The sequence below is a fragment of the Oryctolagus cuniculus genome, chromosome 16, assembly GCF_964237555.1.
Source record: "Oryctolagus cuniculus chromosome 16, mOryCun1.1, whole genome shotgun sequence".
Classification (NCBI taxonomy): Eukaryota; Metazoa; Chordata; class Mammalia; order Lagomorpha; family Leporidae; genus Oryctolagus; species Oryctolagus cuniculus.
Window position 1 is genome coordinate 51769139 of NC_091447.1, and position 124549 is coordinate 51893687.

A 124549-nucleotide genomic window follows, 5' to 3' on the forward strand; every position below is an offset into this window, starting at 1 on the left:
TGGGAAGATTTTCCCCCACGTCGTCTTCTGGGAGCGTCAGGGTTCTGGCTCTCGTCTTCAGGTCTCTGTGTGCGGTGTGAGGTAGGGGTCCAGCCGCATTCCAGAGCGGGCAGATTCCTGGCTCAGAAGGCGCAGCCGGGGAGCGCAGAGCCCTCCGGGGCGTGGGTGGCAGCACTGGAGAGGGGACTGCACACGGGCTGAGGCGTCTCCTGGGGGAGACGGGAGACTCTAAACTTAGCCCGCAGTGATGGCCGCACAGCGCTGGGTCTGCTAGAGCCACTGAATCACACGCTTTCAGGGGTGGATTTCACGCTTTGTGAATTATACCTCAATAAGGCTGTTATTAAAACAGACAGCCAGAAAGCACAGCTGTGGCCCAGGCCTGGCAGCGCCGCCTCCTGCTCTGAGATAATGAAACCTGCTGCCCGGGAGCCATGGCCGCGGGCCAGAGTGTCTCTCCACCGGGTCGTGCTGCCGGATACAGGGGCTTCTTTCACAGGCTTTCTCCCGCTTCAGCTCAGGGCCTGAGGCTGCTGCCAACTCTGTAACCCTGAGAAATCAATCACAAGAGGAAAAGGAGGCCATGTGCAGCAGCACCCTCCTCAGCCCTCCTCTGGGCAGGGGTAGGGAGCCTGGAGGGAAGGGCAGGAGCACTGGCAGCCAGCAGGACCTGGTGAGGAATGAGGAGGCCCTCTCCTCCCTGGGAGCCGGTGAGGGGCACAGGGGGCGTGGCTCGTCCTTGGGCACCAGAGCAGACGGCAAGGCGCCCAAGGCCTCCCCTGTGGCTGAAGAGCCCTGCAGAAGTAGCAGCTGGGATTGGAACTCGGGCTCCTGCACAGCTCCAGAACTCTGTGGGAGCTGGGGGATGGCGGGTGGGGGCGGGGAGTCCTCCCTCTGCACAGCACAGGAACCGCTTCACCCCTGCGCTTGGGGGGAGCTCAGCATCCTCCCGCGGGCAGTGTTGGGGCAGCACTTGGGCGGCCATTCCGGGCAGAGGGCGTCAGCAAGAGGACGGGCTGACGGAGCCAGCGTGGTCACGAAGGAGCTGACCGCTGTCCCCCGTCCCTGAGGCGCTCACGGCTCCTCCGCTGATCCTGCACCCCCAAGGCTGAGGCCCCCCTGGGACATCACACTGCACCACGGCCCCGGGCCCCTCACCCAGCTTCTCAGGGTACGCGGTCCCCAAGGGCCAGCCCTTCCAGCTACACAGCTGACCCGGCACAGCCCCTCCTGCCTCACTTCCACTCAAACCATCTCCACGGTTGGGCCCTGTGCAGGGGGCCTGGACGCCGGCAGTGTTGGGGGAGGGGCACTTCCCCGCTCTGCCCAGTGCTCTGTCTGCCTTAACCCCCTGGCCTTGGGCTGAGGACACGCAGACCCCAGGAGAGCTCACCACGGGGCCGCCCTGCCCCCCTGCACAACACCCCTGCTCCCGCTCAGTGCCACCTGCCTCTCCGCTTTGCACGTCCTGCCAGCCTGCAGCGGGGAGCAGTGAGCAGGCTGCCCCCCGCGGACAGGGAGCAACGCGCCTGCCCCGGCCTCCTGTGGGCACCCAGGGCTGCGGGCTGGGAGTCGGGGCCCAGGAAGCGCAGTTCAGCCAGACGCGGCGCAGGAAGCAACGCAGGGGGCTGAACTCTACCTAGCAACAAGATCAGCAGCTGATTCTGCAAGATGGTATTTTTATCCCTAGGACGGGCGGCTGGGAGCTGCTCCCGCCTGCACCACCTGGGAACCCTGCCCCCTCCCCAAGCCCCTCCCGGGCCCGCCCTGCCTACCCTTCTCAAAGGCAGGGCCTCTGTCCCTGGAGCTTGGGGGTGGGGCCTGAGTCTCCAGAACCCGCCATCTCCCTTTTTTTTCTCCTGCCCCAGGGCCTTTGCACTCCCATGCTCGGAGCAGGGGCCTCGGAGCTTGGAGGCCATCAGCAAGGGGCTCTGTGGGGCCCAGCTCCCTGACCCCGTGGGCTCAGAATGGGCTCCCGATGGCCGCGTGAGGCTCGGGGATGCTCTCTGCTGCGGCCTCTTCTCCGCCTGCCCCCTCGTGATGGGCAGGGGACCCGGAGCCCAGAGCCTGGCTGCCGGATGGCGCACGGTGGCCCCAGGTTTTATAGAGGACACATCACAGGTCCAGAACACGACGCTGCAGACTCCTCTTCCCGGACCTTACTCAGCAGATGCCCATGGGGGCCCCGGCGGCTGGAGAGAGGCCGTGGACCCGAGGGCCACAGAGCGGAGGCTCCAGCCCTGGAGTGGGCACAGAGCTCGGCAGCCTGACCGGCCCGGCAGCAGGAGCAGCCCTGCGGTGGGAACAGGGAGGCCCAACGGAGCCGGGCTCCCAGCTCCACAGCAGGATGGCTGCAGCGGCCGGGTGGGGGTGCAGGGAGTTCCTGTGTGCCCCTGCCCTCCACCAAGTGCCGCAAGGAGCCCAGGCCCGGCAGAGGCACCGCCGGCCACCACGGCACGGTCCCGTGAGAGCTCCGAGCCCCGCGTTAAACCTAAAAAGGACGAGTGCCTGCTGAAAGAGGAGGAAGACCCCCCTAGTTAACAACCGCGGCCAGGGCCGGGGAACCTCGTGTGTGTGTGTGTGTGTGTGTGTGTGTGTGTGTGTGATGCTCAGGCCCAGATGGATCAGGTGTCGGATGACGGGGATTTCGAAGCGGCCACAACAAGCCATCGCAAATTCTCTCCAAACAAAGTAGAAACAAAGTCTCAGCAGAGAAGCTTTGTAAGCCTAGATTCTTTAAGAACAACCTGATTAAAAATCATAGGACTGTGGCATAGCCGGTTAAAGCTCCGGCCTGCAGTGCCGGCATCCCATATGGGTGTCAGTTCACGTCCCGGCTGCTCCACTTCCCATCCAGCTCTCTGCTGTGGCCTGGGAAAGCAGTGGACGATGGCCCAAGTGCTTGGACCCCTGCACCCGTGTGGGAGACCCTGAAGAAGCTCCTGGCTCCTGGCTTTGGGTCAGTGCAGCTCCGGCCGTTGCGGCCCTTTGGGGAGTGAACCAGAGGCTGGAAGACCTCTCTCTCTCCCTCCCTCCCTCTCTGTAACTCTGTCTCTCATGTAAATAAATAAATCTTTTTAAAAATATATATTGGTTGGGGCTGGTGCTGTGTTGTACTAATTGGCAGTTGCAGCCAATTGGGGAGTGAACTAGCGGATGGAAGACCTCTCTCTCTTTCTCTTTCTCTGCCTCTCCTCCCTCTGTGTAACTCTTTCAAATAAATAAGTCTTTAAAAATATATATTGGCTTGTCTTCAGACATCACTCTGACGATTTTTTTTCCAACCCCACATTTTTCACCCTCCTGGATTCCGGTGATGCTGGATTTTAGGTTTTGGCCGGTGCACCTCTGAAGCTCCGTTAGATGTCCGTTCAGTCTGCTTTCTCCCGTGGCTCGGAACGGCTGAATTCCGTCGGTCTCTCTGCAAGGCTGCCAGTTCTGGCTCCTGGCGTCCTTGCTGTCACTGAGCTCGCTCAGCGAGGTTCTTAATTTGATTAGGGCATTTTTCAGTTCTATGATTTCTTTTTTAAGATTTATTTTTATTTATTTGAAAGATGGGGTTACAGAGAGAGGTAGCACCAGAGAGAGAGAGAGAGAGAGAGAGAGCGAGCGAGCTGGTCTGGAAGTGGAGCAGCCGGGATGCAAATCCAGGCCCACAGGGGATGCTGGCGCATGGGCGGAGGCTTAGCCCACTACACTACATCGCCGACCCCCAAGACAAGCCGGCCAATATTAAGAAGACATAAACCTACTGACTGAAGAAGTGGCGTGAACCCAGAACAGAACAAACCCAGGCTGATCCGCACTGAGGCCCATCATGACCAAACCTGCACTCAGCTCACAGGAGACGGCCTGTGCAGAATGCGGGAAAACGAAGACCTCCCTGAGGTGTGGAGGGAGAACTCTGTGGGTCCACACCTGCGCTTGCAGCCGGCTACAGGCAGAGGGGACCGGGACCGGGACCGGGACCCGGACCGGGACCGGGAGGAGAGCGAGGCTGGGGCCTCCCGAGGCGAGGGGAACCACGGCCAGGGCAGAAAGAACGGAAAACGGGGTCGTCTTCAGTCCACGACTTTATTCACACTTTATGGCTAAAGAAAAATGCCGACGCCTTCTACCGTGGTTCCTCGGGGCAAACACTGGAGAAAACTGTATTTTAATGTTTGGGAGGACACGGGCCATCAACGGAGGCCAGGACTCCTTTCCACATGAGGTGGTGTGTTGTGGACAGGAGCAGCAGGCGACAAGTTACAAGTGTCCGTGCCGTCCTCAGGGAGTCCTGCAGCTGGACACAGAGAATCCCCGAGTGGAATGGGCGGGACCGAGAAAGGCAGGGGATACCCAGAGGGCAAATAAAGGGACTCCAAGTGCACGCCGCCTAAATGCGCCAATTAACAGACAGAGAGTGGGAGAGCAGATAAACAAACGACCCTTCTGCAAGACACCCGCTGAACAGACACAGGAGTCCAAGGACAGAAAGGCCTGCGTCACCGTTAATTATGAAGACAGGGCTGCTGTCAGCAGAGCACGCGGCTACGTCATAGGTCATAGGTCACACTGAATGGAGCAGGCCTCAGCCAGACTCCCGCTGGGCTCCTGGAGCTCTGCCCGAAGTGGGACCCTGGCTCCAGGCCAGCTCGGCCTGGCCTTTGCGGGCGTCTGGGAAGTGACCCCCCCCCCACCCCGCAGATGGGAACTTGGCTTCCCCAACGAATAAAATTTTGAGAAAAAAAAAATTATAGGAGGGTTCACCGCAGCTTTGCTCGTAACAGAAGAACCCGGGAACAACCCCGGGTGTCCCTCAGTGTGGTGATCACGCTTGGCCTGGGAGAGCAGTGGGAGAAGGTCCAGCACTGGGAGCCCCGCACTGGGAGCCCCGCATCCTGAAGCAGCCGCCGCGCAGCGGCCCGGGAAGCGGCGCCGCACACCGCGCAGGGCCCTCGGGGAGGCGGGGAGCACGCCCGGGCCGCATCATTCCAGAAGCAGCAGCCCAGGGTCCACCTCAGACAGGTGCGGACGACGGCCTGGGGAGGGGCGCCCCGCGGCCTCCCCCTCCACCGACCACCCGGCCGTCCCCGCCCTGTGGGCCCTCGGGACCCTGGCCGTGCCCGGTGCAGGGCAGGCCGACCCCGCGGCCAATCCCGAGCCCCACGCGCAGGGCCGCACTTGGGGCGGGGTGGGGGGGCGCCCAGCACCCGACGTGAAGTGGGGGAGCGCGCTGCGCGTGTCCTTAAAAGCCGCTTTACCGGCGTGACATGCAGAGCCACGACGAGATCGTCCGTGCCCTGGCTCACTTCACCTTGGCCCCGAGGGCGGGTCCAGCCAAGGCGGGTGGTGCAGTGCGGGCCTCCCGCGCGGGCACAGGCAAAGGCGGGCGGCCGGGAGCGGAGCAGCTGGGCTCTAACAGGCACTCAGGCATGGGACAGCAGCAGCACAAAGCCAACCCTTGTACATATCTTTAAAATGTAAATTTAAAACACTGGGGTTCCGCCTCGTCCTGCGACAGCATCCCCGGGGGCGCGGTTTCTACCCCCTGCGCTCCTCGGGAAAGCAGTGAGGATGGCCCCGGCCTGGCCTTGCACCCGCCTGGGAGGCCGGGATGAGCTCTGGGCTGCGCCCTGGCCGCCGTCTGGGGAGTGAACTAGTGGATGGAAGCTCTCTCCCTCTCCATAACGCTTTCAAATAAATCAATAAATCAAATCTTTTTTTTTTTGGAAGTGTGAGGGCCCCCTCTCCTTGCATGAGTGTGTGTGTGTGTGTGTGTGTGTGTGTGTGTGCGCGCGCACGCGCGCAGTGAGGAAGGCGGGGGAGGGGAGGCAGCAGGTGGCAAAGCCTGTGCAGGTCCCCCAGGCCATGGGGGTGCGACCTGCAGAGATGAAGCTCCACCAGCAGACCCCATGCAGGCGGGGCAGGAAGCGAGACCCCAGGGGCCACACTGCCCTCCAGCTGTCACTCAGCGCCAGGCCCCTCCCACACCCCATCATTTGGCAGCTGAGGAAGGTGAGGCCCACAGAGGCCAGGTCCCCCCTCACGGCTCCGCATCCCGGGAGGGGGATGAAGCCTGGGTGGCCTGCCAGCCCGTCCAGGTCCCACCTGTGACCACATCCTCCTCTCCCAGCCCCTGCTGCCACCTGAGCTCCTCCCCCGAGGCTCCTCCAAGGCTCCATGAGGCAGCCTCGCTGTGCCCTGGGCTCCAGCCCTGAGAGCTGGGCCAGTCTGACGCTGCACTGCGTCCCCCTGAGCACGCCACAGCCCTCGCCAGGACCCTGATCAACGTGGGCTCCTCCTTGTCGCCAGGCGGTGGCTCCGTGTGGCTGCGCTGCTGCGGGATGGGTGCAGAAGTGACTGACGCCTGGGTTCTAGCGTCTTCTCACCCCATCAGCTGCCGCTCCTCCGGCCGCAGCGGGGGCTGGGGAGTGTCCACAGGCTATGCCTAGGCGGCCCTTTCCTGAGGTTTCTGGGAAGGGGCGGGGTGGTGAGCCGTGGAAGGCTGGATCCCGTGGCCAGCACCGTGCCACCTCCCAGAGCCAGCAACAGGGGGTACCAGCCAGGATGGCCTGGCAGAACACTGGGGGCCGGACCGCCAGGCAGGAAACCTCAAGGGGACTGGTCAATCCCACGGAGCCCCCCTTGGGACATGGGCTCTCCATGCAAGGTGGACGTGAGACAGTGACGGGGGTTCCTTCCCGAGCCCCGCCGTGAGCAAGCTCTCCAGCCGCCACTGGTGGTGTCCAGCACCTGTCTGCAGGGTGCTACCGGGGCTGGGCTCCACCCAGGGACAGCTGTCACCTCTGTCCTGAATGCCTGCCCTGAAGCCCCTTCTGCCCACACCTCCCCAGCCTGAGGCCAGAGCGGGGAGGGAGGGTGGCCCCAAGAACTGGGAGGAGGAGCGGGACCCCGAGGGTAGAGGGCAAAGTCAGCCTGAGTCGGGCTCCAGGCTGGGGAATCCCAAAATAAGTGCCACTGACCAAGGCTAGCATTCCACAGTCCTGGGAGCTCATACCAGAGGGTGGGTAGACTGGCAGAGGAGGTTCACAGCAGAGCCCCGAATGCCTAGTAACATAAAGGCAAGCGCACCCTCCACCCTCACTCAAGGCCACGGCCAAGGCTGGAAGGCCTGGGAAGACAGCAAGAAGCTGGGCGGCCGCACCCCCCCTGCTGGAGGGTGGCCTCCATCCACGGCTCTCCCCAGGACACGCCTAGGGGCCTCCCCCACTCAGAGCAAGTCGATGGGACCAAGAGATGTGCCACCAGGCACTGGCGAAATGCCGGGTATTCAGTCAGCTGAGCACAGAGCTGGGGGCGGGGAGAAAGCTGCTCCACAAATGCAGGACAGGGCAACAGCAAGGCAGGCTGGCAGCGGAGACACGCGGTGGCACACGTGGCGACGTGACGGGCAGTTCTGTCGGACTGTCGTCGGCGTGGACTGGCGGAGTCCCAGCTGCTCCGATGCTGTGTGCTGGGGATGGCAGAGTGCGTCTCACACAGGCCCGGCTCAGCCAAGCTGGGGTCGGGGGGACGTTACCAGCACAGAGCCGGATCAGGACCCATGTGGTCGCCATCTTCAAGTCCTTGGTTGTTCTGAACAAGGACCACAGCACGAGGTCACAGACCTGGGCCCCTGGCTCTGCAGTCCTGGGGGCCAACACGGGCTTCCCCGGGGCCTGCTCCATGCGCTAGCAGGGGCACAGGGTGTCCCAAGGCTAGGCCTGGCTCTGACTTGGGCTGAGTAGGGCCCAGGGAACTGGGAGACCGGGGCTCCTGGGAGCCCGACCCAGGCACATGAGGCCTGCAATGCCCAGGGCACACTCCCGGAGGACGATGCAACACCGTACTGTGCCTTTTTCTTGGACAGCAACACTGCCCTCCCCAAGCCATCCTCCCAACTGCACCACTGCAGCCCACGAAGGGGTCTCTGACCCTGACCCGCCTCCAAATGGCCCACGGCAGCACCTTCTCAAGGCCGTGAAGCCTATGTCCAAACAGCACCCTGTGGGGCACACTTCCTACCTCCCCATGGGCACACTGGGCAGTTGGCTCAGACACCAGCCTGACACTGCCTATGGGCACAGCCCACGAGAGGGGCTGCAGGAGCCCAGGTCCCAGTGGCCTGGACCCAGGGGCCAGGACAAGAGGACCCAGACAGAAAAGGAGCGAGGCACATGGGCCCAGGGACACCTGCATGGTGAGGGGACAGAGATGTCCCTGCAAGTGCACACGGACAGCTCTCCTCGGGGGAGCAGGAGAGGACAAATTCATTCCCAGTTCTTGCCATCACTCAACTTTTCGGTGCAAAAGCTTCAGACGGCAAGTCCTTGCCACCGAAGGGGTGGCCCTCTCCGTGGAGAACACTGGGGAACCGTGTAGGGGCGCCTGAGCCCCCACCCCCAGGCAGAGTGTTGCCAGGGAAAGTGGGTCAGCTCCACAAGGGTAAGGGAAGACACAGCCACCCACCACAGGGCCGGCTGTGACGGGGACACAGGGGCCTCCAGCAGCAGGTGCCGCGTGGGCTGGGCGACTTCTCTTCCAAATAAAAATAAGCTATCTGGCACGAAGGTGTGAAGTAATTGCTGTCTGCGCTGCAGCCGGAAGCGAACTGAAGACGGTCAGTAGGACACGTGGGCCCAGAGGCGGTCACGGCGTCCATGCCAGGCCCCTGCCCGGGAAACACCCTCCCGGAGGCGCTCGGGAAGAGGCTTGGATCCCTCCTGGCCTGGCCACCGAAGGACAAGCGAGGCTCTGTACTTGGCTGCTGTTCGGACGAAGCTCGGCCCCTCCATGCTCAGCTACCCTCCTGGGACTGCACCTTTTCCTCTCCAGTCCCCAAGCACCCGAGCCCCCTGCCCGGGGGATGGCGCCCACACGGAGTCCATATCTACCTTCATGATGCCAGGCTCAGAAACGCCACTGTGGGGCCACAAAATCCCTTCTTCACATTCTCAACAGGGACAGGTGGTCACCCAGGGCTGCTGGAACCTTCTCCACCTGACGGCCACCCTCCTTTTCCCTAAGGGCCACCATCCCAGGCACACGTCCCAGTGGGCAAGGCCTCCACACAATGGGACAACTGTCTCCACAAACAACCACTGGCGAGCCCCTGAACTTCCATGGGGACTGGGACCTCCTGGTCCATCAGTGGCCACTGCAGGGGTCCCAAGATGGCCCTGAGCCCAGTTCCCTGGAAGCCAGCTTCTGCCCCAGTGCAGCAGAGCCCCCCCACACTGCAGGAGGGGCCTCCTCCAGCCTCCAAGCCCCCTACCTTGCCTGTCCTCTGGCGGCCCCTCCCACTCTGCTCTTGCACAGTCCATGCCAGGCGGCTGCTCACACTCTGCAGGGCACTGTGGGGGCAGGCGAATGACAGCGAGGGCCTCCTTGCCTCTTCCCCGTCCACCAGGGAGCATCTGCAATGCTGGGGCACAAAGCTCACTGGGATGTCCTGGTGTGGGAAGAACCAGGCCTGAGGGTGGCTGGTTCTCGCTCTCTAATTCTAGAGAGGACAGGACGGCCAGCTCAGGTAGGAGGGACTGTTGGCTTCAGAGGAAGCCCCGGCCCCACGGGGCACAGGCCAGGAGGCAGATACAGGGCCTCGGGAAAGCCGCTGTGTCCATGGCACGAGGAGGAGCAGAAGCATTTAAGTCCCTGAGGCTCCTCTGGCAGGCCCAGTGCTGAGGCATGGGGCGGGGAGGAGCAGGCCCAGACCCCCTCCCATCCAGGAACCTTCCCCAGTGCCCCCCAACTCCCCCTCCTCCGGGAGAGTGGTCTGGGCACCCCTTCAAGTCGCCCCTCCCCCTGCGTGTGCATCTCCATCCGCGCCCGCCGGGACCGGGGCTAACGCAGCAACCCCGCTGGCACCGCACGCTCCCGCTGTGACAGCGTCCTCTCCCCACGGACCAGCCCCTCGGCCACTTCAGCCGAAGTCCTGGGGAGCACGGGGCTCCCAAGGCGGAGGCGGTCTCAGCGATGCGAGGGAAGGAAGACTAGGCCCTTCAATTCCCAGTCTTAAGAGAAAAAGCAAAACAAAACACACACACCACGCTGTTCGTGTGAGCTGAGAAGCAGGGCGGGATGACCGAGGAGGACGCTCACCCTGGCCGGCACTGTCCGACGGCACCCACACGCGGCGTCCTGGAGCCCAGGAACACACGTCCCAGGGCAGCAGCCAAAACCCTCAGGTGGACAGTGGACCTGCCCTCCCTCCACACCCCAAGGACACGGCCGGCGCGAGGGCTGCTCGGCTGCTGGTCACGGGTGGGAGCTCGTCCGAGCTGGCCAGGCTCTGCGCTGACAACTTCATCCCGATTCACAAAAGCGAGCCGTCCCCTTGGCTGAGCTGGCTGCCAGCTGGCCCGCCGCGGGAGCAGATTGAGGTGGGGCGAGGGTCTGTTCTCGCACAGCGTTCTGGGCAGCAGCCGACGCCTCCCGGACACATGTCCACAAAAACACATCTCCGCCCTTCTCCCTCCCCCACCCTCGGGGGCGGGCTTCTGAAGCCGCCTCCTCTCTGCTGGGTTATTTCTGGCAATCCCACTGCTTACCCTTTGACACGCTGCTGGTTCATTCAAGAAATACACCTCTCACCTCCTCAGCCTGCCCGAGAGGGAGCAGGGACAGAGAAGGCAGGAGACAGGGAGAGTCCAACACTGGGTCACGTCCTGTGTCCCGGGGGAAGCCCGTGTTCCAAGCACGGGTGCAGGCGGCAGCAGGTGCACGCTGGGCCAGGAGGCTGGGCCGCGAGGCCGGGCCTCGCAGGGGCCCCTGCAGAGCAAGGACGGCCCTCGAGGCAAAGGCTCAGAATTCCACATGCACCCTGAGCTGCAGGCCACAACGAGTTCCAGAACCTTGAGCAGGGGATCATGTGCAGCTACATCCTCTATCTTCCCTGATCGGAGGCTCCCAGCGATTCTCAAGCCACCTGCCGCCGTGTGCAGCCTGGATGGGAAGCGGCCCCAGGAAGTCCCGGTGTTGGCGTCTGCTGTTCGTGAGGGCTGGGACCCCCTCAGCTGGAGTAAGGGGCAGTGAGCGCGCACAGAGCTGCTTCAAGAGCAAATGTCACACACGGGCCCAGAACTGCTTAAATACAGATTTATTGCAAACACACACCAAGGAGCCGGAGCGGCTGTGCAGGCTGGGCGCCCGGACAAGGGAACGAGGCACCCTGCTCTCCTCAGGCCTCAGCTGGTGGGACTCAGGGCCCAAACCGCGGCTGTTGTATCTAAAAAGAGAAAACAGGCAGTGGGCCAGCTCTGGCCACAGGGCCGGTCCACGGCGCCACCTCGGCGACATGCCGGGAGCAAGGCTCGAGGCAGCGGCTCCCGCCACGCGGCCTGCACTGCACACGGCCCCTCAGCCACTCTCCCAGACACTGGCTCACCGGTTATTAAAGCAGGAAGGGAACAGAGAAAAAGCAACACAAAATAAAATCGGGAAAGAAGTCACCGCGGAAGTGAGCCCCCGAGTTTCCGGTGTAGCACAATCCCATCCCACCGCCACGCAGTGACAGGACACACACACACACACGCACACTCACGCACACCTCCTTCCACCAGGCTGGGCAGCTGTGTGCAAATCCTAGAGCCTCGATGGAAGTGTGAGGCAAAGAGAACACAGTGGGTGACAGGGAGCAGTCAACAGGGGCAGAGCGGTGCAGCCAGACCCACACAGCAGACGCGTTCTCCCGGGCGACCCGTCCATCTGTCCCAACGTGCCGACGACGGAGACCTCTTCACGGGCCACTGCCAACTTGCTCTCCCGGACGGCCCCTCCCCGAGCACCAGAGAACACGGCGTCTGCAGGGCTCTCTCCTCTGAGGCTCGTGTCGGCCGCCCCGATTCTCACCGCCCATGCAGGGCGACTGACCCACGCACCGAGGCTGATAGCCAGTGCCAGGTGGTGTTGGCACCACCTTCCTGGTGACGGCCAGAGAGGTCCTGTGAGGACCAGGAGCACTGGCCCCAAGGCCCTGCCCCACCGCTGTGGGGTCTTTGCAGCTTGGCTGGAGGTGGTGAGCAGCCACAGCTGAGGGCGAGGGCGAGGGCGAGGGCGAGAGGGTGTTTCGGCAGAGGCCAGGCCCTGGAGAACACGTGGAAAGGGCTGGAAGCCCCAAGATGCGGAGCAGCCCTGGCCCAGAGGGTGGGGACGTGGCGCCTGCTCTCAGGCTTGGCTGCCGCGGGCCAGCGCCTTCAGGCCCCACGCAGAATTCCTCCTCGGCCATTCTTCCTGGGGTCCTGCTGCTGGGCTGCGGGGCACACTGCGGTCTCCTGCTGGGGGTGCTGGCTCGGTGCACCCCAAGAGGAGTCGCCCCCGCGCAGCACAGGCTGTGCGCTGGCAGCCGGGCCCAGTTCACTTCACCAAGACGCAAAGGCAAGGCAGTCGCGGTCTGAGGAGGACGGGGCCATGCACACAGACCTGGAGCCAGTCCCAAGGCCTCCCGACACCCAGAACGTGCAGAGGCTCCCAGCTTCCCGCCCTGCCCACGGGGCGGGCAGCACATATTTACACAGGAGGGCACGGCCTTTCCCAAAGCAGCCCTAGGCGCAGCCACACAGCCCACCCACACGTCCCTCATGCAAGCGTCCAGCTCCACAATTTCAACGACTTTGGCTTCGCCAGCACCAGCGGCCCACCCCCAAGCAGCAAAGCAAGCGCAGAGCATCAGACAGCAGCGAGCGGGGAGCGGGGCGGCGCTGCCTGCATGGCTGGTTGCTGTGGAGACAACAGCCTGTGATCCCGGGCTGGACCGAGCACCTCCCCCCTCCGCCGCGGCCCCACGCTGCCTCTGCACAGTCCGGGTGCAAGGCCTGGTTCACCCTGGACGCAATGGCAGGCCGGGGTGAACGAGACGAGCAAGCCCTGGCGCAGGGAGCTGAGGGGACGGCTGCACACATGGCCTGCGCCCTGCGCGAGGGCTGCCTTTCCTCCGGGCCGTTAAAACTGCACAGCCCCCGGGGAGATGTTGAACATGGCCGGGTCGAACCGCTGGCCTCGGAAGGGAGAGCCTTCTGCATCCCACCCCTTCTTCAGCATCTCATGGACTTTCTACAAACAGAAAACAGAGAGATTAAAGGGGTCACACAGCACGCACACACGCACACCGCCAGCCAGGCCCGCCTGCCTCCTCAGGGCTTGGGACGCACCCAGCACAACCCCAGGCAGTTCATGAGCAGGGAGGGGCCAGGAGCCTGCCAGCTCCTCCGAGATGGTGCCCGCAGCCTGATTTCTAACCCTCCTTCTTCCGGCTGTTTTTATGGCTCCATCTTCCGTCCCTTCTCCCCAGGATCTCTGCCCAAATTCCACACTGCCTCCAGGGCCCCAGCCCTAACAGCCACTGAGCAGGGTGCAAGCAGCTGCCCAGGCAGGGAGCTCTTGGCACAGAGAACCACGGCATCAGATGGCGCAGGGCGGAGCCAGCATGGGACGCACAGGGGAGAGACCTCAGCACGCCTAGCAGCGGGCCGCCAGTCAGACCTCCCACGGCTGCCTTGGAGACGCAGCCCTTCCGGCAGGTGGCCACTGCGCCCATGGTGGAGGCATGGCAAGGCTGGGCCTGGGGGGCAGCACCTGCACCTGAGCTGGGGCCCTCCTCTCCGTCAGCATCTCCCCACCCCCTCCTGGAGAGCCGCCACCAAGCGCCCTCGGGTGGTCGCTCCTCCTCTGTGCAGGGCCTGTGGTGGTGAGAAAGCTGGGAACAGACACCCCTCCTCTCGCTGGCACACAGGCTGGGCAGTGTGGAAAATTCCTGGCTTCCAGCGCGGCTGCTATGCAAGTGAAATACGGCCCTCCTGGCCAGTTGCTTGTTTCCTGTTCACAACCCTAGGTGATGCCGGAGACACGGCACACAGAGCAGGGACTTGTCGCATCGACCTCAACTGCCCACAGCGCAGACTCCGGAAGGTCCCCCCGGGAGCAAGGTGCTGTGCCGTGATGGAGTGAGGTGCTAACACCGACAGGCTGGGGGACAGGAGCTGCACGGAGACCCAGCACCCGCCCTCCAGCATGCACAGCCCTGGAGGTCTGCTCCACATCCCTGCGCACGGAGGTGTGAGGCCGGGCAGTCCCGCCCACACAGGAGCGCACCAACCAGAGAACCCAAACAGGATGCTGCACGAGGCCACTGAAGCCGGGACAGGGCCCCACCAGCTGCAGAGGCAAGTGACGCCAAGCTGCCGTGGCCGCCACTCGTTCCCTGGAGAGCCGTGCTGCGAGGGGCAGGCGCCGAGACTTGCTCTCACACTGGGGAAGCCGAGCTGGCGCCTGTCCTGGCAGAGGTAGAGAGCGTGCACTCCGGCACCCCACACCCCGAGGACAGCAGCCACGTCAAGGGCCACCCGACCGCACGCCGGAGCGATCCCTGACAGGCACGGCCCCTGCACATGCACATCCTGCTAGGAAGAAGCCACCTGGGAGAAGATGCAGAGTACCACATGCGCTCGGGCCGCAGGGCACATCGAAGGCCTAACACACGAGGCTGCGCTGCCACAGCGCCCCTGGCATCGGCACAGCCCGACATGCGGCAGGTTCCCAGCGTGCCAGCGCCAGGGCACAGCCCGACATGCCGCAGGTTCCCAGCGCGCCGGCACCAGGGCACACGCTGCCCAACTGCTCTGGGGTGTGCAGCACGCAGAGGGGACGTGGCCTGCTCCCTCTCTCCCTCTGCTAGTGAGGCTCGGGGGTCCTCCCAAAGTGACCCCCCAGAACTCCCCTGCCTAGGAGGCACCCTGAGAACAGGTGTGTGAATGTGGCCACAGAAGGGCACAGCCCTGCCTCTCTAGATCTGGTTCGTCATTCGAGAAAAAAGGGAGTCACAGGCACTGTACAAGGCAGCCTGGTGGTCGCGGCTCTGCCCACCAAGCCCTGAGAGCTGCATTACTGTTCACAGCCACGGGGCCGGGGGCTGCACGCTCCCAGCCACACAGCAGATCAGCCCTGGCAAGGGGGTCACCACAGGCCCAGCACACATGCCGCCAGCCCTGGGCTCTTGCAGGTCACCACAGGTGTACACAGGGAACCCACTCTGGGTGGGGGCACCACACACACCCCCTTGAGGGGTCCGCAGCTGCCCTGCCCGTGGCGAGTCCACAGTGGAGTCGAGGCAGGCTCAACGCAGGGATCCTTAGGCCACAGTGTCTCCAGGTTCCTCTCGGGGTACTTCCTAATCCAGCTGTTGCCCATCTCTGGGCCCCCAATGCCAAGCCCCAAGCAGCTGTGGGCCGGGACCAGGAGGGCAGCCTCTGTGCTGCCGTCAGAGCAGGAGTGTGAGCACATGTGTGTGCGGTACACACGTGGTGTACAGGGCTGCCGAGGCTGGCCGACGGCAGGCTGGCATTAAGGATCCTGGCACGAGCTTGAGGCCCTGAAACTCCCTGGAAGCTGCCTCAGGAGTCCACTCTGCTCCCAGGCCTGTGCAGCGGGTAGGCTGTGCCCACCAGGAGAAGGGGCAGGCGGAGGAGAGCCTCAGGCCTCTGCAGAGGGAGAGAGCAGAGCAGCCGCTTCCCAGGGGGGCGACGGAGGAGATGGCAAAGCGAGGCGGAGCGGTGCTGCAGCCGGGAGGGCAGGTGGCCCCGTCTTGTGCCTCCCCGCGGACACGCCCACACCAGCACGGAGCCCAGCCGAGGGCCCTGGGCCAGGGGCATCAGCAGAGACAAGGTGTGGAAGGATGCGAGGGAGGCCAAGAAACCCACAACACAACCGGCACGAGGCGGGGAGGCTGTGAGCACTGGAGGAGGCAGAGGGCAGGGCTGCCCGAGCCCGACGCCCCCGTGCACCTGACTCTGGCAGCCCCCAGGCAACTGCTGCTTTGCTCCCGATGTGCACGTCCTACAGGAGATGCCACCACGAGACACCCAGGACTCAGAATGCTCCAGCCTCTCTTCTGCCCCGCAGCAAGTCCACTGAAGACACCACAGGCTCTACCAGATGCAGGAGTAGCGCCACGCCCCAGACTCAGCACCCAGGGAAGATGTGCACGGCGGCCAGTCCTGGGTGCTTCTCAGGGACACTCAGGACAGCGGGTGTCCACGTCCCCGAGCTCAGTGAGGGCAGCCCCTCCCCCCGAAGGTCAACTTGTGGCTGCACCTCAGCTGCGGAGGCTGTGGACGCAGGATGGGCAGGTCCCTCGTGTCTCTCCCACAAGGCTAAGCTTCACAGGTCGGCCGCTTGTTTGGCGGCCACACATTAATACTGTGTAACTGGATTAAACTGCACCAGGCACGGCTGGCTGGCTGGCTGTCCACACCCCGGGATGAGCTCCACCGGCCCTGCAGCCGGGGCCTTCGTGCCACACAGATTCCGTGGCAAAGGGCCAAATGGACAGGCACGCTCTCTCAGACACAGGCCAGAGGAGGGCTGCAAGGCTAGGACGGAACAGTCTGGAATCGAATCGGGGTCAAACCCCACTCCCGCTGCCTGACAGTCAGCTCCCACACGCCCTCCCTGCTGTGAGAAGACCTTGGTCCTAGGGGACTGTGGCCAAGTGACCCACCCCGCCTCTACACAGCAGGTGCTCACTACCGGCCCCAGTGTGCGCGCCGGAGGGACGCCAGCTACCTGCGGGGAGCAGCGGGACACCTGTGGAGCCGGGCAAGCATGGTGGCCACTGCCCCGGAAGGCCAGGACCGGGGCTGTCCCTGCACATGCCAGAGTTAAGTTTCCTCCCAGAGACAATCTGCGCGGCTTTCTGTGCCCGTGCTGCACCCGGCCCATGGTGCTGTGGATATGGGACACGGGGTGGTAAAAATAATCTCAGGAAAGCAATCCTCTCTTCCCTAAATAGCTACCCTTGGGATTATTAAAATAGGAAGGAAAAGCGCACGCATCTCATTAATTGCCATCTCCGCCCTGGGCCGCCACCTACCCCAGCCTGCTGCTGACCCCACGCCTCCTCACACCTGCCGCCCACATGCAACACCACCTGCGAGCTCCTGGCTCAGCTCTCCATGGAGGGGCCTGTGGGTGCAGGGAAGCCCCGTCTGAACAAGACACAACGGGAGCAGCAGGCAGGACCCGGGAGTCCCAGGGGTCTTCAGGCACAGGGAAGCCCCGTCTGAACAAGGCACAACAGAGACTGCAGGACCCAGGTCCCAGGGCAGGATGGGACGCCACCTCCTGACACCCTGCCGCACACGGGGCACCTGTCCTCCCCCGCACCAGCACCGCCACGTGCCCTCTGCCAGCAGGCCGCCGTGCGTACCAGCTCGTGGCTCTGCGGCTTGCCCTGCAGCTTCTGGTGGTAGTCGAAGGTGAGCCTGTCCAGGACCGCCTGCTCCTCTTCGTCCACGGTGGCCATGGAGCGCTCCTTGTTGATCTTGTCAATGTCGATGGGCTCCTCGCCCTCCAGGATGGCGCTCCACCAGTACTCCCCCACCTTGCTCAGGTTCACCTGCAGGCAGGAAAGGCAGAGACCCTTAAGGACAGAGAGACAGCAGCCACAGGTCAGCCGCCGCGTGCTCCGAGGGGTCCCTGAGAAGTGGCCTGAGCGTGCGCAGGGGCTCCCTGTTCTTCACCAGGGCCCCGACCCTCAGAAACAGCACGGCGCTCACCAGTGTGCTCCCCGCCCCCACTCACTGAGACACGACATCTGCCTGAGGCCCCTGCCCACCAGGACCTGGTCCTGGGCCACCCCCGCCAGCCCCGAACCCACCCCAGAAGGCTGTCCTGCCACCCGTGTGCCTGCTCTTCGTCACCTCCCTCGTCACTGCCTTTCCCGTCCCCAGTCTCCTGCCGCCTCGGGGAGGCCCAGGTCTCTTAGGGCTCAGCCCCACGCAGAACAAGAGCTCCCAGAAGCCCCTTCCCTGGGTCCTCCAGGCTCAGTCCCTGGGTCTCAAAAGGATGGGGAAAGAGGAGCCCCACTAGGAGCCACCCCCAAACCTGATTCAGCCTGCTCACGGCGGCTTAGACTCAGCCCTGGGCGGGGAGGCAGCCCACAGTGCTGGGATCCGTGGGACTCATCTCACCACAGGAATTCAAAGCCAAGTGAAACGCAGCCAGGACAGGATGCAGAACACAGGGCTGGTGCCTGCAGTCAGCGCACATGCATGCAGAGGGCCTGGGCTGTACCTCCCAGTGGTGAGAGACAGGGGCCACGCCCCACGTGGTGAGACACAGGGGCCACACCTCCCACGTGGTGACACACAGGGGCCACACACCCCACGTGCTGAGACACAGGGGCCACACACCCCACGTGCTGAGACACAGGGGCCACACACCCTACATGGTGAGACACAGGGGCCACACCTCCCACGTGGTGACACACAGGGGCCACACACCCCACGTGCTGAGACACAGGGGCCACACACCCCACGTGCTGAGACACAGGGGCCACACACCCTACATGGTGAGACACAGGGGCCACACCTCCCACGTGGTGAGACACAGGGGCCACACCCCACATGGTGAGACACAGGGGCCACACCTCCCACGTGCTGAGACACAGGGGCCACACCCCACATGGTGAGACACAGGGGCCACACACCCCACATGGTGAGACACAGGGGCCACACCTCCCAAGTGGTGAGACACAGGGGCCACACCTCCCACGCGGTGAGACACAGGGGCCACACCCCCCACCTGGTGAGACACAGGGGCCACACCCCACGTGGTGAGACACAGGGGCCATATCTCCCACATGGTGAGACAGGGACCACACCTCCCACCTGGTGAGACACAGGGGCCACACCCCACATGGTGAGACACAGGGGCCACACCTCCCACGTGGTGAGACACAGGGGCCACACACCCCACGTGGTGAGACAAAGGGGCCACATACCACACGTGGTGAGACACAGGGCCACACCTCCTACGTGGTGAGACACAGGGGCCACACCCCACATGGTGAGAGACAGGGGCCACACCTCCCACATGTTCAGAGACAGGGGCCACACCTCCCACGTGGTGAGACACAGGGACCACACCCCACGTGGTGAGAGACAGGGGCCACACACCCCACGTGCTGAGACACAGGGGCCACACCCCACGTGGTGAGACACAGGGGCCATATCTCCCACATGGTGAGAGACAGGGACCACACCTCCCACCTGGTGAGACACAGGGGCCACACCTCCCACGTGGTGAGACACAGGGACCACACCTCCTACGTGCTGAGACACAGGGGCCACACCTCCCACGTGGTGAGACACAGGGACCACACCTCCTACGTGGTGAGACACAGGGCCACACCTCCCACCTGGTGAGACACAGGGACCACACCTCCTACGTGGTGAGACACAGGGGCCACACCCCACGTGGTGAGAGACAGGGCCACACCTCCCACGTGGTGAGAGACAGGGGCCACACCTCCCACCTGGTGAGACACAGGGCCACACCTCCCACGTGGTGAGACACAGGGCCACACCTCCCACGTCATCAGGGACTGGGTCCTGGGGGGACATTCCCTCCAGAGCACCAGGAAGCAACAGGGTGGGCTTCCGGTCTTGTCTTCTAGCTGTGCACCCTGTGGGACAGGACAAGGCCACGGAGCTCCTTACGGAAGGAACAGGCAGGACAAGGCCAGCAAGCCACAGAGGTGCAGACTGACAGGGTGAAACCTGCCAGGCCACAGGGTCATTGTGACAAGTGGACCAGGAGCAGGCTGTGGACAGGTGACTACCTGCAAGCTGCGGGGGTCCACAGGGCATCATGTGCCCCATGGGAGCTGGACACAGGCAGTGTCCAGTGCAGCCCCTCTCCCACCAGAGTCCTGCTGCCCCGGCCCTCACACCACACGCCTGGACCCACAAAGCCCGTGAATCTAGAGGGAGGGGCAGGAGTGCAGGAAGGCACTCATGGTAGAGAGGATTTTCCAGAGCTGGGAACAGCAACCCTGACAAGACGTCAGGAGCCGCCTCTGCCTCCCCTGGGAGGCCGGGGGAGGGAAGAGCAGAGCTGAGCGTCAGCTCCACCCAGGGCTGCTGTGCGCTGCAATGCCCAGTGCACTGCTCTTCAAGTTTCTGAATTAATGTTTTATTTAATTGAAAGGCTGTGGGGGAGGAGGGGAGGGAGAGACAGAGATCTTCTCCCGACTGGTTCACTCCCCAAATGTCTGCAATAGTCACGGCTAGGCCAGGCCAAAGCCAGGAACTCAATCCAGGTCTCTCAAGTGGGTGGCAGTGACCCAACTACCTGAGCCGTCGCCTGCTTCTTCCCAGGGTCTCCACCAGCAGGGAGCCAGAACCAAGAGCTGGGCGTGGAACCCGGGCACTCTGATGTGGAACATGGCCATCATAACTGGATCCTAACCAACAGGCTGAACGCCCTGTACCATAAGCCAAGTAGATTTTAACATTTAAGACTACTTAAAAAAAAAAAAAAAAGAAAAAAGAAACAGAGAAACATTAAGTCCTTGGTCACGTGCACGGCCTGCCAGGGGCTCCTGTGGTGGCACACATGGCCAGTGGCTGCTGGTCTGCGTGGTGCAACCACCTCACGCATGGACATCAGCATGTGCACCACAAATGCCTGGACAGGAGACAGGAGCCCCTCTTTGTTTTAAAATTCTTGAACTTCTTTAACGATTTGTTTATTTGAAAGGCAGAGTTACCGAGACAGAGGGACAGACAGAGACAGAGATCTTCCACGCACTGGTTCACTCCCCAAAAGCCATAATGGACAGTGCTGGGCAGGACTGTGGTAGCAGGAAGCTGGATGGGAAGTGGAGTAGCTGGGACTTAACTAGCACTCCCACAGTGTAATATGCTGAGCCATGCTGGCCGCACCCACTTTGCTTTTAAAAAGTATTTTTTAACTGAGACAAAACATACTTAAAATACAACTCAAAAGTGAACAATTCCATGGCATTTGGTACATTCACAGTCGGGTGCGACCACCACCACTACCTGGTTCTGGGACACTTTCATCAGCCCCGGCCCAGAAGAAGCCCCGTGTCCACTGGCAGCCACTCCCACCTCACGCCAGCCCTTGGCAGCTGCCAATGATGCCACCTCTGCAGGCGCGCCTGGTCTGCACATTCCAGCTCGCACACTCAGAAGCCTGTCCTTGTGTGACGGCCCCAGGGCTCATCCAGGCCGCCGCATCCATCACAGCTTCACTCCTTTTTCAGGCTGCAAGCACTCCACTGCACAGACGGAGCACGCGCTGCTCGTCCACTGACCTTTAACAGCTGTGGACACCCCGTACAGACACCTATCCTTGCCCCGGCCTTCAGTTCTCTGGACACTCGCCTAGTGCGGAACTGCTGCGTCGTCTGGTCACCCTAGAGTGAACTTTCTGAGGAGCTGGGAGACTTTTCTACAACGGTTACACCATTTTACATCCCCGCCAGCAGCACACGCGGGGTAGCAACTGCTCCTTGCTTTCTTCTAAAAGATGTATGGCACGTGTGCATGCATGTGTGTGTGTGTACATGGAAGGCAGAGCCGTGAGGGAGCGAGGGAGATCCATCTTCCATCCACCCTCTGGATCACTGTCCAAGTGCCCCCAATAGCCAGGACTGGGTGAAGCCAAAGCCAGGAACCAGGAACTCCAGCCTGGTCTCCCACTTCCACAGCAGGAAGCCACGCCCTTGGGCCGTCTTCTGCCACCTTCCCAGGTGCATTAGCAGGGAGCTGGATGGGAAGCAGAGCAGCTAAGATCCAAACCAGCACTCCGCCACAGGTTGCTCACGTCTCACCCTGCCCCGCCGCAACGCCAGTCCCCATTATCCTCTGCTCTCGGATCACAATCGTCCTCCCGGGTGTGGCCGGCGCCACTGGTCCTTTATCCTGACTGCGTGCACAACGCCGCCCTCGGCTTCCAGCCCCGCTCCTCACCGTGAAGGTGCAGCTGCCCGCAGTGCTGAGGGAGCTCATGTGCGAACGTCCGAATACTGACTCAGTACCTCAGCGCATCTCCTGCTGTGTCCTCGGGACAAGCTTCCCAGTGAGGAGGCTGACGACGGTCACCACGGCGGTATCCTGAACGACGGCGTTCTACCGTCATCCTGCACTTGCTGGCCTCCCCCACACCTGCCCTCTGGGACAGCCCCACTGCCCTGTGGGGCTGTGACTCCCACATGCACCTCCCCCTTCCCAAACTCCACCCTCCTCCTAACACTCCACACGCCCAGGTCTGTTAGCGGACACGTTACTGATGCGCCAAACACTGTGCTACAAGCTGGCTGGCTCTGCAGCTTTTCCGCTGCTGTGCTTTGCTGCATTTGGAGGCCACTCACCCTTCCACACCCCGGGGGGGGGGCTGGAGCTCACAGACCCGCAGGGCCAGACTCAGTGTGGACGCAGGATCAGGGGATATGAGTGTCGCACTCCTCCAACAGTCCCAGGTCCCTTGACAACCAGTCTGGTTGTCTGACACTGTTAACAAGTTGGGTTGATGGAGGAGAGTGGGCACAGGGAAACACCCTCCTGAGGTGACATCTCTAAGAGCCACTGCTACGACCTGCCACGGTCCTCTGTGGCGCCTGGCCTGCCTGTCTAGGTCACACACAAGGAGTCACAGTGCACATGGCCTCGGTGTGCTTCCTTCTCTGCACCTAGGGCTTGGATGCTCTGTGGCTGCTCCACGACACAGGTGACCACACACCTGTTCTGGGTGTCTCCAGGGTTTCGTGATGAGGCACAAAGTTGCTGGAGAGATCCACGGGGCACAGTGGGGGTTAGGTGGTGCTGCCATGCTGCCACCACCATGGAGTCCTGCACCCTTTAAGCTGAATTCCTCCCTTTCCTCCCTGGCCCAGTGTCCACTCCTAATAACCCCGGAGTGCAGGCCCAGCTCGGCACGCACGTGCGCCTGTGCAGGCAGCCTTGCTTGGGAGGTGGGGGTGAATCCCTCAGGCCACCCGGACGCCCTCCCCACAGTCGCCAACCGGCAGGCACTTGCTTTCTGAGGCCCTTGGGAGTGGGGGGGCTTCCTGGTCCCCTCTCTCCCACCAGGGACAGAAGCTCCTCCTCACGGACCGGGGACTCAGAGCCTCGCTGCAGCAAACGCTTCCTCTTGAACGAAGGCATCCACAGCCTGCCACTGCGCCGAGCCACACTCCCACCTTCTCAATGGCTCACAGCTTGTGCTGGCGTCAGTGGGCACCACTTCCTCGGCATATCCTGACTCCCCAGCGTGGTAAAACGTCCCGGGCCCCTCTTTTCCACATCTGGTGTGGGACCTACCCTCTACCTCCAGGAGGGAGCCTGGACTGTGAGGTCAATGGTGCTCCAAGCGTGTCCCCGGGGAGCAACCTCGATGCTGCCCAGCAAGCACAAACTCCACTCTGCCCCCAGTCCGTGCCAGGGACTCCCCAGCATCCACCCCCTTTCCTTCCTTAGCCAAGGAACCTCCCTGGGAGGCCACGTGCCCAGCAAGGACACTGCACACTTTGCAGCCACCCGAGTGACCAACTTGGGGCAGAGACTTGGGGGAGAGCATAGGTCGCTCCTTCCAGGAAAGCACCTTGGAATAGTGCACACATGGGGGAGGCAACAGGGTGGGGGGCCACCAGGCTCCTGCTGAGAGCGGCCCCACTGCCTAGGGGACTGTGGCCACGTGAGGCTGCCCTGCTCTGCCACAAGCCAGACCTGGGCAGGCAGATCCCATCTTTCATGCCATCAGCTAATTCTTAAACTTTCTGACTTATTTAAGAAATACAGAGACAGAGCCCTCCACTGCTGGTTCATGCCACAAAGACTCACAACAGCCAGGCAGGAGCCAAGAGCTGGGAACACTCCAGGTCCCCAGTGTGGGTGGCAGGGACTCAGCCACCGGAGCCATCCCGCTGCTCCCCAGCTCTGAGTTAGCAGGAAGCTGGAGTCCGGAGCTAGAGCTGGGAGTCCAAGCCACCCACTCTGACGGACACTCACCTTAACCACCAAGTTAAATGCCCACCGCCTCAACTATTTTATTGAGTTTAAAAACTAAAAACACTGCACAGGCCAGACAGATCAGAGCCATAGTCTGGGTGGGGTGGAGTCAGGGGCCCCTGGGCTCCATGTGGGCAGCAGGGATGATGAGTGAGGCCACGCTACACCCTCTCTCCTCCCACAGCACATCTGCCCTGGGACACCTTAGGCTGGCACCAAACCTTTCCTCCCTGCCCCCGCCATTTGAAACAGGCTGCCTCTGGCCGTCCGCTTAATCCCCAGGCCCCACCCCTCCCCTCCCCGGATGGAGGGCCAGGACACCACATGCAGGATCCTGACTCCACTGCAGGTGCTGGGGCTCCCAGGAGAGCCCCGTCACACTGAAGGCCACAGGGCTCCCGTCTCACTCCACACGCTCCCTCCCAGGCTCCGGGCTCTGGGCAGAAAGGGTGCAGCACCTGCAGGAATTTCACCTGGTCTCCACTCCAAACTTCACCCACGAGAGGGAGTCCTAGAAGACAGACGGCTTTCATGTCCAGACCTGCTGGCAAGGCAGGCAAGGGCTACAACGGGTGCAGGCAGTCCGGCCATCAGCAGAGGCGGACGGCAGACCACTGCATCCACACAAGACACCAAGAGACGCACTGGAGGAATCCAGATAAACTGGCAAAAACAGGTGAACATTTAGAAGCCCACGCCAGCGGGGATGCGGGCCTGCTGGAGACACACGCTGGTGACGTCCCCAGGAACTCTGGTCCTGTGGGGAGAGCCAGGGCAAACAGCACACAGCCCGCAATCGCCTGCTTTTGGGAGATGACTTCAGGAAGTCGCCTAAATAGGTGGGAGGGGAGAGGACTTGGACAGGAGCTCTCGCGGGGCTCGGCAATGGTGGACCCCGCACCCAGGCAGGCCTCGGGCCACGTCTCCAGGCTGACTGCCCAGGAACGTGCTGGGGCTACTCTGCGATGCGCGCCCCCTTGTGTGCGTGGCATCGGCACATGAAGACGTGTGTGGACGGTGTCCCCTCACGGATGATACATCCCCAGCGTACACACGCCCAAGAGCCCACGGCCGCCAATTCCCTGAAGGAGGCAAGCCAAGGACAATGTGTACACCAAGTGCCCGGCTTCTGGGCCTGAACAAGGCACTGCAGGAGGCAGAGCCGTTGCCATGGCCAATTTCATGTCCCTGTAACCAAGCAGGGAGCTTGCCTGAGTCAAGAAGTCTCATTTAACATTCTGCAGTGTGGGAGGGAGGAGGGGGAGGCAGGAGCTGTCACACGGTTTTAGCTGCCACCCCTGCCACCCCGGCTGTCTGATGAGGGACCCACAGCACAGGGGAGGGGACAGGCCGTGTGGAAGACAGGGGAAGCTAGCAGCCGTCTGCACTGGCTGCAGGAAGAAGAGGACCCATGGCTCTAAGTGAGGAGCCGTGCAGAGACAGCTCCAGGAGCCGCCCCTCGCCTCTCCGCCCTTACGCGTCCTCCTGCCCTGCCGAGTGTCCTGGGGTGGCTGCCCGGGCCTGAAAGCGCCCAGGCCTCTCCGCCTGCCTTGCAGGAGCAGTGCCACACTCCCAGGAAAGTGCCAGCGAAGGGTCCCTCCTGCTGTCCCACTTCCTGGTGGCTGTCATGTCCCTGGCCTTGTGGCCGCATCACTCTTTGCCCTGCCCCACGGCCCTCTCTCCTCTGCCTCCCCGCCTGTTTCTGACAAGGACACCTGGCAGTGGATTCAGGGCCCACCTGGGTCATCCAGGACAATTGCATTCTAGGAGTCTGAGCTCCAGTCACATCTGCACGGCCCCTTTCTCCAAATGAGGCTGCATGCGCAGACCCCCTCCAAGGCCCCTCTTCCTACTCTCCTTGGCCAGCCCGTCTACACACAGCTGGGTGCTCAGCCACAGAAACCAAGAAAGGAGAGTTCAGCTGGGCCAGGCACTCGGCCTCAACTGAAGCACGAGGAGGCCGGGGCCAGCCCCCAGCTGCCCGGCAAAGCCCTCTGCATATACACATGCTCAGGGGGACAGCACGCTGGGCCCACGTGGCCCCAGGAGACACAGATCTTCAAGGGCAAAACCATCTGCTCATCAGGTCACAGTACCATGTCAGACACGCAATCAGTCAGAAGGGAAAGGGTCCCAAAACAGCACTAACAGCAGATGGTCCAATCAGGGCCTGGGGCGCATCCAGCAGTTAAGACGGTGGCTGAGACGCCCACGTCCCGCATCGGAGTACCTGAGTTGGAATCTTGGCTCCACCGTCTTGCGCCAGCTTCCCCACTAATGCAGACCCTACGGGTTCCTGCTACCCAGGTGGGAGACCTGGACTGAGCCAGCCCCAGCCATTGTAGGTGTCTGGGGAATGAACCAGCGAACGGGACAGGAAGGAAGGGAGGGAGGGAGGAAGGGAGGGAGGAAGGGAGGGAGGAAGAAAATAATTAATTAGGGGCCAGTGTTTGTGGTACAGCAGGTTACGCTGTGGCCTACAACACTGGCATCCCATATTGGAGTGCCGGTTCAAGTCCCAGATGCTCTGATTCCTGCTAGTGTGTCTCAGACAGCCACAGATGATGGAGATACAGATGCACTTCCTGGCTCCTGGCTTCAGGTTGGCCCAGCCCCAGCCACTGCAGCTTCAGAGGAGTAGACCAGTACCATAAATAGTCACATCCAGGGCGGGCACTGTGGCACAGTGGATTATGTTTGAGACCCCTGCATCTTATATTGGAAATGCAATTCAAGTCCTAGCTACTCCACTTCCAATCCAACTTCCTTCTAACGTACCTGGGACAAACAGGTGATGGCTCAAGGACTTCAGTTACTGCCACCACGTGGGAAACTTGGATGGCGTTCCAGGATCCTGGTTTCAACCTGGTCTAGCCTGGGCTGTTGTTGACATTTAGGGAATGAACCAGGGGACGGAAGATCTCTCTGTGTGTCTCTGCCTTTCAGATAAACATTTTTTTCAATTTATTAAAAAAAAAAAATAGCGGGGCGGGCATCGTGGCATACTGGGTTAAGCCACCGCCTGTGGTGCTGGCATCCCGCATGGGCGCCAGTTCAAGTCCCAGCTGCTCCAATTCCCATCCAGCTCCCTGCTAATGCACCTGGAACAGCAGCAGAAGATGGCCCAAGTGCCTGGGTCCCTGCAGCCACGTGGGAGACCTGGAAGAAGCTCCTGGCTCCTGGTTTTGGATCGGCCCAGCTCCAATATAGCCATTTGAGGAGGGAACTGGCAGATGAAAAAAGCCTGTCTCTTCCTCCTTCCCCTGCCGCCCTGTAACCCTGCCTTTCAAATAAATAAATCTTAAAAAAATAAAAATAGTAGGATCTGTCACACACATATTCACTGGGCTCAAGGCTGCACGGCCGGGAGGTGTTGGCAGCAGGCAAAGCCCCAGCCCTTTCAGAGGCAACCCAGGGTGTGCACGCAGGCCTGTGCTGGCTAGGGAGCCAACCACGCACAAGTGAGGGGTCACCTGAGAAACCCACCATGTGCTGGTACCTCCTGCAGAGCCGGCAGGGGTCGGCACAGCTGCCTCCGGCCTGCAGCTGGCTCTGCTCTGCCTGAAGCTCTGAGCAGAGGTGCCTGGCGAAAACAAACTTGAGAAACGGATGGCAGCTGGGGCACAGAGGAAGCCTGGACACAGGACCTCTGAGGCCCACCCGAACCAGCTCCCCTCCCCGGCCTCCTCCAGGAAGCCCTGCAGTGGGAGGGAGCAGCTTGGCAGCCCCACAGGCCGGGCCGGGGAACCAGGCAGCTGTGGGCCGGGGTCCAGGCCGGCCGCCTTCCAGACCTCCGTGTCCTGACCTGCGAGGTGAACGTGCGGAGAACCAAGGAGCACTGTGAGGCCCCTCAGAGTCCAGCCCACGCACGCACTCTGTCAGGGGTGCCCGCAGCCCTTCCTGCTCCACTTGGACCCACAAGCCGCAGGGCGCACAACAAAGCGGGGTGGCCTCAGAGCCGCGTGTGCCAACGACGCCCGTCTGAGTGAGCTGCACGTAAGAACCATGCTTTCGTAGAGACCTTGCAAGGAGCAAAAGCAATCCTCAGCGCACAGACTACCATCCCGACAGAGCCCAAGCCCAAGGCTAGAGGCCCAGAGATGGGCGACGAGGGCGTCACTTGCACCTCAGGCAGGGACTCCGCTGTGACGCAGCCAGGCGAGGAGGGCTCACAGGGCCCCAGGAGACCCCGGCTGGGACGAAGCACACACGGGGAGCGTGACTAGGGCTGTGCGTGCTGCCACCGGCCCAGCTCCCTGCGGCCCTGAGCGAGCTCGCCAGCTCCGTCCCGGGCCGAGGGGCCGTCTGCCTGGAAGGCCAGCCCAGGCCAGGACGGCCCAGAGAGAGCCCCACACCTGCCCATCACGTGGACACGGAGGTAGACTCCTGCTTCTCCCTTCACTGCCGCTTTGTGCCCAAGAAAGAGACACCTTAGGCCGGCGCTGCGGCTCACTAGGCTAATCCTCCACCTTGCGGCGCCGGCACACCGGGTTCTAGTCCCGGTTGCCCCTCTTCCAGGCCAGCTCTCTGCTGTGGCCCAGGAGTGCAGTGGAGGATGGCCCAAGTGCTTGGGCCCTGCACCCCACAGGAGACCAGGAGAAGCATCTGGCTCCTGGCTTCAGATCAGCACAGTGCGCCGGCCGCAGCGGCCATTGGAGGGTGAACCAATGGCAAAGGAAGACCTTTCTCTCTGTCTCTCTCTCTCACTGTCCACTCTGCCTGTCAAAAAATAAATAAATAAATAAATAGTAAAAAATTAAAAAAAAAAAAAAGAAAAGAAAAAGAGACGCCTGGACTGGTGCAAGATTCTGCTGGTTTTTGACCAAAGTCTTACTATCCTTTTCATCTTCATCCTTTTTCCCATGCTGGGGATTAAACACCCCGGTGGGAGCAAGCTCTGTGGCCCCTCAGGGTCCTGCAGAAAGCCCAGCTCGGCTGGCTCCACAGTCACCACTAAGAGGGCACTGAGCTGCCACCAGCTTGCCAGCGAGCCTGCTCCTGGTACCACCAGCTTGCCAGCGAGCCTGCTCCTGGTACCACCAGCTTGCCAGCGAGCCTGCTCCTGGTACCTGGGGCCCCACCGTCACCTCACCGTGGCAGGCCCCGTGCCGTGTCCACCTGCCCCTGGCCAACACTCCTGTGCTGGTGTCTGGGAGTGCACCTGCCGTTCGCATCTGTGTAGACTGGGTTTTACCTCTGATGTGAGGACAGCTGCTCTCGGGAACAACCGCGACCCGGGGCCCCAAGCCCAGAAAGGGAGGCCCACTGAGGCCAGAGAAGTCCGCGCACGCCCCTGCACGGGCAGTGTGCACCCACAGGGCCTGCACTTACCAGGACGCACTTGCCCGGCTCCAGGCTCCACAGGGAGCTCTCGGTGTTGATCTTGTGGGTGAGCTTCCCTTCCATGAGGACGCGCTCGCCGGCGCCCTCCAGCACAGCCACACGCATGGAGCCGCTGCTCAGGGCCACTGCGACCTGGGAACACACACAAGAAAAGCACCTCACTCGCGAGTGTGGCCGTGGGCAGCGGCACCCAAGTGGGGGACGCGGCTTCCAACTCTGCCGGGGTAGGGCTCCCCCAGCCCGAGCCCTGCCACGGGTAGGGCTCCCCCAGCCCGAGTCACACTCAGACCAGCTGCAAACTGCCAGGGGGAGTCCCAGCAGACCTTCCTCGACCTAGCTGAGGACAGCCAGTCGTGGTGGGAGCTGTGGGTTTTCTGCCCGGCCCCTCTCTCTTCCAGTTCTTGTGGCGGAGATGACCACGGGAGATGGGGTGTGGGTGTTGCCCTCGTCTCCATCCCCGGCGACACGGAAGCTGCCGCAGCCAGCCCTGGCCCACAGCACCAGGACAGCCAAGTGACGCGCATGGGGCCTGCTTGCCCAGACTGCCTGTGACGACACACATGGGCTGTTCCTCTCGAGAGCAGCTACAGGCGTGGGGTCACAGCTCAGCCCACCCAGGACAGAGGCCAGTTCCTTTAGCTCACCCTCCCCTCAGCCCTGCCCGCATCTGTCTCCACACTGCACTGGAGATGCTGGGTTCATACCCTCAGGAGTTTCCTAAAGTAGTAACTAGAAGAGGAAAAGATGTAAACTGACATCAAGTGAAAAAGAACTTAAAATTCCAAAATCTATGTTTTATAATATAAGAAAATTTTCTGACAGTACTGCTTGTGTTTGGGGCCAGAAGTATTCAGATTTCAGAATTCTCTGGATTTTAGAATATTTGCGGAGACTTCACCATCTGAGTGTCCCTGGTCTGAAATCTGAAATGCTCCCCACATCTGCGTTTTGAGTGTCAAGTCAGGAACCGGAGTCTGGGATTCAGGACGGTCCACCTGAATCTGCATGATATAGACACTCAATTGGGGTGAGGTTTTTTCCATCATCAGGTGTGTGGAATCAAAACTATTTGGAGGCTGCTCTCCCATGCTACTTGGCAGGCACTCATTAAGTGCTTAGAAAACTGCTCCAAGTTACAGAACTCCCCCACTGGGGCTTAGCATTTGCCAGTAAAACAGAATAGTGTGCTCCAAACTGGGGTTTCAATATCCGTGAGTGAGGGACAACGTGGAGAAGTGCCCCATGGGGGCCGCCACCAACAGGCAATTCTCCTGAGCTCCCAGAGGAGGAGGTGACCAAGAGCAGCCCTAGGGGGCATGTGTCCCCGTGTGGACGCAGCCAGGACCCCCCCCAACATGCTGTGGCTGCACCCCCAATCCAGGTGCAGCCTTCGGGGCTTCTTCCCAGCAGTCGGCAGGGCCATCTGCTGATCTCTCTTGGGAGAACAGAGCAGCTGGAAAACCTGCTTCCCTGGCTGGTTCCGTCAAGTCAGGGGCACGACCACACCTCGCTTCCTGCCTCCCAACAGCAAAAGAAACATCAGCCAGCCAACCAGCCTGGCTCGCTCCTGGATGGACGCAGACAAAGCCTGGGCAGGTCACGTCCAGTCATGACTGCTGCGCACCTGACGGGAGCCAGGCGCCTCCAGCCAACAAATGCAACTCCCCACACAGCTTCGCCCAGCACCACCTCTGGGCAAACTTCTCACACTGCCCATCGGGGAGGAACCGTATCACTGAGGGCGAGCGCTGGACAACAGGTGCTGCCAGGAGTGCCAGCTGCAGGTGCCACAGGGACAAGCAGCCACTTCCCTGACCTCTGACCTCAACAAAGAGAAGAACCCTGGAGCACCAGTGAAAGGTGGGGAGGAGTGAGAGGCCAGGAGCAGATGTCAGCAGGTCTATGGAGGAAGAGGTGCAGTAGGACTCCACAGGACAGACCTCTCCCAAGAACCACGGCCGCAGGCTGGGTCTGGCTGGGAGTCAGCAGGTGTGGGAAGAGCAAGGTCAGGACACAGGCGGGGTCGGCTATGGGGGCGGAGGATGGGACCCCACTGTTTCTACACAGCACTGTTGGCGCCTGAGCAGTCTCGGCAGACACCTGGGCTCCGGGAGTCCTGCTGCCCCGGCCCGACTGCTGTGCTCTGCTCCAGCAGGGAGGAACGCCCCTCAGCACGTGACGAGGGCAGCAACGTCAGCCCACATCAGAACGCAAACAAGCATTTTTCAGTACCAAAAATACCAAGGAATTGAGGGTCACATCCCATGAGGAAAACCAGCAGCATGAAAACAGAGACTTAGATAAAGAAAACAACAAAACCATTTAAAAATATTTGTGGGGCCGGCGCCATGGCACAGGTTAATCCTCCGCCTGCAGTGCCAGCATCTTATTTGGGCACCGGTTCGAGTCCCAGCTGCTCCACTTCTCACCCAGTTCTCTGCTCTGGCCTGGGAAAGCAGCAGAAGATGGCCCAAGTCCTAGGGCCCTGCACCCACGTGGGAGACCCGGAAGAAGCTCCTGGCTCCTGGCTTCGGATCAGCTCAGCTCCAGCCATTGCAGTCATTTGGGGAGTGAACCAGCGGATGGAAGACCTTGATCTCTGTTTCTCCCTCTCACTGTCTGTAACTCTACCTCTCAAATAAATAAATATGATCTTTAAAATATACATATATATTTGTTTTATATCTTCACAGAGATCTAAGACACTGTTCATTACAGAATCTGAATAAAATATGACCAAAAAGAGAGAATGCAAGAATGAACAATACCCTGGAAGGTAGAAATCAAAGCAATCAAGGTGAAGACAAGCTATTAACATGGCATCCAGTAATAAGTGCATTTTCCAGAAGTGAAGGAAATGTGCCTTCAGATCGAAAGACTGAGAGCTGAGCAGAATGAATGAAAGACAGCTTACACAAACTCACGAAACATGGCAATGCCGAATTTTTTTAAATATTTATTTTATTTATTTGAGAGTTACAGAGAGAGGCAGAGCCAGAGAGAGTGCGAGAACGAGAGAGAATCTTCCATCTGCTGTTTCATTCCCCAAATGATCGCAACAGCCAGAACTGAGCTGATCTGAAGCCAGGAGCCAGGAGCTTCTTCTGGGTCTCCCACGTGGGTGCAGGGCCCAAGGACTTGGGCCATCCTCTACTGCTTTCCCAGGCCACAGCAGAGAGCTGGATTGGAAGAGGAGCAACCGGGACTCGAATTGGTGCCCCTATGGGATGCCGGCGCTGCGGGCCGCGGCTTTACCCGCCCTGTCACAGCACCGGCCCCAGTTCCTTTAAAGTCCTAAAGTTCCAAGGAGGAAGCAGTTTACTCAACAAGAACCTGACGGGAAGAGACCCCTAACATCCGGAGTGCTGCAGGTAATAAGGCGCATGAGGGACCCCTCCATCTTCTCAGGGGAGAGCTCCTTTTCAGACACAATTCTGTACGCACCAAACTGCAAAATCCAGGTGGAGGACGAGCACAGTAAAACAAACAGGAACTCTGCGTGTGCCACGTGTACCACGTATCACGTCAGGTGGAAAAAAGCAAAGTCAAGTTGAAAACCAAGCGGCAGCATATCCAACTGGGATCCTGCCGTGCTCCGGAAGTGCAGGAGAGCGCTCCAGGATGGAAACCAGACAGCAGAGCCGGAGCGCAGCCAGTGGGACGGATCAGGCGGTGAGCAGTCTTCAGGGGACGCACAGGACTGAGAGCCTGGATAGGTCTATATTATGATCGAGGTACAGTATTTCTGGAAACAGGATTAAAAGGCAGCAAGAGACCCCAGGCAGAGCTGGCATGTGGCACAGAGGGTAAGCTACTTTTCGCAATGCTGGCATCTTATACTAAGTGCCAGTTTGAGTCTTGGCTGCCCTACTTCCAACCCAGCCTCCTGCTGATACATCTGGGACGCAGTGGAAGATGTCCCAAACCTGGGTCCCTGCCACCCATATGGGAGACCAGGATGGAGTTCCTGGTCCTGGCTTTGGCCTGGCCTAGACCTGGCTGTCACTACTACTTAGGGAGTGAACCAGTGGATGAAAGATATCTGTGTGTGAGTGAGTCTGTGTATGTATGTGTCTCCTTCTCTGTAACTACCCCTTTCAAATAAATCAATAAATAAATGTAAAAAAAAAAAAAAAAACCACTCCAGGAAAACAAAAACCATGTAAGAAATTCCTAACCCAAAAGGTATCCGTGAAAATGGTGGAGTAAGAACCTCTACAAAAGTGTCCCTTCATAAAAGCACCAAGAAAATTGACTGAAACTATCAAAACCAACCAACTTCTCATGGACCTGGAGACTAACCAAGGGTATGTGGAAACCCAGACACATTTATTCTACAAAACAACTGCATCTGAGTAAGAACCACGAGCTCTGGGACACCCCCAGCCCCTTGGCAACGCACAACCCTGGTGCAACCGGAGCCGGCGAGGCACCCAGAGCTGGAACTCTGTGCACGCCCCGTCCCCAAGGCACGTCACTGTGACCTGTCTGGTGGCTCCCTGGAAGGCTCCACCTACAAGCCTGAGTTTTGACCAGACTTGGAAAGGCCTTTTGCCCCGGGACTATTTGCTGAAAGCAATTAAGAACAAGTATGTTCACGTCACAGCTGCCTGGTGTGGCAAGTGTTAACCACCCAGGCCAAGCGTCTGTGTGATCACTGGAAAGCTCTGACGTATTCCTGCGAACCAGGAGGACCCATGGCTGTGCAGGGCTGGCTGCATTCTCGGGGGGACCCGGGGAAGCCTCAAATGCTCATCTGTGGTTGGCCTCAATGCTACCTGACCAAGAAGTCAAGGCCAAGGCAGATTCACTTCACATGGATGCCGGTTTGTTCCTGGCTGCTCTGCTTCAGATCCAGCTCCCTGCTGATGTACCTGGGAAAGAGGCAAAGGATGGCCCAAGCACTTGAGCCCCTGACACACACATGGGAGACCCAGACAAAGCTCCTGGCTCCCACTTGGCACAGCCCTGGCAGTTATGGACATTTGAGGAGTGGACCAGAGGATGGAGGATCTCTCTGTATAAGCTGCTCTTTTTCCCTCTCTCTTCCTCCCTTCCCTCCTCTTTCCCCCTCTAACTCTAAAGAAGAAAACTTAAAAAAAAAAAAAAAAAAAAAAAGTTCAGAGACCGACACTGTGGGGTAGCAGGTAAAGCTGTCACCTGCAGTGCTGGCAACCCACATGGGCACTGGTTCAAGACCCGGCTGCTCCACTTCCAATCCAGCTCTCTGCTATGGCCTGGGAAAGCAGTAGAAGATGGCCCAAGTACTTGGGCTCTGCATCCATGTGGGAGACACAGAAGAAGCTCCTGGCTCCCTGCTTCTGATTAGCCTGGCTCTGACCATTGAGGCCATTTGGGGAATGAACCAATGGATGGAAGACCTCTCTCTCTCTTGCTCTGCCTCTCTGTAACTCTTTCAAATAAATAAATAAATCTTAAAAAAAAAAAAAGTTTTAAAAAAATAGGGTAACTTGTTTCAAGAAAGGATGTGATGATGATGCCCACAGCAACAGAACATCCACCATCAATTTGCAAGGAAAAAAAAATCCATCTTGTTTGTCCCCTAAAATTGAAAAGGCCAACAATTTACAGTAAAACAACAGCCAACCCCACAGGCATCTCAACTGGTGCAGCTGACAAAATTCTGACGGAAAAATTCAGGTGGAACAAACTTCCTGCTCAATGACTGTCAAAACTGTTGCACCCAGATCCACTGCAGTCAAGGGCGCAGCGTTCAATGCACGGCTCCAGTGAGTGGGAGCCAGATCCCAAAGCACTTCTCCCGGTAATAGCAACAGGAGATGCAAGCCAGCTCTCACAGCACAATCCTGAGACACAGCACAAGCAAGAGATGGAAGAAGCGCAGTCAAAGAACAAACTGGTCGGGGTGGCACGCAGGTGGTGGCTTTACCCGCCATGCCACAGCACCGGCATCCCACACGGGCGCCGGTTCAAGCTCCGGCTGCTCCACTTCCGACCCAGCTCCCTGCGAATGTGTCTGGGAAAGCAGTGGAGGGTGGCGCTCGGGCCCTGCACCCATGTGGACAAAGAGCAAAGGTCATGGCCACGATTTCTGGGGATGTTTGAAGCATTTTGCTGTTGACTTTCTGAAGGGCCAAGGCTCATGTTTTATTATGACAGTGTTTTGAGAACGTCCGCCACAGCTACAGTGCAAAACCTCAGCAGAGCTTCACCAGAGAGTCCTGCAGCACACCACGCCCCTGCTCACGTTGCTTATCAAGCAAGGGCAGTCGGCAGGATCCTGATGTGGCTCCTCCGGACTTCTATTCCCTAATCAGAAAAACGTCCTTAGGGTCCGGCGCTGTGGCAGAGGCTAGGACGCCACGTGCAGCGCCAGTTCAATTCCTGGCTGTTCTACTTCCTATCAGCTCCCTATGAATGCACCTGGGAAGGCAGCAGAGGATGGCCCAAGTGCTTGAGCCCCTGCACCCACATGGAGGACCCGGAAGAAGCTCTTGGCTCCTTGCTTTGGTCCAGCTCAACTCCAGCCGTTGTAGCCATCTGGGGAATGAAGCAGTAGATGGAAGACCTCTCTCTCTCTCTCCTCTCTCGGTAACTTTTCATTTCAAATACAATAAACAAATCCTAAAAAATAAAAAATTTTTGAAGGGCACCCATTTTTATTCAGTTAATAAAGTAAATAATACAGCATTGACAGTTAAATTCCCAGCACACCCAGTTATTCAGGGATGGACTCACTGTATTTTGAACTAGATAGAGTTCATTGAAAAATAAAGCTTATTTTTATTTTTTGGCTTTTAATTCCATTTTCCCAAACTTTAAAAAATTGTTTATTAATATTTTTTAAAGATTTATTTATTTATTTGAAAGAGTTACAGAGAGGCAGAGGCAGAGGGAGAGAGGGGGCGGAGGAAGGGGGAGAGAGGGAGAGGGGGAGAGAGGGAGAGAGGGAGAGAGGGGGAGAGGGGGAGAGGGGGAGAGGGGGAGAGAGGGAGAGAGCGAGCGAGCAAGAAAGAAAGAGAGAGGAGTCTTCCATTCGCCAGTTCACTCCCCAAATGGCTGCAATGGCTGGAGCTGAGCTGATCTAAGCCAGGAGTCAGGAGCTTCTTCCAGGTCTCCCACGTGGGTGCAGGGGCCCAAGCACTTGGGCCATCTTCTACTGCTTTTCCAGGCCATAGGAGAGAGCTGGATTGGAAGAGGAGCAGCCGGGACTTGAACCAGCGTCCATACGGGATGCCAGCACCACAGGCAGCAGCTCCACCTGCTACACCACAGTGCCGGCCTTATTATTTTTATAAAAGGCAGAGAGACAGAAAGAGATTTTTCACCCACTGGTTTACTCCCCAAATGCCCACAACAGCCAGGTCAGGGCCAGAAAAGATGCCAGGATCCTGGAACTCAGTCTAGGCCTCCCACGTGTGTGGCAGAGGCCAACTACTCAAGGCACTGTCACATGCTACCTTCCAGGGTGCTTACCAACAGGAAGCTCGAGTCCGCAGTGGAGCAGGAACCTGAACCCAGGCACTCTAATGAGATGTGGGCGTCCTGAGCAGTGTCTCAACCCCTCTTCCACAAACTTCCTGAAGTCCCTTCACATAACAAAATTCTGAACTCAAAATATACTAAGACTTAAATGCAGGAGCTAGAATGACAAAACTCTTAGAGGAGAATGTAAATCTGTTGTGGTTTGGGGTCAGGCGATCGTTTCTTTGATACAACACTAAAAGTACAAGGAACAACAATGAAAAGATAAACTAGACGTCATCGAAATTCAAAACTTTTGCACATCAAAGGATAATATCAATAAAGCAGAAAGACAATCCACATAATGGTAGAAATTACAGTATATGCAAATCATGTATCTGACAAGGGTACAGTATCTAAAATATGTAAGGAACTCTTACAACAACAAAAACAACCCAAAACACAGACAAAATTAATCTAATTAAAACATGGAGAAAAGACTTTGATAAATATTTCTCCAAAAAAGGATATGTAAGTGGACAATAAGCATGTGAAAAGACAGTTAACTTTATAAGTTACTATGGAAACGCAAATCAAATCCCAAAGAAATATTACTTCATTACTTCAGACCTGTAGGAAAGCCACAATTAGAAAAGAAAGAAACTGACAGACAATAAAAAGTCCTGATGAGGCTATGGAGAAACTGGAACCAGCAGATGTGAAACGATGCAGCCACGTTGGCAGCTGCTGATAAAGTTACCCATGCAGATACACAGGCCCAGCAATCCCTCCCGAAGGCATATACCCAAAGCACACAAGGGGGCTTCAAAAAGTTCATCGAAAATGAGATTAAAAGAAGTTAATCTGGATGCAAAACAACTTTAAAACCCATGCATTAAGAGGAGTCTTCCAAAAAATACTCTTGGAAAGTGCATATTGTAAAAATACTATGCATGGATTTCAAAACACCTCTGCACCAAAAGGACATTATCCTTTAATCTATTTCTATGAACTTTCTGAAATGCCCTCAAATGTCCACAAATGAGTGCAGAGGGACCCACTGTGGTGCACGTGGACGCACCGTGGAGGGCGGAGCTGCCTCCTCCTCTCCAGCTTCATCCCACAGGACAAGTCCCATGACGCTAGACACCGCCCTGCTCCGCCCTGCCCAGGACCTGAATCCCTCTGCCCCGCACCACGCGCCCTCGCTGCATAGTTACCTGCTGGGCAGTCACTCAGCAGCTGCTCGGTTCACTAGACTGCACCACCCCCACGTCCGCATCCCAGGAGGCCCTTACGTGACTCCACAATAGCCCCAAAGGGCTCAAGTAGTGATGCTGGCAACGCAGAGGCAACAGAAGCTGTGAAGGGGCTTCCTCTAAGTGAAATGGTCAAAGCGCGCAATTTAATAAGAAAAAAAAATCATCTTGCAGTTGCTAAGATCCCTAGTACCAGTGAATCTTCTACCATGAAATTGTGAAAAAGGGAAGAGAATTCTGTGCTGTTCTGCTGGCACACCTTACACTGCAAACATCGCAGCCACAGTGTGGGAAGCGCGCAGGGAACATGGAAAAGGCATTACACTTGCGGGCAGGACGCCAAGGAGCACGGAGTCCATGCGAAGACTCCAGCAAGGGACCTCCGAAGTGAATGACACCGAGTTCACGCCGTCCCAGTGAGGACAGCTGCACAGATGCAGAAATGGGCGTGGACTGAGAGGCTGCCTCTGCTGATGGACACGGCCCCATCACGTCTGCGCCAGCCCTGAAGCAGCTGACAATGCCGGCCAAGGCCAGTCTTCAGCGGTGATGAAGCCGGGCTCTTCTGAACGAGGTGCCCAAAACTACGGCATTGGTTGCTAAGGTGCAAGGGGGCAACCAGGGCCTAGAAGGCAGAGGATGGATTTACTCTGGCTCCATGTGGCACCACTGCAGGGCACATAACAGAGCAGGCAAAGCACACCCAGCGAGCAGCGCGAGAGCTCTCGAAAACAAAAAACAAAGTGATCTGCCCGGGTGCTGGCGACACAGCACAACGCGTGGGTGGCTGCCATCTTGTTTATGGACTGGTTCCACCAGTGCTGCAGCCCAGAAGTAAAAAATACTTGGAGGAGGAAAGGTTAGAATTTAAATCCTATTAATAACAGGAAATGCACCTGGCCACCCTGAATCTGTTTGCCATGAAAATGAGAATGTTGAGGTTACATTTTTTAATCTCTCACTGCATCAGCACATCATTCCACGCATCAAGGCCACCCTAACTCCATCAGCAAGCGGTGCCGGCCCTGGTCTAGAGATAACGCACTGCTGGACATCATTCACTATGGCCGACAAGGTAACAGTGGTCAGAAGTGCAGTGGGCGAACTAAACCCAGGAAGTGCAATGCCTGCTGAAGGGCCTGTGGCCGTAAGCCACGAGTGATTTTACAGGCGTGACGGAGAGGTGAACAGAATCATTCACGCAGCAAGACAAGCTGGGCAAAGCTCACAGTGAAGGCTGCCCAGGAGTTCACAAGAAAGGAGCGGGAGGACCTTGCTGAGCCACCGACAGCAGGAGAAACCGAAGCAGAAGCAGCAAAGTGAGCGTGGCCAAAATCTGCCAACGTGTTCGGAACTGCACAGAAGGTAGAAGACTGGAAGACAAACGACCTGCAGGGTAAGGGCTACCACCTCTGCAGCAACCCGGGAAGTGAAGAACAGAGACAACTTCCACGGCTCTTCCAGAAGGTTTCGGCACGAGCGCTTCAGCTGTGGAGGCTCCCAGCCACGCGCCACCTGCTCCTGACACCCAACCCAGGGCCGCGCCACCCCCCGCCCCACGCAGGCACTGGATCCCCTCACACCACAGCAAGGACGAGCACAGGGCAGGAAGGAGTCCCGAGACAGACTCGCACTGAGCACACTGCTAGAACACTCTGGCTTACGCCGCTGTTGTCACCGCTGCTGTCAGTCTCTTACTGCATCTGATCTAGAGACTAGCCATGTCATACATATATGCACATGCAGGAAAAAAAAATAATTCTTTTTTTTTTTTTTTTTTTTTTTTTGACAGGCAGAGTGGACAGTGAGAGAGAGAGACAGAGAGAGAAAGGTCTTCCTTTGCCGTTGGTTCACCCTCCAATGGCCGCCGCTGCAGCCGGCGCACCGCGCTGATCCTGGCAGGAGCCAGGAGCCAGGTGCTTTTCCTGGTCTCCCATGGGGTGCAGGGCCCAAGCACCTGGGCCATCCTCCACTGCACTCCCTGGCCATAGCAGAGAGCTGGCCTGGAAGAGGGGCAACCGGGACAGAATCCGGCGCCCCAACCGGGACTAGAACCCGGTGTGCCGGCGCCGCAAGGTGGAGGATTAGCCTATTGAGCCACGGCGCCGGCTTTTTTTTTTTTTTTTTTTTTTTTGACAGGCAGAATGGACAGTGAGAGAGAGACAGAGAGAAAGGTCTTCCTTTGCCGTTGGTTCACCCTCCAATGGTCGCTGCGGCCGGTGCACCACGTGGATCCAAAGCCAGGAGCCAGGTGCTTCTCCTGGTCTCCCATGGGGTGCAGGGCCCAAGCACTTGGGCCATCCTCCACTGCACTCCCTGGCCACAGCAGAGAGCTGGCCTGGAAGAGGAGCAACCGGGACAGAATCCGGCGCCCCGACCAGGACTAGAACCTGGAGTGCTGGCGCCACAGGCGGAGGATTAGCCTAGTGAGCCGCGGTGCCGGCGGGAAAAAAACATATTCTACACAGAGCTCAGGACTATGCATGGTTTCAGGCATCCCATGTACTGGGGTCTGGGAACACATCTTTCTACATCTTATTAAAATAATTTCTCTGGTGGTAGGCGCTGTGGCATAGAAGGTTAAGCCTCTGTCTACAACACTGGCATCCCATATGGGCACCAGTTCGAGTCCCAGTCGCTCCACTTCCAATCCAGCTCCCAGCTAATGAGCCTGGGAAAGCAGTAGAGGATGGATCAAATACTTGGGCCCCTGCACCCCTGTAGGAGACCCAGAAGAAGCTCCTGGCTCCTTACTTCGGCCAGGCCTGCCCCGGCCATTGCAGCCATTTGGGAAGTGAACTAGTGGATGAAGACCTCTCTCTTTCCTTCTCTTTCTGTATCTCTGCCTGCCTGCCTTCTATTTATTTCTTTGAAAGGCAGAGTTACAGAGAGAGAGACAGACAGAGACAGAGACAGAGGTCTTCCATCCATTCGTTCACTCCCCAGATGGCCGCAACGGCCAAAGTTGTGCCAATCCAAAGCCAGGAGCTTCTTCCTGGTCTCCCATGTGGGTGCAGGGGCCCAAGGACTTGGGGCATCCTCCAATGCTTTCTCAGGCCACGGCAGAGAGCTGGAGCAGAACTGGAGCAGCTGGAACTCAAACTGTGCCCATATGGGATGCCGGCGCTTCAGGCCAGGGCTTTAACCCACTGCACCACAGCGCCGGCCCCTATATCTCTGCCTTTCAAATAAATCATTAAAAATTTATTTCTCTCTAATATATGCAGAGCTCCCAGAAATCCATAAGAAACAGAACAACAACCTAATAGCAAGTGGGCAAAAGACAGAAGCAGTGAGAGGAAAGGTCGTACAGAGATGCTCCACACCACTCCAGGTGAAACACAAACACAACCGAACCCGGCTGCCGTTTCCCAGCTGTCCGAAGGCAAACCCAGACGTGTGTGTTGACTAGTCAGCCAGGCGGGAGAGGACCTGGGCGCCTGTACAGCACTGCGGCCACTCCCTGGACGGAAGGGAAGTCAGCATTCAGTGTGGGCATCCTAACACAGAACTCCAAAGTCTCTGTTACCAGCAACTTCACATTTCTAGCTGGAGATGCTCAACAGTAAGTCTGTGCAGATATTCCAAAATCCAAACACCCCAAAACACCTCTGGCCCCAAACATCTCAAATGAGGGATACTCACATCACCCCACCCCCGCAGGATCTGGAAAAACAGGCGCCTTTCCACACACCACTGCACTTCAGGGAACTGATTCCCCAGGAAACGCACTCTGCAAACTGGAATTCACTACAGGGCAGTCATGGCTTTATTATTTACAACAGCGGATGATTGGAGATGACCTAAACATCTGTTAGCAGAGGACTGGTAAAATAATCAGCCTGTTCGAGCCAGCACTGTGGCACAGCAGGTTAAGCCAATGCTTTGCGACAGAGGATCCTGGATCACAGCACCGGTTCAAGTCCTGGCTACTCCGCTTCCCATCCAGCTCCCTGCCAATGTGCCTGAGAATGCAGTGCCGACAGCCCAGGTGCTTGGCTCCCTACCACCCCTGTGCGAGACGGGATGGAGTTCCTGGCTCCTGGCTTTGGCCTGGACCAAACCTGGTTGCTGGGTCCATTTGAGGAGCGAACCAGAAGATGGAAGATCTCTCTCTCAGAAAGATGGACAGATAGATAGAACAATTAATCAAACTTTAAGAAAAAAATTCTTTACAAAGTCAGCCTGTTGCTTGAAGAGGGGCAAAGCATGGGACAGGAGTGCCAGGGATGTGGGGTGGTGGTCTCGGGCCCAGGACCAGGTGACCAGGGACAGTGAGGTCCACTGAAGATTTACTGTGCACCCATCAGGCACTGAGGGACATGGAGCCTCCTTCGTGGGGCCAGGCCGGCCCTGCGCCGGGACAGTGAGATCGTCTCGGTGAGTGGGTGATCTTCTCTCTAACAGTGGGGCTGGGGAAAGACGCATTTGCACCTGATCACGTACACATCCAAACATCCCAGTCAGTCCTGCTGACCTGGGGCAGGACAGGACGGCAGAGCGCAGAGGCTGGACTGGATTTTCCCTGTGTACATCGATACGCTTGATCGTGCCCACCTGTTATGCACTCAAAAATTAGGTACATTAAAAAAATGAGTAGGTAAGCGCAGCCAACTAGCCTCTTCCGTCATGGAGGTTCCCGCGAGCTTCCACACGGGCTCCAGCATAGGAACGCCGTCCGCCGCGGTGCTTCCTGAACAAACCCCAGCACGGGCTTCAGGCTCCCTGAGCCCAGCATCGGTGAGAGCTGAAGGAGACACGCCCGGGACAAGGTGCTGCTCCCCAAGGTTCCCAGCAGGGACAGAGACAGCAAGCAGCAGGGGCAACGTCTGAGAGGAAGGAGATGCAGGGGGAAATAGAGCCACCTGTCGCTCAAAGACATCCATCACGGCTTGGTCGGCACCACCAAGCATTTCCACTGGAAGCCAGTGGACACAGGAGTTATCTCATCTGCACCTGGGGGTGGGGTGGGGGCGGGGTTTGGTTGTCCAAACCAGAATCCCTAGAGTTCACTTTTCAGAAGCAACGGAGCTCTGTGTAATTCAGCGAGACACCAGGCTTCTCACCACCCTGGTCCAACGTGGGCAACCACACAGGGGTCCGTGCCTCGAAGGCATGGACCCTGCGACTTGCTGGCGGCAGGTGAGCCACCTCCCCTCCAGGAAGGCCCAGTCTCCTGAGGGCTGTGCTCCCCGCCCAGGGAGGCTGAGGGCAGGTCTGCCGGCTTCGAGGGGAGCCCACGGGGCTGCAGGGACTACCGTGGTAGGAGAGCGTGAGCTGGCAGTCTGAGCACCGCTGGGAGGGGTGAGGGGCGTCGGCCAGGCCACCCTCACTGCACAGAGAGGGCCACAGTGAGATGTGATCTGTGTTGACAAGTGAGGCCCCGACGGCGCGGCTCCCTCGTGCAGCCCCTCCCCCCTCCGAGGCGGTACAGGTGCCTGCGGGTCCACAGCAGCTGCCCTCGGCCTCCGCGCTCCTCTGCTCCTCCTGCGGGTGCAGGTTCTCTTCGGGAAGACTGCGAGAATGACACAGTTGCTGGCATCCATCCAGCGCTCCATACTGCGATGGGAATTACGTAATGTCCCATTTGGCATGCTACATGCGATTTGTTGTGAAGGGAGGGAAGCCTACCGATTCACAACCACCTACGACGATGGTATTCCTACCAAGGCCCCCAAGTAAACAGCTCTCTCCCCCTAACGACTGAATCCATTCCAGCCCACAAGACGGAAGTTCCAGAAACCGCTGGACTGTGCACGTTACGGCCACTGCTGATGCCGGGATGCCTGCTCTCCACTGTGCGCTGAGCTCTCCAGATCGCTTCTCACGGCTGGCCGGGGGGGCCTCACCGGTGACCTGGCATGGCTTCCAAGAAGCTGGGGGTGTTTGTGACTCAAGAAACAGAAGCAGTTGTGTGGCCGTGGCTGAGGAGACAAAGAGTCCTGGCCCTGCACCTGTGCTCCGGGAGGCAGACGCAGACGTCCACAGGTGCCACTGGGCACTGGCCCCAGAAGAGATGGACACCCTGGGTCTGAGGATCTCAGGTCAACCTCAGAGAGGAGGTGTGCAGTCAGGGAGGTGTTCCCAGGAACATGTGTCTCACCTGCGTGCGTGCACCAACAAAAGGGGGCCGCCCCTCCCTCCCCACCCCCAGCAGCCATCTCCCAGCCTGCAGTACTGTAGCGTCTAACCGTCTCTCTCCACTGTTTCAATCACAAACTTCACTCTGTGGCACACAGCCCATCACACACTGGGGTGCCAGTGTGTGACAGAGGCGATAGGATTGCATCTGGGCCCTCCCTGTGAGTCAGGATGACTGACTTTTCTTAAGGAGACTGAAGGCAAGTTCAGTCTTTAGGGAAAACAGAGGGCTCACTAAGGTAACACTCGCGTGTTTGCACAGAAGCTGAGAGGCAGGCCGTCTGCAACAGGCCCCGAGAACATCTGTGACTGCGAACAAGAGCCAAGGACGTCGGAGGCGTGGGATTCTCATGGCTCTGCTGCTGCTCACAATCAGGAGAGGGCACACTGGCCTGGGGGACCCCTGCAGGCCAGCTGGAAGACCCTCTGGGCAGAGCTGAGGGCAAGGACGCGGCCCAGGGGAACCCCAGCCCCAGCCCGCTGTTACCTGCTTCCCCTTCACCACATGCTTGGGCACCGGCACCCGGACCTCCAGGTCGGTGTAGTCCTGCGACCAGGTGTAGTTTTCACGGACGGCACCGTTGTAACTGTCGGGGTTTCTCTGGAACTGCTCCTGAATCCTGAGAGAACAAGAAGGGTGAGATGCAGACAGAAGCAGAGGCCAGGGCCACCAGCACAGTCCCCCGCATCCCAAGGAGCCCACCCGAGTGTCCTTTCAAGTTCACCTGCTCTCACACCTTCAAACCCCCTTCCTGGGTGTCCCAGGAAACCAGAGGAAAGGAAGAGCTACAGGAAGAAACCCACCTGCAGAATCTCAAGTTTAGGAAAAGCATCTGCGACCACAGCAGAACACAGCCAGGCCCCAGCAGCCCCACGGTGCTCTGACCCAGGCCTAGTAATTAACCACGGAGTCCCCGCGAACACACTGCCTGGCAGGGCCTACCCTTAAAGGGGAGGGGGCAAGAACAATGTCAGCTTACGGCACCAACCTCGAAGTGAACCCCGCGAAGTCGCAGAACTGCATTAAAACTGTGCATCTGTTTTTTTTTTTTTTTTTTTTTGCAGGCAGAGTGGACAGTGAGAGAGAGAGACAGAGAGAAAGGTCTTCCTTTGCCGTTGGTTCACCCAGTGGCACACCGCGCTGATCCGATGGCAGGAGCCAGGTGCTTCTCCTGGTCTCCCATGGGGTGCAGGGCCCAAGCACTTGGGCCATCCTCCACTGCACTCCCTGGCCACAGCAGAGAGCTGGCCTGGAAGAGGGGCAACCGGGACAGAATCCGGCGCCCCGACCGGGACTAGAACCCAGTGTGCCGGCGCTGCTAGGCGGAGGATTAGCCTGTTGAGCCACGGCGCCGGCCCAAAACTGTGCATCTGTTAAGACAAAGCCTGAAAACCCAACCAAACTCTGCCAGAGATGCCTGTTACAAACGGCACAGGTGCAAACAGGCTAAGCCAAAAAGTTGATGTTAAAAATAAAATTCAGTATTATCACACAACTTAACACTGTTTATAACATAAACATTCTATGAAATAAGCTTAGACGCGCAAGTCCAGTAAGTGAACTGAAGAGGTAAACCACAGACAGCAGCCTCGGCACACAGGAGCAGCAGCTGTGAACACGGAACATGCCAGCATAGAGACAGCTCAGGCCCACCTCCAAGGCTGCTCAGAGAGCAGCACGTGGAACGTGGAGGGAGAGAGCCCACGGACAGCCAACGCTGGTTTCCACTCAGGCAGGAAGCACAGAAGGGCATGTGCCAACATCTCCATCACTGAACAAGACAAGGGTGGGTGAGCGGGGCCAAGTTTTAAGGCAAGAAGACACTCAGCTACTGTGGGTACACTCTGCCAGCACGGGTGTGAGGCCAGCCTCCACGACGGCCTGACTGGTGGCAGCTGAGGGTTGAACTGTGGCTGGCATCTGAATCCCCAATGAGATCCACAGAGTGACCCAGTTACAACGAGGTCAGCAGGACGGGTCCTAAACCAGTGGGACCGGTGTCCTTGGGGTGGGGGGGACTATGGACACAGAGGGAGACACCCACAGGGAAGGTGATGTGAAGACAGACAGAGACGAGGGCCGTGAGCCACCCCCGGAGCGGGAAGAGGCAGGGAGGATCTGCCCCACGGCCTGCCCAGGAGCACAGACCAGCCAACGCCGTGCCTCACAGCCTGGTGAGACAATCCACGTGGCTTCAGCTGCACACGTAGGGTGCTCTGCTGTGGACACGAGCAAATATCTCCACCAGAGGTGATAGCAAATCCAGTGCTGAGTACCTATAGGACCAGCCTGACCCTGTCCACACGGCAGCACACGGGTAGAGAAACCCACGGAGGGCGTCTAGCTGGACGCCGCCAAGAGACGGGGGTAAAGGAACCAAATAGCCAAAGCCTCGAAAACATAGCAAGAGACAGATAACACAGGTATTCCCCCCAAAAAAGCAATTTTCAAAACCTGCTTATTGCAATGGGGAAAGCTTTCAACCTATCAAGAAACAGGGAAAAGGACAAACAATCCTGATGTATGGCTTCAGTCTCTGGAAGAAGCAGCATTTGTACAAGGACGCTCGTGGCACCTCTGGTTGTCTTGAGTAACTAACAGGGAGCCCACTCGTAAGCTTAAGGATCAGCCAAATGCCCTATACTACAACAGACAGACAGTACCATAACCAAGAGAAAACCTTCTCTAAAAGTAGGGCTGGTGGACACGGTGCGCTGGCTGCAGCACGCCGGCCGCAGCGGCCTTTGGGGGGTGAACCAACGGAAAAAGCAAGACCTTTCTCTCTGTCTCTCTCACTGTCCACTCTGCCTGTCAAAAAAAAAAAAAAAAAAAAAGTGGGGCTGGTGGGGCCGGTGCTATGGTGCACCGGGTTAACGCCCTGGCCTGAAGCACCAGCATCCCATAGGGCGCCGGTTTGAGACGCAGCTGCTCCACTTCCAATCCGGCTCTCCACTATGGCCTGGGAAAGCAGTGGAGGACGCCCAAGTCCTTGGGCCCCTGCACCTGCATGGGAGACCTGGAAGAAGCTCCTGGCTCCTGGTTTCAGATCGGCGCAGCACAGGCCGTTGTGGCCAATTGGGGAGTGAACCATCGAATGAAAGACCTCTCTCTCTCCCTCTCTCTCTCCCTCTCTCTCTCTCTCTCTGCCTCTCCTCTCAGCGTAACTCTGACTTTCAAATAAATAAATAAATCTTTAAAAGTAAATAAATAAAAATAAAAAAATTTAAAAAGTGGGGCTGGTGGTGTGGCGCAGAAGCTTAAGCTGCTGCCTGCGACACTGGCACCCACGTAAGCACCTGCCCAAGCCCCAGCTGCTCCACTTCCAATCCAGCTGCTGCGATGCACCTGGGAAGCAGCAGAAGACGGCCCAAGTGCTCGGGCCTGCCACCATATGGGAGACCCAGTGGAGGTTCTGGCTCCTGGTTTCAGGCTGGCCCAGCCTGGACACTGTATCCATCTGGGGAACGAAACAGCAGGTGGAAGATCCCCGTTTCCCCATCTTTGCCTTTCAAATAACAATCATTTGTTTAAAAGTGTCAGCGGCGGGGGGCAGCACTGTGGCAGAGCGGGTAAAGCCGCCATCTGCGGTGCCAGCATCCCATATGGTCTCCGGTTCGAGTCCCGCTGCTCCACTTCTGAGCCAGCTCTCTGCTATGGCCTAGGAAAGCAGTGCAGGATGGTCCAAGTGCTTGGGCCCCCGCACCCTTGTGGGAACCTGGAAGAACCTTCCAGCTCTTAGCTTCAGATCAGCCTAGCCCCACCCATTGCAGCAACTTGGGGAGTGAACCAGTGGATGGAAGACATCTGTCTCTCTGCCTCTCTGTAACTCCGCCTTTCAAATAAATCAATCAATCTTCAAAAAAGTGTCCACAGGGGCCGGTGTTGGGGCATGGCAGGTTAAGCTGCCATCTGCAAAGCTGGTATCCCATATGGGCACCAGTTCACGACCTGGCTGCTCCACTTCTGATCCAGCTCCTTGCTGGGGCACCTTGGAAAACAGCAGAAGGTAGCCCAAGTACTTGGGTCCCTGCACCCATGTGGGAGACCCAGAAGAGGCTCTGGGCTCCTGGCAAAGCCTGGCAAAGCCCTTTGGGAAGTTGTAGCCATTTGGGGAGTGAATCTGGGCCTGTCTCTCTCTTTCCCTCAGTAACTTTGCCTTTCAAATAAATAACAAATACATGTTAAAATAAAAAAAAAAAAAGTGTTCATAGAGACAGTGAGACACCCTGCAGCCCCTGCACTCAGCCCTGGGAGACCCCAGAACATGGTTCAGGAAGCAGGCACAGTGAGGGGAAACTGCCAGGCCGTGCCCCTGAGCATGACGGTGGCACGGAGCTCACATCTGTCGCACGAGGACAATCCCAGGAAGAACAACGCGTAAGGCAACTGGGAGGAAAAGGACTTCCTTCTCACTGATGGCTGGGCCAGTGCGGGGGGGGGGGGAAAGGAGGTTACGAAAACACACAAACAAAACACCCCACCCAACCCAGGGACCCACATGGCCCCAGCACTTGACAGAGGTCAGGAGATAAAAGGAAGATGCCTCCAGGCTCTCTGAAGGAAGGGAATCCAATGTAGCGGACCCTGGCTGCACCTGCTGGGTCCAGGGACACCTACACAAATACCTGCTCCATCCCCACTCACACATCAGCCACCTGTCCCCCCCCCCCCCCTGCAGCCCCACAGCCTCCCCCACACGCCGCAGGAGAACTGCTCCCAAAACAGCCCTAGCAAGTTGCTGGGTGCTTTTTTTTAACACTCTGAATCTATATTCTCTTTACACAAAGTTGATTATTTCCAGCCAACGTTGTGTAAAAATAGGTGTCCTGTCAAGCGCAGGTGGCTCTGGGCGCACAGTGCACCCGTGGCCACCGCACAGCTGCGGGTCTGGGGAGGCGGGAGGTGGGAGCCGAGGCTTCAGCAGAGTAGGAGGGTGGGAGGAGGAGGGTGAGTCAGCAGCCGGGTGCAGATTAGGGAGTTGGTCTCACCATGGCTCCCACTCCCGATGAGCTGGGACAGGCTGTGGAAGTGGGGGAGGTAACTGGATGGGGCTGGGCCAGCTCTGGCCGCCAGACCCAGACAGCAGCTGAGCAGAGCTGCCGGCAGCAGCCGCCTGCAGGGAGGCGCTGCAAGGAGGTGCCTGGGTCCAGCCCAGCAGCCTGCTTGTGCGGGCAGAATCAGAGCGGATCCTGATTAGAGCAGCTGAAGGCAAGCACAAGCAACAGTCAGTAAAGGGAGCCAGAGCCCTCGCCCAGAGAGCTGTCCAGGAAAAGGGGGCCCTCGAGGGAGAAAGGCCCAGCTCACGGAGCCACAGGTGCTGCCCCAAGCTGCTTCTCAGAGGAGCTTGTACTGGAAGTGAGTTCTACTGAGGGGGTAAAGGCCCCCACGTCCCAGTCAGAACTCCAGAGACATCTGCAGGGAAGGCCAGGCTGGGCACTCGTCGCCCCCAAGCTCTGTGTTTGTGGCCTGGCTTGCCCACCCCTCTCCTCCAAACACAGCCACTCTTTCACATCTCCTACAATCAATCCTGGCCACCTTCCAAATATCCACATCCAATCATCCTCAACACTCCCAGCCACCCAAGGTGAGTGCTTGCCTCACATCTCCCCACGCACCTGTCCACCTGACTGTCCTTGACCCTCAGGGAGACACCATGCGTATGCAGTTTCTCTGCTTCCAATCCAGCTTCCTGCTAATGCTGACCCAGTGCTGATGGCGCAAGGACTTGGGTTCTGTCACCCACATGGGACACCGGTTTTGAAGTTCTGGCTCCTGGCATCGATCTGGCCTAGCCCTTCCATCTGTGGTCCATTCCCCAAATGGCCACACAATGGCCAGAGCTGGGCCAGGCTGAGGCAAAGAGCCAGGAGCTCCACTGGAGTCTCTCACATGGGTAGCAGGGACAAGCACTTGGACAGTCTCCCGCTGCTTTCCCAGGAAGATTAGCAGGGAGCTGGATTGGAAGTGGAGCAGCTGGAACCCTAACAAACACTCACACAGGGTGCCAGCGTCGCAGGCAGCAGCTTATTAACCCACTGAGCCACAACACAGGCCCCAAATAAAATTATTTTTTAAAGACTTCTTTATTTGTTTGAAAGAGTTACACACAGAGGGAGAGGGAAAGGCAGAGAGGCAGAGACAAAGAGAGAGGTGTCTTCCATCCGCTGGTTCACTCCCCAGTTGGCTGCAAGGGCCAGAGCTGCACTGATCCAGGAGCCAGGAGCTTCTTCTGGGTCTCCCACGCAGGGGTAGGGGCCAAGCACTTGGGCCATCCTCTACTCCTTTCCCAGGCCATAGCAGAGCAGTGGCTCAGAAGTGGAGCAGCCAGGTCTTGAACTGGCATGCCCATATGGGATGCCGGCACTGCAGGTAGCAGTTTTACCTGCTACACCACAGCACTGGCCCTATAAAATTATTCTTTAAACTACCACACACACATAAAAAAAAAAAAAAAATACCGCATGCATGTCCAGCTTTGGTTCAAAAATCTCAATCTAAAATTCATCAAAAAAGCCCCAGCTGTTATGGCCATTTGGGGAACGAACCAGTGGATGGGAAATCTCTCTCTCCCCCTATCACTCTGCCTCTCAGATAAGTAAACCTTTCCTGTTGAAACAGGGAGGGAGGAAGGAATGGTTCTGTAGGAACCATATTTTCAGGAAAGCCAAGTTCCACAATAAGTATCCCAGACAATAAAGCAAGAAGGTGAACAGGGTAAAAAAAATGACCACTGGGGGCCGGCGCTGAGGCGCAGCGGGTTGACACCCTGGCCTGAAGCGCCGGCATCCCATATGGGCGCTGGTTCTAATCCCGGCTGCTCCACCTCCGATCCAGCTCTCTGCTATGGCCTGGGGAAGCAGTAGAAGATGGCCCAAGTACTTGGGCCCCTGCATCCATGTGGGAGACCCAGAGGAAGCTCCTGGCTCCTGGCTTCGGATTGCTGCAGCTCTGCCATTGCGGTCAACTGGGGAGTGAACCATCAGATGGAAGACCTCTCTCTGCCTCTCCTCTCTGTGTAACTCTGACTTTCAAATAAATAAATAAAATCTTAAAAAAAAAAAATTGCCATCATGTACTCTGCCATGAAAACAAGGCGCCTGGTGGCACTGTGCACAGTAGCCAAGCACCACGGATGAGTCTGGAACACCCCCAGGACATCTGCAGTAGCAGATGCCACGCACCTGTCAAGAGGACCCCTGGGAGGCGTTCTTGCTCCCAAACCCAGAGCCTCAGTCCACTGCAACCTACACACGGTCAGCACAGTGAGAGGGGAATTAGTCCAGGTGAGAGACTTACACAACCTAGTATCCAAATCCAACAGCTGGGCCTTGCTGAAATGCTAATTAAAACAACAACAACAACAACAACAAAACTATAAGACACATTTTAAGACAATCAAGAGCCGGCGCCACGGCTCACTAGGCTAATCCTCTGCCTTGCGGTGCCAGCACACCGGGTTCTAGTCCCAGTCGGGGCGCCGGATTCTGTCCCGGCTGCCCCTCTTCCAGGCCAGCTCTCTGCTGTGGCCAGGGAGTGCAGTGGAGGATGGCCCAAGTGCTTGGGCCCTGCACCCATGGGAGACCAGGAGAAGTACCTGGCTCCTGCCTTCAGATCAGCGCGGTGCGCCGGCCGTGGCGGCCATTGTAGGGTGAACCAACAGCAAAGGAAGACCTTTCTCTCTGTCTCTCTCTCTCTCACTGTCCACTCTGCCTGTCAAAAAATAAAATAAATAAATAAATAAAGACAATCAAGAGAGTGAACATAGACTGGGTATTGAATGATTTTAAGGAATTACAAATTTTAAGATATAATAATTACATGAAATTTAAGCCCTTACACTTTTTACATAGATACTTATGGGTGAAAATGCATGATATCTAGAATCTGTCCTATCAAAATCAAAACTAAAAGCACCTGGGAGCAGGGAGACAACGCGCGAGCCGCGCCGAGCAGCTGGGGACAAAGCTGTCCAGGGTCCAGCGGGCGCTCGTGACGCTCTTCCCTGCTTCCGGTGCGGTTCGAGAATCTCCAGCACACAGCGCAGCAGCTGGGTCCCGGGACGGCCACGCGCCCAGCTGCTCCCCGCGAGGCCACCCTGCTCTCACTGGCACACAGCAGTGCCACGCCCACAGGCTCTGTGCTTCCTCGGGTCCCTGTCACAATCTCGCCAATTCCAGATGCTCCAGCTTGATCCTCACTCGCACCTCCCTGCCGACGGTGCCCACCAGCAACAAAAACACTTGCTGGCCACACATCCATCTTCCGTGAGATTCTCTCATGTCTTGCAAGTTTTCCCGTAGGTAACTTCCTTACTTGTGGGGGTTTCTTTCTAGATCTTGGTAATTATTTGTTGGGTTTTACACTTTTAACGCATCTTCTCCTATTTTAAGGTGACTATCTGATCACCACAGCCTGTCCACGTGTGATCAGATGCCCTGGGCTTTTGTCTGCTCACAAGTCCCTCCTCCCTCCAGATCCAACAGAGCATGGATCTTCCACCACGACTGCTCCACTTGTTAGCGACTGCACCTGTACCCTTTCCACCCAATCTGCATTCCTGTGTGGGTTCTCAGCTGCTCTCAGTCATTCCAGAGTTTGTCTATTTTTATGTTTCTTTCCCTGCCCCTGCAGAACTAATATTTTTGTAAAGATTTATTTATTTATTTGAAAGTCAGAGTTACACAGAGAGGAGAGGCAGAGAGAGAGAGAGAGAGAGAGAGAGAGAGAGAGAGAGAGAGAGAGAGAGAGAGAGAGATATCTCCTATCCGCCGGTTCACTCCCCAATTGACTGCAATAGCCGCAGCTGCATCAATCCAAAGCCAGGAGCCAGGAGCCTCCTCCGGGTCTTCCCACATGGGTGCAGGAGCCCACGTAATTGGGCCATTTTCTACAGCTTTCCCAGGCCACAGCAAAGAGCAGGATCGCAACTGGAGCAGCTGGGACTTGAACTAGCGCCCATATAGGATCTGAACTGCAGGTGGCAGCTTCATGCACTACGCCACAGCGCCAGCCCTGAACCAACTTTTTCCTCTTTGATCTTCTGTACAGGGACATTTAACACAAGAGTCCCCAGAGGCTGCCTTGGCACTGACCTGCCCCTGGCTCATCTGTCCCCAAGCTGCCACACGGGCAGCCAGCTCTCTCCTGCCCTACTGCTGCACCTACACAGCCAGGAGACTGTCCACTGTTTGATCAGACAGAAAAGCTCACTTTAATAATAATTTTTAAAATTATAATATATTTTCAAAGTTCGTGTCTACAGTTTAAAATTTATTTTGTAGTTACAGTTTTAAAACAAATGATTCCATAGTTACCTGAAGTAATTGAAGCCAGACAGTTAACAGTCACATGTTATATAATGTGCTTGTGAATAATTCTAAAGGTTCCTCCTACCCACGTGAGAGACCTAGATGGAGTTCCTGGCTCTTGGCTTCAGCCTGGCCCAGACCCAGCTGTTGAGGCATTCAGGCAGGGAAGCAGCAGATGGGAAGGTGTCTCCCTCTGCCTTTCAAATAAATAAACTTTAAAAAGAAATAAATAGGCCAAAGAAAACACCAACACTCAAGCTTGTAGCACCTACAGTGCCAAAAAGGCTGAAATACAAATTTAGAGACCATCTACATCAGACGGTCAGCCAACAGCAACAGAATCAACCAATGTCTACCCTACCATGACTGCAGCTGTGACGAGCAGGTGGCCTACTAGTTGAGATGCCCACGTCCCGTGTCAGAGTGCCACGGCTCCTAACTCCAGCTCGTGACAATATACCTCCTGGAGGCAGGAGCTGGGTTCCCGTCACCATGCACACGGGAGACCTGGCCTGAGGTCCCGGCTCCCAGCTTCAGCCTAGCCCAGCCCGAGCTCTCACAGGCATCTGGGAGAAATCTAGTGAATGAGAGCGTGTTCGTGTGCAGGCTCCCTCTCAGCCTCTCAAATAATTTTTTAAAAATCTATTTTAGGGGCCAGCGCTGTGGCTTAGCAGGCAAAGCCACTGCCTGCAGTGCCAGCAACCCAGATAGGTGCTGATTCGAGTCCTGGCTGCTCCACTTCCGATTCAGCTCTCTGCTGTGGCCTGGGAAAGCAGTAGAAGATGGCCCAAGTGCTTGGACCCTGCACTCATGCAGGAGACCCGGAAGAAGCTCCCGGCTCCTGACAACGGATCGGCACAGCTCTGGCCATTGCAGCCATTTGGGAAGTGAACCAGCGGATGGAAGACCTCTCTCTTTCTCTCGCTGCTTCTGCCACTCTGTAACTATGTCTTTCAAATAAATAATCCTAAAAGCATTTATATATATTATATAAAAATGAAAGTTTGTATACCGAGACTTTTTTTTAAATCATGTAAATTTTTTTAACAAGGGAAAGAAGCATTCTAACTTTTTACAAGATAATAAATGTGAAATAGATTTGTATTTTTTTTTTTTTTTTTTTGACAGGCAGAGTGGATAGTGAGAGAGAGAGAGAGAGAGAGAAAGGTCTTCCATTGCCGTTGGTTCACCCTCCAATGGCCGCCGCAGCCAGCGCGCTGCGGCCGGCGCACCGCACTGATCCGATGGCAGGAGCCAGGAGCCAGGTGCTTTTCCTGGTCTCCCATGGGGTGCAGGGCCCAAGCACCTGGGCCATCCTCCACTGCACTCCCTGGCCACAGCAGAGAGCTGGCCTGGAAGAGGGGCAACCGGGACAGAATCCGGCGCCCCGACCGGGACTAGAACCCGGTGTGCCGGCGCCGCTAGGCAGAGGATTAGCCTAGTGAGCCGCGGCGCCGGCCGATTTGTATTTTTAAACTACCCCATAAATACATCAATTTATGAATTCTGAATTACATAAGTATCCTAGTCTTCAATTCAAGTTTCTTTTCCTATTCATTCAAAATCAGAAAAATTTTAAGATGAGCTTTACTGGCCGACGCCACAGCTCACTAGGCTAATCCTCTGCCTTGCAGCGCCGACACACCGGGTTCTAGTCCCGGTCGGGGCGCCAGATTCTGTCCCGGTTGCCCCTCTTCCAGGCCAGCTCTCTGCTGTGGCCAGGGAGTGCAGTGGAGGATGGCCCAAGTGCTTGGGCCCTGCACCCCATGGGAGACCAGGAGAAGTACCTGGCTCCTGGCTTTGGATCAGCGCAGCTCCAGCAGTTGCAGCCATCTGGGGAGTGAATCAATGGATAGAAGAGCTCTCTCTCTGTCTCTACCTCTCTGAATTTCTGTCTTTCAAATAAATAAAAATAAATGTTTAAAAAAAATCATTGAGGCCGGCACTGTGACACAGTGGGTTAAAGCCCCAGTCTGCAGCACCAGCATCCATATGGGTGCCGGTTTGAGTCCCAGCTGCTCCACTTCCAATCCAGCTCCCTGCTAATGTGCCTGGGAAACAGCGGATGATGTCCCAAACCTTTGGGCCCCTGCACCCACGTGGGAGACCTGGAAGAGGCTACCGGTTCCTGGCTTCAGGTCAGCTCAGCTCCAGCCTGCTGCGGCCATTTGGGAAGTGAACTGGCAGATGGAAAACCTCTCTTTCTCAATGTCTCTACCTCTCTCTGTAACTCTGTCTTTCAAATAAATAGAATAAATCTTTCAAAAAAAAAAAATAAATAAATAAAAGAATCAAGTCAAAGAAAAGCACCAACACTCAGGCTACAGTACCTACAGTACTGAAAAGGTAAAGTCCAACAATACAAACTATTTCTCAGAAACAGAGAAAACACAAATGTTGCACCCTACCACTGGGTGAGAGAGCACTGACATGGGGCCCCTGGACAGAGGTTCACTGCCCTCTTCCCTTATCCATACAGGCCTGTGCTAAGAGCCTCCTGCCCAGGCCATGGTTCCACACCACAGCTTCACCTAGATCCAGCAATCCCACCAATCCACTCGCACGCTGGACCTCTGACTCTCCCTCAAAGCACAGCGTCTGAGTTCCACCAATCCTGGATCATCCTCACCCAGTCCCAATACACATGCCACCTCTCTCAGTCCCAATGTAGACCCTGCCCTACACCTAATCCGAATACACAATCCCAATGCAAATCATACCCTCATATCACAAAAGGGCCAAGACAGGGGCACTGTAAACTTTTTTTTTAATTTTACTTATTTGGGGCTAGCATTGTAGCATAGCGGGTTAAGCCTCTGCCTCCAACACCAGCATCTCTTAAGTATCAGTTTAGAGTCCCGGCTGCTCCACTTCCTATCCAGCTCCCTGCTATGGCCTGGGAAAGCGCCCAGGATGACCCAAGGGCTTGGATCCCTTGGGTCCATGTGGGAGACTGGGATGAAGCTCCTGGCTCCTGGCTTCAGCCTGGCCCAGTCCCAGTCATTGCAGCCATTTGGGGAGTGAACCAGTGGATGCAAAGTCCCGCGCCCCCATAACTCTTTCAAATAAATAAAATAAATATATATTTTTTAATTCAAGGGCGGGGGGAGAAAGGAAAGAGAGCACACATGCACGCTCCCATCCATTGGTTCACTTCCCAAATGTCCTCAATAGCTGGGGCTGGGCCAGGGCTAAAGCCAGAAGCCAAAACTCAGTCCAAGTCTCCCACCACTGCCTCCCGCGTCTGTATTAGCAGGAAGCAGGAGCCAGGAGTATGAGCCAGGACAAAACCCAAGCATTCCAAATATGAGATGTAGATATCTTAACCACTAGGCCAAATGCAGGCTCCAGGGCCTATAACCGTTCACACTAACACTCTGCTATGGGTGTGCACCCCAGAGTGGTGCTTTTCAAAGGGCAGCTATAAAATCCACATAGCAGGGCAAAACAGAAGAGTGGAATGAAATGTGTGGCTATGTTGTACAGAGAAGGGCACACACCCTGGGCCACTGCCACCACGCAAGTACGCGTTAGTGACCTGGGCGCTCTGGGACACGCGCCTCACTGCAGCCACAGGCCACAACCTAAGCCTGCTAGCCACTGCCCACAGAAACCTATCTCCTGACACTGAGGCTGCACAGCACCATAGGAAAAGGGTCAAACGACAGAGGCCCAGGGGTCAGGAGGGCCAGTCAGGAAGCTCACCCTGGAGACGACCAGGGCCCGCTGGGGAAGGATCAAACAGCGGCAGAGCCCAGCACCGATGCCGACCAATGCAGGAGGGCAACTCAAGAGTGCAGAGAGAGCGGAAAGCAGGGCGGCGGCAGGCGCGAGCCGCGAGGGGTCGGCCCCGTGAGGCGGCACACTGTGCATCACCAGGGAGAAACCAAGAGACGGGGGCCCACCTTCACAGCCAGCACAGGAGCACGGCTCTCAGGAGACCTGCCGCCAGCAGGTGACAGCTCGTGTGTACTTCCCACACCTCCAGACAGAGGGGCACAAGCACACAGGCACGTGTGCTCACGGGTAGCAAATCCACACTAGGACAAGCGGCAGTGGGACTCTGAGTGGTGACAAAGAGCTCACACCACAGGGCGGGAGTGCGCTTTCTTCTGATCTCTCCTCACTTCTTAAAAAGCCACCAGGGTTCCATCAGAGGGATTCCACAGGATGCTCACATCTAATCGAATCACTTCCCCTAGGCCCTTGCCTCCAAACACCACGGTCAGATAACTTCCCACCCCTCGACGCCTTGCAGTGGGGATTAAAGTAAACATGTGCGAGAGCACAGAAACACACACAAGCGAATGCGGCAGGGACAGCTCTTCCCTACAAAAGCACAGACAGAAACCACGGTGAGCACACACCACCGCCGATGCTGAAACGGCAGGTGGGACGTCACGGGAGGAAATACTCGCAGTACCATTCCCCTCAAAAAATGCTTATCAATTCTTCAGCGGTTTTAACATATGCTAAGAATTTAGCAAATCCCTTGGAACTCCTCCGTGCTCCAGCCCCTGGAGTGGCCCCAACAAGCAGAGAGGAACGGCACGCCTAGGAAGGGGCAGGGGCCCAGGCAACGGGCCTCACCCTGCGGCCCAGCTGACCCTGCAGCAGGGGCCTCGCCGACCTCATACACCCGACATGCTGTGAGGAGAGGGCCTGTCCCTGCTACAGCCCTCCCGCTAGGACCCACGGCCCTGATCTGATCGAGAGAAGCTGCGTGACAAGCCCAAACCAGAACATTCTACAGCATCCTGATTTCTTCCACAGTGTGAAGGTGGCAACAAAGCGACAGAAACTGCTCCCACGGAGGGCTGCGAAGCCTGAGCACGGGCACCCACCTCCGGAGCAGCCGGGCAAGCCCAGGTCCGGCCACTCGTCCTGTGTCTGTGCTCACAGTCTGGGCCCGGGCCGGGCAGCAAGCTCAGGACTGCGGCTCGAGCTCCGGAGCCAGGCTCTGGGCTTCGGCTCTGCTGGCTGTCAACCACGCAAGTTATCTCCACAGTTGTCACTGGGAACAACAATGCCCCCAATGCACATGCTGCTGTGACCTTTACACACCGCTAGCAGTCTCCATGCCTCCCCCAGGCGCCCCCTGGCATCGCAGCATGATGAAGCCCAGCGCTTAACAGCTAGCTTCCTGCCTTGAACACAGAAGCACGGTCTCAAGCAAAAAGGATTTCAGCGCCGTGTTCATTCCTCTCATCGCCATGTGCCCTCAGGCCCGTCAGTGTTCTTTCTAAAGATCAACTTATTCATTTGAAAGGCAGAGTTATGGGGGCGGGGGGGGGGGGGGGGCAGAGACAGACAGACAGGGATCTTGCACCCACTGGGTCACTCCCCAAATGGCTATAATGGTCAGGAATGGGCCAGGCCAAAGCCAGGAGCCACGAACTCCATCTGGACCTCCCACATGGGTGGCAGGGGGCCCAAGCCCTTGGATCACTTTCCACTGCTTTCCCAGGTGCATTAGCAGGAAGCTGGATTGGAAGTGGAGCTGCTGGGACTCAAACCAACACTCCAATATGGAACGCGCGGTAGCTTAACCTGCTGTGCCACAATGCCGGCTCATGTCCAGCTTTAGAATTCCAGAAATGTTCCTGTAAAATCAAAAACAAAATCCAGGCTTGGGTTGCTTGAATCTTGTTTAATGGCCTCAAAAGTGGAGTATTTAAAGGAATCGAGTGTAGAATATCTTGTAAGATTAGTAGGCAGTAGTTACCTATCTTGTAGGTTCTCCTTTTACAAGGAACACATTCAAGCTGGATGTTGGGTGTGCTGCAAACTCTTAGACACAGTTTATTCTCTTTCTAGAAGGTCGTAATTCAGATGTGGGGCCCCATAATCTCACGTGGCTGCAGAAGTGATAAATCTGCGTGTAAGTGAAGCATCCCGTGCTGTCCTGGTGCAGAGTGCAAAGGGGCTGTAGGGGAGACCAAGTTCACCCTCTGTTAGGGGAGGTGGATGAACCACTTGAGACACGAACGTTGAGCCCACCAACCCCCATGGTCCTGAGCATCCTTGGCCCTGTCCTGGGCCCCCCAGGCTGCCCCTCCACCCATGGACTGTTATGTCCTCGGAAGTACTCGTAGTCTCTAACACCCTCCTACCCACTCCCTTAGCGTTCTGCAGTCCACTCCCCTGTGGCAACAGTGCAGCATCCTTTTAAAACAACCCTGTTCCAACCTGCAGTAACTTACGACTCTTTTTTAAAGATTGTATTTATTTATTTGAAAGGCAGAGTTACAGAGAGAGGGGGAGAGAACGAGAGAGATCTTCCATCCACTGGTTTGCTCCCCAAATAGCCACAATGGCCAGGGCTGGGCCAGGCCAAAGGCAGGAACCTGCAACACCACCCAGGTCTCCCACGCAGATGGCGGAACGCAAGCGCTTGGGCCATCTTCTCTGCCCTCCCAGGCACATCAGCAGAGAGCTGGATCCGAAGCAGAACACTGTAGGCGGCAGCTTAATCCTCTGTGCCACAATGCTGGCCCCGCTCCTGGTAATTCTTTATTAAATCCTGAATTCTAGTTTTAAAAGTCCTATCCTTACCTAGTACAACAGCTTCTCCTCTGTGATGTGACGATATTGGCAGTATGAATAATCCGCATCAGGAAGGGCGTCGGTGATGGTGCCGAGCGGAAGGCACACCGGACAGTTTAACGCCACACAGTCACACACGCAGCCTGGAGACTGCGTGGGGTAGCTCTGCGCTGGTGTCAGGCTCTGCAAAGCAACTGACGCCCTAATGAGAATGGAGGGGCAAGACGAGGTCTTACAGGCAGATTTGTTTCATGCAAGGTACACTTGGAAGAGTTCCAAACAAAGAGAAGAGAAAGCAGGGTCACTCAGTGCTTAGGACAAAGACCGAAGCCAAAACCCTACGCAGCTGGGGACACGCCTTAGAAGAGTACCCCCCAACTCTCTCAGCAGGGGCCTGCGCATCAGTGAGGCGGGGGTAACACCACCACTGCAGGAGTGGCACATGGCTGAGCTGCACCCAACAGCCAGCAAACCGCCACGAACACCTGAGCCCTTCAGGCACCCACTGACACACAGGCTGCAGCTCTCAGTCCAGGCAGATGCTCCAGCCCAGTGTGTGACCTCACGGCCCTCAACTATCCAGCACGTGGTCACCTTTCACAGTGACAACACAGGCTTCCCCATGACTATCTTGGGGTCTTGCGGTCAGAGTGCTACTGCTTTCATCACCTGAGACGGGAGCTTACTCGGAAGGCACTGGCCACTCCCACCCTCCCACCCCGAGAGCAGCCAGTGCAACAAGGCACCATGGGAGCCCTGAGTCTGCTAGCTTGCATCTCTGCAAACAGTACTTTTCCGCTCTCATTAGTTACAGGCTGCCAGGAAATTTTAGCTGTGAACAGAATGGAGACAGGCTCGAGAAACAGTTCTACTATTTATAAAGCCTCAGTGTTAGCCAATTTGCTCCTCTTCTGCATATAAATGGGCTAAGATCCTCCAGGCAGCCCGGATGAGTGGATCTACCCAAGACTCGGGTCACAGGCCAACCACGCAGGCCCTCCGGTGCCCGGTGTGGCCGCACTTTGCTCTGGTCCTTTACACGTGACATTTGGATAAGGGACTCTCCACTTTCCCTGCAAGAGTGAAACCCTTGGACTAAGGTCTGAGTTACAGCCTCCACACTAGTACTAGTACCCTCAACAGCAGGCCCAGATACGCCATCCCACATAATCACACAAGCCGAATGAGAATCAGAAAAACAGTACAGGGTAACGCAATGCTCAGAAACCCAGTCCTGTGTCTGCCAACACTCATTAACCGCATTGAGAATCCTTCGCCGTGAATTCCGCGGCGCCTTGCCAGGAGGTCTGTCAGATTGCGTCTCGGACAGCACGTGCACGGACTGCTAAGCAAAAGCCAGCAGGGACAGGAGAGGCGCCAGGAGTCCACCAGAGTCCCAGCGCAACATGGTTCAGTCCACACGTGCTCCACAGCCAGGACCTTCACCAGCCAAAGCCAATCACCTTCAGACGAAGCCATCAAAGGACGGCTGGGCAGCCCGTCAGAGTGACATCCGCCCTGCCTTCCACGGGCCTGGACCAGGTGCTGAACTCCGTGTCCAATGTGAGGGGACTCGGAGGCAATGGGGCCATGAGAGCTCCCCTTCCTGAGAGGGACTAAGGCCCTAAGGAGAGAGGCTTGGGATCCGGCACTCCCACTTCCAGAGGACACAGCTATAAGCATCCATTTGGAAGCAGACAGCAGCCCTCACGTGACCACCTAATCTGCCAGCACCTCAACCTGGGACCACCAGCCTACAGGACCGACCGTGAGGAACCGGATTTCTGTTCTCAGGAATTCTGCGACAGCACTAAGACACCCTTCTCAGACCCATGGACCCTAGGTGATGCCACCACACCTACACAGAAGACCACTGCCACACCACACGCCATCAGCGTGAGGGGACTGGGAAGAGGGACAGGCCTCAGCACACAGACTCCCCACAACCTAGGAGGCTGCCATCTCCCCCAGACCCTGCCTCAGGCAGCTCTCCAGCCTGAGCAGCGTCTGCCAGGCCCCTGCCTGCGCCCGCTGCACTGGGACCCCCAGACAGCGTCCCCTCGCGGCCCTGGCTCCACTGGGCTCAGCCTCCGCCGGCTTCCCTCACTCACACCCACCTGGCACTCCCAGACTCAGGGGGCCGGCAGTGCACACGAGCTGCAGCAGGGCCTCAGCCTGTCCATGGCCACCGCTTGCCCCACGGAGACAGGGAGAGACAGCAGGCTTGATGAAACCCCGCCTTACGTTGGAGTCACAGGTGACATCCCCACCTCCCAATGCCACGGCTGACAGAAGCCACTTGGGTTCCTCGATTCCCTCCCAGAACGACAGCTGGGCCACAGGGATGTTACCCTCAAGGAAAAACAAACCTCTTCCAAGACGGGGCTGTCTCCACAGCACCATCTGGTCCAAGTTCAGTGACACCTTCCCAGGTCCTCACTCTGCCACAGCGGGCCACACCAACCCCAACCAGGTCCCTGCTCCCAGACTGGTCACCTCCACTCTCCCATCCCCACTCCACAAGAACCTATACACTCTGTATTCGTTATCAAAGGAAATCACAGTGAGAGGTAACTGGGTGCTGAGCCCGGGCGATGGCGATGGCGATGGCGAGAATGTCAGGGCCCTGCTCAGGAAGGGGGCAGGGGGCAGGAGGCTGCCATGGCCACTTGTGGACCTGCAGAACACAGGACAGAAACTGTGGGACAAAGGCAAGAGACCAAGGTCAGAGCAAGTCACAGATCAGCAGGAGTCCTGAGAGCAGATGAACTCCCTAGGGGGAAAGGCAGAAGGAAGGAGAAAGACAGGGCTGATTATAGTCTTGGGAACACCCACGTTGCAGGGGTGGAGAGACAAGCCCCAGGCAGAGGCTGAAAGACTAATCCCTGGGGGAGGGAGGGTGCGGCTGCGTGTGCAGGCGGGGCAGGAGGGCCAGCGGCAGGCCTGCTGCAGGAGGTGAGGAAGGCAGCCTGGGGAAGACCAGCACTGCCTAAGACCGAAGGCATCTGCCCACTCTGTGCAAGCCCCTGGTTTTATGCAAAGAGGCAGAAATCAAACCATCAGCATTAGCACGGGGGGAGGAGACAGGACTGGGTGAACGGAGGACAAAGATGGCAGTCCCACGGAAGAATAAGGGTGTCTGGGGTGCAGGGCCAGGAGCGGGTGTGCGTGACGCAGGCCTGGCGCGCAGGGGCAGAGGACCGGAAAAGGAGAAGACATCTCCAACTTCAGTGAAGAAAGGAGTTTCAACAAGTGAAGTCAGACTTGAAGCCACACCTCCACCATGAACTAAAAATTCAAAGTGAATCACAAGCACAAGCACAGAAAATCTTTGTGACTTTGGATTATGCAAAGATTTCCTAGCTATGACACCAAAAACATAACCCAGAAAGTAACAAGTTGATATATTCTGGACTTCCTCAAAACTAAGGACTTCTGTTCTTCGAAAGGCAGTGTTAAAAGACTGCAAGACAACCCAAAGACCCTGGCAAAGTACTCACATCCTGGCAGTAAAAGAACAAGCCAATTTCTTAAAAATGGGCAAAACAGTCAAAAGAGACGTCTCAGCAAAGAAGACGTCAGACTGCAATGTTACTGTTTACCGGGAAATACAAACCTAAACCACAACCCAGAGCCACTACGCACCAACGAAAACGACTAGAACTAAAGACTTCAAACACAAAATGCTGGCTAGCATGAGAAGCCGCTGAAACCCTCACGCGCTGGGGGTGGCGGCACGCACAGCGCTGGGGAGAGCATGGCAGCGCCTGCTTTGGGTACAGCCATCCACGGAGAACAAATCGTCCACCCACACAGAGGTGGCACCCAAAGGTTCACAGCAGCTTATCTGTCCGGCCAAGGAGAGAAACAACCCGAGAACCTCACAGCAGCCGAATGGATAAACAGAAAGGAATAAAAAGTAACGAACTGGGGCCGGCACCAAGGCTCACTAGGCTAATCCTCCACCTGCGGTGCCAGCACCCCATATGGGCGCCGGGTTCTAGTCCCAGTTGCTCCTCTTCCAGTAAAGCTCTCTGTTGTGGCCTGGGAAAGCAGTGGAGGACGGCCCAAGTCCTTGGGCCCCTGCACCCACATGGGAGACCAAGAAGAAGCACCTGGCTCCTGCCTCCGGATCAACGTAGCTCTGGCCATAGCAGCCATTTGGGGAGTGAACCAACGGAAGGAAGACCTTTCTCTCTGTCTCTGTCTCTCTCTCTTACTGTCTGTAATTCTACTTGTCAAATAAATAAATAAAAATCTAAAAAATAAAAAAGTGATGAACTACTGATACACATGACATGGCTGAATCTCACAATAACCACACATTCTGGAGAGAGATCTGCACACCCATGTTTACAGCAGCAGCACTCACACTAGCTGAAAGACAGAAGCTACCCAAGTGTCCATCAACAGGGAAATGAATGAACACAAGGTGCCCCACCCACACACTGGCCACTCTCTCATTCAGCCCTAAGGAGGAAGGAAAGCCTGATGCAAGCTACACAAGCTACCTTCAAGAGTGACACTCCCCGAAAAGGAGCCCAACACAAAAGGTCCCCAGAGCTGTCCGACCCGTACAGACAGGAAGTAGACTGGGGGTTGCCAGGGGCTGGGGGAGGAAGGGGAGTCAGTGTTTAATGACTAGAGCTGCTGTTGAGAACAATGGAAAAATCTTGGACAGTGACTGGCTTGGTCCATTTTGTGTTGCTATAACAGATGTCACACATTAGGCAATTTATTCCAAAAAATAAGTTTATTTCTTACAGTTCTAGAGGCTAGAAAGTCTAAGATCTAGAGACCCCCAAGGCCTCTGGCAAGGGTCTTTGGGTTGTTATCCCAAGGCAGAGAATGCAAGGGCTAGAGAGCACAAGAGAGACCAAGACAGGGTGGAACTCACTTCTTACAATCAAGTCGCTGAGGACCGCTAACCCACAACACTGCAACAACAACGCACTCACGAGGACAGAGCCTTCGTGACCTGATCTCACCAGGCCCCACGCCCAACAACACTGTGCTACAGTCATCCTCAACTCGCCAACGGTGAGGGACATTCAAACCCTTGCAGTAGGGCCGGCGCTGTGGCGCAGTGGGTAAAGCTGCCACATGCAGTGCCAGCAGTCCACATGGGCGCTGGTTCAAGTCCCAGCTGCTCCACTTCCACCCAGCTTTCTGCTATGGCCTGGGAAAGCAATAGAAGACGGACCAAGTCCTTAGGCCCCTAAACCGACATAGGAGATGTAGAAGAACTTCTAGGCTCCTGGCTTCAGATCGGCCCAGCTCCGGGCCGTTGCAGCTGTTTGGGGAAGTGAACCAGGATGGAAGACCTCCTCCCCACCCCCAACCTCCCCTCTCTCCTCTCCCCTCTCTCTGCCTCTGTCTCTGTAACTCTGGCTTTCAAATAAATAAATCTCAAAAAAATAAACCCTTGCAGAGGTGATAGCTACACAACACTGCCAACGTACTCAGAGCCACACAGCCATATACTTCAACAGTGAACAAGATGGGAAATTTCATGTTGTATACAGTTCACCATATATTTATATATTTATTTATTTATTTATTTATTTTTATTTTTTTTTTTTTTTGCTCAATAGCACTACTCATTAGGGAAATGAAAATTAAAGCTACAATGAGGGGTAGACATTTGGCCCAGTAGTTAAGACACGCAAGTGCCAGCACAGAGGGCCTGGGTTCAACGCCTGCCTCTGACCACAGTTTCCTATTAAGGCAGGCTCTGGGTGACAGTGGTGATGTTCAAGTAACGGGATTCCTTCCACCCATCTGAGAGAACTGGGTTGAGCTCCAAGCTCCAGCTCTCCAGCCACTGTGGTTTATCTGAAGAATGAACCAACCTCTCAAACACATAAACAAACATACACAAACACATAAATTTAAAAAAAGTTTTAGAAAGATGGGGGGCCAGCGCTGTGGCATAGTGGACTAAGCCTCCACCTGTGACACCAGCGCCCCATATGGGTGCCAACTGTGCCCCGGCTGCTCCTCTTCCAATCCAACTCTCTGCTCATGGCCTGGGAAAGCAGTGGAAGATGGCCCAAGTGCTTGGGCCCCCGCATCCACATGGGAGACCCAGAAGACGCTCCTGGATCCTGATTGGCCCTGCTCCAGCCACTGCAGCCATTTGGGGCGTGAACCAGCGGATGGAACACCTCTTTCTCTGTCTTTCCCTCTGTAACTCTACCTCTCAAATAAATAAATGAAATCTTTAGAAAGATGGACAATAATAAATGTTGGCAAGGATATGGAGGAATCAGGACCCTAACAGATTGCTAGTATACAGAGTGCAGCCGCTGTGGAAAACAGCACAGCACTTCCTCTAAAGGTTACACAGCCACCATATAACCCAGCAACTCCACTCCTAGGTCTGGACCCAAACAAAGAAAACATGTGTCCCCCACTTGGCCTTCTTATCTGTGGGCTCAACCAAACTTGAATCAAAACCATTCAGGAAAATAAAAACCGCATCTGGAATGAACATGCACAGACTGTTTTCCTTGTCATCAGTCCTTAAACTATATCACAAACAATGACTGACACAGCATTTACATTATAGTAGGTATTTTAAGAACCCAGAGATGACTTAGAGCATACAGGAGGGGCCGCCACCTCTGACTTGCACCCCACAAGGAGCGCCCGTTTGAGTCCTGGCTGCTCTGCTTCCAGTCCAGCTCCCTGCTATTCACCTGGAAAAGCAGAAGATGGCCCAAGTGCTCGGGCCCCTGCCACCCACATGGGAGACTCAGATGGAGTTTCTGGCTCCTGGCTTCAGCCTGGTCCACCTCCGGCCATTGCGGCCGTTTTGGGGAGTGGACCAGGGAGAAAATCTCTTTCTCTGTCTGTCTCTCCCTGTCATTCTGCCTTCCAAATAAACAAATCTTGTAGGTTACATGCAAGTACTATGCCATTCCACATGAGGATGTGAGCGTCCACAGGGAGTCCTGGACCAATCCCCCATGGTACTGAGGGGAACTTCAGACAGGTGTTCAGAGCATCACTATTCACAACAGCCAACCCAAATACACAGGAGCTGATGAGGGGAAAGAAGGGAGGGGTCTGTCCATACAATGAAATACTTACCCAGTGAAAGGAACGCGCACGGGCATACCACACGGCAGCCTGAGAACAACACCTCAGTAACTAACTCAAAGAAGTCAGACACACAAAGCCGTAAACTGTATGAGTCCACTCTTAGGGGAGCGTCAGAACTGGCAAATCTATGTGGGCCAATCTGCTGAGGACACAGGACTGGGAGATTTGCACAGAAATGGAGAGAGACTGATAAAGTGTACGAAGTCCTTATCCGGGGATCGAAGATGTCCTGGGATAGGTAAGAGATGGTTCCAATCCTGCTTTTTAAAAATATATATAGCTTTTAAAAAAACCACTGAATTATACCTAAGAATGGGCAAGTTTTAAGATATGTCAATTGTATCTCATTTGTTAAAAACTGTGTATATGGGGGCAGTCGTCTGGTACAGCAGTCAAGATACCACTTGAGATCCCTGCGCCCACATCAATCTGTCTGATTTGAATCCTGGCCCCGCTTCTCGTCCAGCTTCCTGTCAGCATCCACGCTGGGAGGCAGCAGGTGAGGGCTCACGTAAGTTGGGCCTCTGTCACCCACGGGGGAGGCCAGGACTGAGTTCTCGGTTCTCAGTTCCCAGTTTCAGACTGGCCCAGCCCGGCTGCGGCAGGCATTTGGGAAGTAAGCCTGCAGATGGAAGATACCTCTCTTTCTTAGAATTCTAAAAACTTTAAAAAAGAAAGTATTGCATGTGTGTGGACTGATGTGTGTGCAGTCCTGTAAATGTAGGTGTGGGTTGGAGGAGGGCATGCAAAGACACCCCCTGGGGTACCACAAATTAATGAATGAATATGGCAAACTCAACTAGAAAGAAATTCAACAAGATACTAATGGTGAAAGAATCTGAATAATTTTCTCTATTTTCCAAAATTTCTAAACCCTGCTGTTACTACTTTTTTTTTAAAGATTTATTTATTTATTTGAAAGTCAGAGTTACACAGAGTGAGGAGAGGCAGGGAGAGAGAGGTCTTCCATCCGATGGTTCACTCCCCAAATGGCCACGATGGCCGGAGCTGTGCTGATCCAAAGCCAGGAGCCAGGAGCTTCTTTGGGGTCTCCCATGCAGGTGCAGGGTCCAAGCACTTGGGCCATCTTCTACTGTTTTCCCAGGCCATAGCAGAGAGCCAGATCGGAAGTGGAGCATCTGGGTCTTGAACCAGTGCCCATATGGGAAGCCAGCACTTCAGGCCGGAGCATTAACCCGCTGCGCCATAGCGCTGGCCCCTGTTATTACTTTTATGATTAATTAAACAACTGCTCTCCTAACCGTCACACAGCTGTAAAACATACTGGGAAGAAACCATTCCTAAAGGGCAAATACAAACATTAACTATCACTATTACTGGAACTCGGCACACAGGAGATTCTCACGGCATTCTCCAGGGTAACTTGCAGTAACTGAATCTAATGGGAGAAGAAAAGAATCCTCTGACAATGGAATGATACACCTGCTTTTAATGGGAACATTTAATGAGTAAAACTGATGATATTCTTGAAGCTAATATGCAGTTTCAACACAGTATCAATTAAAGTCCCCAAGGGGGTATAATGCACAACTTGATTAAGTCACAGTGAAATTCACCGTTAAGAAACTCAGTATTAAAGAGCAGCCCCAGCCTGTCGGCAGACCATGAACAGTATGCTTAGCCTACAACTGGAAAGATCTAGAATCTAACACACCGGAAACTGCAGAAGACACGGGGCAGAACCCCACGCAAGAGCCAGTGCCAGGACTGAACGGGTGGACAGCAAACGCAGGTTTATTCCAACACCCTAAACCCATGGGCAACACCCAGATCCACACTGCCTTAATAAGGGGCAGTGTCAAAGGTTAAGTCAGGGACCAGAGCTGTCACAAAGGTTAAAGCCCCGGCCTGCAGCACCAGCTTCCCATATGGGCACCTGTTCGTGGTGTCCCAGCTGCTCCACTTCCAATCCAGCTCCCTGCTAATGCTCCTGGAAAGGCAGTGAAAAACGGTCCTTGGTCCTTGGGCACCTGCACCCATGTAGGGGACTTGGAAGAAACTCTTGGCTCCTGGCTTTGGATCAGCTCAGTTCCAGCCATTGTGGCCATTTGGGGAGTGAACCAGCAGGTGGAAGACCTCACCCTCTCTCTGTCTCTACCTCTCTGTAACTCTGTCTTTCAAATAAATAAAATAAATCTTAAAAAAAAAGTTAAGTCATGCAGAAAAATCTTTACTATAAACAAACAAACAAAAAAACATGAATCAAACTGTATCTACAAAAATAACTACAACTACAACTTTAAAATATGCTCATCACCAGTCTCAGGAAGGGGATGTCAGCCTCCACAACACACCCGTCAAGAAACCACCAGCATATACCAGACCTGCCACCACCAAAGCTAAACCAACAACAACAACACAAAAACACAAAAACTTCCGGTGTCACACTTGGCACAGCAGTTAAGACAAATGCACTCCAGATCAGAGTGCCTGGGTTGAGTGCCCACTCTACAGCCAGTCCAGCTCCTGTCGACGTGCAATCCGGAAACAGCAGTAAAGGCTGCAGTACGTAGGTCCCTGCCACTCGTGCTGGAGACCTGGATGGGGCCCCAGACGGGGCTGCTGTAGGCATCTGTGGGGTGAATCAACAAATGGGAGAAATACCTGACTCTTTCACTCTGCCTTTCAAACAAATAAATTTTTTTAGATTTTAAAAATCAGCACTAATCCAACAATATGAGAAACCAAATAAGCTGATGTATTGTTCATTGCTTTAATATCATGGAGATGCCTATGTCTTAGAAACAAAACAGGGGCCGGTACTGCGGCGCAGTGGGTTAAAGCCCCAGCCTGCATCGCCTGTATCCCACATGGGCGCCAGCTGGAGTCCAGGCTGTTTCACTCCCAATTCAGCTCCCTACTAATGTGCCTGGAAAACAGCTCCTACTCCCACATGGGATCCGGAAGAAGCTCCTGGCTCCTGGCTTCGGTTCGGTCCAGCTTGGGCGGCTGCAGCCATTTGGGGAGTGAACCAATGGATGAAAGACTTTCTTTCTGTGTGTGTGTGTGTGTGTGTGTGTGTGTGTCTACCTTTGTAACTCTGTCTTTCGAATACATAAAAAATAAATCTTTTTAAAAAATAAAACAAAACCAACCTCCACCACTGACCACAGCAGGGGGTGAGGGTCCATGTCACCCAAGGCCCTGAACCCATCTGGGCCACTGTTTTCCCAAACCACCTCAAGAAAATATGAAAGTAGGGGTCGGTACTGTGGTGTAGCAGGTAAAGCCATCGTCTGGAACACTGGGAGCATCCCTTGCAGGTGCCGGTTTGAGGCCTGGTGCTTCAATTCTGAATCAGCTCCCAGCTAGTAAGCCTGGGAAAGCAAAGACAGCCCAAGAGCTTGGGCCCCGACACCCACATGAGAGACCTGGAGGAAGCTCCTGGTTTCTGGCTTCAGCCTGGCCCAGCCTCAGCCGTTGCATCCACTGACCCACAAACACCACCAAACATCATCCAAATGAATCAACCCTTGGCTAACTCCACTTTGCTGTGAAGTTTGAATCAAGGGATTCTGGGTTTCTCCCACTGGAAAACTATCAGCATTTTCACAACTGTTGGAACTACATCATAATCCTTTTCTGTCACCACCAGATCTTCTAGGTGGCCCTGACACCGACCTAAGAGCCACACTGGACCTGACTCCACCCTTCCCAAGGGAATTCCTGGAACACTCCAAGGCCAGCAGCTCCCCTCCTCCAGCAAGGGCTTCCACGTCCCAGGGACTGGACCCCACCATCTGTGCAGGTTCTCCCCGAACTGTGAGCCCCTGAGCATCTCCAACTCCGGGCATCTGACTCCTAGGACAGGACGTGGCCTGGCACACAGGGTGCTCAACCCACACCAGCAAGGAAGCCTCCCCTAAAACTGAGCATGAACCACCAAAGGGAGAGGCTGCTTCACGTCCTGTGAGCTCCCTGTTGGAAAAGAAGCCGGCAAGGCAGCCGTGGGGAGAATCGAGAGCCTTTGGAGTGTGGGAGCAGGGGGTTAGGGACCCTCCACTAGCCGCGTGATGCACGGTGTGGCCACGAAGGGGTGAAAATGCGGAGAGGGAGGTCTGGGAGCCAGGCGCTGACCCAGGCCACATGGCAGCTGACCACTGTGCAGACGGACAGCTGCCCGGCTCAACGGCAAACAAAATCGAGACTCAGATGATTCGGCTGTGCAGGCAGATGGTCTCCCCTGGGAAAGCCAGCCACCACCAAACCAGATGTGAGAGCCACACACACCAGAGACAGAGCCAGAGAGAAGGCGCACTCCGTCTTTGAGGTACTTCAGGTAACTTAGCCAAGGAGCTCGGTATGTTTTGCTTACAAAGAACATCTGGAGAATCGTGAAACTGCGTACAGAGGCCTCATTTCCAGGGCTCTAGTTACAGTGCCTGAGCCAATGCAACCAACACCTGCACCACGTAATGACCCTGAACAAGCGAACATGCACACAACTCAACGCTGCAAACACCCTGCCACCACGACTCCGCAAAGTTCTCACTAAGAACACACGCCAGCATACTAGCTGGACTTGCAGCCTTCACACCTGAATGAAAAGAGCAAGCTCCTGGAGCGCAGGGCGCACTTCCTCGCACACGACCATCGGTGGGCAGGAGCACACTACAGTAGGCGCATCCACTGCCCGTGCCTCCTCCACACACCCTGCCGGATGCCCGGAGAGGGGAACGGGTCTCCAAGCCATCTGAGCCTGGAGCCCAACTCAATTTTAGATAAAAACCCATCAAGTTTTTGCAGAGTTTTACATTATGAATTTTTCAGGACTATAACTACTGTGTAAGTAAAGTCTGGTCACCTTGCTTGGACACCTGTGTTTTCTGAGGATGCTGAATCTCCTCCGCTCCCTGGCCAGCAGTGCCAGCAGTGCCAGCAGCGCCCCCCTCAGGGATGCTGGCGTCTGCACAGAGATCACAGCCCCTCGTTTGATTCTTTACAAATGTATGTGAATGTGTATTATTTATAACACACTGCAAGTGCATGGCAAGGGTTGATCCAGCGCCCATTTTCCCAATGGCTACTGCAGTCATCTGGGAAGTGAACCAGTGGATGCAAGATCTCCCTCTCTCTTTGTAACTCTTACTTTCAAATAAATAAATCTTTAAAAAAAAAAAAGGGGGGGGGGGGCACTGGTCCAGTAGGTGAGGTAGTAGTTTAGGAGGAAACTGGGTTTCTGTGTTTAATAAATGGGAATACAAGCTCTTCGGCAGAACCTCCTCTCGAGAGAAACTCACAGGTCCGACAAGACAAACTGGACCTCAGGACAGAGAGAGCATCCTTACAGGGCCACCTAAACCCACCACACCCACTGAGGGAGAAGCCAAGGCCAGAGTCAGGGCAAGCCAAACACCAACTCCCGCGGGACGGGGTCCCGGCGCTGACACAGCTCCAGGGAGCAGGGGCAAGCACCCGCCAGCCCAGACTCCCCTTGCAAACAGGCTGCAGCGAAGCCTCGGTGCCAGGGCGGCTGTGGCGACAGGAGCAGCCGCCATTCTGTGCAAGGCCCATTTCACAGGAATCATCCAGAACAAGCCTCCCTGCGCGGACGAGTGAAGTGCGACGTGGGCCCAAGTGAAAGGTCCGTCAGCACAGGGGCCTCCACAGCAGGGCCTGCCTGTCCGTTTCCCAAGGGTGGGGGCAGGGTGCAGGGAGCTGAGCTGCAGGGCCCACTACCTGCCGGGTTCCGGGACTTCACACCCAGGTGCACGGCCCCAGCCAGCAGCAGAGCCTTCTCTCCAGCTCCAGCAGTTTCCCGTGTTAGAATAAATGTTGCTGGGACACTGCGCGCCCATTAGGGAAATGGTGAAACTGGATCCAGGCCTCACAAGGAACGTAAACTCCAAGTGAACCAGCGATCCAGACATGAACACTGAAACCGCAGAAAGGCCATCTTCACTGAATCGCAGGAAACAAATACAAGCACTCCCGGAAAAATGGGAGAACTCCTTCAAAACCTCAGTGTAGGGAACACCTTCCTACTCTGATTCAGAATCCAGATTAAAAAAAAAAAGGCTGAAAAAGCTCATAGCATAACAAACATTTTTCACATAATTTTTTAAAACTTCTGTTTCACAGAAAACTTGTCACTGCCCAAGTTTAAAAATACCCCAGGGGAAAGCATTTCTAATACATGCTAATCTCCCCAGTACATAGTGACACCTTGCAGCTCAAGTGAACGGGCAGGCCGGCCTCGGTGTTAGGGTGCCGTGCACCCCACATCGCAACGCCTGGCTCCTCACTCCAGCTTCCTGCTAATGCAGACCCTGGAACGTGGTGGTAACAGCTCAAGAACTGGGTTCCTGACACCAAGTGGGAAACCTGGACTGCACTCCTGCCCCTGGCCCTAGCCCAGCCCTGGAAGTAGCAGGAATTTGGGGAGTAAACCAGTGGAAGCCAGCTCCTTCTTGGTGTCTCAAACACATTAACAACAACAACAACAAAAAACAACCTGAAGTAAAATAACAAAGCCAAAGCCCAAGAAGAAATTGGACAACAGACGCTGAGTACTCAGAAGAGGGTACACAACAGGCAGTAAAGGCAATGTTCAACACTGGCTCACACAGAGCCTGGCCAGCGGGCCTTCCACCCTGCAGGAATGCAGGCAGTCACAAAGGAAAAGGCCAGCAGCACCCCCACCCCTAGGAAAGCCGACGCACAGGGCACGCTTGCCACCAGGTCACACTGCCACCAGCAGAGCAGAGCGCAGTCAAGAGCCCCTCGGCCGCAGGACGGCTGCACCACGGACGCGCCAGGGGCTGACCTGAGCGAGCCCTGGGGGCAGGCAGCTCCTCCAGGACACACAGGAGCACACAGAGTACACCATCAAATGTGTAAGAAAGAAGGAAAAACACACATGTATAGACTTGTATCATTCTTTGCTTTCGCAAAAAAAAAAAAAGGGAAAAACACAGACCAGAAACAGAAAAATCGTTGCTGGGGAGCAGACGCAGCAGAGAAAGGAGTGAGCTTCCTCCAAGGACAGCTCTTCAGCGAGCTTTGACTCATGGCCTCTGAAAATGCTTTGCAAACTCGAAAAATAATTTAGAAGAAAGGAAAAAACAAACCATAAAACTGAACACAGACACAAATGAATATGACTATTAAATCGATTATGCATCAGAAATCACTAACTCTGGTAACTCTGGAAGGCAACCTGACCACACCTGAGTGGGAGATGCTCTGATGACAGCCGCAGTGCACAGCGACGTGCAGCCCCGGCAGGTTTGCTGCTGCTGCACCTGCGACCACGGGGTGTGCGCTCCTGGGCAGGAGCAGAGGCCGAGTGCCGGCCTGGGACAGAGAAGCACGCTGTGCCGAGGATCCTAGCCCAAAGTGTCCACAGGAACTTGTGACCTGCCAGGTGGAAGACCACTGTGATAAAAATAAAATAAAAAATAAAATAAAAAGATTTACTCATTTATTTGAGAAGCAGAAAGATAGAGAGAGAGACAGAGGTCTTCCATCCACTGGCTCACTCCCCAAATGTCCACAATGACCAGAGGTGGGTCAATCCAAAGCCAGGAGGCAGGAGCTTCTTCTGGGTCTCCCACATGGGTGCAGGGGCCCGAGGACTTGGGCCATCTTCTACTGCTTTCCCAGGCCATAAGAGAGAGCTGGATCAGAATGGAGCAGCCAGGACTTGAACCAGTGCCCATATTGGGAGCTGGCACCCCAGGCAGAGGCTTGGCCTATTATACCACAGTGCCAGACCCTGCTGGCAGCTTAACTGCTGTAACAAGCGCCCACCCCTAGCACCTTTTCAATCACCATTCTGCAACCATCGAGCCACAGTGATGGGAGGCAGGATCGTCAACAGACACGAAAGGCGATGTGGCCTCCACTGGTCTCCCTGCAGCAAAGACAAAGCTGCCGCTGCAGGGAGGCCCTTACACCAACTCTGCAGAGGTGCTGCGGTGGGCACTGGGGACTCCGCCCTCAGGGGCAGGGCAGTGCAGGCACAGGTTGAACAAGTAAGCGTCCATCTGAGTCTAAACCCAGACAGGTCACAAAAGCCACGTCTGGGTTCCGTGCTGTGGTGCAGTGGGTTAACTGCCGCCTACACCACGGGACCCTCATGACCACCAGTTCCCCACACGAGCATCGGTTCAAGTCCCGGCTGTTCCACTGCCGATCCAGCTCTGCTAAGAGCCTGGGAGGGCAGCAAAAGGCAGCCCGAGGAGTGGGCCCGCCGCCCTTCTGGGAGGCCTGGATGAAGTTCCATGCTCCTAGCTGGAGCCTATCCCAGCTTCAGCCATTGTGGCCATCTGGGGAGTGAATGGAAGATCTCCCTCTTTCTCTCTAATTCTGCCTTTCAAATAAATCTAAAAAAAAAAAAAGAAAGCCAAAGACAGAAACAACAAAAAAGGTGGTGAACATTCCAGACTCACAGACACTGGAGACACAGGATCACCAAACACAAGGTGTGGTCTCTGAGTCCCAGAGAACGAAAGTAGGGCGGACGGAGCCGCGATCAGAGAATTAAACAGTCTATGAGCGAGAACTGCTGGTTCTGCTTGTGAACAGACTTCAAGCACGAGAACAGAAACAGACGAGAGTAAGATTCCACAGATAAACCTCAACGTCAGGACCAGTCCTCCCAAAGCACAGGTATCCCGACCCCCGGAAATCGTGACCACGGCCGTACTTGGGAAAGGTCACTGCAGAGGGACTGAGGACCCTGAGGAGACGCCGCCTGGACAAGCCCCTCACAGCGAAGAGACAGTGGGGAGGGCTGGGTGACAGCAGAGAGGCTGCAGCAGGAACAGGGCCACAAGCCGAGGGACGCCTGCAGCCACCGCCTGGGACACCTGTCAGACTCTGCCTCCAGAGCAAACCCGTCTCACCTCCGAGCTCGCAGCACCTCGCCCCGGCAGCCCCGTGATGCCCACGGCAGGGCAGGGTCAGAGACCAGCGCGAGGCGCGGGAGATGCCCTCAAGCACTGCCTCTTTGGTAAACCACTGTTCGGGCAGGGATTCCGTGGCAATACTCAGTTTATAAAAATCCGCCAAACTTCACTTAACAAAAAGTATACAAACTGCACACACCAACAGGCGCACAGCTGTGTCACCCGGTGGAGCTGGCAGCCCCTGTCCTGAACCCCTTCCCGGGGTGGCTGAGTCACAGCCAGAAGACAGCCTTGAATGAATCTGCGAGGTCCCAAACACGCAGCAGCCACAGCCGTCCAAGGACTGTCACAGGCGGACGCTGTCACAGACAAGGGGTGCTGATGGGCTCTGTCCCACAGCCATGCTCAACCCATCGTTTTAACTAGTTCCCAGCAGGTGGTTCAACTGTCTAACTGGGACCCCTAAAGGTGGGTTACACACTCCTGGGCAGAGAGACCTGAAGGGACCCCCATGACCCTACATGGCAGACACAGCCCCCACACACATTCTCACGCCCAGACACTAGGAGAGCCAATACCCACAGATCTGGACCTGGAAGCCTGGGCACAGCTGAACTGGGCAGCAGAGTAGCCAGGCATGGTGACTTGGAGATGTCCAAAGATGGCACAGGACCAGCCAGGCCTCAGCAGCACCCCCTTGGCAGGAGTCTCCACCATCACTCAGGACTGCTGTCATGGAGGGAGGAAGGGCAGAGTTCACTTATGAGAGGGCTCAAGGGCTGTGCGTGTGCCCGCCAAGGAGGCCCCAACACTGGGGAAGACAAGTAGGCGGACACGCGCAGCCAGCGTTTCTGTCTCCCCAGAATCAGGAACACAGACAGGGCTCCAGCGAGAGACACGGACAGTTCATTAGCATATTTTCAGTTTTAACTTGTATTTTGAAACGTCAAATAGTGTCTCTGGCTGGTGAGTCATGGTCACCCACACTGGGAAAGCCTGGAATGCAGAGAAGTGATCGGATCTGCAGACTTCTGAGGCGTCCGTGGGGGCACCGCCTGGCTACAATGGGCTTGTGCCCAGAGGGGGGTGGGAGAAGGGAAGGAAAGTGAAAGGGACGAGGGGCCCCAGAGGGGGGTATCCTAGAAGCTGCAGGAGAAAGCATTAGAGAAGAAAGCCTCAGAGAGACAGGTGGGAACAGGAAGGCACGGTTACAGGCAAGACAGGAAGTGAGAGCAAGCTCAGCCTCGATCAACTTAGCTCCCAGGGACAGTGCACTAGCCGGCAGGCTTACAGGTAAGGCAGCAGTGTGCTGGGTTTCTGGGGATATTTTAGGTGCATGAGAGCTAAAGGAAAAAACAACTGCAGAGGGGAAAGTACAGACCATCAGACAGAGGAGGAGCTGCAACACCCAGGACCACCCCAGCCGGCTCCAGTGTGTCTCTGAGAGCACCAAGAGGAACTGACATGCCTGTATCTCTGTCCACTGGAACCCACGTGGTGTCAAGTCCAGAGCAGACAGAGTACACAGTTGTTTTGGGAGGACAGGCTGGGGACACCCACAGAGGACAAGGAGCCAGCCTTCCCTGAAGACCAGCAGCTGGTACAGTCTACTCCATGCCAAGCTCCCAGCAATGTTTGAGACCAGTACAAAAAACTGATGCAGGTTCCAGACAGGTGAAGAAGAGCAAACGAACAATCTAGACTACCCAAACCCTGAGCAAAGAGTGCGAATTCTACATCACAGGGGCGATGGGCAGGTTAGCGTTAATACAGCAACAAGACTTCAGAACGGCACGACCACCAGTGGCACAGGGGACACTGCACTCATCACTCCACCAGCGATCATCAACATGAAAAGGCATCACCAAAACCCTAAAGGGGAGCCTCGGCACCCTGACCACCCGTGAAAAGGCTGTGGGGGGCTGCTCACAAGCACCTCGAGTTTTATCGATGTTACAGAAGACCTGGATGGGGGCAGGTGCTGTGGCATAATGGGGAAAGCTGCATCCCATATGGACGCCCGTTTGTGACTTGGCTGCTCCACTTCCCATCCAGCCCCTGCTAATGGACTGGGAAAAGTAGCAGGATATGGCCCAAGTGCTCGGGCCCCTGCCACCCACACAGGAGACCTGGAAGAAGCTGCTGGCTTCAGCCTTGCTCAGCCCTGGCCACTGCGGCCATCTGGAGTGTGAATCCGCAGATGGAGATCTCTCTCTCTCTCTCTCTCTCTCTCTCAAAACTCTGACTTTCAAATAAATAACACTTCTGCTTTGTTCCTAAAGATCTGTTTATGGGGGCTAACACTGTAGCGTAACAGGGAAAGATACCACCTACAGTGCCAGCATCCCACATGGGTGCCGGTTCAAGTCCCAGAGGCTCTACTTCCAATCCAGCTCTCTGCTATGGCCTGAGAAAGCAGTGGAGGATGGCCCAAGTCCTTGGGCCCCTGCACCCATCTGTGTGAGACCCAGAAGGAGCTCCTGGCTCCCGGATCAGCCCAGCTTCAGATCAGCCCAGCTCTGGCCATTGCGGCCATTTAGGGAGTAAATATGGGATGACAGCACTGAGGCTTTCCCCGCTACGCCACAGCGCCAAGCCCAGTGTGGTACTTCTACAACCTGTCAAGCAGTATGAGGGCGCAAAAGAATCATTTCCTCATTGGGCTCCTGCAAATAACAGTCCCTCAACTGGACAACGGCCAGCAGAGAGCAGCGGCTGCCTGGCCTCACCTGTGGGTCTGATCACACATTTCTTCTCAGGACCTCAGGACTGAACAGACGGCAAAGCAGGTAACAGCAGCCACAGAAAACTGCCTTGGCTAGAAGACAGTGAGTCTGGTCACCGGCCTGGCTCCCTTACTCTATGGACCCACAGAGTTGTGGAAGCAGAAGGGGACAGTTCCTGGGTGCTTACACCAGACTCCAAGGGCGCCAGCCTCAGCTAGCAGGATCCCACTTTTCTCTGTAAGATTGATTTATTTATTTGAAATTCAGTTTACAGAGGAGGGGAGGGGAGGGGAGGGGAGGGGAGGGGAGGGGAGGGGAGGGGAGGGGAGGGGAGGGAGAGAGAGAATCTTCCAACCACTGGCTCACAACTCAAACGGCTGCATCGGTCAGGACTGGGCCAGGCTATCTCTACCTCTCCTCCTCTGTAATTCTGAATTTCAAATGAATAAATAAATCTTGAAAAAAGAAAAAAAAAGAAGAGGACGAGGAGGGGGAGGAGTGGGATCCTGTGCTGGCTGCTGGCCAGTGCCTGGGCGTCTCCAGTCCAGGCAGCCCAGCGTTTCCCGGGAGCACCTGAGATCCCCCAGCTTTCCCACTGTCAGGACGTCAGGCGGCCATCTGAAGGCACAGCAGTTTGGGCCCAGGACTGATCCCGGCTCCACTGGTTTCCTGAAAAGGCAAAGGAAGAGCAGCACAGCTGGTGTCCCTCCACACCGCACTCCACCTCTAACTAAAAAGGAGAGGCTGTGGGCTGCTGACAGCGGAGGCTATGGGGGCAGGGCACATGGGAACTCTACTTTCTGCTCAATTTTGCTGTGATCCTAAAAGCATTCTTACAAAAGTAGGGGGGCCAGCATCGTGGAGCTTACGACCCTGGCATCCTATACGGGAGTGCCAGTCTGAGTCCCAGCTGCTCTGCCTCCAATCCAGCTCCCTGCCCATGCGCCCAGGAAGGGAGCAGAGGTGACTCCAGTACTTAGGCCCCTGCCATCCACATGGGAGACCCAGATGGAGTCCCTGGCTCCTGGCTTCAGCCTGGCCCAAGCCCTGTCTGTTGCAGCCATTTGAGGAGTGAACCAGAGGCTGGAACACAGATTGATATCTCTCTCTCTCTCTCTCTCTCTAGCTCTGCCTTTCAAAGAAATAAATAAATCTTTTAAAAAATAAGGCCTAGACAACTCACTTGTGTTTCACTCGTTCCTGAGCCCCACGCAGGACCCCGGTGCTGTGGGCACTCAGAGCAGGTGGCTGCCAGCCCCTCTGGAGAGCCGGGCAGGCAGGGCAGGACACAGAAGGCCCTCTGCACCTCCTGAGCTTCTTGAGCAGCGGGCAAGTTTGCAGCAAAGAAACTTTAGGGAAAAAGAGGAAGTCCTGGGGACAGGAGGGGAGGCCGAGTCTGGTCTACACGAAGGCTGCAGCAGCAGCAAAGGTACCCGGCTCCAAGACCGGCTTTGAAGCAGGACGTGGCGCCATGGTCCCAGCCCTGACAGAAAGCTCGCCTCGCAGGGCCAAGATGAGAAGGGAAACAGCCCAAACCAGGCAGCACCCAGTCCTGGCCGGGCACCCTCCAGAAGGCTCTGCACACACCTCCCCGGTAAGAGTGCGGCAAGGCCCCGACACACGCTCCCCCGCTGTTGTTGTTCGGAGGCTTTGGGGCTCATTTTCCTTGTTTTTCTTACTTAAGAACTAAAACAGTGGTAGGGGTTGGGAAGCACTGGGAGAGAGGCTGCCCCCCAGGCCTCCCCAGGCCCGCCAGTGCCTCCTGCCAGCCTAGTACCAAGCCTGGCTGTGTGGTTCTCAGTTCGGCCTTCTGCCTTCAAAAATGAGGGGGAACAGAGCATCTGGAAGTTTGTTCTCCTGGGAGAAATGGAGCTTCCGAAGTGACATTTATCCTGCTGTATTCAGCTTTCCGCTGGGGACACCCAGATAATGCTTCAGTGTTTTTAGGTCACAGCTAGTCCTAGCTACCCACTTACTGGGAACTCTGGCAGCAGAACGGGCAGCGCTGGGCAAGCCAGCCAAGCAGGAGGCGTGGAGAGGCAGGCAGGACAAAGTGGGCCGGGCACAGAGCCCAGCGGAGGGGACACATGGCCCACCCAGGCCTGTGTTCCACACCCGGCCCTGCAGGTCCCGGGAAGAGAGTGTGTCCTCCCTGGGAGAAGACTCGGGCCCAAACCACAGTGCAGTTCAGCCCAGCTGAGACCGAGGAGGCCTTTGTTGGTTTCTGTCCCAATGTCCACCCTTGCCAGGGCCTGTGAAGGTCACCAGCCAGCTCTTCCAGCCCGAAGAGCAGCCTGTGTTGACCGAGCCCCACATACTGAAGAACGAGGGGGTCAACAGACACAGGAGCTGCTCCAGGGAAGGGGAGGGGTGCAGGCTGCAGCACAGAGCGCACTAACACACCCACAGATCGGCATGGGGTTTTGTTTTCGGGAGCAGACAGAATCAGGACTGCTCATTTAACTCCGGGACAGCAAAGCGCCCACACACAAACTCCTGTTAGTGGGTGGCCTAAGAAATTCTTCCTTTCCCCGCTCCTGACTCACTGCACAACTCTGGGGAGCTGGGAAGAGGGAGTCTGAGGCCAGGTTCCCCAAGCAAGGCTGCAGGGACGGGCAGGAGACTGTCAGCCCTTGCACCCCACGGCCCTGAGCATGCAGTGTCTCTGCTCATTTCCTATACTTGCTGAATCCAAGACCAAACCTAGCACAGCCACGTGCTACGTTAGGACATGGAGAGACCGCGTGCACGGTGGTGGGCCCCAGGAGTACAGTGGAGCTGCACAGCTGGTGCAGGAGTACAGAGGAGCTGCACAGCCGGTGAAGGGCTTCGCGGAGGCCTCACAGACCCAGACAAGCTGCTTGCAGAGTCTGGAAGCAGGGAGCCTACCCCTGGGAGGTGACGGTTAACAGCAAGGACTGCTCCTGGTCCTCCACCTGCTTTCCAGCGTCCACGATGGGGAGAAAGAAGCCAACCAAGCAAACCAGCATGGAGGCTTCGGAAGGGAGCGACACCCGCCCAAGAGGAGCCCCCGGGCAGGCCTCTGGGAGACGGCCAGAAGGGGCTGTTGTCGCAGGAGTGACAGTGCCATGCACGCCACTACCACAAGGACCCCCCGTGGACTGAGACGCGCAGGTGGAAGACGGTGCCACTAAAGGCCCTGTGTTGCCTAGGCTGATGTGTATGCATGTCCATTTTTAACAAAGTTTGGAAAGTAGAAAAAAAAACTAAAAATGTTAATAACAGAAAAAAGCTTATATAATAAAGAATAAAAAGAAGAAATACAGAGGCAGGAGCTGCCCGGGGTGCCCGCACACCTTATCAGAACGCCCGGGTCTGAGCCACAGCTCCACTTCCAATCCAACTTCCCGCTAACGTGCACCACTCGAGGGGGCACCAGACGATGCCTCCAGCACTTGGCCCACCACCCCCGTGAAGACCCAGATGAAGTCCCAGGCTCCTGGCTCTGGTCTGCCCCAGACCTGGCTGTGGAGGGCTCTGGACCGAAGAGCTGAATGGAAGATCTACCTCTGTCTGCTTTCTCTCTCTGCCTTTCAAATAAAATGAAAATATTATTTTTTTAAAAAGAGGAAGTATTTTTATGTAGCTGTACTATTTCTGTTTTAAGCTAAGTGTTCTTACAAGAGAGTCAGAAAGGTTAAAACATTTTTAAAGTTTTAAAAATAAGAGTTGGAGAATGCGTATTACTGGAGAACTCTTTGTTATAAATGCAGGGCAGTGTGCAGAAACTGTGACACACAGCCCTTCTTCACATCCTCTCGCCACCACTGACTCGCCCAGGGCAAGTTCCCATCCCACGAACCCACTCAGACCAGCACCCTGCCCAGGCAGGTCGCTTTTTGTTCTATGCATGCATTTTTTTTTCTTAAAGATTTATTTTATTTATTTGAAAGACAGAGTGAGAGAGAGAGAGAGAGAGAGAGAAAGAGAGAGAGAGAGAGATCTTCTAATATCTGGTTCACTTCCCAAATGGCCGCAAGGGCAGGGACTAGGCCAGGCCAAAGGCAGGAGCCAGGAGCTTCTTCCAGTCTCCCACGTGGGTGCAGGAGCCCAAGCACTTGGTCCATCCTCCACTGCTTTCCCAGGCGCATAGACGGGAACTGGATCAGAAGTGGAGCAGCCGGGACTCAAACCGGTGCCCATACGGGATGCCAGCACTGCAGGCCGTGGCTTTACCCACTACACCACAGCACCAGCCCCGACCATGTACTTTTCACTGAGCCTTTCTTAAGCTCAGATACACAAATACACCATCATGTCACACCCGCCTACGACACTCAGCACAGTGAGGGGCTCACGGTCCACAGCCCGGCAGCAACAGTCTAGCCATCCAGCCCAGGTGTGGGAGAGGCCACACGCTAGAGCTGCAGACACCCTGTCACGAGGTGACGTCGCTGAGTGATGACTGAGCTTAGCGCGTACTGAAGCTTAAATTGCACCACCTCACTTAGTCCTGAAGTCTCGGGGTTCAGTACACACCACACCCGACTCATATGAGAAAACGAAGGCCCAGTGGGATGAGGGGCTTTGCCGAGGCCGGCCAGCTGGTCAGCGTCAGAATGAGTTTCAAGACTCACCATCTTGATGCACACACCACATTTCTCTCAGGGGAAACCAGGCTAGGATCGGGAAGTAAAGGATGAGTGTGATGGTAACAGAGGCAGGAGACGGGCCTCTTCCTCACCCATCCACGGCAAAGGCCGGGAAGCGGTGACCCCAGCACCAAGGAACAGCACAGCCCAGCTCCGGTTCTCATCGCAGTCCCTGCAGGACATCCAGGGTCTGGCATCGTGGTGCCGCAGGCTAAGGTGGTATCCCCAGTCGCTGCAGTCATTTGGGGAGTGAACCAGCGGACGGAAGCTCTCGCTCTGTCATTCTGTATTATTTCAAATAAATAAATGAAATTCTCTCAAGAGACACCACAGCGAGGGCACGGAAAGAAGCGCACAAACCCAGCCCCTGCGGTGCAAGGAAGAGAAGCGACCACAGCCGACGTGAACGTGTCAGAAGGCCAGGCCCAGGGCAAGCGGCAGCCTGGGCAGCAAAACGAGGACAGGGAAGAGCAAAACCCGGACCGCAGCCGGGGCAAATACCACGCCTCTGACACAAACAGGACGCAGGCACACGAGTGGGGGCAGCAAGCTCTCGGCCGCTACGTCCGAGCTGACAGAGGCCCCTGTTCTGGCCTGAGCTCTTGACGGGCCCAGCAGGCCACATCAGGCCAGAACAGAGTCCCTCACGTGCTACACTGCTTTGCACAGCTCACACAAGACCCCCGACACGGGCTGACTCCAGCGGAGAGAGGCGTGTCCAGCCCAGTCTCGGAGGCTCTGGCAGCTGCATCACCTCGCAGCGGAGCACGTGCGGGAGAGCGCGCGCTCACCTCGCCACACAGGGGCCAGGGTCAGCCTTTGGTAACAACCCTCTCACAGAACCAACCAGGGTCCCCAGGAAGTACCTGGATCCGTCCCAAGGGCAACGCCCCCAAACAACCTAAGGACCTCCCACTAGGCTGCGCTTCTCAAAGGCTCCCCCTCCCAACAGCCTCCCTAGAGACCAAGCTCTCAAAATATGAACCTCTGGGGACAAATCACATCCAAAACACAGCACACCTAATCCAGCTGTGAGACAGGCCTGCCGTCTGACTGTGACCCTCGGAGACAACCCTAAAACTCGCGCTCAGGGATCAGCAGAGGGGACCCGACAGAAGTGTCTGAGTCGGAAGGGCTCTGCCCTCATGAATGGACGACTCCACCTGGACTCAGGGGCGGCTGTGGGCGCACCTGCCCTGCGCAGCCGACGCGAGGCCTCTGCCGTGTTACGACGCAGGAAGAAGACCCTCAGCGGATCAGCAGATGCTGACCCTGACTCTGGCGCCACACCTCCAGAACCACGAGTCAGAAACTGCGCAAAAGGTGACGGACTAACACAGAGCCGGTTCTCCCAGCACAGGAGAGCCCGGCCAGCCCGAGGCAGTGCCGCAGGAGGCCCTCCGCGCCAGCCCGGCGAGCCTGGTGAGGAAGCGCGGTGAGCTGCGCTCCACCCGTCTGCCTCTTCAGCCCTCGCCTGCCCGGAGGCACACCTCTCTCTGCTCAAAACAACGCGATGCCCAATCCAGAATCACAAAGAAAAAGTCAATTAGATCTTTAAGCTAAGTGTGCTGTAATCCTGTCTTCTGACAAGTATAATTCTAATGAATAAATGTGGAAAGAATGATGAAAATAGAAAATCATCTCACAAACACCACAGTAATAACTGTTTCGGGCAAGAGCAATCAATAGCTGCTAAGATTAGCGGGGAACTCTGTGGCATAGACGTACACTAACTACGCAGGGAACACACAACCCCACAGCACAGACCCGGCCAGCGCCCACAGCCACCACCTCAGGAACACGGCAGAGGACGTCCTGAGCTCCCAACAGGAGAGCGGAGAAGGAAGCACCACTTCTGGGGTGTTCTCACCAAAAACGCCTAACACAGAGACGGCCCACAAGGTCACTCACAGGTGCGCCGAGAGAGGCCCCACTTACGAAGGATGCTGGAAGACTGGGTGAAGAATGTGCAGAATCTTGGTATGATTTTTGCAATTATTTTAAGGTAGAACTGAATCATCAAAAAAAAATGTATAGAAAGACTGGAAACTAAACAGACACCGACACTCCTGTGAGAGAGAGGACCCAGTCCCTGCCAGCGAACACTGGCTCCGTGCACGGCCACCACGCCTGCCCTCGCTCTTCAGTCCCCAGCTCCCAGGCTGATTTCCCAGCTGTCAGGACTCAGCCAAGTCATCTTGAGGAGACAGAGCCCACACCAGCCCCACACCAGCCCCACACCAGCCCCACACCAGCTGACCTCGGAGCGGACACTACAACAAGGCCTTTGGCTCCATAGAGAGACACGAAAGCTCAGGTCAGCCAACTCCCCACCGCAGAGCCAGCCGGGGTCTGCACCATCCTGGGGTGTCACGTGGGAGCTGCAGGCCACTGGGGAGGGGAAGGGAGGGGCACGTACAGCAACACCAGGAGAGAAGCTGACGGCCGCCCAGGTCAGCACATAGCAAGACACAGCGAGAGCCCTAGGCCCCCAGGAGTGGGTTTAGAGCACAACTTTGTGGCGAGGGCCCTTAGCGCAGCGGTTAGGCCACCACCTGGGACACCTGCATCCCCTATGGGAGTGCCTGGAGTCCAGGTCTGGCCCTGCTCTCCACTCCGGCTCCCTGCTAATGTGCAGCATGGAAGGCAGCAGGTGATGGCTCAGGCACTTGGATCCCTGCCACCCACACGGGAGTCCCAGATGGAGTTCCTAGCTCCTGGCTTCACAGCCTTGGCTCAGTCCTGACTGCTGTGGGCATTTGGGGAGTGAACTGGTGGACAGGAGAGATAGCTCGCTCTCGATCTCTCCCAAATAAATAAATTTTTAAGTTAAAAAATAATAAAAATAAAGCATAACTACCCCAAGAGGAAGACATGGAAGTCCAGAATGCATGAAGGTGCCAAGAGGTAAACGTTGCTAAGTAACGGCATTCATGCCATGTGACAGACGGACCATTCTGAACTTGACTTCTAACTTCAATCACCCCTTCACTCACTGTTCACTGAGTGCCTACTATGCATGTGTCAGGTGCCAGGGTCACCAAGGCCCACCCAGCACGGGAAGATGGCCGATGCCCAGTAAGATGTCTGTGGTGAGAGCCAGTTCAAGGTCAATGACCTGAGCCAGGTCCAGCCCTGCACACCCGTCAGCAGACTCCCTCCTCTGGACTTCCGTGCTGAGAGAAGCAACAAAAGGACAAAAGGGCAGCAAAGGCAGAGACCGGCGCCTGCAGAGCTGGCAGTGTTTGTAGCCACCACTCACTGGACAGAGGCCCAAGGGCACTTGCCCAGGGACATGCTGAGGCCACCACAGAGCAAGGATGATGGCCCAGAGACATCTCGCACGACCCAGTGGGAAGGGTCGACAAAGACCATCAAAAGCATGTCCAGGATCTTGGGTGCTGGTCAGGACCCCAGGAACAAATGCCAGATGTGTGCTCCCAGGCTTGTCCAACCTCTGCCCTGAATGGGCTTTGTTCTCTAACCCCTCCCTCTCCGGAGCACCGGCCCCTCACCCCTCACATCATGACCAAGCCTCTCCTCCCTCGGATCTCAGATCTCAGTCTGCACCATCAGCGCTCTCCAATGCCCACCCGGCCCCCTTCCAGGAGCCACGGCCACGGCCACGGCCACGCCCACGCCCACGCCCGCTCCACTCCGCGGCAGCCGGCAGCCCCCTCCCAGGAGCCACGCCCACGCCCGCTCCACTCCGCGGCAGCCGGCAGCCCCCTCCCAGGAGCCACGCCCACGCCCGCTCCACTCCGCGGCAGCCGGCAGCCCCCTCCCAGGAGCCACGCCCACGCCCGCTCCACTCCGCGGCAGCCGGCAGCCCCCTCCCAGGAGCCACGCCCACGCCCACGCCCACGCCCACGCCCACGCCCGCTCCACTCCGCGGCAGCCGGCAGCCCCCGGGCTCCGGGGCTGTCAGCTCTGTACTTTCAGCAGCTGGGAAACACATTCTGAGGGGGAGAAAAAAATAGTTACATTAAAACTCTAAATGTGACAAATACATATAATTTACTACTAAATATAGTGGTTACTAAAGCACTAAAATAAATACTAGCATTGGGGCCAGAACTGTGGTGTAGCGGGTAAAGACGCCACCTGCAGTGCCAGCATCCCTTCTGGGCACAGGTTCGAGTCCCGGCTGCTCCACTTCCAATCCAGCTCTCTGCTGTGGTCTGGGAAAGTCCTTGGGCCCCTACACCCCTGTGGAAGACCCGGAGAAAGCTCCTAGATCCTGGCCTCGGATCCGCACAGCTCCGGCCATTGCAGCCAATTGGGAAGTGAACCAGCGCATGGAGGACCTCTCTCTGCTTCTCCTTTGCTCTCTGTGTGTCTCTAACTTTCAAATAAACAAATAAATCTTTAAAAAAAAAATACTAGTATGAACACCTAGAAAATCCAAGAAAATCGACTGAGAAACTACTAGAAACGAGTAAAAGAATTCAGTATCTGCACATACAGAGGACCTACTGAATAAAAATATTAAGATACCACAGAAGAGGGGCCGGCGCTATGGCACAGAGGGTTGAGGCCCTGGTCTGGGGCGCCAGCATCCCATATGGGCACTGGTTCTGGCCCGGCTGCTCCACTTCTGCTCCAGCTCTCTGCTGTGGCCTGGGAAAGCAGGGAAAATGGCCCAAGTGCTTGGGCCCTGCACCCACACCGGGGAACTAGAAGCAGCTCCTGGCTCCTGGCTCCTGGCTCCTGGCTCCTGGCTCCTGGCTCCTGGCTCCTGGCTCCTGGCTCCTGGCTCCTGGCTCCAGAATGGCGCGGCTCCAGCCGCTGCAGCCACTGGGGGAGGAGTGAGCCAGCGGATGGAGGGCCTCTGTCTCTGTCTCTGTCTCTCTCTGTAACTCTTTCAAATAAAATAAATCTTAAAAAAAAAAAAAAAAAAAAAAGATACCACAGAAGAACGTAAGGCTTAAATAAACATGCTAAACATGCTATATCCTGTTCTTAAAGACTCAATAATGTAAAGATGTCAATTCTCCTTAAATCAAACTTTATAAATACCATGTATTCCCAATTAGCATTTCAACAGAATTTTTTTAAAGATTTATTTGAAAGAGTTGAGAGAGAGAGAGAGAGAGAGAGAGAGGTCTTTCATCTGCTAGTTCAATCCCTAGATGGCCACAAAAGAGCCAGGGCTGGGTCAGGTCGAAGTCAGGAGCTTCTTCCAGGTCTCCCACATGGGTGGCAGGGGCCCAAGGACTTGGACCAACTTCTACTGCTGTTAGCAGGGAGCGGGATCAGAAGCGGAGCAGCTGGGACATAAACCAGCACTCACATGGGATAAAGGCAGCTCAGGCAGTGGTTTTACCCGCTATGCCACAACGCTGACCCCTCAACAGAATTTTCTTTTTTAAGGATTTATTTACTTATTTGAAAGGCAGAGTTACAGACAGGCAGAGAGAGAGAGAGAGAGAGAGAGAGGTTTTCTACCTGCTGGTTCACTCCCCAGATAGCTGCAACGGCCATAGTTGCTGCGCCAATCCAGAGCCAGGAGCCAGGAGCTTCTCTGGGTCTCCCACATGGGTGCAGGCTCCCAAGGACTTGGACCAACTTCTACTGCTGTCCCAGGCCATAGCAGAGCTGAATGGGAGGTGGAGCAGCCAGGACTCAAATCAGTGCCCATATGTGATGCCGGCACTGCAGGTGGCAGCTTTACCTGCTACGCCACAGTGCCGGTCCCAACAGAATTTTTATATGGGAAATTAATTTTCAGGAATAGTCAAGAAAAATCTAGGAAAAAAGACTAAACACTAGCCTTACAAGTGTGAAAATTCATTATAAGCTAAAGAAATAAAACAGCAAGCAAAGAGAACACATGCTTCAATATTTGTAAATAAACGGAATGGAAAAGGAAGACAGAATCCAGGAATGTCAGTGGGGACCAGCATCAAAGGACACCACAGAAGAAGGGGGGTGGGGGGGCAGGCACGGTGGCACAGAATGTTAAGCTGCCATATGAGCTCTGGTTCAAGTCCCAGTCACTCCACTTCCAATCGAGCTCCTGCTAATGTGCCTGGGAAAGCAGCAGGAGATGGCCCAAGTCCTTAGGCCCCTGCACCCACGTGGAAGACCCAGAAGAGGCTTCTGGCTTCTGGCTTTGGACTGGCTCAGTCGTGGCCATTGCTACCATTTGGGGAGTGAACCAGCAGATGGAAGATGTCTGTCTGTCTCTCTCTCTCTCTCTGCCCTTCAAATAAACAAACAAATCCTAAAATAAAAAAAATAAAAAAATAAAAAAAAAAGAGGAGCCTAGACGTGGGCGGGCTACTGGCCGCAGCTGGGACAGATCAGGCACCTCAGAAGCCTGGCCACTAAAGCGGCTGCACAAGCTGCAGAGGCCCATCTGGCAACACCCACCAGAACCACAGCTCGGCGCTCCTTCTCAGAACCCCCGGGGCGCACACATCCACCAGAACCACAGCTCGGCGCTCCTTCTCAGAACCCCCGGGGCGCACACATCCACCAGAACCACAGCTCGGCGCTCCTTCTCAGAACCCCCGGGGCGCACACACCCACCAGAACCACAGCTCGGCGCTCCTTCTCAGAACCCCCAGGGCGCACACACGGTCGAGAAATGCACACGGGCTGCACACAGCTGCAATCTGCAGGGCGGGGACTCCTCGCACGCTGACGTCAGGGTCTCCACGGAGAGTACGACTACTCGTCAGGGTCACTAGCAAGGCCAGCTCAGGCCCACAGGATCACAGCTCTGGGAGGCCCCGGGGACTCCAAGGACAGCACGGTGGAGACTCAGGCAAGCAGCTGAGGGCGATCCTGCTCCAAGTGCTCATACGCAACACAGGCCGTGACCGCAACGGCAAAGGGCAGCACGGCACCGGCGACGCGCGATGGTGAGGCTCAGCTCCCACCTCCTCAGTGCACAGACAAGGGCATGCCAGGGCAGCCCTCACTACCACACTGAAAAACATGCAAACGAAGCTGCTTACTTTCATGTTTAACTGTGCCTGTGGACAGTCTGGCAGCAGCTGCTCTTTCCTTACACAGCACAGCAGTACCACCCCTATTCCCAACACCGCTTGTCCTGCCTTAGAACCAACCGTGTGACGTAAGCGGAGCACCTGACCACGGCAACCTCAACCTCTTCATCTGTGCAAAGGAAAGGCCGTCTCGGCACCTTGAAGTAACACATTTTGTCAGGTGCCTGTGACACACCTCCTCCCCGTCCCAACCCACTTGCTCCTGAAGCCTCTGCAACTCCGGCCAGGAGGCCAGGCGGCCAGGAGGCCAGGCGGCCAGGAGGCCAGGCCACCACCCGAAATGGCTTCAGGATCCAACAAACCCAACACACACCACTGCTGCTAATGAGTCCTGTAAGTTTCATTCAAAACCAACCAACCAACCAAAGCAGCATTTTACTGGGGGCTGTGGGGGCGGGCGGGGGCAGTCCTCCTAACAATCTCGGCAGGCTTTCCTGAGCTATCAGAGGCCCTGTGCCTGAGCCTCCCGGAGACGAGCCACGAAAAGGGGAAATGGCAGCTTACAGCAGGTACGGCAGAGCCAGGGCCACAGAGAGCTGGCGCCGGGGAGGCATGCAGGTGCTCCGTTCTCTGTCCTCTCGGGACCTAACAGGCAGCGCACCTCTTGTCCGAGAGCAACACTCACTTCACGCATACAACACGAACTCAAACCAGAAGAAAGGGCGCATGCATGTGGCCCAGCAGCTGAGACGCTCACAACCCACACTGGCGCCTGGGCGCTGTATCTGTCCCCCCCTCCCGACTCTGGCCTCCGGGCAGTGCAGCTCCTGGGAGACAACAGTGATGGCTCAAGTACTGGTCCCTGCCACCACGTGGGGACCCAGCGTTGTCTGATCCAGTCTCAGCTGTTACAGGCATCCAAGGAGTGAGTCTGGTTGGGAGCTCTGTGTGCACATGTGTGTGTGTGTGTGTGTGTGTGTCTCAAATAAATTAATTAAAAAAAAAAAAAACAGGAAAATGAATATACCACTGTTCAGGATATAATGTTCAGAAAAGATACAGGGTATCCAAAGCACGTTAGCACACATGCATACAAACATACATTACGTTCACATACGTAAGAAAAACTACAGAAAATATCCCGAAGAGTTAAGACGGTGGTAGTAATTTTTCTTCTTCACACACTGTCTGATTTTTCCATATACTGTGCGCACTGACAACGATGGGGAAGAAAGGGAAAGGATTTTATTTATTAAGTACAGAGCAGCAGCGCCTCTGAGCTGCTCTCCCGGCCAGGCATCTCACTAAGCCAGCCCCCAGCACCTTCCGTGACCAGGGAACAGGGGCCGTGACTCGGGAGAGGCAGCCCCAGCCCTGAGAGCAGCCGCCCGAGGACACCAGAGGCGTGGGCAGGGCTGCTGGCCTGTGCTACAGAACAGCGGTCTCCCTCAGCGTGCAGGTCTGGGGACGCACGCCCTGTGCACGGCACTAGCTGCCAAGACAGAGCTCCACACACGGGATCCGAGTCTGAGGAAGAGACAAAGAGAATTCACCGGTACCCTCTCCTCACATGTGGTGTGCATAGGGACACGTGTGTGAGTGAGCACCAGTCCCCTGTCCTCACATGTGGTGTGCATAGGGACACGTGTGTGAGTGAGCACTGGTCCCCTGTCCTCACGTGGTGTGCATGGGGACACGTGTGTGAGCACCGGTCCCCTGTCCTCACATGTGGTGTGCATAGGGACACGTGTGTGAGTGAGCACTGGGTCCCTGTCCTCACATGTGGTGTGCATAGGGACACGTGTGAGTGAGCACTGGGCCCCTGTCCTCACACGTAGTGTGCATAGGGACACGTGTGTGAGTGAGCACTGGGCCCCTGTCCTCACATGTGGTGTGCATAGGGACACGTGTGAGCGAGCACTGGTCCCCTGTCCTCACATGTGGTGTGCATAGGGACACGTGTGAGTGAGCACTGGTCCCCTGTCCTCACAAGTAGTGTGCATAGGGACACGTGTGAGTGAGCACTGGTCCCCTGTCCTCACGTGGTGTGCATAGGGACACGTGTGTGAGTGAGCACCGGTCCCCTGTCCTCACGTGGTGTGCATAGGGACACGTGTGTGAGTGAGCACCGGTCCCCTGTCCTCACATGTGGTGTGCATAGGGACACGTGTGTGAGTGAGCACTGGGCCCCTGTCCTCACATGTGGTGTGCATAGGGACATGTGTGAGTGAGCACTGGGCCCCTGTCCTCACATGTGGTGTGCATAGGGACACGTGTGTGAGTGAGCACTGGGCCCCTGTCCTCACATGTGGTGTGCATAGGGACACGTGTGAGTGAGCATTGGGCCCCTGTCCTCACATGTGGTGTGCATAGGGACACGTGTGTGAGTGAGCACTGGTCCCCTGTCCTCACATGTGGTGTGCATAGGGACACGTGTGTGAGTTAGCACTGGGCCCCTGTCCTCACATGTGGTGTGCATAGGGACACGTGTGAGTAAGCACTGGTCCCCTGTCCTCACAAGTAGTGTGCATAGGGACATGTGTGTGAGTGAGCACCGGGCCCCTGTCCTCACATGTGGTGTGCACAGGGACACATGTGAGTGAGCACTGGTCCCCTGTCCTCACATGTGGTGTGCATAGGGACACGTGTGTGAGTGAGCACTGGTCCCCTGTCCTCACGTGGTGTGCATAGGGACACGTGTGTGAGTGAGCACCGGTCCCCTGTCCTCACATGTGGTGTGCATAGGGACACGTGTGTGAGTGAGCACCGGTCCCCTGTCCTCACATGTGGTGTGCATAGGGACATGTGTGAGTGAGCACTGGGCCCCTGTCCTCACATGTGGTGTGCATAGGGACACGTGTGAGTGAGCACTGGTCCCCTGTCCTCACATGTGGTGTGCATAGGGACACGTGTGAGTGAGCACTGGGCCCCTGTCCTCACATGTGGTGTGCATAGGGACACGTGTGTGAGTGAGCACCGGTCCCCTGTCCTCACGTGGTGTGCATAGGGACACGTGTGTGAGTGAGCACCGGTCCCCTGTCCTCACATGTGGTGTGCATAGGGACACGTGTGTGAGTGAGCACTGGGCCCCTGTCCTCACATGTGGTGTGCATAGGGACATGTGTGAGTGAGCACTGGGCCCCTGTCCTCACATGTGGTGTGCATAGGGACACGTGTGAGTGAGCACTGGGCCCCTGTCCTCACATGTGGTGTGCATAGGGACACGTGTGAGTGAGCACTGGGCCCCTGTCCTCACATGTGGTGTGCATAGGGACACGTGTGAGTGAGCACTGGGCCCCTGTCCTCACATGTGGTGTGCATAGGGACACGTGTGTGAGTGAGCACTGGGCCCCGTCCTCACATGTGGTGTGCATAGGGACACGTGTGAGTGAGCACTGGGCCCCTGTCCTCACATGTGGTGTGCATAGGGACACGTGTGAGTGAGCACTGGGCCCCTGTCCTCACATGTAGTGTGCATAGGGACACGTGTGTGAGTGAGCACTGGGCCCCTGTCCTCACATGTGGTGTGCATAGGGACACGTGTGTGAGTGAGCACTGGGCCCCTGTCCTCACATGTGGTGTGCATAGGGACACGTGTGAGTAAGCACTGGTCCCCTGTCCTCACAAGTAGTGTGCATAGGGACACGTGTATGAGTGAGCACCAGTCCCCTGTCCTCACATGTGGTGTGCATAGGGACACGTGTGTGAGTGAGCACTGGTCCCCTGTCCTCACATGTGGTGTGCATAGGGACACGTGTGAGTGAGCACTGGTCCCCTGTCCTCACATGTGGTGTGCATAGGGACACATGTGTGAGTGAGCACTGGTCCCCTGTCCTCACATGTGGTGTGCATAGGGACACGTGTGTGAGCACTGGGCCCCTGTCCTCACAAGTAGTGTGCATAGGGACACGTGTATGAGTGAGCACCAGTCCCCTGTCCTCACATGTGGTGTGCATAGAGACACGTGTGAGTGAGCACTGGTCCCCTGTCCTCACAAGTAGTGTGCATAGGGACACGTGTGAGTGAGCCCTCACCACAGAGCCAGCCCCTCCATCTTGAGCTCCCAGCCTCCTGAACTGGGACCGATAATGCCCGTTCTATTCATTTATTTACTTCTTACTTATTTTGGAAAGGCAGAGACACGGGCCAGACTGATTTTCCGTCTGCTGGTTCATTCCCCTGGTGCCTCCAACAGCGAGGGCTTGGCCAGACCACCGCCAGGGGCCTGTACTCTAGCCAGGTCTCCCAGGTGAGTGGCAGGGCCTCAGCACTGAGACATCACTGTGCCTCCCGGGATGCACAGGCAGGAAGCCGGATGAGAAACAGGGAATCAGGACCTGAACTGGCACTCCACACGGGATGCAGTTATTCCAAGCAGAGGCTTAACCCACTCGCCACAACGTCCACCACATTTTTTGTTGGTTTTTTTTTTTTTTTTTAAAGTGAGAATGCAGCTATTTAAATTATCCTGCATCAGGGCCTGCTGTGGCACAGCGAGTTAAAGCCCTGACCTGAAGCGACGGCATCCCATACGGGCGCTGGTTCTAGTCCTGGCTGCTCCTCTTCCGATCCAGCTCTCTGCTATGGCCTGGGAAGGCAGCAGAAGATGGCCAAAGTCCTTGGGCCCCTGCACCCCCATGGGAGACCTGGAGGAAGCTCCTGGCTCCTGGCTTCGGATCGGCGCAGCTCCGGCCCTTGTGGCCATCTGGGGAGTGATCCAGCGGATGCAAGACCTCTCTCTTTCTCTACCTCTCTCTGTAACTCTGTCTTTCAAATAAATAAAATAAGTCGTTTAAAAAAATTATCTTGCACCAATGACTTGTAGACTATCTTATGTTTTTATTTCTTTACTTTTATTCAAATAAAAGGCAGACACATACAGAGAGACAGAGACAGAGAGACAGAAAGAGATTTTCCATCTGCCGGTTTACTGCTCAAATGCCCACCAAAGACAGGGCTGAGCTGGCCTCGAATGCAATCTAGGTCTCCCAAGGAGGTGGCAGGGACTAGGTACTTAAGCCGTCACCTGCAGTCTCCCAGGGTGTGCCTTAGCAGCAAGATGGACTTGAAAGCAGAGCCTGGACTGGAACCCGGGCACTCCGATACAGGATGTGGGCACCCAGAAGCATCTTAACCGCTGCCCCAAACGCCCACCCCGAAGTCACCAAATCTCGGATATTTTGTCACAGCAGCCCAAACAACCAGTGAGCAAAGCCAAAGGGGAGGCCCTGAGGGACGTTACCCAGTGCACGCTCGAGGGCTCGCCTGACCCGGGCACAGTGAGAGGCTGAGTCCACCCTCCTCTGCAGGCCGGGGGGGGGGGGCCTCAGTGGACGCAAACCAACACACTGCCCGCCCACCACCACCACATCCCTCACCCCAGACACCCAGCCCCAGCACACAGGACAAAGACAACTGCTGCCAGGTGGTAACTGACATTCTTAGTGCTGTTTATTTCTCTTCTTTGTTACAGAATTCTGTTCACACCTCACAAAGGGAGAAGCCCACAGCGGCCTTTCAGAGACATCCCCCCACCACCACCCCACCACCCAGTCCCAGCAAATCCAACTCTCACTCTGCTACCCACAGTGACACCTGCAGGTCAGGATCCGAAGTGCAGGTGGCACAGAGCTGAGAGGAAAGTGCGCCCAGCTCAGACACAGGCCTTGCCCTCTCCTCCCCGACAGGTCTTGTCCTCTCCTCCCCGACAGGTCTTGTCCCCAGGCAGCGGCCACCCAGGCAAGCACACCACAAACACGGAGACACAAACAGCATTTCTCACAATGTCTCTGTACTGAGAACAACTCGAGACTGATTTCCTCACAGAACGTAAGCCCACTGTCTAAGGCAATCTTGCGTGAATTCTGGGTGCCCAGGTTCAGCCTCTTCTCTGAGGAATAGATGGGCATTTCCACCTGACCTGGCCCACCTGTGACAGAAGGGCAGGCATCAAGAATGAAATTCAGGGGCAGGCGCCACGGCACAGATTAATCCCCCGCCTGCGGCACCGGCATCCCATATGAGTGCCAGTTCTAGTCCCGGCTGCCCCTCTTCCAATCCAGCTCTCTGCTTTGGCCTGGGAAAGCAGTAGAAGATGGCCCAAGTCCTTGGGCTGCTGCACCTGCGTTCGAGACCAGGAAGAAACTCCTGGCTCCTGGCTTCAGATTGGCGCAGTTCCTGCCGTTACAGAAGTGAACCAATGGAAGGAAGACCTCTCTCTCTGTCTCTCCCTCTCACTGTAGCTCTACCTTTCAAATAAATAAATAAATAAAAATCTTAAAAAAAAAAAAAAGAATAAAATGCAGTCCAACTAACTCAGTAGCGGGGGAAATGCCACTGAGGTAACAGCAAAACTAGGACAAATGTAGATTCCCCTCAAATACTCCCCTAGGCATCCAAAAATACTGCACGTGTGCTGTCAGTGTAAAAATACACTCACTGGGTAGACAACAGCACCCCCCAACCATGGGGGCTTCACTCCAACCCCAGGTGCAGGCCTGAAGTGGTGGAGAGTTGTATCTTCTTCCTATACATACACACTGGTGATGGTTTCATTTATAAACTGGGCTCAGTAAGAGATTAATAATAATAATAAACTAGAACAATTTAAACAGAATATTATAACAATTTTTTTTCAAAAATTTATTTATGTATTTGAAAGTCAGAGTCACATAGAGAAGGAGAGGCGGAGAGAGAGAGAGAGAGAGAGAGAGGTCTTCCATCTGCTGGTTCACTCCCCAACTGGCTGCAATGGTGGCATCTATATGGATGCAGGTTCTAGTCCCGGCTGCTCCACTTCCGATCCAGCTCTCTGCTGTGGCCTGGGAAAGCAGTGGAGGATGGCCCAAGTCTTTGGGCCCCCGCACCCGCGTGGAGACCTGGGAGAAGCTCCTGGCTCCTGGCTTCAGATCGACACAGCTCCAGCCGTTGCAGCCACTTGGGGAGTGAACCAGAATATGGAAGACTTCTCGCTCTACCTCTGCATTTGTAACTCTGCCTTTCAAATAAACAAATAAAAAAAAATTTTTTGACAGGTAGAGTGGACAGTGAGAGAGACAGAGAGAAACGTCTTCCTTTTCCGTTGGTTCACCCCCAAATGGCCGCTGCAGCCAGCGCACTGCAGCCAGCGCACCACACTGTCCAAAGCCAGGAGCCAGGTGCTTCTCCTGGTCTCCCATGCGGGTGCAGGGCCCAAGCACTTGGGCCATCCTCCACTGCACTCCCTGGCCACGGCAGAGAGCTGGCCTGGAAGAGGGGCAACCGGGACAGAACCGGTGCCCCGGTGCCGCAGGTGGAGGATTAGCCTAGTGAGCTGCGGCACCGGCCCAAATAAATTATTAAAAAAAAAAAAAAAGTATAGACTTAAAAAAAAAAAAAAGATGAACTGTTTATTTCTGGGATTCTGATCCCACATTTACAGACGGGTTTCCACTGCTAGAGCACCAGAGCTGAGGCTGCTGCTTTGTGAAGAAGAGGTTTGTTGAGCGCCCAGTTTTGGAGGTTTGGAAGCACAGTGCTGTCTCCCATAAGGGCCTCCCGGCCACGTCACATCACAGCAGGTGCATCCCTGGGCACACCTCTTACAGGTCCTACCAGCTCTCCACCTCCATCCCAGGGACCAAGCTTCCAGCACGGGAACCCTCAGGGGACAAACCACATCCAAAGGGGCAGTGGGGAGCAAACCACAGGAAGCAAAGCCAGGGCTGAGGGGACAGACTTCCGTGAGCACAAGCTCAGGCTCCAGAGACCTCAGGGCACCAGGGCGTGCAAGAGGGGCTGGTCTGACGGGCAAAGAGCAGCCTGGAGCTGAAGCAAACGTCTGTCGACTATGGCAGTAGGCACAGACTATAATTGTGAAAATTCATAAGCTGTATTCCAAGACAGAACTGTACTGGTATGGAAATTATACTTTATTAAGGCACAAAAGAAAAATATTATACTGCATACAATGATATAATAAAAATACATATGCAAACCATGAAGACATAAGTTTATGTTATCCTAGTCCATGTTTTCCCAGCACCTACGCTGAATTTGTTCAAGTTAAATACGCACGCAATGTGACACTGCTACAGAGTAAAAGCAGTCTGCCTAATACCGGGCAGTCTCCAACAATATGCGCCCACAGGAGGCCTGAGAAACCAGTCACCACAGCCACCTACGGATAAGCACCCTAAGTTACCAACCGGCAGAAGTGCAGCCCTACAGTCTATGGGACACACGTCCTGGACTCTGGCGGACACCTGGGTACAGCAGAGGAGCGCAGCAGAAGCAAGGCCTTCCACGCCCATGGCCAGCCTGGCTGGCAGAGACGTCAGCTGTAACTGGAGGCCAGGGACAGCTCCCTGCTAGGTTCACAGAAAACCAGGGACAGCCGGCCATCAGCACTCCCGCAGCCCCGTCTCATCTGAAACAAAGTGGAGGCTGCCAAGCCAGAACTAGGATTCCTGCGACATACCCAAGTCTTCACTCCACCCGTCACTAGGGGGCAACGTGTGAACCACCTCTAACCCAGAACCCGACTCACAAGTTCAGGAGTGAAAACAGGGCCAAGTGTTGGGCGCTCTGGTTAAGACCTTGCCTGGGACATGCGTATCCCACACGGGAGGGCCTGGCCCAGCCTGGGCTCCGCCACTCCCAATCCAGCTAACAGGACCCAGCTCCCTGCTGATTCACCTGGGAAGGCACAGATGACGGCCCAAGTCCTTGGGCCCCTGCACCCATCTGGGAGAAGAGGATGGAGGTCCCGGCTTTGGCCTGGCCCAGTCCTGGCTGCTGCAGCCCCTGAGGGAATAAACCACTAGTGGATGAAAGAACCCACTCTCTCGCTCTCCATCTGACACTCCAGCTTTCAAATAAACAAATAAGTTTCTTGAATAATAATTTGTTTCCTTGCAGGCTTTTTCTCTGAATAAATAAATACATTTTTAAATGCTTTCCAAATTTAGTACTGGATTGCTCATTTGGGACCCTCCTTTCCTACTTAACATTTTATTATGAATCTGTGTAAGTTAGAGATCAACTGAAAAACACAACCAGCAGCAGACACAGACAGGAGCACAACTGGGGCGGCAGGCGACTGTGGACTCCAGAAACCGAGTAAGCTGCCGACCACAGGAAGCACCTCTCTACCTGAGGGAAGCCCCCGCCCCACAGGCGGTCGGAGAACTGCTCAGGCCCACTCTGAAGGACACCCTCCCCCCTCCAAGGCACTGATTACACAGAATGCCTTCACAGCCCACAGGGAGGACTGCTGGACCGCGTCAGCGAAGACCTTAGCCAGAGAAGGTGACACACGAACCTGGCCATCACCGCCTCCACACAGCCACCTTTAAACCATCTGATACATATGCTGAGCCACCTATGACAATCCAGCACCCTTCCCACTCTGCTGGTGTAAGCTGAAACAAACCAGTGTAGTGGACAGCGACACAGACCGAATGCCCCTGTCTCCGTCCAAGACCCGTGTGTCAACTCCAAGGTGATGGCACTAGGAGCTGAGGCCTCGGGAGAATGGCCACGTGGATACAGTCTGCCTGAAAGGGACTCCAGCCATGTGAGGACAGACAGACACGAAGCAGAGAGCAGACCCTCGCCACCCGCCCAATCTGCCCCACCTCCAGAACTCCGAGAGAGGAATTCCTGTTGCTGGAAAGCCACCCAGCCACGGAGGCTAAGGTTTTCTGTTAGAACAGCCTGAAGGGACAAAGACAACTTTTTGGGCAGGTGCTGTAACATAGTGGGTTAAGCCGGTGCCTGTGACGCTGCCATCCCACGTGGGTGCTCCACTTCCAATCTAAAAATCTAGCTCCAATCTGGGAAAGCAGTGGAAGATGGTCTGAGTGCTTGGCTTCCTGCTACTCACATGGGAAACCCAGTTTCTGGCTCCTGGCTTCAGACTGGCCCAGAACAAGCTGTTACAGCTTTTTGGGGAGTGAACCAGCCAATGGAAGATTTCTCTTTCTCTCTCTCTCTCCCTGTTAACTCTGCCTTTCAAATAAATAAAGAAAACTTAAGAGAGAGAGACAACTTTCGAAATCAGATCTTCATGCTCCTGTTGGACTGCTGTACAGAGAGACGACTGTACGGAGAGACGACTGTACAGAGAGACGACTGTACGGAGAGACGACTGGCGAAGGCAGCAGGCAGGTGTTGAGCCTGGCAGTGAAGACACCCACATCCACACGCTAACACCCGAGTCTGACTCCTGGCTCTGGCTTGATTCTCGCTCCAGCCAGTGCAGACCCTGGGAGGCAGCAGGGCTGTAAATAACTGGGTTCCTGCGACCCCCATGGATTGTACTCCTGGCTCCCTGGTTCCAGCCTTATTTACTGCAGGCACATGGAGAGTGTAGCAGCAGATAGGAGCTCATTCTCTCTGTTTATCCAACTGCCTCTGTCTCTCAAATAAATTAAAAACAAGAACATTTAAAAATAAGAAAAATAAGGAGGCCGGCATGGTAGCAGTGTTAGGTCACCACGTGCAGTGCTGGCATCCCATATGGGTCCCAGTTCAAGTCTCAGCTGCACTTCCGATCCAGCTGCCTGCTCGTGCTCTTGGAAAAGCAGCGGAAGATGGCCCAAGCGCATGGGCCCTGACACCCATGTGGGAGATCCAGATGGGGTTCCAGGCTCCTGGTTTCAGCCTTGGGAGTAAACCAGCAAATAGAAGATCTCTGGGGGCCGGCATTGTGGTAGAGTGGGTAAAGCCACCACCTGTGGTTGCCAGCATCCCATGTGGGTGCAGAGATTTGAGTCCCGGCTGCTCCACTTCTGACCCAGTTCTCTGCTATGGCCTGGGAAAACAGTGAAAGATGGCCCAAGTCCTTGGGCCCCTGCACCTGTGTGGGAGACCTGGAGGAGGCTCCCGGCTCCTGGCTTCAGACCAGCATAGCTCCAGCCGTTGCGGCCATCTAGGGAGTGAACCAGCGGATGGAAGACCTCTCACTCTCTGTAACTCTGCCTCTCAAATAATAAATCTTTAAATAAAAAAATAAGGAAAATAAGATGAGCTATGCAGTTAAAAAAAAGAAAGAAAGAAAAGAAAACTCCAGAAGACTGCAGAGCCCCCTTGAGTCTTTGGCTGAACACTAAACGCACACATGCCAAGTGTGACTCCACAAGGCAAGAGGGAAAGCCCTGGGCAGCTGGCCTGGACGATCCCTGGCGCTCACAAAGGCTGGGAGGGTTCAAGTTTCCATCAATCAGAATGGCAACTGGAACATTCAGGAGATACCCCAAAAAAGCCACATATTAGAAAGAGGGCTATGCTAACCCTAGAGACACCTTAAGTAAGCTTAACAACACGCTCAGGCTGATCTGCAAATAAATGAACTGCCTGAAGAGCAAAGCACAGCACCTTGAGAGAAAGAAAACATAATCCAGAAATTAAAAAACGTCCATGTCTAGCATCCAATCAAAAATTGCCAGACATGCCAGCGCCACGGCTCACTAGACTAATCCTCCGCCTGCAGCACCGGCACTCTGGGTTCTAGTCCTGGTCGGGGTGCTGGTTCTGTCCCGGTTTCTCCTCTTCCAGGCAAGCTCTCTGCTGTGGCCCGGGAGTGCAGTGGAGGATGGCCCAAGTGCTTGGGTCCTGCACCCGCATGGGAGACCAGGAAGAAGCACCTGGCTCCTGGCTTCGGACCAGTGCAGCATGCTGGCCATGGCAGCCATTTGGGGGTGAACCAACGGAAAAGGAAGACCTTTCTCTCTCTCTCTAACTCTGCCTGTCAAAAAAAAAAAAAAAAAAACACACACACACACACACACAAAACAAAACAAAACAAAAAAACTGCCAGACATGAAAAAAGCAGGAAAATGTGACTCAAAAATCAGCAACCAAGAACAACAGCAACAGAAAGAGCAGGTAAAGACTCCAATTATTATGAATACCTCACAGGATTTAAAGGAAACAGTAAGGAGAGAATTCAAAGCTATAAAAAAGAAATCAGAGGGAACTTGCAAAGCTGAGAAATAAAACATCAGCAACAAAAATTTACTGAGTTTAACTCAAGATTAGACACTAAAGGAAAAAAAGCATTTCCAACAAATAGACCACACCTCCAAGAAACAGAGGAAACGACTTCAAATGAAGCACAAGGAGGAAAGAGACACAGGCAGGGTGGGAGGGAGCCCAGAATAAGTTCAAAAGTCTCAAGCAGGCTCAACACAAGGAAACTACTAAGGGCAGCTGGCCTGGGACTCCCGCATCCCACACGGGAGTGCCAGGTTCAAGTTCTCCTCCACCTCCAATCCAGCTTCCTGCTAATGCACACTCTGGGAGGCAGCAGGTGACAGCTCATGTTCGCGGATCCCTGCCACCCACATGGGAGACGTGGACTAAGTTCAGACTCCCGGCTTCAGCCTGGCTGTTGTGAGCATCTGGGGAATGAACTAGCAGACTGGAGAGCTCTGTCTCTGTCTCTCTGTTTAAATGAATATGAAAAGAAAACCACACCAGAATAAATCATTATCAAATTGCTAAAACGGATACACAGATTATCTGAAAAGCACTCTGAAAGGTGGGGGACATAGGATGTGCCACTTGTGCAGGAGACAAGGAACTCCAACTCATTCCTCCTCGGAAACCATGCAGGCCAGAACACACTGGAACGCATGCTTTACAACGGTGGGAGAAAAAAAAGTCAATCTGAATTTCTATGTCCAGCAAAAATATCCCCAGAAGTAAAGATGGAATAAAGGCATTTTCAAATGAAAGCTGAATGAATTCATGAGCAGCACATATACACAAGAAACATTAAAGAAAGTTCTTTGAAGCCAGTGCTGTGACACAATGGGTTAAGCCACTGCCTGCAGTGTCGGCATCCCATACAGGTGCCAGTTCAAGCCCTGGCTGCTCCACTTCTGATCCAGCTCCCTGCTCATGAGCCTGGGAAAGCAGTGGAAGATGGGCCAAGTGCTTGGGCCCCTGCCACCGTGTGGGAGATCTGGAAGAAGCTCCTGGCTCCTGGCTTCAGCCTGGCCCAGCCTTGGCCATTGAGGCCATTTGGGGAGTGGACCAGAGGATGAAGACCTTTCTCTAACTCTGCCTCTCAAATAAATAAATAAATCTTAAAAAAAAAAAAAAAAAAATACGGCAAGTTAGCTCTTCCAGCTAGAACATATCAGCTCTCTAGGACACATCAGCTCTCTTGCCTCCGCCTCTACTTCCAGACTCCAAGCCTAACTCAGCTCCTCCCCTCAGAGCCCCACGTGCAAGACCATCCTCCCCCACCACCTTGGTCCACCTACCCAACACCTGCTCTCAGGAAGCGGCAGAGCCAGGATGCGCATCCGGGCCCTTCCTTAGGCCGCCCCTGCAGGCAGACACCACACCTCGGGCACTGTGGGCCCACAGGCCAGCAGCACAGACACACCAAGAACCAGAATTGAGTCACTAAGGCTAAGCCTCACAGAGTTCAAGTGAAGGCCTGGGGGCAGCCAGGTGCTCTCGTGGGTCTATGACTGTGGACGGGTGTCACCTCACCTTTCCAGGGAAGATAATGAAGAGGACTCAGGCCACTGAGCACCCACCCTGTGCAACCGAAGGCTTACCATGCAGTCTGCACACATCACGACATCAATCAACACTGACCAAGCACGGAGGTGGTGCCAACACTGACCACCAGATGTCCACACGAAGGAAGCTGCGGAGCAGGAAGTCCTGCCTGGGAGCCGCGCTGCAGCACAGCGGACAAAGCTGCCGCTCGCAGCACCGGCAGCCCCAGCAGGTGCAGTGTGAGTCCCAGCTGCTCTACTTCTGATCCAGCTCCCCGCTAATGCACCTGGGAGATCGGAGAAGACAGTCCTTGGGCCCCTGCACCCACGTAGAAGCTCCTGGCTTCAAACTGGCCCAGCTCCAGCCGTTACAGCCAAGTGGGGAGTGAACCAGCTGATGGAAGATCTCTCTTCTTCTCTTTCTCTCTTCTGTCAACTGTTCCTTTCAAATAAATAAATCTTTAAGAAAAAGGAAAAAACAAAGACATACCTGGAGCTGGCTGGAGGCTCCGCAGGGACTTGAGCAGCATCCGAAGCGGCTACAGGAGCTCTCTCCTCCTCCGGGCCACCGGCCACCTCCTGCCCCGGCCCCTGCGGGCCTGGAGGCGGAGCTTTCTCCACCTCTTGTGGCTCGCCCAGCTCTGGGGTGGCGTCGACCTCTACTTCCTGGACCGGGATGGGGACCGGCTCCTTCTCAGCTGCAGTGGCTGCCACGGCCTTGGCCTCCTCTTCTTCCTTTCTTCTGATCTTCTCTTCAAGTTCCTTCCTCCTCTTCTCATCATCCTGACGGGCCATGTGGTCAAAGGTCTTGAATACCTAAAACCAAGCAGCCAGGCAGTCGTCAGCCGTGCTCAGCACAGACTGGAAACTCTGCAGAAACGTGGCAGCACCCTCTAGGCAGCGAATGCAAGGGCAGGGATCAAAAATGTTTCTCACTGGCAACACCAAAACACTCTGTAACTTCACCAAAAGACGACGGGAACATGGTCGTTAACAGGGGGCTCCAAAATCCACAAAACTGAAAGCTGACAAGCCAAGGCAAGCTTGTTCACACTGCACGACGCACTGCGCTGAACTACGAGTCGGGAAGGCACAACTGGGCATAGCAGGTAAAGCCACCACCTGCAATGCCGGCATCCCATATGGGCGCAGGCTAGACCCTAGTTGCTCCACTTCCGATCCAGCTCCCTGCTAATGGTCTGAGAAAGCAGTAGAAGATGGCCCAAGTACTCAAGCCCCTGCACCTGCATGGGAGACCCAGAAGAAGCTCCTGGCTCCTGACTGGACTGGCCCAGCTCAAGCCATTGTGGCTATTCGGGGAGTGACCCCGCAGATGGGAGATCTCTTTCTGCCTGCTTCTCTCTCTCTGTAACTCTGCCTTTCTAATAAATAAATAAATCTTTAAAAAAAAAAAAGGCACAAAAACATGCTTGAACTCAATAGACAAAATGCAACCCGATCTACTGACATGTCGCCACCCTCTCTGCCCCAAGGAGACACAGCGCAGGCATTTAGCCACCATCCATCGGGTGCCTACACACAAGGGACGCAAAGAAAAAATCCAGTGACAGTTCCTGCCGCCTAAGAACTGAGAATCCTTGGCCGGCGCCATGGCTCACTAGGCTAATCCTCCACCTGCGGCGCCGGTACACTGGGTTCTAGTCCTGGTCGGGGCGCCAGATTCTTTCCCAGTTGCCCCTCTTCCAGGCCAGCTCTCTGCTGTGGCCCGGGAGTGCAGTGGAGGATGGCCCAAGTCCTTGGACCCTGCACCCCATGGGAGACCAGGAGAAGCACCTGGCTCCTGGCTTCGGATCGGCACAGCGCGCCAGCCACGGCGGCCATTTGGGGAGTGAACCAACGGAAGGAAGACCTTTCTCTCTGACTTTCTCTCTCACTGTCAAACTCTGCCTGTCAAAAAAAAAAAAAAAAAAAAAAACCCTGAGAATCCTGGTGTGTAGCCAAGCCCTTACCCTTTTCTGGGTCCCAGTCACAACAGCAAGGTAGCAAAGTGCCACCAGACAGACCCCCACCCAGCCCTAAGAGAGCGCTGATGCCCTGTCAGACTGCGGGAGGAGATGAGCACTTCCCAGGGAGAAAATCCAGGGAGAGGGAAGGAAGGGAGGGGACCCTGTGCAAGAAGACAGGTCTCCCATGGGGAACCAGCGGGGACGCCAAGCTCCAACCCCACTGGAAGGAAGGATCCGGACACGGACCTGGGAAGTGGGCGGGGTCCCACCCCAGGAGCAGGGCCTGCCATAGAGCGCCAGCACAGAACCACGCCCAAGCTCCTAGCGACTCGCAAACCCTCCCAAAATCTTGTGAGGAAGACAGCGTCGACACTCCACAGACGAGGAAAGGAACCAAGGCTCAGGGACTGAAGGGACTCTCCAGGAGAAAGGGGCACCGACCAGTGACAGGCCGCGCAGGCACGGGAAAGCAAGCCAGACAGCAGCAGGCCCAGCCCCACGAGCAGAGCCTGAGTCCTCAGTGCACTTCCTGTGTGCGTTCACGGCCACCCTGCCCCTAGCACCCAGATCTTCCCAACACCACGAAAGCAAGCCACCAAGGCCCCTCTCCTACACCCGAGACCTGATGCCCGTGGCCCTGCCCCGCGCGCCTGCCCACCGGCGCCACCCAAAAGCTCTTCCATGACACCAGGGCCTGCTACAGCCACACCTTCTCATGCTCACTCTAGAGTCGCAGTTCATGTGTGACCTCCAAGCAACCTCTCAGATGACAGGAGCTGCAGGGACTGTCCCAAGATGTCCCAGTGCGTCACCTGAGCAACAGGACCGGCCGGCTCCCTGACCCGCAGGTGCGGGACTTCCACGCAGTGCTTCTCACGTAGTCATCAACTGCAGTGCACGGCACGTCTTCCTGAACCACCTCCTCCTCCAAACACCGCTAACTTACAGACACAGACCTCACCGCGGCCAAGGGCTCGCACTCGCCCACGGTCCACTCCCCAGGCCAGCAGGACACGTCAGAGCTCCAGGACGGGGCGGCCGGCACACCCACCCAGAGCCTCTCCTCCTGTTCCGGCACTCAGCACCGGCGGGGGACCCGGCGACGGAGTCTTCCGCCATGGAGTCAAGGGCAGAGAAGAGAAAGCTCCTAAAAGGCGGACGAGCAGGGGTCGGGTCAGGAGACGGCGCTGGGCTGCAGCGGGTCCCAGCCTGCGCGTCTTAAGGCTCCACCGCCCAACAAGACCCCTGGCAACAGTGACAGGGCCTTTACGAGGGTCGTGCCGAGCGGGCTTCTGTGGAGACAAGAGCAAGTGGCCAGGAGTGGAGACAAGAGCAGGTGGCCAGGAGTCACCCAGACCTTCTCAACCAAAGCAGCCAGGGGACAGCGAGCGAGGCTGATGGCTCAGAACCTCTTCCAGAAAGCAGGCCGCCCCTCCGCCATCTGCTGGCCTCTGGGACACGGCCCGTCCCTGGAACCACCCCCAAGATGTCCTTCACCTCTGGCCACTCCAGTGACCCACCTCCTGAAAGACTCAGTTCCGCAGCTCAATAACCCCCAGGCCCAGCCTTCTTTGCACAACCTCAAACTCCACTTACCTGCAACTACACCCCTCCCCCCCCCGGTACACCCTGGTGACAGGCCAGGTAATGCATTACCATTGTTTTTTTAAAGAATTATTTTATATATTTGAAAAAGTTAGAGAAAGAGGTAGAGCCAGATAGAGAAGTCTTCCATCCACTGGTTCGCTCCCCAAATGACCCCAACAGACAGAGCTGAGCTGATCTGAAGCCAGGAGCCAGGAGCTTCCTCCAGGTCTCCCACGTGGGTGCAGAGCCCCAGGGATGGAGCCATCTTCCACTGCTTTCCCAGGCCACAGCAGGGAGCTGGATCAGAAGAGGAGCAGCAGGGACTTGAACCGGCGCCCATAAGAGATGCTGGCGCTGCAGGTGGTGGCTTGAACCCACTGTGCCACAGCAGAGGCCCACATTATCATTATTGATATGGGGCCCAGAACAGGCAGCGAGTCAGGATTAAATGAGCTGGAAAGTAGTCTACAATTTCTGTCTCCAGCCCCGCAGCTCACACACCAACCCCGCGTACTCACGTCCCCATGATGCACCCAGGCCTCCTATACAGAAGACCCCACGTGAGACGCCTGCCACGAAACCCTGGCTGGCCTCACACACCACAGCGCACCCACGCCACACGGGCACACTCACTTAGGGGCCTTCCCCGCCCTCACACACCACAGCACACCCACTGCACACGGGCACACTCACTTAGGGGCCTTCCCCGCCCTCACACACCACAGCACACCCACTGCACACGGGCACACTCACTTAGGGGCCTTCCCCGCCCTCACACACCACAGCACACCCACTGCACACGGGCACACTCACTTAGGGGCCTTCCCCGCCCTCACACACCACAGCACACCCACTGCACACGGGCACACTCACTTAGGGCCTTCCCCGCCCTCACACACCACAGCACACCCACTGCACACGGGCACACTCACTTAGGGGGCCATCCCCGCCCTCACACACCACAGCACACCCACTGCACACGGGCACACTCACTTAGGGGGCTTCCCCGCCCTCACACACCACAGCACACCCACTGCACACGGGCACACTCACTTAGGGGCCTTCCCCGCCCTCACACACCACAGCACACCCACTGCACACGGGCACACTCACTTAGGGGGCTTCCCCGCCCTCACACACCACAGCACACCCACTGCACACGGGCACACTCACTTAGGGGGCCATCCCACCCCATAAAAGGGGTCACGGGACGTGGGGCGGCCTTTTCCAGCCTTCTCACGCGCGCGCTCTCTCCTCGTGAGCACCTCTCGACAAGGGGCCGCCACACTCATACCTGAATGTATACTCACTCTCTCCCTTTAAATAACCTCGCCTCTGTCTTGAATTCTTATCTCCCACAGGAGCCAGATATTGGAACAAAGACGGGGAGACTCGTCCCTCCAACTGCGGATCCCCCGACTCTTCCCTCCCCTGCCTGGGTCCCTGCTGCCGCGCCCCCACGACACTCACTGGCCGACAAATCTACTGAGTGAGCGTGTCAGGCCAGACTCGGTGCTTCGTCAATAGTCACCAGATAAACGGACGCATCCATCCCCGATCCAAGGATCAAGACCACCCTCTGCCGGCGTGCAGAGTTAGAGTGACACTCCACGGTGGAAACACGGACCCAGCAGACTCACGTTCCTTCCTCCTCCACACCTCTCTGCAAGCTACTGCCATCCCACTGCGGAACGGCCACCCGACAGTGCAGAGTGTTCAGTTCCAGCTCTGTGTGTTCTTGGCCAGAGCGCTTAACTCTGCTTAACTGGTGCACCAAATTCACCCTTACCTATCCCACGGGAGCCCTGGGAAGACCAGCTGCGAGACCACCACGACACTGTCACCCGGTCCTCCCGGCAGCCGCTGTGCCAGCTCCTGGTGGCTGCCACGGCACCAGGCCACGGGTAAGGATGCGGAATGGCCTGCGCTGCGCGGGCCACAACCACACACTCCTCACACGCTCTAAGCCGCAAGCTCCTTCCTGCCGGATCCGAGGGAAGCAGCACCTGAGAGGCTGGGGCACCTGGCACAGCGACTCGGACAGCACCGCGCCAGGGGTCACCGACAGCACGTCTGCCTCCCAGCTTCCCACACACAGGCTCAGCGCTGCGCCAGCACTCACCCCCAGCCTCACCCAGTCCCACCTCGCCCACAAAGCCTCGGTTTCTCTCCATCGTCAATTTGTTTACTGATCATTTCAAAGTTAGGGAGGGAGGGAGGGAGGGAGAGAGAGAGAGGGAGAGAGAGAGAGATAGGGATTTGCCATCCACTGCTCCGCCCCCCAAGCGCCGGCAACAGCCAGAGCTGGGCCAGGCCAAGACCAGGGGGGGCTGGTCGCCATCCAGTCTCGCACCTGGGTGGCAGGGTCCGAGTACCCGGCGAGCACGGCTGCCCACAGCACGAAGGCAGAGTGGACAACACGGCCGGGACTCGAGCCCCAGGGCTGTGATGCGGGATGCGGGCCTCACGCGGCGCGCCAGGCGCCCAGCCCTCAGCCCCCATTTCTCTTTCTTCCCTCCCAGCTGGTTCCGGCCCACAGCCGGCCTTGCAGAGCCCCCTGAAGCCCACCTTCGCCGCGCCCGTGGCGGCCGGGTGCGGACCACGCTCGGTACACGCTTACTGCAAGTGCCAACTTCGCCGGGTCGCTCCCAACTCGCGACCAGCCCAGCCTGGGAGGCGTGCACCCCGAGTCCGGAGGCGACCCTAACCGCCCCTCCAGGGCCGCCCTGGGCCGGCGAGCGCGCAGGTACCCCCCGGCCAGCGGGGCGCCCCCCACCACCCGACCCCCGCCCCGCCCCGCCCCGCCCGCGGCTCCCGCCCCTCCCACCGCGCAGCCGCGCCCACGGGAGGGAGGCGCGGCCCACACCTGTGGCCGCCTCACCTGCAGCACCAGGGCCTGCGCCGCCCCCGGCGGGAAGCCCATGCGGTCCGACGGCTGGCGCAGCAGGCGGTAGAAGTCAGTCTTGCGGTAGAGGAAGCCAAACAGCACGCGCAGGAAGTCCTGCACGTTCCCCACGTGCTGCAGGATGCCCAGCAGGGCCTGGTCGTACAGCTCCGCAGCCCCGGGCTCCATGTCGCCGTCGCTGTCGCCACCCAGGGACGCGCACACCGCGGGTCCCGCGGACCGCCGACCGCCACTTCCGGCGCGCGCCCAACCGCTCCCCCGGACAGCTCACCCGCGGAACTTCCGGTCCGCCCTCGATCTGCCCCGCGACCCCGAGCGGCCCCCACTCGCCACGTCCCGAAGATCCCGCCGCGCTTTTCCTAGGACAGCGCTCTCCGAAAGAGCCGGGTCTGGGACCAGACAAAGCTGCTACGCGCAGGAAAGCCCGTGGCAGCCGTGCGAGGGCCGGCTGGCGGCCATGTCTGAAGCGGGCGGAAGAGCCGTGGCGAGGGCAGCGTCACGTGATCGCGGGAGTTTGGTCACGTGGTGCGGGAAGCCTCGTCCCTCCGGGTGTCCCCAGCCGCTGTTGGGAGCGTGCGACCCTGCTCTTAACGAGGGCAAATGCGTGCGTGTGGTTTGTGTGGGTTTCTGTGGGGGAGCTTGAGAAGCAGAGAAACGCCGAGCGTGTGTGTCCACGCACATGCAGGGAGTCCAGTGTGCAGTCGTGTGAAAAACACGGGTGCGTGGGGGTCCAGCAGCCTGGACTGGTCAGACAATAATAATGACGACGATGAACGCTAATGCGCATATCCGTCGTAAATACACCCGTGTCTGTCGAAGCGTATCTTAAAAACGGAAAACACGATACTCACAAAAATGTGCAGTGAACGCAGATCCAAGAGGTGTGGAGACATCCAGCGAGATGGCTGAGCGTGCGTTCGAGCTGGGTCACAGGTTTTCAGGGAGTGGGAGCTGGAGAACACGCCGCCCTGTCGTTAGGCTGCTGGCGCCCACAAGACGATCCAGCCGGGGTTTCTTTTCCAAGGGATGCGAATGATGTTACCTGCACGAAAAGGGAACGCGGCCTCGTGCTGCGCGAGGACGCTGTGTGTGCAAGTGAAAACCAGGCGAGGGCGGGCGCTGTGGCGGAGCGGGTGCAGTCTCCGTCTGCAGTGCGAGCGTCCCACATGCTGCTCCACTTCCCATGCAGCTCTGCTGTGGCCTGGGGCAGCAGTAGAAGGCCCAAGTCCTTGGGCCCCTGCACCCACGTGGGAGACCCAGAAGAAGCTCCTGGCTCCTGGCTTCAGATGGGTGCAGCTCTGGCCGTTGCGGCCAACTGGGGAGTGAACCAGTGATGGAAGACCTCTCTCTCTGTCTCTGTCTCTCTCTCTCTCCCTCCCTCCCTCCCTCCCTCCCTCTGCCTCTCTGGAACTCTGCCTTTCAAATAAATTAATTAATTTTAAAAAGAAGAAGAAAACCAAGTGAAACTGTTACCGTAGAAATGGCAGGGTTCTTGTCTTCGCACAAGAAAGAATTCGGGCGTGAGACAGAGAGTAGTGGGAGGTAAAATAGCAAAGTTTATTAGGGTAGGGACATCCGCAAGAACCGATGGGCACCTCTCCAGACAGGACCTGAGAGAGAGTGCCCGGTCTACATTTAGGCGGGGTTTTTAAGGAGATGGGTCTCTGTCTTCTCACATTTCCTCCTGAAACAAAGGATTTTATGGCTGTAAATATTAAGAAACTCCTATCTGGGTTTTCCCCTGAAGGTATCAGACAGGAGGAAGCCTAGCTGGTGCCGTCCTGGGTTCAGAGGAAGGGTGAGCAGGACCCCCTAGAGAATGGGGATCAGAGCAGGGTGTTTGAAATGCAGATACTGGGCTGCACCTGGGAGGTTGTGGAAGATTTGTCAGGCAGAAGGGGCGGGGACCCCCACCTGGCAGGTTATCAGGTAGAAGGGGGCAGGGCAGGATGCGAACACTGGGCTGCCCCTGAAGCATTATCGGGATAACTTTGAGATGTAGATGCATATGCTGGACGTAGAAGTCTTCTCCGGAGGCCTTTGTCACACACACACAAGCTCATACCTAACTTCCTGCCTAACAAAACTCACTGCCTAGACCACTGCTTCTAAATCCCCCTTGATTTAGGACCCATTTATGCCATTCGTCTGTGGAAGACACCAAGGATCTTGTGCTTTATGGGGGGTTATGCGGCGACTTGCCCAGCCCCTGCTCTGTTGCTCTGTTGGGGCCGTGGAACCTCGCCCGGGAGCAGAACCCCAATAAAAGCCTGTGAATTAATTGATTCGTCTGCCTGGGAAGATCTGTTTTGCGCCGGACACCTTACAGATGGTGCCGAAACCTGGGAGCTGAGGTTTAGAGCCTCCCCTTCCTGGGTTCAAGGCCCCCTCGCTCATTGAAGCTGTCTGGTGCCCCAGGCTGACTACAGACCATGCTGGACCAACTGTAAGTAACTCCTCCCTTGCTCTCCCTCCCTTCTCTGGGTTGGCCCAGTCTCTGCGATCTCCCACTTCTGATCCAGCTCTCTGCTATGGCCTGGAAAAGCAGCAGAAGATGGCCCAGGTCTTTGGGATCCTGAACCCACGTGGGAGACTTGGAAGAAGTTCCTGGCTCCTGGCTTCGGATCAGTGCAGCTCCGGCCATTGCAGCCATCTGGGGAGTGAACCATCAGATGGAAGACCTTTCTGTCTCTACCTCTCTCTCTAACTCTGTCCTTCAAATAAATAAAATATATCTTTTTTAAAAAATCATAGCCTAGAAAATTCTGGCCGGCGCCGCGGCTCACTAGGCTAATCCTCCACCTTGCGGCACCGGCACACCGGGTTCTAGTCACGGTCGGGGCACTGGATTCTGTCCCGGTTGCCCCTCTTCCAGGCCAGCTCTCTGCTGTGGCCCGGGAGTGCAGCGGAGGATGGCCCAGGTGCTTGGGCCCTGCAAGGGAGACCAGGATAAGTACCTGGCTCCTGCCATCGGATCAGCAGCGCACCGGCTGCGGCGGCCATTGGAGGGTGAACCAACGGCAAAGGAAGACCTTTCTCTCTGTCTTTCTCTGTCCACTCTGCCTGTCAAAAAAAAAAAAAAAAAAGTAAAGAGAAGTCTTCCATCCACTGGTTCATTACCCAAATGGCCGCAAGGTCCGGAGCTGAGCTGATCCGAAGCCAGGAGCCGGGAGCTTCCTCCCACATGGGTGCTGAGGCCCAAGGACTTGGGCCACATCTTCCACTGCTTTTCTAGGAGCATGAGCAGGGAGCAGGATCAGAAGTGGAGCAGCTGGGACAGAACTGGTGTCCTTGTGGGCCGCTGGCATTGCAGCCTGGGGCTCTAACCCACTGCGCCACAGCGCCAGCCCCCACCTTTACCTTTCATCCATCTTCCCACCGCTGCCCCTGGGAAGCAGCAGATGACGGCTCAAGTACTTGAGTCTCTGCCACTGGTACAGGAGACCCAGACTGAGTTCCTGGCTCCTGGCTTCGTCCTGGCCCACCCCTGCCCCAGAGAGACAGAGCCAGCTTCCATCCGCCACTTCAGGCCCCAAATGCCCACGATAACCAGGACTGTGCCAGGATGAGACCAAAAGCCAGGAGCTCAATCTGCGTCTCTGTGGTGGCAGGAGCCACTGCTTAAGCTGTCACTACCGCCTCCCAGGGCGCGGGTAGGCAGGGAGCTGGACTCTGGAGTGAGGCTGGGACCAAATGCAAACACTTCGATGTGGGATGTAGGCATCCCAGGCAGCATCTTACCTGCTGCACCAAACTGCCCGCGCTGCAGTTTCACATTTTAACAAATCTCTTTTTTAAAAAAAGTTTCACGTATTTATTTATTTGAAAGTCAGAGTCACACAGAGAGAGAGGGAGAGGCAGAGAGAGAAATATTCCATCCACTGGTTCACTCCCCAATTGACCACAACAGCCGGAGCTGTGCTGATCCAAAGCCAGGAGCCAGAAGCTTCTTCCAGGTCTCCCACGTGGGTGCAGAGGCCCAAGCACTTGGGCCATCTTCTACTGCTTTCCCAGGCCATAGCAGAGAGCTGGATCAGAAGTTGAGCAGCTGGGTCTTGAGCCAGCACCCACATGGGATGCCGGCACTGCAGGCGGCAGCTTTACCCACCATGCCACAGCGCCAGCCCCAAAATTTAGTTTTAACACTTAAAGTATATTCTTAAGTGAACCTGGCAATTTATTATAATTTTTATTTTTTATTTTACTTATTGGAGAGGCAGAGAGACCTCCCTTTACTAGTTCACTCCAAACGCCCCTGGCAGTCTGAGTCCAGCAGCCCAGAACACGGTTCATCTCTCCCCGTGCAGACAGGGCCCTGATTACTGAGCTGTGCTCTGCTGCCTCTGAGGGTGCACTAACAGGAAGCCGGAATCAACGTCAGAGGCAGAACCCGGGCTCAAATACTCTGATATGGGACGGGGGCATCCCAGGTGGCATCTTCACTGCGGGGCCAAAGGCCAAGCCGGCAAACTGCGTACCGCACGTGGAAAGCCGAGAGAAGTACAATGCACGGTAGCAGAATTTGGGGCCTGACTCCTCCCATTCAGATGTTGAAAACTGGACCCGCAGGGTAACCACCTGTATGCGGAGACTGGGGCTTCAGGAGGGACGTTAAGGCTAGGTGAGGTCAAGAGTGTGTGGTCCTGATCCAGTAGAAGTAGGACTCTTGAAGAGACATAGGTCTCTCTCTCTCTCTCTCTCCCTCCCTCTCTCTCTCCCTCCCTGCCTCCCTCCATGCACACAACAGAAAGGCCGTGCAAGGACACAGGAGGTTCCTGTAAGCCAGGAGGAGAGCCCTCACCGGGTGTCAGCCCCGACAGCACCTCGGTGTTGGGTTTCCAGCCTCCGGAGCAGCAGGAGACCGCGTCCCCCGCGGTGTAAGCTGCCTGGCCCCGGGGGCGGGGCTTGTTACCGTAGTCTCCCTTGGGCGGCGTCAGGGCCTCGCTTTCTGAGACACTGGCAGCTTTCCACCGAGTGTCAGAGAGAGCACGGGCGGCTGCCGTCGTGGCACAGTGAGGCTGACCGTGGAGGCCGCACCCTGCTGCCCCCCACCCCCGGAGCGCACAAAGCGTCTGATAGTGCTGCCCCCGAGGACTGCCGGGCCCTTGGGTGCGCCTGTTATGTAATGCTCAGGATGACTTTGCCATCTCCTCTCTAGATTTCAAAGTTTTGAATAATTTAACATCTAAAAATATCACAAGAAGTAGAACAGAGACTGCCTCTGGAAAGGGGAAATCAAGGAAAACGAATACCAACTAGGAGGAGGCTTACTTTGGAATTTGATACCAATCACACGAATTATCTATTCAAAACGCAAATTAAGTCATGTTTAAAATAAAGTGAGAGACAGCTAAACATACTCAACCCAGCAATCATGCTCTTGTGTGTTTGAAAACTATGCCCACACAAAACCTACATGCGTGTGTTTATGGCAGCTTTACTCATCGTTTCCAAAAATTGGACACAAACAAGGTGTCCTCAATAGGGAAATGTTTAAAAAAAAAAAACTGGTACAGTTATATAATGACATACTATTCAGCAATTAGAAGGAATGAGCTTTCAAACAACAGAGATATGAGTTCATCGGTACTGTGTATTGCCAAGACACAGACGTCAACCTAAGGAGATAAGCAGATGACACTGGAAAAGGTGGAACACGGAAGCATCGATAAAGTCAGTGAGGTGAGGGTCTGGGGATATTTGCAGCCCTAGGCCTGTCCGGTCTGCTGAAGAGTACCTGACAGCATGCATTTGTGGAACCCCCAGAAATGCACAACACAAGGCTGAGCCTTCAAGAATACACTTGTCGAAGAAATCTCAGGAGACTGGGGAGTCCCAGAGCAGAACGCAGAATGCGACGAAAACCTCCGACTGCAGGGCAAGTGAATGAAGCAGCCTCAGCGGGGTGGGGTGGGGGTGGGGGTGGGGACAGCAGGGGTGGGGGTGGGAGAGATGCTGACCTGAGTAACTCTGGAAACGAAGAGAACCTGTGAGACTAAAAGCAAACGGAATCCCAATCCCACCTTGGCGCCAGCTTGCGTCCCGGCTGCTCCGCTTACGATCCAGCTCCCTGCTGGTGTCCTGGGGAAAGCAGCAGAAGACAGCCCATGTGCTTGGGCACCTGCAAAATAAGTAAAATAAAGCTTTGGGGGAAAAATTATCATCATCCATGATCCTAAGCCTCCCTTGAGAAGTCAGTGGGTGCGTGGTGCGGACGTGGAGACAGCGGCTGAGGCACTCCGGCCCACTGCTGGGGAGTGGCCGCAGACGCACCCCTTTGTAGGGCGAAGTGCTCAGCCAGCCGCCTGCAGGAGGCCTGCACCCCACACAGCAGGACACACACATGCTCATTACACAGGTCCCCGGGTCTACTCCTGAATCCCAGAGGGCATTTGGACTGTTTATTTGATTCAGCAAACTGTTATCAAACCCATTAAAACACCAAAATATGGGCCTGTTCACACCAAATAAAGTCAATAAAGATTGAAAATTAAGGGGCTGGGGCCAACGCTGTGGCTCACTAGGCTAATCCTCAGCCTGCGGTGCCGGCATCCCATATGGGCACCGGATTCTAGTCCCAGTTGCTCCTCTTCCAGTCCAGCTCTCTGCTGTGGCCCGGGAATGCAGTGGAGGATGGCCCAAGTCCTTGGGCCCTGCACCACATGGGAGACCAGGAGGAAGCACGTGGCTCCTGGCTTTAGATCGGTGCAGCATGCCAGCCATGGCGGCCATTTGGGGGATAAACCAATGGAAGGAAGACCTTTCTCTCTGACTCTCTCTCTCACTATCTAACTCTATCAAATAAATAAAAAAAAAAAAGAAAAGAAAATTCAGGGGCCGGCACTGTGGACAGCTGGTTAAAGCCACAGCCTGCATCATGGGCGTCCCATAGGAACACCAGTTCTAGTCCTGGCTGCCCCACTTTCGATCCAGCTTCCTGCCAACGCTCCTGAGAAAGCAGCAGAGGAAGATGGCCCAAGTCCTTGGGCCCCTGCATCCGCATGGGAGACCTGGAAGAAGCGCCTGGCTTGAAATCTGCCCAGCCCCTGGCCATTGTGGCCATTTGGAGAGTGAACCAGTAGACAGAAGATCTCTCTCTCTCTCTCTCCCTACTGTCTGTCTCTCCTCTCTCTCTGTAACTCTGCCTCTCAATAAATAAATAAATAAATAAATCTTTTTTTAAAAAAAATTATAAATTGCCTCCCAACCTGTCAGGTCAGATTTTGCCACCAAATTAGTTTGGCCCAAATTTACAAGAAAAAAAACAAAAACCGTATTTGTTTTTTTGGTGGTTTTTTTTGTTTTGTTTTGTTTTGTTTTGTTTTTGACAGGCAGAGTGGACAGTGAGAGAGAGAGACAGAGAGAAAGGTCTTCCTTTGCCTTTGGTTCACCCTCCAATGGCCTCCGCGGCTGGCGTGCTGCGGCCGGTGCACCGCGCTGATCCGAAGGCAGGAGCCAGGTGCTTCTCCTGGTCTCCCATGGAGTGCAGGGCCCAAGCACTTGGGCCATCCTCCACTGCACTCCCTGGCCACAGCAGAGAGCTGGCCTGGAAGAGGGGCAACCGGGACAGAATCCGGCACCCCGACCTGGACTAGAACCCGGATTGCCAGCACCGCAAGGCGGAAGATTAGCCTAGTGAGCCGCAGCGCCGGCCCACAAAAACCGTATTTGTAAGGCTTTTGGGACTGTGGAATTCCAAATAAGAGACTGGGGACCTAGTAATGCAAACACATTGACACTAAGCTGGCTGCCCACTGGCGAGGGAATGGATGGATAAAAACACTGTGCTTATTCATACGGTGGGAGGAGCTTGCACAGATCAAATGTTGAGACAGAGCCTACTGAGAAAGAACCCTGCGAATACACCAGACTATGGCCAAAAGCCCCGTCCACTTCAGGCACTTATGTAACAGGTACTTACGGAGTGCCTACCTGTGTGCCTGGTGCCAGCTGCCGGGAACACTACGGTAAGCACCAAGGCGTGGTAACGACCTGCCGAGGCTGTGGCTGTGGGTGCAGTTGCACATTCACCGCATCACACAAAGCCACTAAAGCTTCTACTTAGTCAAACTGGGCTGAGGACTAGGAAGGAGCCGGACACGGGTCAGCGGGACCAGGCCAGAGCCGGACACGGGTCAGCGGGACCAGGCCAGGTCCAGGCATCAGGGCAGTGGCTGAGCTGAGATCCCCAAGGGAGAGGGGCAGGAGCAAGCGAGCCAGGACCACTGGAACCGTTCCCTGAGGTGTTTCTGCCCCCAAGGATCTCCCCTCCAGGGAGAAGCCAGGTCAGCTGCTCCCGGGGCAAAGCCCACTTGTTTAGTCGAGGCAAGGAGACCCATGCACACAGAAGAAAGCAAGAGACAAAAACGCAAAACGGAAGGCTGGTGAAGACAGTTCTCAGCAGAGCGGAGCAGAAGGCGCCTCCTGCCCTCCCCACGGCCTTGTCCACAATCAACGACCCACCAGGGTGGCACATTTGTTAACCATTAATTGATGACCCTACACTGACACATCATTATCACCAGAGTCCACAGTTTGCATTGGAGGTCAGTGGGGCGCGTGTTCTATGGATTTTGACAAACGCACCTGCCAAGCGACACCATCAGTCTCACACGGAGCCACTTTCCCGTCCTGAAAGTCCTCTGTTCTCGGCCCGCCCCACCCCCCACCTACCACTGAAGTCCTCTGGGCTCAGCCCACCCCACCCCCACCTCCTGCTGTCTTCACACTTCCGACTTTCCCAAGCTGTCCTGTAGCTGGAACCATCCAACGTGCGGCCTTCTCAAGCTATCTTCTTCCACCTACTAATATGATTTTAAGCCTCCTGCATATCTTCATGGCTTGATAGCTCACTCTTTTAAAAATTTATTTGACAGGTAGAGTCATAGATAGTGAGAGAGAGACAGAGAGAAAGGTCTTCCTTCCGTTGGTTCACCCCCCAAATGGCCGCCATGGCTGGCGCTGCGCCAATCAGAGGCCAGGAGCCAGGTGCTTCTCCTGGTCTCCCATGGGGTGCAGGGCCCAAGCACTTGGGCCATCCTCCACTGCCCTCCCGGGCCACAGCAGAGAGCTGGCCTGGAAGAGGGGCAACCGGGACAGAACCCGGCGCCACAGGCAGAGGATTAACCAAGGATAGCTTACTTTCTAAATTTACTTATTTATTTTGGAAGTCAGAGTTATAGAGAAAGAGGGAGAGACACAGAAAGAGAGATCTTCCATCTGCTAGCTCACTCCCCAGATGGCCACAATGGCCAGTGCTTGGCCAGGCCAAAGCCAGGAGCCAGGAGCCAGGAGCCAGGAGCCTCATCCAAGTCTCCCATGTGGGTGGCAGGGACCCAAACACTTGGGCCGTCTTTTACTGCTTTTCCCACGCTATTAGCAGGGAGCAGGATGGGAAACAGCCATGATACAAACCAGAGTCCATAGAGGATGCGGGCATCATGGGTGGCAGCTTTACCCACTATACCACAACATCGGCCCCAAGAGGTCATTGTTTATGCTGAATACTGTTCCACTGTCTGGACGAACACAGTTAATTCTCTCATCTCCTGAAAGACATCTTGGTTGCTTGCAAAGCTCCGGTGACTAGGAACAAAGCATTCCCATTGGCACTGGAAGAGAGGCCCTGCTGCCCCACACACTTGGCGTCCTCACGGCTGCAGGCTGGGGGCATCTCGGTAGGTGTGCGGTGGTCTCTCCTCTGGTTTTACTTTGCATCTCCCTAATGGTATATGACATGGAACATAGCCACGCACTCCCTTCCCGTCGGAACATCTCCAGTGAGTTATCTAGTCAAGTCCTCCACCTATTCTCTGAGTTCTTTGCTTTCTTATTGTTGTGTTTCAGAATTGTTTGTATATTTTGGAAAACAGTCCTTTGCTAGTATTTCTCCCAGTCTGTTGCTTGTCTTCTCATTCTTTTTTAAGATATATCTATTTATTTGAAAGTCAGAGTTACACAGAGAGAGGAGAGGCGGTTGGGGGTGTCTTCCATCCATTGGTTCACTTCCCAATTGGCCGCAACGGCCAGAGCTGCACTGACCCAAAGCCAGGAGCCAAGAGTTTCCTCTGAGTCTCTGACGTGGGTGCAGGGGCCCAAGGACTTGGACCATCTTCCACTGCTTTCTCAGGTCATAGCAGAGAGCTGGACCGGAAGTGGAGCAGCTGGGACTCAAACTGGTGCCCATATGGGATGCCAGCACTGCAGGCCAGGACTTTACCCACTATGTCACAGTGCCGGTCTCTCAAGTATTTATTTCACGGATCATGCTTTTGGTTTTGTATCCAAAACTCATTACCATATCCAAAGTCATCTAGATTTTCACCTACATTATCTTTTAGGAGTTTTAGAATTTTGCATCTTGCATTAGGGCAGGGATCTCTTTTGATTTAATTTCTGGCCCGTGTTTGTACAGGGCTGGCCAGTTCGCCTGCAGTGTTTGCTGAGCAGACCATCTTTCCCCCGCTGAATCACCTCTGATCCTGTGTCAAAGATCAGCCGATTACACTCAGATTTCTGTGGATCCGTTTCTGCACTCTTGATCCTGTAACACTGGTCTATTTGTCCATCTGTCACCAAAATCACACTGCATTGATTGCTACAGCTTTGCAGCCAAACTGGAGTTCCCAAGGTGCAGCGTGGAGTTGGCTGCTCCGTCTCTGCCTCACCATAACCTTGGTTGGCAGTGAGGAAACAGCCCGGATGCCTGAGACTCCAGGTCTCACTCCAGGACGATGTCTCTGATTCCAAGTAACTCACCCGCCCAACCTAACGACTTCTGTGCCCAGAGGCCACGTGGCAGGGGCGTGGACACGGGAGGGAAGCGGGAAGAACTCGCACGGAGCTTCTGCTCGGCAGCGCTCTGCGGACGGATGAGGTTGGGCAGCTGGTGCCGGCCTGTTCTCCTCCTTTGGGCCTTCTCTTTAATTGCTCTTGATTTATTTGCATTTATTTGAAAGGCAGGGAGACAGATGGACACAGAAAGGTCTTCCGTCTGCTGTTTCACTTTCCAAATGCCCACAACAGCTAGAACTGGGTCAGGCTGAAGCCAGGAACCTGTGGCTCCACGGGGTCTCCCACATGGGAGACAGGGAAACAAGCACTTGAGCCATCACCTTCTGCACTCCAGAAGTCACGTGAGCAGGCAGCTGGGCCAGAAGGGCAGCCACCGGGCCAGCACTGTGCCACAGAACGTTGAGCCTCTGGCTGTGGCACCAGCATCCCTTATGGGAGCCAGTTCAAGTCCAAGCTAGTCCACTTCCAATCCAATTCCCTGCTAATAGCCTGGAAAAGCAGTGGAAGACGGCCCTTGCCCAAGAAGCTCCCGACTCCTGGCTTCGGATCAGCCCAGCTCTGGCCATTGAGGCTACTTGGGTGATGAACTAGTGTATGGAAGACCTCCCTCTCCCTCTCTCTCTCTCTCTCTCTCTCTCTCTCTCTCTGTCAGTCCTCTGTCTATAAACTTGCCTCTCAAACAAATAAATAAATCTTGGAAAAAAAAAAGAAAAAACCATGTTTTATATATTCTGAATACAAGCCCTTTCACAAATATGTTTACATCTCAGATCTGAACAAATATCTTTCCTGCTCTGTTGCTTGATTTTTCCCCAAATATTTATTTATTTATTTGAAAGGCAGAATTACAGAGAGAGAGAGAGAGAGAGAGACAGGGAGGAAGAGACAGAGAGAGATCTTCCATCCATTGGGTCAGTCCTCAAATGGCTGTGACAGCCGGAGCTGAGCTTTTTCTGGGTCTTCCACGTGTGTGCAGGGCCCCAAGGCCTTGGGCCATCCTCCACTGCTTCCCCAGGCTCATTAGCAGGAAGCTGGATCAGAAGTGGAGCAGCCAGGATTCAAACCAGTGCCCACATGGGATGCCAGTGCTGCAGGCTGGGGCTTTAACCCTCTAGATGTTTTTAATTTGCCAAAAAGATTATGACAATTCTCACTTTCTAGTCACCTGATGAAAACATACAGTCACACACCCAGTAACAATGCGTCAGTGAACAACTGACCTCATACACCACGATGATGAGATTACAACGGAGCTGAAAAATTCCTACACCTGGAGACGTCATTGCCGCTGAAATGCAGAGCAACGCGTCACTCGCGCGTCTGTGGTGACGCTGGTGCACAGGAACCCACTGCAGGCCAGCTGTGCAAAAGCACAGCACACGTGGTACGTGAGGTACGGAACACGCGATGACGACACTGAACGCTTGCCTTGCTCACGATTTCCAAGTGCACTCCTACTTAGTTGCCGCTTTTTTAAGGACAGGATCACTGGCGCCAGTGCGGTGGTGCAGCAGGTTAAGCCACCACCTGCGACGCCAGCATCCGCGTCAGAGCACCCAAGTTCTGGCTGCTCGGCTTCGGATCCAGCTCCCTGCTCATGTGTCAGCAGAAGACGACCTGAGTGACTGCACCCCTGCCACCCACGTGGGAGACCTGGATGGAGTTCAAGCCCCTGGCTTCTGCGGCAACTGCAGCTGTTGCAGCTATCTGGGGAGTGAACCAGCAGGTGGAGGATCTTTCCTTCTGTGTCTCTCCCTCGATCTGTCACTCTGCCCCTAAAATAAATAAAATAAATCTTAATAGAAGGTTACTCTGCCGGCGCCACGGCTCACTAGGCTAATCCTCCGCCTGCGGCACCGGCACACCGGGTTCTAGTCCCGGTCGGGGCGCCGGATTCTGTCCTGGTTGCCCCTCTTCCAGGCCAGCTCTCTGCTGTGGCCCGGGAGTGCAGTGGAGGATGGCCCAGGTGCTTGGGCCCTGCACCCCATGGGAGACCAGGATAAGTACCTGGCTCCTGGCCTCGGATCAGCGCGGTGCGCTGGCCGTGGCGACCATTGGAGGGTGAACCAACGGCAAAAGGAAGACCTTTCTCTCTGTCTCTCTCTCTCTCTCTCACTGTCCACTCTGCCTGTCAAAAAAAATTATAATAATAAAATAAAATAAAATAAATAAGAAGGTTACTCTAAGGCAGTGCTGTGTCGCACTGGCAGCAGCCTCATCCCGCTGGTACCTCCCCAGACTCCTGACTGCAACAAACAGCCACACTGAGTGACCAGCACCACCTAGGTGTGTGTCAGTGCCCTCTGTGGTGTGCACACAATGGTGGGAACACTTCATGATGCATTTCTCAGATCACACCCCTTCAGGAAGTCCTGGGTACTGGTGAGTCAGCTAGATAGATTGGGGGGGTGCAGATATGGGTAAAGAGGGAGATATGCAGGTGATGGATAGATAGATAGATAGATAGATAGATAGATAGATAGATAGATAGATAGATAGATAGATTCTGTCTGTTTCAGTGGGAGAGTCAGCCGCATTGAGAGACAAACGCAAGCCTAGGTAGACAGGGGCCGGGGCTCCTCGCCCACCGTCTGGAGATGAGTCTCCCAGGACCTGCGTGAAGCCAAACAGCTGGCTTCTGGGAAGGAGGCTGACGCCCGGGCTAGTCCTTGTGGTCAAGGTTTTCCGTGCTGCTGTAACTGATCTAAGTAGTGAGAATTCTGTGCTTCTCGGGGGAAAGTCTTGTGTGTTTTCTGCAGAATTTCACACAATGAACCAACCAAAACCACCCCTCCCCTGGCACCCAGCACAAGAACTCCCCCGACCGTCTGTGCCAACCCCCGACGGCCCGACGCCTCCACGCAGAGGGAGCTTTCTCTGCTGCTTTTGCTCTCTGTGCGAAACCACTTCCGCCTGACACGGCCTTCCTTGTCCACGCTCCTCATTCTCTGTGGACGCGAGACACAAACCGAGGGAGAAAAGGAGTTGTAGACACTGCAGAGCCCGCGGCAGCACACCCAGCCTGCCACTCCTCTCTGTGCGTCCCTGATGTCTGATATTTGGTCCGTGCAGGCCTGTGTGCTTCCAGAAGCTTCCGTGGCTGTGCACTCACACCCCGGGCCTCACCTCTAAGGCTTCTAGACCTGTGCACGGGAGACTCTTCCCGCCCACGGTCACAGTGTGCCACGTCTCCTGACAGTTGCTTGGTTTCCTTTTACATTTAGCTCTGTACCTATCTGTGCGTTGGTTTTGTGTGTGGTGTGAGGCATGGGCACAACTTTAATCCAACGCTGGTCCGACCGCTCCCACGTCATTTACTGGACGCTCAGTCCTTCCCTCTGACTTGGAAGGTCACCGTCATTGTCACCGTCATCAGAAGCTACTTTGTTCCTCAGACCCATCTGTGCAGCCCATGGCGTTGTCAACGGGGCGGCTTGTGTGGTCCCTGCTCAGCCTCTGCTCCTTGGGACTCCCTTTACTGATCTCCCCTCCGTCCTGGCCAGCGATGCCCGGCACTCGGGCTCAGTACCTGAGACGCCAGCACCGTCCCACCTGCGGCTCGTCCACCCTGCAGGCTGAGCGTGGGAAGCCATGGTGTATCTGGAACATTCCTGACCCAGGGCCGTCCCAGGAGCTGGCAGTGCCCTGGTGCCCCCCCCCCATCACTCCCTCAGGTTCTCCAG

General features: G+C 56.0%; 1 protein-coding gene across 3 annotated transcripts; it reads right to left on the minus strand.

The window, feature by feature from the left end:
* Nucleotides 1–11068: 11068 nt before the first annotated feature.
* Nucleotides 11069–110581, minus strand: NUDCD3 (NudC domain containing 3). Of its 3 annotated transcripts, none has more exons than XM_051853060.2 (6): nucleotides 110049–110581; nucleotides 104104–104429; nucleotides 44472–44604; nucleotides 29127–29270; nucleotides 17186–17374; nucleotides 11069–11212 (listed from the first exon to the last, which is right to left on the minus strand). In XM_051853060.2, exons 1-6 carry the CDS (start codon nucleotides 110238–110240, stop codon nucleotides 11186–11188), a joined length of 1011 nt encoding a protein of 336 aa, XP_051709020.2. In that variant the 5' UTR covers nucleotides 110241–110581; the 3' UTR covers nucleotides 11069–11185. The 3 variants fall into 3 exon arrangements, with proteins under 3 accessions (XP_051709020.2, XP_051709019.1, XP_051709021.1); XM_051853059.2 differs by having other exon boundaries at nucleotides 11069–13035; XM_051853061.2 differs by lacking the exon at nucleotides 110049–110581 and adding an exon at nucleotides 109736–109755 and having other exon boundaries at nucleotides 11069–13035.
* Between the last annotated feature and the right edge of the window lie 13968 nt (nucleotides 110582–124549).

Excerpts from the sequence above, each read along its gene's own strand:
- NUDCD3 (XM_051853059.2), bottom strand. The coding sequence starts at position 110,240 with ATGGAGCCCGGGGCTGCGGAGCTGTACGACCAGGCCCTGCTGGGCATC. Across the intron at positions 104,430-110,048 it reads CGCAGGCCCTGGTGCTGCAG|GTATTCAAGACCTTTGACCA; the intron begins GTGAGGCGGCCA and ends GCTTGGTTTTAG. Across the intron at positions 29,271-44,471 it reads ATGTGGTGAAGGGGAAGCAG|GTCGCAGTGGCCCTGAGCAG; the intron begins GTAACAGCGGGC and ends GTGTGTTCCCAG.